Source organism: Balaenoptera borealis (assembly GCF_965194805.1).
Source record: "Balaenoptera borealis genome assembly, chromosome: 5".
Taxonomy (NCBI): domain Eukaryota; kingdom Metazoa; phylum Chordata; class Mammalia; order Artiodactyla; family Balaenopteridae; genus Balaenoptera; species Balaenoptera borealis.
In genome coordinates, this window is record NC_138862.1 from 1,406,611 (window position 1) to 1,550,357 (window position 143,747).

The window sequence follows — 143,747 nt, forward strand, 5'->3', positions numbered from 1 at the left end:
TGCCAGGAACCCACGTGTGGGGGGGGTGGGAATCAGAGGGCCCAAGCCCTAGGGGAGGTGCTCAGAGCCACGCACAGATGACAGGAGTGGAGCGTCGGCCCAGTGCCCTCGGCTGGCGCCCATCCACACCTTCCCAAACCCTGCTCCGGACCAAGGAGGGAAACAACCAGGGAGGAGAGAGAATCTCAGCGAGGCTGCGGTAGTGAAACATGGTTTTATTGAGAACATCTCAAGTCCTCTGTCTGAGTGACAGGGTCTCATGCTCGGTTCTGGCTGGTCTTGGTGCAGGAGGAAGCTCATGCAGGGGGTCACGTGTGGCCTGTACATCACTGGACACACAGGGGACACCGAGGAGTGTGCCTTAGTGACAGCGTTCTCGGCTGAATTACATTCATATGAAATGTCCGAATTCTAGGATAAAATTAAAAGCATATAACCCAAAGTTGGAGAAGCAAACAGCTTCTGGGGCTCATTCCACGAACATTCCGCAGACCGCCTTTAACTGTTCACGACTGGGTCCGTGATGCAACGCCAGCCCAAGCCGTGGCCAAAATGAGAGTTCTCGGGGCTGGGGGCATGTACCCCCAAACCCTGAACGAGGACGCGCAGACGCGCTGCCAGAAACAGGAGCTCAGAGTCAGATCAAGTCAGAGCCGCTCCCTCCCAGCCATGTGGACACAGAACCCCAGTGCCCCGGGCCGGCCTCTGGCCAGGGAGAGACGGTCGCAGGACACGCCGGGGACGAGGACACGCAAAGCCAGACTCACACGATCACAAACACTCCGCTCTTTCCATTCGTACAGTTTTGATAAAAAGAAAACCTTTTGAGAGATTCACTAATTTCACAGAATTTAGAGATGGGAATGCCAGCTGATTTTACTTCTCGTGCTGGATCAAATTTCTGGTTGGGGCAGACCTTACATTTTGGTGTAAAATATTTTGGAAATGGAAAAAACCCATCTGTCTTTTTTGTCTGTTTCTGGAGAAAAGGGGCAGGGCGTGCTCCCCCCTCCCAGCACCCACCAATTCCATTCTGGGACCTGCCTACCCCAGGAGACTGGGAGGCTCGGCCACGTGAAATTACAAGGAAAGCAGGGACTCTATAGCCTGGAAAGCAACAAAATTATTCATCAAAAATAAATTCCAGAGAAGTTAATACCTTGTGAAATGTGGGCTTGTACATTTTAAAATAAAATAACTGTTTTTGATTATAATAAAAATCTCCAAATAGAAAAAGATGATGAAAAGCCCCATTAAGACTCAGAGTCAAACTGCGGGGAGGAGGTGAGGCCTCCCGACCCCAAGCAGGGGTGAGGGCTGAGGAACCAGCGATCACAGCCCCCACCTTGGCCACCCTCTCCACAAGCCCTGGCTCGGGTCACAAAATGAGACTTCTCTGTGGCGGACCTTCCTGCCAGCAGGACAGCTACCCAGTGGGCCCAGGCACCGCAGCAGGGCCAGTGTCTTTGCAGAACACACACTACAGGCTCAGCCGACGAGACAGAACAGAAACCCTCCCAAACCCCACCGGTCAAAATGTCCTCAAAGTTTAAGAATTTTCTCAAAAGATCAAGGGCTTGGTTGTGTCAGATTTCCAAAGTTTCTAAAACCCAGATTAAGGACCCTGGATGCAAAACGACACCCCAAGGAAATGCCCGCGTGGTGATGCACGGCGGGCTGTGCTCCCTGATTTGTCTTTTGCGGGGTGAGCGTTTCCTCCTTTTTCCTGCTTACAGAGGCATGTGCCAGTTGCCCTGTCCCGGGAGCAGGGGCTGTGCCGGCCTCCTGCCCCAGCCCGACTCCCCGCAGCCCCGCCTGGTCCTGCCGCCCAGGGGTCCCAAAGCCCCCCTCGCCCGCGACCCTTGGCTGCCTTCCTCCCCAGCACCCTCCTCAGGCCCGGGTGCTCTCGGGGCAGGAGCCCCGCATCAGGTCCGTCCTGGACGGTCGCACACGTGTGAGCCGGGAAAGGCAGCAGGGCACAGCCACGCGGCACGGACCCACACAGGAAGGCATTCGTTTACCTGGGCTGGGGGCATGGCGGGGGGATCGTGCTCAGGTCCACAGTCGGCTGACAGAGGGGGGGGGCCGGGCGTCCTGGATTGCTTGTGTGCATGTGCAGTATCATTCCTCTGGACTTTGTAACCAAAATCCACATATTTTTTAAAAACTAAGTCCATCTCCCAATCCCCATTAGAAAAAATACCATTTATAGAGATAAGAATAAAAATGCAGGGACTCACAGATGTCTTTTCTGAGTGTGCAGGAGACTGCTGTGGTCGGGGCGCGCCACCAGACACCTTTCTTTTCTTGGGTGAAACCACAGCAGGCCCCGCCGGGCCACGCGGGCCCGAGCCCTGTGCCGACGGGGTCGGGACAAGAAAACGCCCTGCAGAGATGGTGGTGTGGGCAACCCTCGTCCTCTGACCCGGCCAGGCCCCGGCAGTGTGGCCCCCTCCCCCCTGCCCTGCACGCGCCCACGGGGCGCAGCACCTCAAGTCTCCGTGTGGACGCGAGGAGACACCTGGAGACATGACCTTCTGAGACCACGTCTCCCACTCTGAGCGCCCGGGGTCTGGGCCAAAGTGCCAGTGGCCGTCCTGCTCCTGCTCTGAGTTTTCTGAGCCCATAAAGGACACGGGACACCCAGGCACACAGCTTGATGCCTGGACTTGGCTGGAGGGCCCTCTCTGCCTATGGCACCCCCAAGACCCCCCAGAACCAGGAACTGGTGCTGACTCAGCAAAGGGCACGAAGCTCCTCTCTGATCCTGAATGGAAGTGGGAGGAGCGTGGTGTGGACCTTTGCGTCAGGGTGGGGCGGCCTCCCAGGGTCCCCACCTGCCCGCCTGCCCTGACCCCCGGCTCGCTCAGCCCGCCTGGGACTGGCCTGTGTGCTGTGGGGTGCTGAGCAGGGTCCCGGGCACCCCCGACTCCAGACCACCCGCTTCCCTGCCGTGACATCAACATCCCAACCTGGTCGAGACCCCACCAGCAACACACTGTCTCGCCAGCTCTCAGCCTGAACACTTAAACTTCAAACATGTCCTTGATAAAGCTGGAAAGAATAATTAGAAAATACGCCTTAAGTGGCATTTTCCAAGAATGAATACCTACTTACTTAGCTCTATTTCCATCCTGTGAAGATCTTGGGACAGTCATTCACATCCAGGAGGTTCAGAGGAAGGCCCAGAGGGAATTCGAGGTTATCTATTGTGCAGTAGCCCCCGTGGACCCCGTCTAGTCCCTAAAAACTAAATACTGCTTAAAAAACCCAAATGAATGGCCAGGCTTACTGACCATGTTTGACCTCTGATTATTTAGAAGTCAACCGAGAGACGATTTTCCATGATATGGTCCTACGAGGAGCACAGAAACTTCTAGAGGACGCTGGAGGCTGCAGGGACCCGGTCGCGACCCCATGCGCCACACCACGGGTCGCTGCGCCGTGGACTTGGGCTCCGTGAGGGGAGTTCTCTCCCGGGGAGGCGCCTACGGGGAACAGGGACCTACGTGTGGACAGGGGTACAGTCTCTTTAGGTTGCTGCTTCCTATCTATTTCCTCACTCCCTCTGTATATAAATGCTTCTTTGCAATTAAAAGAATGTGGCATAAGAGTGACCTGACATAGTTATTTCTTATTTTATAAACCATATTCCTAGTTCTGAATAAATTAATTATTCAAGAATTTCACACAAAGTAATTTCTATTTTTCCTAAACTTCAGGAAGCCCTACTCAGTAGAACTCAACTTCTAAATGTAAACTGAGGTTGAAAGCAGTCACTGGATGACTCAAAAGGGGGAACGCTGCTGTAGAGAGATGCCAGGTGGTGACACGGGACCCTGACGCCAGACCCTGCGCCCCGCGCCCCATGCGCCTGCCCCTGGGGACGGTGCCGCGTGCCCAGCTCCCACACATCCCACACCTGCCCCGCTTCAGCTGCGAGGTTTGGGGCCGCGCTGCACGCCCGTCAGGGTGTGAGTGAGAACTGGTCCTGTTCCGTGGGCTTCTCCACCCAGGCGCCCAGCCCGGCCTTGATGAAGGCTCTGAACAGACAGGCCTTGGCGGCCTGGTACTCCTTGGCCACCAGCTTGGACTCGTGGTACACGTTGGGTTTAGTGATCTTGGAGCGCAGTAAGTTGGAGGGAACCTGTAAAAAGATTAAAAAAAAACAAGTGCAACTGTTTAAGCAATAACGGTAGAAAATGAAACTCAGTATGATGTTCAAAAAACGGCGTTTCAAACGGCGCTGCTTCTGGGGGGAACCAAGGGACAGTGCCATCCCCGGGGACCGTGTCACACAGAGCCACGCTGGACACCCCCTGAGGGCCTGCATCCTCAGCCCCAAGTGGCAGCTTCCAGGTTAAACAGACAGGAGCTGCTGGCCAGCAGCGGACTCCAAGGTCGGGTTTCACACCTGCAGGTCTGTAACAAACAACACCTCTGCCGTTTGGTCACGGGCAGAGCTCGAGGCCCCCCCACCTCCTCCCACCCATTTTTGTGCAGATCTTAGAATCAGCAGGGCAGCTACCCAAGGCCCCCCGCGCGGGTGAGGGTCCCGCCACAGGGACGCAGCAACCTCTGCCCATCACAAACAAAAGCTACTGACCCGACTTACAAGTAAATGGAAACCGGTAACATTCTGACTCACTAGAGGAGAGTTTTTGTGGGGAAGAAGGGTCGCGCTGCTGCAAAACCCCCAGCCCCCAACCAGAGCCGTCTAAACACACAGGTCTGAACCCAGGGCGCCCCGGAGCTGCGGGCCCCGAGGAGGACTCCGCAGGAGCGCCGAGTCCCGGGTTCCGGCGGGGGTGGGTGGGAGTCTGGGGGGAGGGGGGCTGAGCCTGCTTTGAATCTGAGGAGCCAGGGCCAGACTGTCAGCCAAGAGCACCCAGAAGAGACAAGGTGTGGGGCGGCCGCCCGGGCAGGCTGGTGGGGAAGGGCGCCTCAGTACCTTGCCGTGCACACGCATCCAGCGACAGTACAACGCGTGCTTACACAGGCGAGAGGCGCGGCCCAGCTCGTCCTTCCCTGTGGTGGCGTTGATGACCTCGATGGCCGAGTCGCCCACCGTCCAGTTGACACTGAAGTTGGGGGCCTTCCCCGGCTGCCGCGCCTCCGCGTTGCTGATGCCTGCAACGAGACGGGGGCGGGTGACGCGGGGCCCGGCGTGGGTGCTGCGGGGACACGGCCCGACAGTGGCCGGCCGGGCGCGTCTGCCCTCCCAGCAGCTCACCCAGTCCCTGCCGCCCAGGAGCACACCCGTCTGTGCAGGGAGGCGGGTGGGCCCGCAGAAACCCCTAACCCCGAGACTTCACGCATGCCTGAGCTCACTCGGGGCCAAATCTCTAGACGCCTGGGCGTAGAGGGGCCCCACTTCCGGGAGTGATTCAGGGTCCCACACGACCGTGCTCCTTGTTAGCGTGCCTGGCGCTCAGACGCCGCCCGCCGGGGCCAGGCCCCCGCCTCACACGCAAGACGCGAACGATCCAGGAGACCCGACTCTCAAGGAGCGTGTACGAGCGTGCTGGTGCTTTCTCAGCAGGGTTCAACCCTCCTGTCTTGACCAACCGAGGCTCATGTCCTGGGGCTGAAAGTTGGACACACTCAGGTCGCCGCCGGGGACTGAATGCACACCTCCCCGACCCCCTTGCGTGTACAGCCCGGTCATTCAACCCCGCAGACGGCAGACACAAGGCCACGGCGCCTACGACAGCAGCTGGCCCGCACCTGGACCCTCCCGGGGGCTTCAGCCCGGCCCTCGCTCTTGGTGACCATCTACTCCTCCCTCGCACAGAACGTTAAAGCCGGGACAGCAGGTCCAGGCAGCCCACACTTGGCGCCCAGGCCTTGCTCAGAAGCCTCACTTCTTCAGGGCAAAACAGCAGCTCATCTGAAAGCAGCATGAAAAGACAATAAAGAAAATTCATGTTTACAGGCCACCAACCTCGGGGAAATTCACTTAAAGGGACGATACACGCTTAATGGGATGTCCATGCTCCCCTCCCCCCAGGGCGTGCGCGGGAGGGAGTGGGCACCCGCTCTGTCCGGCCGCCCCTTTACCCCTTCACTGGCTGGTCGCAGGAGGAGGGGGTGGTTGGTTCTGAACTAACATCCTGACGTGATGGAGAAGCTTCTCGTTAGCAGCGCTGGCCGGGGCTTCTTAAAGGGCCCTGGCATTCAACACAGACCCCACCCCCACGGACACAGCGGGGAGCTGCTGCCCCATGGGGGGACCCGCGGATGGTCGCCCAGGGCTTCTCCCAGGGGCAGGCGGAGGTGGGGGGCTCCCACGCGGGGTACAAGCCTCGGGCACAGAGCGGAGCTCGCTCGGGCCGGGAGGACCACACCCTGGATCCCCTGCTCTACAACACACCTGCTTCACCTGCTTCTGACATGAATCGCAGGGTGACTTCGGGTCACTAAATGGACACTTAAAAAATGATGATTTGTCCACAAAAGGAGTGCAGATTAAGAGGTGCATTCTCCCCTGGTGTCGTGGTGGTTAAGAATCCGCCTGCCAATGCAGGGGACACGGGTTCGAGCCCTGGTTCAGGAAGATCCCACATGCCACGGAGCAACTAAGCCTGTGCACCACAACTGAGCCCACGCGTTGCATCTACTGAAGCCCACACGCTCTACAGCCCACGCTTGCAACAAGAGAAGCCACTGCAACAAGAAGCCCGTGCACCACAACGAAGAGGAGACCCCACTCGCCGCAACTAGAGAAAGCCTGTGCGCAGCAATGAAGACCCAACACAGGCAAAAATAATAAACAAAAATAAAATAAATTTATAAAAAAAAAAGAGGTGCACTGCCCTCTATTCATTCAACCACAGAACTGCCTAGTCCCTACTAATCTTTTGTTCGGACACCTAAGTCCTCCTGGCCACAGCGGCCACCTCTGAGGTCTTCCTCCGAGCGCCATGGAGGCGGTCCAGCTGGCAAAGCCAGCTACCGACTGGCTTCACACCATCCCCCGAAAGACAGAGAAGAGTCTGAATGTGGAAGGGGTCAGAGTTCCCCCCAGTGAGGCCGGGTGGAGCGCACACCCCGTGGACAGAGCAGGGGGCGCAGGGGCGCAGGTCCCCCCGCCAGTCCCGACCTCTGGCCGGCCTCTCCTCCTGACCCCAGGCCCGGCTATTCGCCTGCCTTCTCAGATGTACACGACGCCCGCCCACGGGAATCCTCCTCAGAGCAAAGCCAGCACCGAGCGCAGCCCCTCTATCCGTGCCCCAGGGCTGCCCCTTCCCCAGCAGCCAGCCTCGGCGCTCAGCGCAGGGACTTGCTAGCTGGCTGACAATTTAGAAACTGCCCCCTAGGGAGACAGACCCAGTCCTGAGAAAAGCTTCAGGGTTCCTTCAAGGTTTCTGCCTTTTCCATTAAACTGCTGAATCATTTTTTCATTCCAAGACGTGAGCGCTGAGTTATTTCACCTTCCATGAATGTTTTACCTGAAGTATAACAAAGTGTGCAACTTTTCACGGAGTGAGCAACCCGTAATCAGCATCTGCTCAGTAAACTGAGCCTCTGGCCCCAGAGGGGCCCCCCGCGCCCTCTCCTTGTCACCGCCCCTCCCCCGTGGCAGCCACCGTGCCGACCCCCCCACCCCCCACAGCACTGACCGGTGCTGCCTGCCTCGATATTCATTAAATGAGTATTTCCCAGACCTTCAAATTAATATTTGAGTTCTATACTTACTAAATACTCTCCACAAATTAGTAAGGTTTATTCTTTCTATCCTCTTCTGTTCTCGGAGTCATTTCCGCTTAGTTGTTCTATTTTCTTACATAGATCACTTCTTTTGTGTTTACTTTCCTCAAAAGTTTGACAGCGGCTGTTCATTCGTGTTTGTGAGTAAACATCTTGGCTGATTAATAGAGGCAGTCGGCATGGCCTCTTGTGCCTCTTTCTGGGATGGGCCTCCAATTGCAGCGAGAGCCTGGAGGAAAGGCCAGGACCCAAGGCCCTTCTGACCAAGAGCCCAGAGTGCAGCCTGGCCCTTGCCTGGAAGCCTCACCACGGGCAGGACCCCACTGGAGGAAGCTCTGGCCTCCTCCTAGATGTGCCCAGGGCATGGGACAGCCAGCCTGTTAGGAGTTAGATGCAGTCCTGATTTCAGCATCTCCTCGTTTCACTCTGCTGCCAGGATACTCCTGCCCTGAGCTCTGGGGTTTTCCACCGGCAGTTCTGTCAGGTGTCTGGGTCTTGGGCGGCTGTCACTAGCACACCTGCCTGGCGTGCAGTCAGTTCCTGCAGGTCACCGAGCTGCCGCTGAGCTTATTCAAGGCCACAGCCTTTCAAGTACGGAGTCAGGGAGGGGTTTGGGGGGAAAGGGGGGGAATCTGTTTAGGTACATTTGGTGGGGGAATCTGTGACCATAAGAGAATTGAATCTTTCATGAATAAATGGATAATGCTTATACTATTTTCCTTTGCAATTCCATTACTTTTCTACAACAAGGTCAAAATCAAGGGTTACTGTTGAATGATACTTAAACCTTAGAATTACAACATTTTGCATTAAAACTAGAAATGGTCAATTAACTAATTGTTCAAATTTTCTTTTTTTATTTTAAGCTGAGTAAACTACCATCTTTAGCAAGAATGGAGAAAATAAGGCAAAAAGAAAATAGCTAGCCCAAGGTTCCAACACTAACCACACACTTTTTCTGGAGCAGAGAGCCCCAAATGGGCCCAAGAGCTTATTTCTCTGAGTCTCTGGGGCCAACATTGCTGTAGGACGGACACCAAGAAGGAGCTTATCTTCCCGGGGCTGCAAAGCAAGAACCAGGGTAATGAGTTAATCACAGACCACGGTGCAGAAAACAATAAAAGAACAACTTTGTCTGGTAATGAGAGTCCCTCTGTTGCTGTTAATTAAGTGTGCTGAATCAGAACTTTTCGAGCAAAAGTACAGAGAAACTGTGAATTGGCCTAATAACTGATACAAGTAAAAACTTAGAAAACTCAGCTGGCACTGATATTTTTCTTACTTCCCTTGTAAAGGTACTTCCTACATTCCTCACATAGTAACATGTAATCAAATGCATTACATATATAACGAAGAGTAACAGATACCCAGGGTGACTATGGGTTCCCGTTACAGAAACTGCCAGTCACTTGCTAGATGGTCAGGAAAATGTGTAGTTACAATCTGGACTGAAAGTGGTCTTTGTTCTGTACATACACAAAGACCTGAGTCGAGCTGAAGTGGAAGGAAACCGAGTACACAGCACCCGACAGTGATGGTGACACGGGCCGTGTAGCCGGGGCCCTGAGCCCCGAGCCTGCAGCCCCTGGAGCAGAGCACCTTCGAGACTTCCATTCTGATTTTCGTTAAAAAGGCCCCCTGAGCTGACGGAGCGGGGGTGGAAGCAGTGGGCAGCGCGAGTGTGTGAGGGCGAGGTGGCCACACACACCTGTCCTGCTGGCCTCCTGCTCCCCAATCCCACGTGGGCCACGGCTCTGCGCAGGGGACCTCGGGCCGAATCAGACCCCCTTCTTACACGAGCCCAGGGTGGGGTGGCGAAAACACCCACTCCGGGAAGGAACCCAGGCGCTCTGGTCCAGAAGGTGACGTGTGTGCTGCTGGCGAGCCGGCCGGAAGGCAGGCCCATCACACCGACAGGGGGTCAAGCCGGCCTCGCCCCGAGAAACGCACAGGGCTGGTGCGCGAAAGGGAAAGCCCCTTCCCCACCAATGTGCCTGGGGGAGCCAGAGGGGGACTCCAACTGCTGGTGCACACGCAGGGAAAGGGGGACACCTGGGCGGGGTGGGGGCGGCAGACGCCCGGAGGGACACGCGGCGCTTGCGTCCTGCGGGCGGTACTATGGGCCAGGTTCATGTTCTGAGCAGCGCATGACCTTCCGGGGGCCCTGCTGCAGCAGCACCTGGAAGCGGGTGGGCAGGGGTGACAGGGACCACACCGCACGGGGTGGGGAGGATCCAAGGGCAGGTGTGAGGGGTCGGGTTCCGTGACAGGAAGGAGGATGTGTCTGCCCCGAGATATGATTTGAAGACGATGCTCAGTGAAGCTTAACAATTATTTCTGAAAAATCCTCAAAAGTGTCATCAATAAAATAGGTAAAGACACCCACACAGAGAGGATTTTAAAAAGCAACAGGCCAATCACATCCCATAGGCTCTCAAGTGTTCAGAACACACTTTGAGGTCACGTGCATCCACAACAGGCACTGGCCGTCCACTCCACCTGGGACACCTCGTCCCTCTCAGGAAGCGTCCCTAGACAGTGCAGTCACCGGAAGGTTTCTCTCTTCGGCCACAAACTGAAAACCTAATTGGAGACGTGGCGCCTTCTCCCAGAACGGGGATCAGAGCCAGAAGAAGGCGACTGTGAGTGAACAGCTATGACAACGCCCGGTGGGTCCCGGGGCACCGGCCTCCACGCGGTCTCGACAGCACCCCCCATCAAAGGCTGGTCCCTCAGAGCACGAGGCCCCTGGCACGGCCGTGAGCGAGCAAATCGGGGGGTCTCTAGCAGGGCAGACCAAAGGACCCAGTGAAGCAGGAGGCTCGGGACGAGACCTGTGAGCTCTGCCCCAGGAGAGGATGGAGACAATGGCAAAGGATAAAATGGAAGAAAATCTCTCTGACCTGAAGACTCCATTACCCAGATCAAAGCGTTCACAGTCGTCAGCAGGAAAAAGGAAAACCGGCCACACACCTAGGCTTTATGTGTTGAAACCTGTGAATTTTAGGGGAAAGCGATAAATTTAATGCTCCAAGGGTAAAACAAAAGGGGGTCCCAGGAAGGAAAGAAAATCGAGGTGGCTCAGTGACACAGGAGACAGGAGGATGGCTGGGGTTCTCAGGGCAGGGCCAGGCTCGAGATGTCTGCGGTCCTCAGACAAGCGGATGAAGGTGCGACCCGACGCAGAGCACCGCCTGCACAGGCATTTTCCCAAAAATCAAACAGGAAGCAATCAACAAACAACTCTACTCTGTCCACTAAATTAAGGACATATTTCAGCAAAATGAAAAATAAACCTGAGTGTGGAATTAAAGAGAGGGGAGCCCACAGGTACAGGAAACAGTGATTAGAGGAGGACGTGTATCTCTTCTCTTTCTGTCCAAACAACTGTTGATAATAGGTCCGGGGGGCTTATTAAGAAGGGCTTTTTGAAAGTTTGTAAAATTCAAGATGACATCAGAATCTAGAAGGATGAGGGTGAGAAGGACGTGGAGTGAAAACAACCCTGAGGTTGTAGTTCTTCTCCAGCTGTGACCTTTACAAATACTGATTAATTCTTCATGCTAAATTTTAATCAAATATATTTAAACCACTTTTAAAAATTTAAGAGTGGGCTTCCCTGGTGGCGCAGTGGTTAAGAATCCGCCTGCCAATGCAGGGGACACGGGTTCTAGCCCTGGTCCGGTAAGATCCCACATACCGCGGAGCAACTAAGTCTGTGCACCACAACTACTGAGCCCACGCACCTAGAGCCCTCGAGCCACAACTACTGAGCCCACGCACCTAGAGCCCGTGCTCAGCAACAAGAGAAGCCACCGCAATGAGAAGCACCACAACGAAGAGTAGCCCCCGCTCGCCGCAACTAGAGAAAGCCCGCGCGCAGCAACAAAGACCCAATGCAGCCAAAAATAAATAAAATAAATAAATTTAAAAAAATAAATAAAAATTTAAGGGTAATCACTGGGAAAAACAAAATAAGTTTTAAAACTTCCAAACCACAAGCACAAAAAAAGAGAAAAAGACAATTTAATCAACTCAGCAAAAGTAAGGGGAAGAAAATAATAATGAGAAGGTATAATGGCCAGAAAGTATATGAGACAAAAGGAAGAATGAAGAATTCACACCCCGGGTCCAAACCTGGTCCCTCCTGTTTCCTCGGGGGGTCATTCTGTCGTAGAAAGATGCGTATGTAGCATGGGGACCCCTATTCTAGACACCGGGGCAAGGAGAAAAACATCCACACCTATTCCTGCCTGGAAAACACATACACACTCATTCTTATTCGTATTTATATTCTCTCTCTCATTTAAGGCTTCACTGTCTTGACACAAAATCAGCTCTTTTCACCAATTATCATAAATAGTCACGTGCTTTCCCCTGGCAGGCGGTGCAGCTTTCTGTCCTGGTCTGACAGCACCACGCCCCGCAACCCGACTCCCATACCGTCTCCCCAGAGACCCTCGGAACTCAGACCAGATCCGTCACGATTCGCTCCCCGACGCTGCCTTGTTTGTTACTGTTTTTTTTTAAAAACATGTATTTGGTTTATTTAAGAAAGATGTTAGCTCTTATTTTTAACTCTAAAAAATTTTTTATAGATTACTTTTATTTATTTAATTGAAGCATAGTTGATTTACAATATTATGTTAGTTTCAGGTGTACAGCATAGTGATTTGGTATTTTTGCAGATTATACTCCATTATAGGTTACTACAAGATATTGGGTATAGTTCCCTGTGCTATATAGTAAATCCTTGTTGTTCATCTATTTAATACATAGTAGTATGCATCTGTTATTCCCATACTCCTAATTTATCTCTGCATCCCTTTCCCTTTTGGTAACCATAAGTTAGCTATGTCTGTGAGTCTGTTTCTGTTTGTGTACAGATTCATTTGTATTATTTTTAGAGTTCACATATAAGTGATATCATATAATATTTGTCTTTGTCTGACTTCACTTAGTGTGATAATCTCTAGGTCCATCCATGTTGCTGCAAGTGGCATTATTTCATTCTTTTTTATGGCTGAGTAATATTACATCGTGTGTGTGTGTGTATAGACATATATATGTATATATAGCACATCTTGTTTATCCAGTCATCTGTCGATGGACATTTAGGTTGCTTCCATGTCTTGGCTACTGTAAATAGTGCCACTATGAACATTGGGGTGCATATATCTTTTTGAATTAGTGTTTTGGGTTTTTTAATATATACCCAGGAGTGGAATTGCTGGATCGTATGGTAGTTCTATTTCTTTTAGTTTTTGAGAAACCTCCGTACTGTTCTCCATAGTGGCTGCACCAATTTACATTCCCACCAGCAGTGTAGGAGGGTTCCCTTTTCTCCACATCCTTGCCATCATTCGGTATGTGTAGACTTTGATGACAGCCATTCTGACAGGTGCGAGGTAATACCTCATTATGGTTTTGATTTGCATTTCTCTAAAAACTAGTGATGCTGAGCATCTTTTCCTGTTAGCCATCTGTATGTCTTCTTTGGGAAAATGTCCATTCAGGTCTTCTGCCCATTTTTTGATTGGGTTGTTTGTTTTTTTGATATTGAGTTGTATGAGCTGTTTATATATTTTGGCTATTAGCCCCTTGTCAGTCATATCATTTCCAAATACTTTCTCCCAGTCCGTAGGTTGTCTTTTCACTTTGTTGATGGTTTCCTTTGCTATGCAAAAGCTTTTAATTAGGTACCATTATGTATTTTTGCATTTATTTCTTTTGCCTTAGAAGACTGATCCAAGAAAATACCATATAATTTATGTCAAAGAGTGTTCCACTGGGCTTCCCTGGTGGCGCAGTGGTTAAGAATCTGCCTGCCAATGCAGGGGACATGGGTTCAAGCCCTGGTCCGGGAAGATCCCACATGCCACGGAGCAACTAAGCCCGTGCACCACAACTACTGAGCCTGCGCTCTACAGCCTGCGAGCCACAACTACTGAGCCGGTGTGCTGCAACTACTGAAGCCCGTGTGCCTAGAGCCCGTGCTCCACAGCAAAAGAAGCCACCACGAGAAGCCTGCGCACTGCAATGAAGAGTAGTCCCCACTCACCACAACCAGAGAAAGCCCGCGCACAGCAATGAAGACCCAACACAGCCACAAATAAATAAAATAAATACATTTATTAAAAAAAAAAAAAAGTGTTCCACCTATGTTCTCTTCCAGGAGTTTTATGGTTTCAGGCCTTACATTTAGGTGCTTAAACCATTTTGAGTTTATTCTTGTGTATGGTGTGAGGGTGTGTTCTAACTTCATTGATTTACATGTGGCTGTCCAGCTTTTCCAACACCACTTGCTGTAGAGACTGTCTTTTCTCCATTGTATATTCTTGCCTCCTTTGTTGAAGATTAATTAACTGTAGGTGTGTGGGTTAATTTCTGGGCTCTCTATTCTGTCCCACTGATCTATGTGTCTGTTTTTGCGCCAATACCACACTGTTTTGATTGCTGTAGCTTTGTAATATAGTCTGAAGTCAGGGCACGTGATTCCTCCAGCTTTGTTCTTTTTTCTCAGGATTGCTTTGGCAATTCAGGGTCTTTTGTGGTTCCATAAGAATTTTAGGACTATTTGATCTAGTTCTGTGAAAAAATGTCATTGGTATTTTGATAGAGATTGCATTATATCTGTAGATTTCTTTGGGAAGAATGGCCATTTTAACAATATTAATTCTTCCAATCCAAAAGCATGGGATAGCTTTCCGTTTCTTTGTATCACCTTCAATTTCCTTCATCAATATTTTATAGTTTTCAGGTCTTTCACCTCATTGGTTAAGTATATTCCTAGGTATTTTATTCTTTTTTGATGCGATTTTAAATGGGATTATTTTTTAAAATTTTCTCTTTCTGATATTTCATTATTAGTGTACAGAAACACAAATGATTTTGGTATAGTAATCTTGTATCCTGCAACCTTGCTGAATTCACTTATTAGTTCTAATACTATTTGGGTGGAGACTTTAGGGTTCTCTATAAAAATTATCACGTCATCTGCAAACAGTGACAGTTTTACCTCTTCCCTTCCAATCTGGATACCTTTTATTCCTTTTTCTTGTCTGATTGCTGTGGCTAGGACTTCCAATACTATATTAAATAGAAATGGCAAGAGTGGGCATAATTGTCTTGTTTCTGCATTTAGCAGGACGGTTTTTAGCTTTTCACCACTGAGTATTATGTTGGCTGTGGGCTTGTCATAAATGGCCTTTATTATGTTGAAGTATATTCCCTCTATACCTACTTTAATGAGAGTTTTTGTCATGATGGATGGTGAATTTTGTCAAATGCTTTTCCTGCATCTATTGAGATGATCATGTGATTTTTATCCTTCATTTTTTTGATGTGGTGTGTGGTGTATCGCACTGATTGACTTGTGACCTTTAAACCATCCTTGTGACCCTGGAATAAATCCAACTTGATCATGGTACATGATCCTTTTTATGTATTGTTGGATTTGGTTTGCTAATATTTTGTTGAGTATATTTGCATCTATATTCATCAAAGATATTGGCCCATAATTTTCTTTTCTTGTGGTATCTTGTCTGTTTTGGTATCAGGTAATGGTGGCCTCATAGAATGAATTTGGGAATGTTCCATCCTCTTCAATTTTTAGGAATAGTTTAAGAAGGATAGGTGTATGTTCTTTGTAAGTTTGGTAGAATTCCCCTGTGAAGCTGTCCAGTCTTAGACTTTTGTTTTCTGGGAGTTTTTTTTTTTTTTTAATTACAAATTCAATTTCACTTCTAGTGATTGCTCTGCTCAAATTATCTGTTTCTTCTTGACTCCGTCTTGCCAGGCTGTATGTTTCTAGAAATTTGTCCATTTCTCACTATTGTCCAATTTGTTGGCATACCATTTCTCACTAGATTGTCCAATTTTTTGGCATATAATTATTCATAGTACTCTCTTATGATTTTTTTTTGTATTTCTGTGGTATCGGTTGGTATTTCTCTTTCATTTCTTAATTTATTTGGATCCTCTTTTTTTTTTCTTGATAAGCCTAGCTAAAGGTTTATCAATTTTGTTTATCTGCACAAAAAAACAGCTCTTGGTTTCATTTATCTTTTCAATTGTTTTTTTTAAATCTTTTTATTTCTTCTCTGATCTTTATTATTTCCTCCCTTCTGCTGACTTTGGGCTTTGTTTGTTCTTCTTTTTGTAATTTTTTTAGATGGTAGCCTAGGTTGTTTACTTGAAATTTTTCTTGTTACCTGAGGAAAGCCTGTATTGCCATGAATTTCCCTCTCGAATCACTTTTGCTGCATTCCATAGGTTGTGGGAAGTTGTGTTTCCATCTTCATCTGTCTTGAAGTATTTTCTGATTTCCTCATTGACCCCCTGGTTTTTTAGTAGCATGTTGTTTAGTCTCCACGTGTTTCTTCTTTTCCTGTTTTTCTTTCAACAGTTATTTCAGAAACAACACTGTGGTCAGAAACAACACTTGGTATAATTTCTATCCTCTTAAATTAGTTAAGGCTTTTCTTGTGACCTAGTATGTAATCTATCCTGGAGAACATTCCATGTGCACTTGAGAAGAATGTGTATTCTGCTAGTTTTGGATGTAGTGTCCTCTAGATATCAATCAAGTCCAAGACCAAGTCTGGTCTATTGTGTCATTTAAGACCACTGTTGCCTTATTGATTTCTGTTTGATCTGTCCATTGATGTGAGGGGAGTGTTAAAGCCCCCTACTGTTATTGTATTATTGTCAATTTGTCCCTTTATGTCTGTTAGTATTTCCTCTATACATTTAGGTGCTCCTGTATTGGGTGTGTATATGTTAAGGAACAGTATATCCTTTTCTTGTATTGATTCCCTTTATCACTATATAATGCCCTTCTTTGTCTTTGTTATAGCTTTTGTTCTAGTCTATTTTGTCTGATATGAGTATTGCTATCTCCTCTTTCTTGTCGTTTGTTTGCATGGAATATCTTTTTCCATCTCCTCACTTTCAGTCTGTGTCTTTTACCCTGAAGTGAGTCTCTTATTGGCAGCATATTGAAGGGTCTTGTTTAGTATCCAGTCAGCCACCCTATGTCCTTTGATCAGAGCATTCAGTCCATTGACATTTAAACTATAAATATTGATAGGTATGTACTTATTGCCATTTTATTACTTGTTTTCCAGTTGTTTTTGTAGTTCTTCTCTGTTCATTTCTTCTTTTCATTTCCCTTGTGTGGTTTGATTTTCTTTAGTAGTATGCTTGGGTTCCTTTCTTTTTGGTTTTTGTGTACCTACTGTAGGTTTTAGATTTATGATTACCTTGGGGTTCCTATATGTTGACCCATAATCGTATCTACTTGATTTAAACTGAGTCATTTAAGTTCAAATGCATTCTAAAAGAGCTACATTTTTTACTCTCCTCCCCCACATTTTGTATTTTTGATACATTTCACATCTTCATATTTATCCCTTTACTGTTTATTGTAGTCACAGCTGCTTTTACATTTGTTTTTTAATTACATACTGGATTATTTAAGTGATCTTCAATCCTTACTATATATTTGCCTTTCCTATTGGGATCTTCTCTTTCCTATATATTCTTACTTCTTTTCCATTTAGAGAAGACCCATCAACATTTCTTTTAGGGTAAGTTTAGTATTGTCGAATTCTTTTAGTTTTGGCTTGTCTAAGAAATCCTTTATCTCTTCTTCTATTCTAAATGATAACCTTGCTGGTTAGAGTATCCCAGGTTTCAGCACTTTGAATATATCATGCCACTCCCTTCTGGCCTGCAAAGGTTCTGCAGAGAAATCAGCTGACAGACCTATCAGGGTTCCCATGTAACTGACTCCTTGTTTTTCTCTTGCTGCCTTTAGAATACATTATCTTGAACTTTTGCCACTTTAATTATATATCTTGGTGTGGGTCTGATTGGGTTCATCTTGTTTGGGACCCTCTGCACCTCCTGTACCTGGATATCTGTTTCCTTCCTTAGGTTTGGGAAGTTTCAGCCATAATTTTGATACCCTTCTCTCTCCTCCTTCTAGAACCCCTAAAATGCGAGTGTTGGCATGTTTGATGTTATCCCAGAGATCTTGTATGTTCCTCGTTTTTTGGTTTTGTTTTGATTTGTCTTTCTGTCTACTGTTCTGATTGGGTGATTTCCATTATTCTATCTTCCAGATCACTTATGTGTTCTTCTGTGGCATTTAGTCTATTACTCGTGGCTTCTAGAGTGCTTTTTAATCTCAGATATTGAATTATCTATTTTTGATTGGGTCTTTGTTATACTTTCTAGTTCCTTATTAAGAAGATCTGTGTTTAGAGCAATCCTCTTCCCTAACTCAGTTAGGATTTTTGTTACCAATGTTTTGAATTCTTTGGTAAATTGCTTATTTCTGTTACATTATTTATTTTTCCTGGGGTTTTTTCTTTTTTCCAATGGAGAGTAGTTCCTCTGCCTGTTCATTTTATTTAACTTTCCCTGTCTCTATGCATTTACCTGAAGCAGTTACCTATGGTGGTCCTCAAGGGATGAGCCCATGTGGGGGCATCACTATGCAGACTGTTTGCCCAGTGTCTTTGCTGTGAGAGCTGGATTTGATGTGGACACCAGTCACATCTTTCCTCAGGGTATGCGGGCCACTGTCACCTTGGTAGGGGATGTGGCTGGAGATGGAGGGGCTAGAGCCTGTGCGGGGCGGGGTATGAGGTGGGACCTCCTCTCTGCTCAGTGGCCATCGCCACACTGTCAGGGGTGAGGTCAGCAACCAAGCTGCTGGAGCGGAAGCCCTGAGGGTTGGGCTCGAGTTGGCTCTGTGCCCTTGAAGTGTGTGTTTTTCTGTCTCCTGCCCTGAGTACTTTGCCCCAAGGGAGGGGAGTGCTGAAGCCAAAGGGGCTCGTGTGCTTACAGAGGTCTGACGCACTGCCCGCGTAGGCGTCGGCAGCTCTGCTCAGACGCAGCCCATGGTCACATCTTTTCCCCCGTCTAGTGCTGTGCTGTGGAGTGTGGTGGGCAGGGCCGGGGTGTTCACTCAGCTTGGGCTGCGGCCTGTGCCGAGGCGGTCATGGGAATTCAGGTGGCCACCTGAGTAAGCGCCTACAGTGGCTGACATCACCCCACCCAGACCACACCCCAGGCCTCTGGGTCACCTGTGCATCCTCAGATCAAGTCTCTTCCCAGGTCCTGGCTGCCCTAGGTCCAGTGCCGAGGTGTGGTGTGGAGTGGGCAGGGCCAGAGTGGTCGCTCAGCTCAGGCTGGGGAGCGCAGAACAGAAGCAGACGCTAAGGCAGACCTCTCCCCTCCCTGCCTGGGGTCAGCCAGCACCCGTGCTCCTCACCAGCGGGGAGTCCAGGCTTCTCCAGCCTTTCCATCTGTCCCAGCGGCTCTCCAAGGAACAAGAGGCTTGTCTCCTACACGCAGGACCCCAGGACTAGGACGCCCTGTCTGTGGCTCTCACGACTCACTCCCCAGGGCTGGTGTCGGCCCCGCGATCTCCCTTTTCCTCTGAGTCCCCTCCCGGGGGCACAGGTCCCGACCCGCTGCTCTTCTTCCCGTCCCACCCAATTGCGTGTGTCTCCTTCTTGCAGCCTTGGTTGTACAGCCATCCTCCTGCCAGTTTCCAGCTAGTGTTCAGTGAGGACTGCTCCAGGTGTGGAGGTTTCTTTGTGGAGCTCACGGGGAGGTGAGCTCACACCCTTGCTTCCCCATCTTGGCCTCTTCCTCTGTGTGCTCCTGTTTTGTGACATCGCTGGCAGTAAGACCAGCACTGTGGGGGGTCTCACCCCGTGACCCCGTGACCCCGGGCAGCCTGGCTGTGACCATGGCCCCTGGAGCTGGTGCACCGGGCCAGTCCAGCACCTTGGTCTTTCTTCTTGAGTTCTCCCAGTGCACCTGGACAGCAAACTGGGCCAGTCGAGAAGCTCAGACTCAGGGGTCCAGTGGGGAAGCCAGAACTGTCCTGAAACGTGCAGGTGCTGGATTTGAAACTAATCTGAAAAGGAGAAATGAGAGAGCTCAGGAGGCCAGGGAAGAGCATCACGTGAGCGTCCAAGGCAAAGGCTCACCACCAAGAAATTCTTTCTGAAAGTAAACGCACGCTGTTTATGCTGAAATTAAAATAAAATTCTCATTTTAACCTCGACAGCATCTTCAAAAACAGCCCACTGCTAAATCTTTAAATAAGTCTACCTAGATTTGCTCTGGTTTCCAGGAAACCTTGTTTAGTTACGTCAGCCTCTCTGCACGGCGTTCAGGTCCATTTTCCTTGCTCCCTTCTGACACTATGGTTCTCTCGCTGCAGTCACATATCGTTCTCTTTTCAACGTGGGAATGATCTGCGATAAACCGTGAAGCGAAAAAGGAACGACAAACACGACGCGAACTGTTAAACACGCAGATGCGCACCACGTGTGCACAGCCGGAGGACCAGAATGGGACCACCCACACGTGCTGGGTGCTCCCCTGTCCCGGGCACTTACTAACTGCGGGACCCGCTGTGAGAAAGTTTTGAAGGCTTTGCTGTGGGGCCCATTTCAAAGGAGTGTGGCCTCCCAAGACCTTAAGACACTGACACCCCCCCCCCCAGACTTCCGCTGTTCGAATCCTTTCGTCTGTGACGACACCCGCCGTGGTACCTGTGGGCCCCAGGCTTTGGGGTCAGAGATGATACCGGGGAGGAAGAAGGAAGAGCAGATTCTTTCCTTATTTATAATTTCACGTTTTTAACAAATATATGTGGTGCAGTGCCAACTGAAACACTATTTTTCCACATGTTTTCACAGATACAGATGCACTTCATATACCTATGATGTGATAAAACACATTTGACTTTCACAGGTGAGCTATCCTTTCAACACCTTGGAATATTCCTTTAGCGAAACGGTTCTGTCTGTTTAGGCTGCAGTGGTGGAGCGATAGTGCTTAGTAAGTACCACGCAACAGGGCACTAGCCAGCAATGATTTCTGAGCACCTCCTGTACGCCGCGTGTTTCACACACGATGTTTTCAGTGGCTATGAACGTAAGAGACAAGTGACGGCTGTAATGAAACAAAGCACTCTCTCCTCAAATGTAGAACACAGACTAAGCAGGGAAAATTATTTTCTGACTCGTGAGAAATTTACACGCCAACACACACCAAAGTACACTTATGTCGTATCTACCAGTGGAAGTTCAATGGGTGTGGGTGCTACAATTTCAGCCATCAAATTCTATCAGTCTGTTTTTTTTTTTTCTTAAAAGATAACGGTTAAAGTTAGAGAGCTGTAAAGTTTGATCCAAAACAACTTTTGTTTTTCTCCGTTCCTGTGTAATTCATGTGCTCTAAGAGATATGCTTTCAAATAAAGTTCCACGTTGCTCTGCTTAGTTAGAGATGGGCTAGTAGCAAGACCACAGACCACGGCAAAACACACGCACACCAAGAGGCATTCTAGTTCAGGGTTACAGTTTTAGTTCTAGCTTAAAAAAGTAGGTAAAGCGATATTTCCAAAAGGATAAAAATACCTTAACTGTGTCCTTTTAAATAAAGGTGACCTGAGCAGTTAGGACCCTTGAATTCAAAAGCTCTTGTTCACTTTACTGTTAGCCACTGACACTCTAAAAGAGAAACAACAAACAACTGGTAGCACAGGGCACGTTGGGCAGGGGCAAGCCCCCACTGAGAGATACCACCGCTCGTCACGGGCACTCACACCCCACCACCAACCTCTGCCAGCAGGCCCGGGAGTGCAGCGCTGGCCGCCTGCAGGGCTCATCGCGGTGCTGACGTACCCCGCGGGCCCGGCCCAGCTTCACCTCGGGCGGCCGCTGCCTGCGGGACCTTCACAGCATCTGTGAGCCTCTGCTACCGACACAGGACTTGAACACGCCAGTACGGGTGAAAGGAAAGCACGCGGGTGCCGAGCCTGGGCTCTAGTTTCCCCATAAATGGCAAGGTTTTCAATCAGCTAGAGAGAGTAATCTCGAGGGACTCACTCAAATGACCCATCGCCTTCCGCTCCGGCCCGGCCTCCCCCATAGCCTCAGGGCAGCCTCTCTCTGGTGCTTCCCTCCTAAGACTCAGAGGCTGCAAAATCGGTGCGTGGGACAGAGGAAGGCGGCCGCCCCGGAGATACTTGCCGCTGAGCAGAGGCTTGTTGAGGGTGTACAGGGCGGGCAGGTCCTCTATGTTGGAGATGCGCTGGTACATGGCCCTGGAGAGGTGGTCCCCGTGGTAGAGGCTGCCCAGGACGATGCTGGAGAAGTAGATCGGCTCCACGAAGACGCTGAGCAGGGAGCCCTGGATGCCCACCACGTTCCACCTGAAGGCAGAGGGACAGGCCCCTGAGTGCGGCGCCCCGGCCCGCGCCCTCCACAGCGGCGTGCCTACGCGGCCCGCTCACTCTGTGCAACTGTCAGCCAACCGCAAGAGGGCAGCGGTTAAAAATAACCCACTTCGCAGTTGGAAATTTTTTAAAATCTGCTTAAAAATTATCTTCTGCAGGCACGATCTTTGCCTTTATGTTTCCCATGATGACACATTTACTGAAGATTAGCTCTGAAAAGGTACCAACGAGCCACGTTTCTGGTGAGAAAAATCAAAAGGAAAAATAAATCTTTATTACTTCTAATAAATACAGAGGTAGCTGTAGAGGAGCCCCCGGAGGCCGGGAACTGATTTTTTCCTGCTCCCTGGCGGCGGGGCTGACCGCCCTGACCCTGCGTTTGGCTGGCGTGTGTGAGGCCCCCCGGTCACACCACCAACCCTCCAGGGCTTCGCTCTGACACCACCTCACAGACACGCCGCTGCCCGAGTCCCTACACACAGCAGGAGGGCCGCTCTCCCGGCCGTGGCAGTCCACGTCCAAGCACCCGCGCTGCCGGGCGCTGAGTCCGGGCAGCTGAGGGACGCAGCCCACGCGCCCCTGGAGCCAGCGGGCCGTCCTACGGGGACAAGCAGCAAGAAGGCAAACAGGCGAACCAAGAATTAAAAACTGAGGGAAATCAACGTGAGGGAAGGCAGAGTCCCCGAGGAAGAGGGTGGGTGCCGACTTCAGGGAGGGTCCCGGAGGGGACGCGGCCAGGCAGGGAGCAAGCCACGGGGAGGCCGGGTGGCCCTGGGGGAGGGGCAGCGGGGGCTCTTGCATCTCAGGCGGGGAGCCCAGCACAGGGCCCACCGGGTCCGCACCCCAGACCACAGGGGAGCTGCCCCCGCACGGCACGTGTCGGCAGTACGTGGGGACGGGGCTGAGGCCTGGGGGCCGCCAGACCCTGACAGGACTGGGGCGTGAAGGCAAGGCCCAGGCTCCGCCCTCAGAGCCCCGGCCGGCCCTGCCCGGGTCCACTCTCACCAGCTGCACCGCGGTGCCTGGTGGATCCGCGCCAGTAAGCGGGGCGGACGGCCCAAACTCCTGAGCTGCCCAGCCCGTGCTCCGCGGCTCAGGCCAAACCTGTCACCGGCCTGCGGCCAGCAAACCTGCGGGACCTCCTCTCGGAACAGATCAGGGGCCGCCGTCACGGCCGCAGCTGGACCCGGGTCAGGTCACCTCCCTGCCCACCTCACCGCCCCCTCCCACGGGGAGCCCAGCAAACACGGCCCCCACCCCCGGGGCCCCTGCCGGACAGTCGCGCGTGACCCTGTGGAAACCCAGGCCAGGCCACTCCTCAGCGCAAACCCTCCCACCCACCCCATCTTCTCCCCAGGAAGTGCCACCTTTCCGGTGCCCGCCAGCCTGTCTGGCCTGGTACCTCCCCCCACCACTCCCCATGCTAGGCTGTGCGGCCGCAGTGCCCCCACCTCGGTCTCTGCAGAGTCCCTCTCGTGGCGGCCCTCCCTCAGCCGCCACCGGAGCCCACCTGGCCCCCCCCCAACTTCCTGCAGCACTTACCGTGCGCCGCCACCCGCCCTCCTGTGCATGCACTCCACGTGGCGGGGGACTGGTCTGTTTAGTTCACTGGAAATACCCCAGCACTTAACCTACGCGCCTGGCATACACAGATCAATACGTGCTGAATGGACAAATCCTCAGATTCCTACATCCCAGCCCTCCCACCCTCTAAAGAGGAAATGAAAACACAGGTTTTCCTATCTAGCGAGGAAAAGCATGAAAGATTCGGTGCTTACAAAAACCACAGGGCACCCTTTCTTATGTAAATCAGAAGCTTCTTTGTGGGTTTAGGCCGTACTAAGCTGAATTCAGACCCCTGGGGCAAACTTGAAAACAGCGATCCTGCGGAAACCTATACTCTTCACAAGCCATTAGCTCTGAACACATGCTTCGCGGAGAACTCTGGGCGCGCGATTGCTCTGCGGAGGCCCTGGTGGGCAATGGTCTGGCTGGTGGGCAATGGCCTGGCGCACCGGCCACTCCGCTGCAGCTCTCGCCAGTGAGCCTCCCAGGGAACAGCGAGGACGTGCACGCGTAGGGTGTGCGCCCTGCAGACCGCCGCCCCAGGGCAGCCCCCTGTGAAGCCTGGAAACGGGCCCCACACCACGACCCCGCCTCACAGGGGCTGCAGTGCTGGCGCCCCTGCACACAGGCGTCTGCACACAGGCAATCCCTCCTGCTCTGTCACTTCTCGGAGGATGGGCTTCAGAGCATGGTCGTGCTGTCACGTCCCCCGATCCGGGGGGGCACAGCCAAAACCCCCCTTCGCCCTCCTGGCCCACTTCTGAGTCTGCGCCCACACAGTGAAGGTGGCGGACCCCCAGCGCTCTGAACAGTCGAGCTGCTGCCCTCGGGCAGGTGGTCTCTGCTCCCCCCACCTCCGGGCTCAGCAGTGCCGAGAACTCCCTCTCTCCCTCCCTCCCACGCCCGGCCCAGCCGACAGAACTCACCCAGAGGCGGGGAGCCCCCCAGCGGGCCCCTCCCACACCGCGCCCCCGGCAGCAGGGCTCACCTCCCCCACCCCAGCCCACCGTGGCCTCACTCCAAAGCCCGCCCACTGCCCTGTCCCCATCTGGAACCATCTGTGGGAGGTGGCCCTGCCCCTCTGCAAGACCCAGGTCAGCCCTCCCAGCACCTGCTGTGGGACTTCCGTAGGGACAGGACGGCCCAGGGGACTCTTCACTCCCCCATGGCAGGGACGGGAGGGGCTTGTGAGGAGCTGGCCGCCTCGTGGCGCCATCCAGCCATTTGTTGGTGTGATACTGAGCAACTAGCCACTTTCAACCACGTTGGAGTCATGCTGACCAGGTGACTCTGGAGGAAGGGGCTGGTGGCCAGGGGAACCAACCACAAGATTAGAGGGTGGTTCCGGGAGGGGAGAGAGGCTGGGGTTGAGTTAATCACCAAGGACCAAGGATTCAATCCGTCTGCATAGAGACCCCTGAGGACAGGGCTGGAAGCTCCCCAGGCTGAGGGGTGGGCCCCTCCTCCCACGCACCCCTTCCATCTGGCTGATCGGTGAGCCTTCCTAGCAACCTACTGAACCCATGGACGGTCGATCTGGGACCCTCGATTTGCAGCCAACTCAGGTGTGTGTGGGAACCTGCCACCCAATCCCAGCCCCGTGTCTGAGCGGGGGCAGCTTCACGGGCCTGCCGAGCGCTAACCCTGGGTGGTGGAGCCACAGGGTCGGGAAGGGGGCAGGCCAGGGCACTTGTCCCCATGCTGTCCCTTTCCTCCTGCCTTGCGTCTGCTTATTCTTCGAGATGATGACCATCGTACACAGTGAAAGGCACAGATCTTAAGGGTTCGGGTCCCCCAGTTTTGACTTTTATGTGCATGGGTGGAACCCCCATTTCAGTAAGATGGAACGTTCACAGCCCCCCAGCAAAGGCCCTTCCAGTCTATGCCTCTGACTTGCTGAGCTGTGGGAATTATCTTTATAAACCTTTTGCTGGTTACATGAGTCAGATCTCTTTTCCCAGCGTGTGGCTTTTCTTTCCAATATATCTATGGGGGTTTTGGTAAGTAAGTTTTAAAATTTCAATATGGTCAAATTGATTCATGTTTTTCTTTCTCATCTGGGCTTTCTGTGCCCTGTTGAAGAAGCCCGCTGAGGCGGAGGCCCGCCAGCAATGCCGGGCATCACGGTGCAGCCCCGGGTCTTTATCTGTCAGCAGGTGCCTCTGCGCACATGGCTCTGGCTCAGGATGGACACCAGCCAGGTCACCTCGTCCACGAGTCCCCCACGTGGCACAGACCGCAGCTGCAGCCCCGCGTCCCTTCCCTTCTGAGCAACAGGGCCTCCATCCCCCTCCAGACGGCAGCTAACCCAGGCTCCTCTGCAAGGAGACGCGGCCGCACGCCAGGTCCTCGGTGGTGAAACGCAGCTGCCCTGCCATCCTGAGCCGCTGGAGGCCTGCCCGTCTGGCCCTCCTGCTGCTGGGGATTTGGCCAGCTCTGGGCACCGGGGAGACCCTGAGGACAGGCGACACAGTGGCGGTGCAGGAGCACGGAACCTGGCCTCAGGGTGACCAGCCGACTGCAGCAGCTCCGGGTGACCTGTTCCCAAACTTGATTTCCATGAGAGATCAATAAACTTCTATCCAGTTACGTTTCCTCCTCAGTGTAGGCGAACCTGCTCACCACTGGGGCACCACGTACCCAGATGTCCCTCTCCAGGTCTGTGCTCTATGACACCTCCCTGCTGCCTTTACCACTCAGCTTGACGCGGTTACTTTTCCACTTGAGTGTCAAGTGCTATGAAAAACGACGAGATTTTGATTGAAGTTATAGATTTGGAAAAAACCGATCAAACTATTAGAAGTACGATTGGATTCGGTGTAAATGTGAGTGTGTTTATAATTGAGGATGGCTTGTCATTTTGTTTTCCTTCCTGGTCTGGTTTGGGGATACAGGTGGTAGGCAGCCCACAAAATGAGCTGGGGTTCTTTCCCTGCTTTCCTAATCTGTAGAAATGATTATATAAACAGGGATTGCTCCCCCCCGCCACCCTGCAAGTGCAGAGCCTCTCACAGAAAAGCCTCCTGGGAGACCTGCGTCCTCTTTCTCCACAGCCACCTCTTTGACTTGCTTCAATTTATCTACTTCTTGGGAGTGGGGGGTGACTGGTTTAATTAATGGCTAGAATTCCATTCAAATTTTCTACCTATGCTTGAGTCAATTTTACGAATGTACACTTTTCTAAAAAGTTTTTATTTCATCTCAGTTGTAAAAGATATTGGTAACGCAGTGTCCGTAATTCTCACTGTAACTACCTGAGCCCATTTCCGTTCCTGCTGAATCCCTGACCACCCGCTTTTCTTCCCCTAATCTGGCTTGGCTGGGCCTTGTATCTTGGTCACACTTGCCCAAGTTCTGTCGATTTCACTATCTTTTTCAAAGAAGCAGCACTGGGTTTCGTTGCTCCTCGCTGCTCATCTCTGTTGCATCTAATAATAATTTCTGGTCTTTATCGTTTTCTTTTTTCTACTTATTTGGATTTGTTCATTGTTCTCTTTCTGACTCAGTAGCTGTGGGGCTTTCTGTCACTTACTTACAACCATTTCCTAACTTCCACTGCGACCTCCTCTTCCGTGAGCTGCTGAGGGGTAGCTGACACACAGTGCCCTGCACGTGGTTAAAGCACAGGATCTGGGGAGTCCTGATGTTTATACATGCCTGAGACCACCCCAGAGTCTCCTCACACCTTGCTCTAGGCCTTCCTCCTGCCCCCTCCGGCTCTGGCCCCCTATCCCTGGGCAACCACTGATCTGCTTTCGGTCACTGTGAGGTAGTTTGCACTTTCTAGAAATTTACAGACAGGGAATCACACAGTAAGCACTCCTTTGGTTTCCCGTACTCTGCAGAGCTATTTTGTGATGTGCCCACGTTGCACTGACTGTACATCACGGTTTATTCTGTCCCTCGCCTGAGCAGTGCCGCGTGGCACAGACACACCCCCTGCTTACCCCTGTTTATAGACTGACAGCAGTTCGGGCTGCTTCCAGCTTTTGACTTGTACAGGGAAGCTGCTGGGAGCACTCCTGTGTGAGTCTCTGTGGACACTGCTTCCCTTTCTCTCGGGAAGCAGGAGTAGAGTGGCTGGGGCACACGGCTGCCAAGCTGTCCTCAGAAGTGGCTGCAGCATCGGCCCCAGCCTGGGGGGATGGTGCTCCAGCTCCTGGGGTCCCCACCGTGCCGGGCAGGGGTCTAGCCTTAGAGTCAAGCATGTGCCTTCACATCCCTCCTGCACTCCCCGTGATTAACGACGTGGAGCGTCTTCTCATGTGCTAATTTGACATCTTTTTTGGTGAAGTGCCCATTAAAATATTTTGCCCATTTTAAAAATTGTTTTTTCCCCTTGTTGGGTTTAGAGGGTCTTTATATATTGTGGATACAGGTCCTTTATCAGATATATGATTTGTAAATATTTTCTTCCAGTTGGTGACTTTATTTCTCATTCTTTTAACAGTGTCTTTCAAAGAAGTAACTTTTAATTTGATGAGGTCCAACTTATCACTTTTTCCTTTCATGGAGAGTGCTTCTGGTATTGTGTCTAGGAAATTGCCTATCCCAGTTGCCAGGATTTTCTCTTGTTTTCTTCTAGAACTTTTACACATTTAGGTCTATGACACATTTTCAGTGAATTTTTGTATATGGTGCAAAATATCAGGTTCATTTTTTTTTGTTTTTACATAGGGATGTCCAATTGTCCCAGCACCATTTGTTAAAAAGACTGTTCTTTCTCTACTGAATTGGCTTTGAACCTTGGTCAAAAATCATTTGTGACCGACAATAAACATGTAGAACTTGAAATTAAAAACACAATACCATTTACATTAACACCTCCCAAAATTAAATATTTAGGTACAAATCTAACAAAATATATTCAAGACCTATATGAGAAAAACTATAAAACTGACAAAAAAATCAAAGAACTAAGTAAATGGAGAGATAGTCCATGTTCATGGATAGGAAGACTCAATAGTGTCAAGATGTCAGTTCTTCCCAACCTGATCTATGGATTCAACACAAACCCAATCAAAATCCCAGCACAGTATTTTGTGGATGTTGACAAACTGATTCTAAAGTTTATATGAAGGAGCAAAAGACCCAGAACAGCCAATACAACACTGGAGAACAAAGTTGGAGAACTGAGACTATCTGACCTCAAGACTTACTATGAAGCTACAGTAATTGTGATATTGTGATTCATCAGAAAAGTATACTTGGTCATTCAGATGACCAAAAATATATTTTTCTTATATGTATTTGGTCTTCTTCTGGGGTTCCTGGCTCATAGTTCCCAAACCCTTGGAATTTCCTAAGTGATGAGAGCCATGAAGGTGTCTTATGTTAATGAGGTGAATTCTGTCACCCACCTAAGGATGGGGGCTGGTTGTCTGTGGAGCCAACTACGTGATTATAGAAGGTGGGAACTTTCAGTCTTGCCCCCCTGATCTCCTGGGAGGGGAGGGGGCTGGAGGTTGAGTTCAAATACCAATTGCCCATGATTTTAATCAACAGTGCCTTTGTAGTGAAACCTCCATAAAAACCCAAAAGGACAGGGCTCAAGAGCCTCTGCCCACGGAGACCCCACCTTTATCCCCTCAAGGTGGCCCCCGAAGCACCTGTTTAGAACCTTAGTCCTTCAGAGAATCTGTGGAACACATGAGGTAGGAAATGGGTGCAGGTGTTTCTGGAAACGGCAGCAAGCACCCCAGGTACTCGGCAGGGTAGGGGGGTGCTTACCGCGCCATCTTGTCACTGCAGGACATGGTGAGCAGCCGCTCCCCTTGCAGCACCCCGTCCCACGTCTGGATGCTGGCATTCGAGCGGACTGGGATCGTCCCCTCACCAGACTCTATTTTCGTCCGCAGCTGTCCTCGGGCTTTACGATTCGGATGTCTGTCTGCTGGTTCTAAGACAGAAACATAAGATCCTCTTGGGAGGGTCCATCTCTCAAGGTGGTTAAGTTGAGCATATACTTAACTCACTGAAAAGCACATCTAACAACACCTTATCAATTCAAAATACACTTTACACTTATGTGTGCATATGTTTATTCTATATACACATAAGATATGTGTGTACAATGTAAGTACATAAAATTAGACAGGAGGATATACTACAAACCAAATTCATGAAGGTGGTCTCCTTAGTGGTTGGGAGAAAAGAGGGCTTCCATTTTAATCAAAATGATTTATTTCTATCATTAGAAACGAGCTGAAGCAGACAGGACAAAATGCTAACATTTGCTAATTCTAGGTGATGGATATTTGGGTATTTGCTATATTTCTTTGCTGTATATTTAAATTTTCAAAAATAAATCTATAACGATCCAGAAATAAATTCATAGGAAGCATTCACAAACATCCAGAGTAATTATCTCTGGGTTATATGAATATGGAGTGATTTAAATTTTCTTTTTTATGTTTTAAAAATATTTAGCAACTTTCTACAGTGGGTATATGTTGCTTTTATAGTCAAGAAAAATAATGTAATCAAATGTTCTATTTGGAATAAATAACGCTTAAGCTTGTGAGAAGGGATGTGGGTACAAACTCCTATGAAACAAAAGTGAGCACAAGGGAGGACGGAGGGCGCGTGGTGGCCACCAGCCTGCACCTGCTTTTCTAATTCGATTACACACTCATTAAACTACGGCTCCCCAGAAACACGGACGATGACGTACACTTCCCATTCAGACACAGGTATCACCCAAATTGAAAAACTGAAAACAATTTTGATCTAATATCCTCACTCTATTCTAATTTCTCATGAGAATCCACATTTTCATTCATTAAAATGTCAACTTACTGAGAAGAAAAACCTCATGTTTTTATATATTCCTACCAGGTCCACATCCAAGGTTGAAATTTTTAAAGAAGAAAGGATATTAATGTAGGTTTATCCTTTTCTCTGTTATAGCACAGTCGTGAATTTTCTTGAGACATTGTGGCCGTGGACGAGTCCGGTGCCATACCTTCCAGGACGGGCTCGTGTGGCGAGAAGATCCTGGCATCTCCACAGGGGGAGGTGCTGATGTACAGATGGAACCGGACGTTCTCCTTCAGCTTAAATCCTCCCCGCTCGGATTTCTCAAAGATGGATCTTTTTTGATCATCTTTGCTACTGAAAGGAAACGAGTTGCAAAGATAAACTTTAAAGCTGAATACAATCAAAATTTAGTCTGTCATAGCTTACGATGATTTTCAAAGGCCAGTGTTTTCAACGGGGTAAGATAAGCTTGGACTGGGGTATTTATTTTATATGTTAATGATAATTAGCACAGTTCCTGTCTGCTCACCAATGGGACAGGCCATCAATACGTAAGTAACCTCTCCTCCTCATTCATGACCTCAGAACAGAAAGGAAGCATGTCAGACGTGGCCTGTGGCGAGAGGCAGTCAGGTCCACGGTCAGCCGTTCCGGGCACAGTGGCTGGGGCAGCACTGCCCACCTCCCCGGCACTTACTTCTGCATAAAACGAAAGCTCGGGGTCTGAAACACAGACATGGCCCCTCTGACTACACGTGTGGCGTGTATGTACATGCGAGTGTGTGTGTTATAATTCAGCTTCACGGGGAAATGGGATCCAACCTCACTGTTACCCAGAAAGTTACTAGGTTGAGAATTTTTCAGTGCTTACAGAAGCAGTGGAAAGTTTTGCAATACATTCTGATGAGAGGACAATTAAAAACAAAAAACAAAAAACAGCTTCCTTTACTTATTTACTTGCTAAACTTACTTTAAGTAAAGCTCAAGTTGTGTGTAAAGAAACCTAAGCAAGGATCTTCGAGATATGATTTCTGCGTGGCAGTCGTTCAGCGCAAGGCCGCGATCACTCATGTACTCGCCGTTAATACACTTTGTTCCTGTGGAAACACTGATCACCTTGGCATCCTTCACATCTGTGCCTGAAAAACAGAAGAGAAATCGTTCCTTGCTATTCCTTGACACGCCCGGGCTGGACCCGCATTCCCAGGGACTGACCTGGGAGACGTCAGCTCATTTTCACACCCTGCCATGACCCTCACCTGGGCGCTGCTAACGGGCCCCCCGAGCCTTGCTTTGCACATTCTAGGAGGGTAGCCCTCCCTACTCTTGCGTGTCAAGATTCTACTTGGAAAGTTACTTCCCCTGGAACACACTAGCCTTTCTTGAACACTCCCCAGTGGACACGGGGGAGCACTGTGTAGAGGTAGACAGACTGGCCTGGTAATGAATCCTGGTAGTAACATCAAAGCACTGCAGAGGCTGGGAGGACTGCCTGACACTCACGCCGGGGGCCCAGGAGTCATGCAGGGGGCTGTCTAGCGGTCTGGCACCGTTTAACTGCTCGGGGAGTGAGTGCAGCCATCAGCACTGGGGAAACCTCGGGAGCCATCTCTCTGATATGCAGGTGTCGACAGACAGACCACGTATGACAGGGTGCAGGCCCTGCGCGCGGCCTGTCGGGGAAGGTACCTCACTTCCCTCCCATGTCCTCCAAGGCCCATCCTACCATTGTCTCCATTTGCAGATGAGGGGACTGAGGCACAGGGCCATCAAAGTCGGCCTGGGGATTTGAACCAGGTCTCCTGACGTCAGGACCACATGCCACGTGCAGTGTGGTGCTGCCTTCAGGCGTAAACCATGGCTTCGAGTGGAGGGTCCCAAGTGCAACACACACTATGGGGCAAAATGCCCCCACGAGGTAATGTGCCCCTTCTGAGGCGGTTAAAACACCTGGATGAAAAACCACAAGCTCGCTCACTCCCGTCACCGGGAAGGGCAGCGCCTTGCTTAGGAAACTACGTCATCCAGCAGCATACGTGTTCACCTTTACGTGTGTACAAGATGACAGCAAGGAGATGGAGGGAGAAGAGGGAGAAAACACAGGCAGCACACATCAGAATAAACACTGAAACCCAAGTTACTGTTCAGAGCATTCCTCCTACCCGTCAGACAGCTCTCAGCTGTGCCAAGGTAAAGACACAGCAAGAAAATGAGATCCTGTCCTCTAGGGCATGGGGGGCGATCAGCGCTGAGGGCCACAGAACCAGGTCCTGTCCATGATCAGAGGTGAACCACGCCTCAGGAGAAAGGGACGGGCAGTCGCCCTATGGGAACTGGGGTTGCCCCTGCCCGCCCGGTGTAGACAGACCAACCACCCCCCACCGCCCCCCTCTCTGGCCTCTTGGTGGCTTCCTGCACGCGGCAGGCCAGGCTTGGCCAGCTGGGCAGAGCAGATGCTCCGAGAAGAAAGGGCCCCCCCCCCATGACAGCCCCAGACTCAGCCCCAAGGAGCAGAGGGTCCTCCCGGCCACCCCAGGGATGCAGGCACTGGCCGAGGCCGTGCTTTCCTGTTCCCAGGAGGGATCCACGGAGACGCTGCCTGGCGGGCTCACTCCTGGGATGTGGGAAGAGAACTCAGGGGGGGTTCCCTTCGCTGCTGGGAACTTAGACACAAATTTAATAGGGTTTCTTCTGCTATCCCAAAGCGTGCTTTACCCCCACAGATTTCCTACTCTTGCTAGGGCTTCCTCTCTCCCCCGTAAAAGTCACACAGAAACTTATCTGGCAGCATTAACATTAACTGATAAATCAGATTATGTCCTACTTTCAAGTGAAGTAAGAACTAACAGCTCTCCTGCAGGTTTCCAGAGTCGATCAAGACCATTCACATAAGATTATAGGAATCAAATATTAATACAGGACTCTTTCTCCCAATGAAAAACTTAGGTTAAAAAGATGAACCTGTAGGGGAAAAATATAAGCGCAGTTCCTCTATTTGCACATGGTAAACATTTTGAAGGAGAATGAAAAAGTGACCTCCTGCTGGTGTCACAGAGATTTTTCTAGGCTGAAAGCATTTCACCTTCACGAAGCATGAAAACAGGCAGGGGGACACACCGCCAACACGGTTACCTGTTGTCATGACGATTCCAGCAAGAACTTTCCTGCGCGCGTGGGGGGCGGCGAAGTTGTCCGTCAGGTCCCCAAACTTCTCCAGAACCAGGCGAGCCACGGCATCGGCTAAGACCTGTGGACCAAGCAGGGGGTTAGCGCTCCCCTCGGGGCCACGTTCTGGGGCCTCTCCTCTGGAACCACACAGGTAAGTCTGGCAAACGAGTGTGTGTGTGTGTCTGTGTGTGTGTATGTGTGCGCGTGCATGCACATTTTTTCCTCCCAGACATTCCTCGGAAACAGACGCCCAAGGGGCACGCGAGGGTCTCTGCAGGAGGAGAGTCTGGAGCCCGACCGCACGGGAACTAGCACCTGAGCAGGTGAGGCCTCCTCACACCCGCCCTGCCCCGGGGGAGGGACCCAGGCCCAGAGGCGAGAGCGCCTGCCAGGTCACCCCCCTCCCCCCTCTGCAGCTCCGAGCCAGGGCTCCGAGTCCTGCAGCCACAGTCCCCGAGCGGCAGGGCTTCTGGAAGAAGTGAGACCACAGGAGGTGCGGCCCAGTCAGCTCAGGGCTGGCGAGGCCCCATGGGGGACACGTGGGAAGAGAAAGGGGAGGTCTGAAGGGCGGTCACATTGCAGGATCACTAAGCTCACAGCACCTCCCTCCCAAAGGCGCCCGGTCCGTGTGTGTCTCAGTGATTTCAACATCTAAAAGTAATTACCGTGGCCCAGTCACTCAGAAACCAGCACCGCTTAGAGCCTGTAAGGGCATTTGTCACTTAGACCGAATGACACCAGAATGCAGCGGAGGCTACACCTGTGCAGGGCGAGTGTAATGTGATTTCAGAAGACTTCCAGTGGTGCGTGTCCAGGTCAGGGGGCCGCTGGACTGCAGGGAGGGAGTGCTTCCAGAGGCAAACGCACCGGTGAGATTTTGGACGTGGTCCTACTTTCACAGCTTACGATTCATCTTGGATAGAACACACTCTCGGTGTTTTGGGAAACGATGCCTGATGGGAGGTGTGTGCCAGGAGCCACGTGAGACCCACGTCCCACCAGCTCACACTGGTCTGGAGTCCCCAGCTGGGCCCTCAATAAAATACTCCCAAATGAACAGAAAAGCCACCTGTCCTAAATGGTGGCTTCTCTGGGAAGAAGCGTCATCAGGATGTTTCCACCGGCCACTGCACCAGCAACGAGCCCCAGAAGGCGGTGCTCAAGGCCAAAGGCACGGAGTGTGGCCAGAAGAGCAAGAGACGGGGCCCTACTCTGCACCCTAGACAGAGGCACTGAGGGCAGAGGTGTGTGGGCAGGAAAGGTAGCGAGGCCACGGACAGAAAGCCAGTATGTGCAATCACATGATGGTGATGATACCCTCCAGTGGGAAGAGAAGAACAGCAGGAGAGGAAGGGGAAGCCAGAGGAAACAAAGGCCCGCTCCATGCAAGGTGAGGCGGGGCTCTGAACTCTCAGAGAAAAGCGGAAAAGCGTGGAGTCGGGCACCTGCATGGACAGCCTCTGCCCAGGCCAGCCCTCCCGTCCCCTGAAGAGACTGGGCGTGAAGCAATCTCCCTCTAGGTTCGGGGCAGATATGATAACAAAGGGAGCATGCTCTCAAAGTCAGCTCGAGGCTGGGCCCCGCGGGACGGCTCGGTCCGGCCACGTCCACCAAGTTCACTAACAGACCGCCCTGCACACACCACGTGGGCAACGCTGTCTGATTTTAAACCCTCTGATGCCGCCATGAACGCCACGGAGGCAAAAAGTCCTGAGACCAGGGATGGCCAACCCACGCCCTTCAAGGGTTCCACCTGCAAGACAGTAGGACGTTTCACCCCCTCTAGACCGTACGTCTGGAAATTCCCAGGGGAAAGAGTGTAAGGACTGACCCTCTGTTGGCCGGCACGTCCTGCGAGGAGGACACGACTACTTCCTGAGGTACCGCTCGGGGGCTGGGAGCCACCCTGGGGGCCCTGTGAGCGGGGCGGGCTCGGTGGGGGGAGAGACAGCTCCACTTTCCCAGCCTGGCTGGCCTGGGCCACAGAGGCCACCTGGGCAGGGCGGAGACGGCCCCTCCTGAGCAAGGCTCCACCAGCCAGGGGCTCTGGTCACTGCTCCCCACTGACATCACAGCCCGGGCAGCGGCAGGCTGCCAGCGCACACGCACACACCCACGCACACGCACACGCAGACCTCCGCCCGCCTCCCCGCCCCCCCACCGAGGTGTCACCCACGCAGAACCAAGCACTGGGGGTCACGGCATTTGATGAGTCCAGTCGCTTCATGTGACTGCCAGCGCTAAGGGAAGACAGGGCCACCGCAGCTCAGGCTGAAACACTCTATCAAACAGTAAACCTGGAAATAAAAAATCCCTTGGGAACTAGTGCCACCGACGTGTAAAATGATAAATGGACTAATGGTGCTTATGAATAATATTAACAAGAAGTTAATACACGGGAAGCGGTTACTTGGCTCATAAAAAATCAGCGAAATACTTTGAATATGTTACTTTATACTGATGCTGTATTTGGTGGCTTTAAGCGAAAGAAAATAAATTTCCTTTTTTAAAACTGAGAACTACTGGTCCTCTAGGGTGACAACTGTACAGAGGTCACAGAAAGGCAAGATGGAAGCCGAGTTTCCTGAGGGAATGTGGGCTGCCCCGTCAATTTGGAGTCCTTCATTTTTTCTCCTCAGATCAGTGTGTATTTTATCTTCAAAGTGAATAATATTTTGACAGAAAGGAATAGAGAAGAGGGTCAGACTTCCTCCCTGAAAGAAACATTTTTACAATAGACCAGAATAATTTTGGATTTCCAGGAAAAGAAGCAATAAATAACCGAAGAGTTCTAGGGTGTTGAGATGACCACTAAACATCACTTCCTCCTTCCCTCTCCTCAGAGCCCACCCTGAAATGTCCCCTCTCTTCACCCTGAAAATTCACCCTGATATTCCCCCTTCTCGCCCTGTCCAAGACCAAACTAAGAGGGGTGCCCACCTCCGGCTGAGCAGGGGAGCCACAGGGACCCCTCGGGGAACTGCAGGTGCCGAGACCCCCGGGCACCCGGGGGGCTCTGGAGCGCTCGCAGAGGCCCCGACGCCCCGGCCCTTCTGACGCGTGCTCGCCAGCGCTGCGGCTCGGCCTCGGCCTGGACAGGATCCGCGGGGCGCTGGCACTTGACCCAGACTTGGGTTTCAGCTGCTGACCAGCCAGCCCCACCTGTCCTGTACCTGGGTCCCAGGTGAGACACGGAGGGGGGACCCCACTGCGCTGGGGCAAGGTGCCAGGGCTCCGGCCCTCCCCTCCCCTCCCGTCTCCTCCGCGACAGGCCGCCGTGGGCTGTGGTCGCCACAGGGGCAGGCAGCACAGGGAGGGCACCTCGGCCCACCCGCTGTGGGCGGCACTGACCACGCTGCACCTGACGGCCCTGGCCGGGCTTCGCGGCGGCCCCACAACCGGCACAGTCACGGGAAGGCCAGCAGCCGGACTTACCAGGACCTCCCCGTGCTGAGGACAGAGCGGCGAGAAGACACCAGTGACCATGGCAACCGCACCCCGTCTAAAAGCATGAGCAAGACGCGGCCGCGCTCGGGCGGCTGTCCTCACCTGTGGCGAGTGCAGCTGGAGGCCCTCGCTGGGGACGGGCTGGCGAGACGGGGTCTGGTCCAGGCGCAAGTTAAAGACAGTGGCCAGGGCGGACTGCGCGGCCCGGGCCTTGGCGAGCTTTTTGCTCCTCCCCGAGCCTTCAAAGAACTGCCCGTCCACGACCACGGACAGGACGAAGTTTTTGGCGTGGCTCTCCCCGCTCTCCGAGAGGAAGTCGTACTTCAGTCCCGGGCGCAGCTCGTTCAGGATCATCACGGGGTTCTTCCCGCTCGGGGGTGGGAACGGCGGGGGCACGGGGAGGGGCAGCTGGGCCAGGCTGGCGGGCATGGGAGACGCAGCCAGGCTGAGGTCCCCACTCGAGCTGAAGGAGTCGTCGCCATTGGCGCCCAGGTAGAAGGGCATGTCCGGCCTGTCCGGGGTCTCGAAGCCATTGAAGAGCGCGTCGGGGAAGTCAGCCTGGTCGGACGTGAAGTCTGCGTTGGCGGACAGGCTCCGGCCCATGGCCAGGTGGGCCTCGGAGGCGTTGGGAAACTGGACGAAGGAGCGCAAGGCCTTCTCGGCCGCGTGCAGCTTGGCCTTCTTCTTCGTGGGGCCGGAGCCCTCGAAGACCTGCCCGTTGACCTCGACGGACATGACGAAGAGGGGCGCGTGCACGGGTCCCGTCTGCGACAGCAGCGTGTACTGCAGGCCGGGCTTGATCTCGTTGAGCTGCATCAGCGCGTTTTTGGGCAGCGCGGGCCCCGGCGCCCTCCTCCGCTTCTTCAGGCGGAACTTGGAGTGGCCATTGCTGCTCTCGTCCAGGGCCCGCTTCCTGCCGGCGCCCCCGCCGCCCCCGTTGGAGAGCGGGGCGCCCTCGCCAGGCCCCGGGGCGCTGCCGTCCTTGGGGGGCGCGCCGTCCATACCGCAGTTTTCCTTAACATCTGTGCTGCTCGAACCTGCGGTGCCCAGAAAGAGTAACTTACAACGCCTTCGTTGCAGGATCTTGTAAATGCAAAATTTATAGATTCCTTTATCGCCCTTTGTAACTGGTTAAGTGATGTGTGCTTATACATTTTGTTCCTGGCTGCAGACGTGTGGAGCTGTGCATTTAACCACAGAGCTATCTATCCACCTAAGTTGGAATAATTGGAGTAATTTGACGTTCTGAGAAACAATCACTAATCCTGTTTCTATTTAGTATCACGGACTGCTTTTGCAATGAAAGGTGAATTTTTAAATCATCTTTTTCTACGAGAATATTCCGAAGCATCTAGAGGAATTTTATTGAAGTTTATCAAAATGTGGGATGATAAACTAACCCAGAAAGACCTTACATTAATAAATCTAATATCAGTATTGACAAATGTACACTTTATTTTAGCATTTTCCTCCTTTTCAATGCCATCTACTCTCATACTATACTCATGTTGGGCTTTCAATTGCAGCCTTTCCCAGAAAAGAAGACATTATTTAAAACATGCATTCACAAGTTACTTAGTTTTTCTGGTTTAAAATATGCAATTAATATGTGCAGTTATTTGGTTTGGTTCATGGATATTAGAAAACTGCTTATGCAAAGTATTCTGGCCTTTTAGAAATTATTTTGAAGGATATAGCTTCACTTCTAGTATTCATTTAACATTGTTTCATTATGTATGGGGACTGATTTGCCTCTGAATCCTTAATACATCCCATGATAGAAAAAAATATATTAGGCAAGATAGGAAGACTGACACTGCAGACGGCCACAGCTCCCTAACTTCCCAACTGAAGGTGGCATCTTTGTCTTTTTTAGAAAAACAAATATTTGATGGATTTACAGAATAATTTAGTTATCCTACCTTTTAAAGGTAGTTTATTTTTACAATTAATAAAGATAATTTTAGAACTCTAAAAGTTCATGGCAAAAAAAAAAAAAAAAAAAAAAAAAAAAAAAAAGTTCATGGCAAAATAAATATGATTTTAATTTCAAAAAGGGGAATAAAAAAGCATTCACTCTCCCCTCTAAGTTTATCAGATAAAGCTTTTTTAAAAAGAAAAAGAAGTAACTCCTTGTTTTCCTGGTTAGTTTGCACACGTTGTTGGCCGCAGGAAGCTCAGGGGTAACTATCACAGGGCTTTACAATACTGTTGACATGAATGTACTTGAAGACCTACCACTAGTTTTTGAGAATCCACGTAAGTCTTTTAAGCAATGGAAATATTTTTCACAATTGTAAGCCAGTTTACAAGTACCCGAATACGGTGGCCCTCGGTCCGTTTCTACTACATAACGTGGAAGTAGATTCTGACTATGCTAAGGAAACTGAGAAACACAGTGAAAACGCTCATCGGCCCTACCCACGGGAGGGGGCTTAACGTGGCAGCAAGTCTGGGTCACCGGCTGGCAGTCCCCACAGTTCAAGCTCTCAGATTCCCAGGGTTGTCACCACTCAGCTGAGATGTGAGAACAGCCCTGGTTTAAACACAGGCCATGGGAAGACTGCCACCACACCGTGGCAGAGATTGGGAGATGGCCAAGCTTTCCCTACGGACTTCATGCCTCCTACGTACTCCTGACACACACCACTTCTCCCAGTTGACAAAGCTGACGGAATGGACACTAAATTTTCATTTATAACATCCTCCAGCAAAAGCTCAATAGGTTACTCCTTTCGGTGCTCCAGGGAAACAAAAGGTTAGAAAGGGTGGGGCAGGACAGAATTGAGATTAACAAACGAGCAAGAATATCACACGCGACATGACGGCTTACGTTCTGACGTTACCGCTGAACAGAATTATCACTACAGAAGTCAGATCATGAGAAATGTATCCTGACATGCATTTAATCCAATGTTTATAATCTCTGGAACAAACAAACGCTTTCTTTTAAAAAATAAAAATAATCAGTATTGATTATAGAAAAATACACTTTCTATAAGATAGTTCACATAGATTCTGAGCTCTTATTTGCTTCAGAAGCATGGAAATACTGCTCATGTTCTACTTTACTGAAAATGCTACTATGTAAAGGAAAATAAAACACTAAAATTGGAGAAAGACCTCCCACTATCATAACTCTTCTTAAATAGATGCTTTCTCTTTCCATATCATGCTACTTTATTTCATAAATGTGAATATTAACCATGATAAAAATTCTTCATCACTTTCAAAATGATAGAAAATACAGGACTGGCATTTCAAAGTTTCAGCACTAGAACCAACAGTTTATCTTTCCAGAAAATGAATTCAGAAGGATTCTTTATCTCAGTAAGAGACTACCGGATCAGTCCGGGATAGTTATATCCCTACACACACTGGGACGTTTCCTCCCATACCTGATGACCAGCGCCATGGGTGACAGTGGGAGTGGGGAGTGGGCTGACCCCTGAGAACACAGGCTGGGTTCCAAAGACCCCGAGAGCAGCTGTGCTGGGGGCAGCACCACGGGCAGCCAGAGGCCGCGGGAGGAGGTGCCGCCACATAGACTGAAACCGCGCCTGGTCACGTCTTCTCACGCTTGCGTCCCGGGAATGGCCTCCAGCCTGAGGGCACACGACTGCGGGGTCACCCAGCAAAGACCCAGCAACTCCACGGCGCCCACTGCACTCGTGGAGCAGAACCCCTGGCTTCTGCGTGCAGACAAGCCAACTCCGAGGCCTCGGCTGTGGGTTCTGGGTGAGGCCGAGGGAAAGCGGCGGACTGTATCCTCATCCGCGGTGACCGTTCGTCACTCACGCCTGCGGGTTCTTCCTGGGACCTCTCAACATGGACAAGTAACAATGCACATTACACACATAACCAGAACACTGATGTCTCTGTTGTGATTTCCCTACTGAAAGCTCCCAACTTCTGTGGGAGCATTTAACCTTATGCAAAGGCTCTGCTCTCCGGGATTAAAGACAAAACAGAATAGAGAAGTATATTCACTGAACTCTTCATCTATGAACATCTATGAACAAGGTCGAGAGCGGGAAAGCTGAGGCTCTCTGCCCCTCCGTCCCCTCCGTCCCAGAGGGCAGTGTGGAAAGGGGTTTCAGGCCACGGCAGCCTGAAGGCCCATCAAAGTCTTTGGAAACAAGATCAACAGACTCACGCGAGTCCCCTTCCTTCAAAACGCACGGACAACCCACCGTATTTGAAGGGAAGATGTTATACACTGTCACCTCAAATGACCAATCTCAAAGGTTATCTCAGATTTACACAGATGGAAATTGGACCATGATCATGAGAACCACGCAGTGACAGAGCACGAAGCCATGCGGCTTTATGACACGTGCACCTGGAGGCAGGCCTCCCCCTTCCAGGCGTGTACATCAGGACCCCAGGACGACAGCAAGGAATGAAAATCCAGACAAACAGCTGTAAGGAAATGCCCACAGTAGACACCGATACCTACTGTAGAGATTATATAAAAATTAAACACATGCCACCGTTAGCAGTCTGTATCAAAGGAAAACAATCACCTTCCCCAAGTTGGTCCCATTCAATACATTTACAACACTAAGATTTTCATAGAAAATTAGCCACTTGATACTACGTGATAGGCCTAGATCTTACTCATGTTTTCTTCATCTTCTACATCCATGGCAAAATACTTTTGAGGGTTTCTTGACTGGCGGAGACTGTTTCTGTCTGAAAGACAGCAAGAAAATGACATTGAGTGTACCAGTCATATGAGGTAAAGTCTCCTCTGTGGAAAAAGTCGCAGAACAAGGATGGTTAGGTCTGCCCTCTGGACAGAACATTCTGATGCTCCCGCCTCTTCAGCATGGTCCAGGACCTCCAGCGTTCCCCCCCCACCCAGGATCCTGGCCAGGACTCTGCTGTTGGGCAGGCGGCGGGTACCATGGCAAGGAAGATTTCGGGCCACGCTGCGGAGGACGGCCTGGATTCCAGGGGTCAGGACCATGGAGAGCTCCGAACCAAGGGAAGGGTGACACGTTTACATCTCAGAAAGACACCTCATCAAGACAAACCCCAAACAGAACTCCAGCCCATCTGCCACTTGATCTCTGTTCTGGGGGGACTTTGGTTTGGGTTATAAAATAAAGCTGTGGAGCAAGAACACGCTGCAGCGTTCACCCTACTCCTAACCTTCACCTTGACTGAGAAGCATCGCACGGACGGAACTAAAAAGCACATAACTGTTCGAATCTGATCTAATTTCTTAGCCATGTATAACTTATTATTCTGTTGTCAGGAGAAACCACAAGAAATCCTCAAAGAACAATTATTCCAATTATATGATTATTAACAAATTTAAGAGTTTCCTCTTCCTAAATACCTTGGCTATACTTTGCAGGACTGTACTAACATATAATCTGTAATAAAGAATCCCATCAAATTGCCATTGAGGAAAAAGATCTGCAAATTTTGTAGTCACATTTTTTATACAAATTAAATTTATATTATAAATCAGTTAAGAGGCAAATTTATTGCTTTTAAGGAAATAGTGACCAAAATGTGCTAAATCATGTTTATACCTTATACATCTCTCTCATGTAACATATATGTAAAATAGTTTCCATGACAACCATTTGTTAATGACATTAACTCTCACTGTATATCTGGTAAACATACAGTTAAATGAGTTAAAAGTTAAATGAGTTTTTATTTAGACTCCTTTATTCAAGAAAGTGTTCCAGATAGATTTTAAAGCATTAACATTTTATACTCATGAATTACTTCAGCATAAATTTCTGAAAGTTTATTATATGAAAAGCACAGTACTGGATATTACAAGAACCTAAAATGAATCAGACAGACTCTGCAATTGAGAAATTTAAATAAAAATATTGTCTGGATAGCTGATTGTATTAAGGAATAACTTTCAGTCATTTTAGGTGTGGAAATAGTGCTTGTCTTTTAGTGATATATACTGAAATATTTACAGACGAAATGATACCTGGGATTTATTATTATAAAATGATCCCACGTGGTGGGAAAAGGTAGATACGGATGAAACTGAGGGGCCACGGCTGGTGATGCCAGTGCGGCCTGACGGGCACTCGGGCTCGCCACACAATTCTGTATCGGTGTGTGTGTTAATATTTCCACCAAGGAATAGTTTCAGTGGAAGTAATTTCCTTGAGGTCTGGAATGGGCACGAGTGCCAGACCGCCCATGCCCTCAGTGAGATGCAGGTGCTCCAAGGGTCCTCTCGGCCACGGTCAGGGCGTGTGGTGGTTAAGCTGATCCTGGAGGAGAGGGCGGTGGGACACACCGTGAAGGCTATGACAGGTAGCGTGTGGGAAGCACAGGGGCTGTGTGAGAAAGGCCCTTCGAAAGCGCTGCTGAGAAACTCAGTTATCAGTTCTGGAAGCAACCACACAAGCTGTCCAGACCACTCTGTTCTCACTGGCTGAGAGCTGGACTCAAAGCAGGCACAGGGGCTCGTGTGGTGGGACGACGGAGGGCACGTCCCCCGTTTAGCCCAACTGAAAACCCTGGACGGCACAGACGCAGCAAGCACGAGGAGGCTCGGGAGGGCGGAGGGGAGACGGCAGAGCAGCAGGGGACCCGGGGACGGTGTGGCGGCGAGTCCCTTACGTCTTCTTTTTGCATCATTATCCCAGGCTTGGAGCTGAAGAAGCCGGCAACCTGGAAACACCAATGGACAGACCAAAACACCCAACGAAAACTGTCTCTCTGGCCAAGGGACCAGGAGAGGACCTCCCAGCAGGACAGGAACCTGACAGACTGAACCGCCCTATTCAGCCAGACCCCAGCCTCCCACCCAGCAACGACATGGGGTCGGGGAGCCTCGTGTCTCATTCCCTCTGGGCTGTGACGACACCCTCCCCCCTCCCCCCCGGTGATGCAGAGTCAGGGAGAACAGGCGGGGAGCCTGGACTTCCAACCCCCTGGCGGTACCCAGGTGCCTGCCCCCTCCCCACTGCGGGTGTCACAGGAGGCCGCCACCCAGCAGTGCCAGTGGAGGCCAGGGAACCTGGGCGTGCACCCCCGTCTGGCAGCGATGAGGCGGCGTCTCCCCTCCCCAACAGAGGGCTGGGAGAGAAAGCCAGCTGAAGCAGAGGTCCAAGTAAGACTCAGGTTCTTGTAACACAGTATGTCCAGGTTTCAATCAAAAATCACTCATCACGAGAGCCAGGAAGATCTCAAACCGAATGGAAAAAGACAATCGATGCCGACCCAGAGACATCAGCGTTATCTGAGAAAATTTTAAAGCAGCCATCATAAAAAAGAAGTGGGAGGAATCAGTAACTGATCTCAACACTGCCTATACAGTCTGAGTCATCAAGACAGACAGGCAGACCACGCAGAACAAAACAGAGGACCCAGAGACAGGCCCCCACAAAACACCCGCTCATTGTTGACAAAGGTGCACAAGCAACACAAAGAAGGAAGGACAGCCTTGTCAACAGACAGTGCTGGAGAGCCGGGCACCTAGAGCTCACACCCCCCACCCCCCACACACATTCACCTGGAATGGACCATGGGCTTATTAAACGTAAAGCATGAAACTACAAGACGTTTACAAAAATCACAGGAGAACATCCGTGGGATCTAGGACTCGGCAAAGAGTGTGCAGATTAGCCACTGAAAGCACGATCCATAAAAGGAAAAAATGATGAACTGGAGCCCATCGAAATTAAAAAACTTTTGCTCTGCTAAAGACCCTGTTGAGAAGATGGAAAGACAAGCTATAGACTGTGAGCAAGTATCTGAAAACCACACACCAACACACAAAATACACAAGAGGCTCTCAACAATGAAACACACGCTCCCATTACAGAGACACTTCACCGAAGAACGCACACGATGGATGTTCACATGGGAAATGATGTTCATCATCATTAGCACGAGGGAAATGGGACTTAAAACCACGTGAGATTCCACCACACACCTACGAGAAGGGCTAAAATAATGACAACCCAAGGGCCGGCGAGGAAGGGGAGAAACTGGATCACTCACACGCTGCTGGTGGGGATGTAACATGGTACAGCCACTCTGGGAACCAGTCTGGTGGTTTCTTAAAACTACACGTGGGCATTTATTCCAGAGAAATGAAGACTTACGTTCACATAAAAAACGTGTACAGGAATGTTTATAGCAACTTTATTCATAACAGCCCCAAACCGGAGACAAGCCAGTACCCTTCAGCAGGTGACCGGCTGAACACACTGTGGACCATCCGCACCACGCAGCACCATGCGACAATGAAAAGCAACAAACTATTGACACACGCAATTACCTGGATGAACCTCCAGAGAATGAGGCTGAGTGAAAAAGCCAATCCCAAAGGTTACATACGTTACAGCCCGTTTATACAAAGGCGATCCTTGAGCAACACGGGTTTGAACTGCATGGGTCACTGAGACACAGATTTGTTTTTACTAAGCACGACCTACCCCACTGCACGGCCTGAGGTTGGCTGAGTCCAAGGATGAGGATACAGAGGGCCGACTATCAGTTACACAGGTTTCCAACTGCACCTCGGGTCGGCACCCCAACCCCTGTGCTGTTCAAGGGTCAACTGTATAACATTCTTGAAACGAGAAAACTGTAGAAATGGAGAGCAGAGTAGTGGCTGCGGGTGCGGAGGGCGTGGGTGTGGCTATAAGAGCACAACGGGGGGGCGGGGGCGACAGATGCTCCGGATCTTGACTGTCCTGAGGTCGGCACCCCGGCTGTGACAGTGCGCTGTGTAAAGGGAACACCGTCCTCCCTGTATTGTTTCTTACAGCTACACGTGAATGTACGTTCTCTCAAAATAAGAAGGTCAATTTAAAGCAGGCAGAAGGCACACAGTATAGTGGCCGGTGCGCTGGGAGGCTGGCTTCCCTGGAGGTCCCGGACGAGGAGGCCACGCCTGCCGCGACGGTGACGGCAGTCGGAGCACAGGAGAACCCTGCGCCGCCAGAGCTCACCTCATTTGTAGGACGTGCCTCGTTTTCCTGCTCTTTCATATTAAAGTTCTAAAAAAGGACAGGGAAAATGTCTCACAGTAGAAAATAATCAGGCTGTGCACAGTGTGGGTGGGTACGTGTAAATTAAAAGTGGAAGCCAGAAATCTCTTGCAGAGCAGAAGCCAATATTTTCAGCTTCTACAAATGCCAACTCTCGTACTGAAGGTTATAAAACAAAGCAAAATAGCAAATGCAAGCACTTTAGAGCATTTTGCATAACATTTTTCTTTCATTCTGAAAAGCACCTCATATGGCCTGGACTACAAACACATAAGAATTAAAACCCCATCCAAAATCCCATATGGAACAAAATTCCAGGAATGGCCAGGTAAAGAAAAGCTTTACTTGACAGCAGTATTCAAATGCCTTCTTCATTTTTCAGGGTCCCCTAAGCATTAAGAAGTAAGTGGAACTCGGGGGGGGGCGGGCAGGGAGGCGTGAAAAGACCATTAAACTTGGCATCGAAAGACCTGGGACTTAAGTTTAACTTGATTCCAGTTATAATTTCAAATTTTCTTTTTTTAAATAGAACTAGAAAAGCTGATCTTATGTGGAAAAATAATCAGGTTTGAATAGTCAGGAAAACTCTGAACTAAGGAGCAGTTAGGTGGGGCTGGTCCTCTCAGACTGGAAAGGATGGGGCGCCAGCATCCAAAGCATGCCCGCGGCTCATGGACTGTGGAGCAGGGAGACGGACTCAGGACAGAGCGGCTTCCCACACCACTGACCAATGCGCTTTCTAACACGTGGGCCTGGAAACGGGGTAAGCCCCAGAGGAAGAGGAAGCTGGACCCACCAGGGCCACTCGGTCAGTGTCGGTTTCGGTTCCCCATGGGTTCGCGTCTGACTTCCAATAACATGATCCGACAGGCAATGCTTTATTTTCTAAGTGGGTGGTGGGTAAATGGTCATCTGTTGTGTGATTCCTCATACACTGTAGATGTTCATGATGGAAGCCAAGGTGTAGATATATATGTAAAATACAACATTCCTATCCGCTTCTGCCAGCACCCTCATCTTCACCGTGGAAACGTCAGCCTGCACAAATTCCTCCCCTTCCCTTGGTGACAAAAAGGTTTTCCGGAATCAAATACACAGAACATAACTTATTAATATTCAGGATGCATCAGAACATGAATTCTCTATTGTGCTGGTGAAAAATGCTATCTTTAGGAATTCACTAAAAATTTATAGATTAAAAAATGTTTAAGACAAGCAGTAACTTGACAAAAATTACTAGCCATTATTACTGGGTTTTATCCATGTTACTCTCCGAACAGGATGGCTTTGAGAAAAGTTTTACATATTCTTAATGACTGTTAAGGGTTTCAGTTTTAATAGCCATACACTACAAATTTTTAAAGAGCGAAGTGTTAAAATGAAGATTCTTCATGTTAATTCTCTACTATAAATCAAGCAACTTGCTAAAGGCTAGACTAATTTCGCAGCTATAGCAAAAAACTGAATGATGATTTTATTATTTATTTAACAAAGATAACTGAAGTATAGAATTCTTACATAATTTGAAGAAAAATAATCTGAAATTCAACAACTTAATCATGCATGTTTAGAGAATGCATTCATGATCTGTATTTTGCTTCCAATATTTTGCTTTCTAAACAAACTAATATCATTAAAATATTCAAACCATTCAATTTATAATATTTTACAAAGAAATAGTTTCATTCCTAGGAAACCATCCAAATAATAGATGTTCAGTTATCCTTTAGAGATTTTGTACACATTGAACTAGATACAGCAGACTGTGCATAGCAAATAAGGTTCAAGCATTACTTTTAAAACACATGTTTTTTTCTAGTGAAATGCAACATGGAATAATTAAAATAACCATAGCAATCGACAAAAGAACTCTTGGAACTAATAAGCAAGTATAGAAAGGTTGCAGAATACAAGGTAAATATACAAAAGTCAATTGCTTTCCTACATGCAAGCAATGAACTGGAATCTGACATAAAAAACACAATACCATTTACATTAGTACCCCCCCAAATGAAATACTTAGGTATAAATTTAACAAAATATGTACAAGATCTATATGAGGAAAAGTGCAAAACTCTGATGAACGAAATCAGAGAACTAAATAAATGGAGAGAAAATCCATATACATGGATAGAAAGACTCAATAATGCTGACTTTGGCTCTTCCCAACTCGATCTACAGATTCAATGCAATCCCAATCAAAATCCCAGCAAGGTATTTTGTGGAAATCAACTAACTGATTCCAATGTTTATATGAAGAGGCAAAGACCCAGAGTAGCCAACACAATATTGAAGGAGAAGAACAAATTTGGAGGACTGGCAGTATCTGACTTCAAGACTTACTATAAAGCTATGGTAATCAGGACAGTGTGGTATTGGTGAAAGAAGAGCCAAATAGATTGATGGAACAGAATAGAGAGCCCAGAAGCACACCCACATAAATACTGTCAATTGTTCCTTGACAAAGGAGCTAAGGCAATACAGTAGGGCAAAGATAGTCTCTTCAACAAATGGTGCTGGAACAACTGGTCATCCACATGCAAAAAAATGAATCTAGACACAGATCTTACGAACTACATAAAAATTAACTCAAAATGGATCACAGACCTAAATGTAAAATGTAAAACTCCTAGAAGATAACATAGAAGAAAACCTAGATGACCTTGGGTTTGGCAATGACTGTTTAGATACAACATCATAGGCATGAGCCACGAAAAAAAAGAATCACTAAGTTGGACTTCATTAAAATTAAAAACTTCTGTTCTATGAAAAACAATGTCAAGAGAACAAGAAGACAAGCCACAGACAGGGAGAAAATTTTTGCAAAAGAAATAGCTGATAAAGGACTGTTATCCAAAATATACAAAGAACTCTTAAAACTCAACAATGAGAAGACAACAACCTGATTAAAAAATAGGCCAAAGACCTGAACAGACACCACACCAAAGAAGACATACACATGGCAAATAAGTAAAGCTGTCATCAGGGAAATGAAAATTAAAACAACAATCAGATGTCCCTACACACCTATTAAAATGGTGAAAATCTAGAACACAGACAACAGCAAACGCTGGCAAGATTGCAGAGAAACGGGAACTCTCATTCACTGCTGGTGTGAATGCAGAATGGTGTGGCTGCTTTGGAAGACAGTCTGGTGGTTTCTTACAAAACTAAACAGACTCTTACCACAGGATCCAGCAATCGCTTTCCTTGGTATTTACCTAAAGGAGCTGAAAACTTATGTCCACACAAAAGCCTGCATGTGGATATTTATAGCAGCTTTATCCACAGTTGACAAAACCTGGAAGCAACCAAGTTATCCTTCAGTAGGTGAACAAATAAACTGTGGCCCATCCAGACAATGGAACAGTATTCAGAGCTAAAGAGAAATGAGCTATCAAGTCAAGAAAAGATATGCAGGAAACTTGAATGCATATTCCTAAGTGAAAGAAACCAATCTGAAAAGGCTACGGACTGTATGATTCCAACCATATGACATTCTGGAAAAGGCACAACTATGGAGACAGTAAAAAGATCAGTGGCTGCCATGGGGTGGGAAGAGGGGAGGGATACACAGGTGGGGCGCAGACATTGTTTAGAGCAGTGAAACTACTCTGTAGGACACTATGGTGAAGATTAATAAACAGAAACTCCATTATTTTTATAACCACACTCTGTCCTTCGAGATGAATGAAGAGTAACAACACATTTGAAATACTGTCCATGCTTGCTCTGTTCATCACGGCCTACTTAAAATCCCGTTTATCTGAAAATTACACTTTATTTTCTGGAATGAAAGGGAGAAAAGAGAATACTGTGAGCTGTATTTTCAATATGAACACTAATAATTACATTAAGAATAGGCACTGTTAAGATTTGATCCAGTTCCCATAGTATTTCAAGTACATTCCACAAATCTAACTCCACACATTTGCTTTAGAATCTCAACTGTCAAACCAGGGTGACTCTGCCCATCCCTGGAATACACCCCCAGCTGAAGGAGCTCCTTCCCAGGGAGCACGGCCCCCACTTGTGCTGGGAAGCCCATCTGTACAAGTGCAATGAAATGTACCCATACATCTGTCACAAGAGATTCTGGGAGCCCTGGGCCTTCCATCCGTAACTGCTGTCCACCAGGGGTCTGCAACTTCCCTTACTTGCACCCCTCTCCTGGCAGACACAGTGTCTCCCACTCTTGCCAGAGACTGGCTAAGATCCCTTCCTTCCTGATATACACAGCACAGCAGCAATGCATCACAGAAATCCCCCTCCTCACCCACCGAATGGTACTTCAGGTGGCCCATTCCAGAGTGAACTCCAGGCCTGAAAGCTGAAGCTATCCCTCTGCCACTGCCATCCTGTCACCCACACCTGTCCCATGGGTGCCCAAATCCCTGGTGCTGGCACACAGAAGGCTCTAATGGCTACTTGTTGCATGAATGGATGGATGGATGGATGGATGGATGGATGGGTAGGTGGATTGGATGAACGGGTGGGTGGGTGGGTGGATGAGTGGGTGGATTGGATGAATGAGTGAATGGGTGAGTGGATGAATGGATGAATAGATGGGTGGATGAATGGATGGATGGGTGGATGAACAGATGAATGGGTGGGTGGGTGAATGGCTAGGGGGATGGATGGAGGAATGGGTGGGTAGATGGGTGGGTGGGTGGATGAACAGATGAATGGGTGGGTGGGTGAATGGCTAGGTGGGTGGATGGGTGGGTGGACAAATGCCCTCCCTCCCTAAGCCTCCAGCTGCCACAGCACTCTGCCCCTCACAAAGAGGCAGTCTCTCAGCCCGGTGGAAGCAGGGAAGAAGCCTGGCATGACAGCTGCCTGCTCCCTCAGGTACTGTCTGCATCTCCTCGATGGCACAGAGTGCCCATGCCCCGTCCTCCAGCACTATCAGAGGTGGCTCACCTCTGCAGGTCTGGGCCTCCATTTCTATAAAAGGCCCCCACCCCCCATTCACTTCTCCATCCTGGAAACGCGGGAGCCCAGCTGGACTGCAGCACAAGCACGGTGACAGTGGCCGTCACAGGGTGTGCAGAACGACGGGGCACAGACAAGGGTGCTGCCACCCTCAGGACGAAGTACTCGCTGAGAACGCCCTGCGTCGCAGAATACAGGCGGGCGTTCACAAGGTGGGGGGCGGGGGGTGAAGGAGCCCTCTGGGTTCTCCACCCCGCCCCTCCCACTGCCGTGAGTGGAGAGAAGGCGACAGCGTCTGCACTGGTTGGGCCCGGGGAGGGCTGGTCTAACAGTCCCCGGGAGTGTGACCTGGGCTCCAGACCCACCTCGGGCCTCAGGGGGCAGCACCTACCAAGACAGCAGTGTCTGCTGTATGGGGGGTCCTGGTCAGTATTTAAATTGCACATTGTCCTCTTCTAACCATAATTTTTTGACAACTAAGCTAAGCCATGTGCCTCTCATCCAGAGTAAACAGCCAATACCCTGCCTTGTGGAAGGGAGTGACCCTTCCACAGGAGCAGTGAAAAATCACTGAAATCGCATTGCTACTGAAACCAAGGAACCTGCTGCTACACTGTACTGACAAATAACTAAATTCGAAGAGGCAGACGTTATACCAGTCTTTACACAGGATTTGGAGCACTTTAAAATTATACAATACTAAAAGACTACATTTCACATCTTGTAAAACTTTCCCAATTTGGTATAAATGGGATGGCCAGTCCTAATAATACTCATAATTTTTAAAGGCATTATTATAAGTTTCAAATATAGGGCATGTTATAAATAGGAACAGGTATTAACACATACCTAATGTTGTTTAGCAGTGTTCACAATGAATCTACACACACAGGAATGTCCAGTGAGCACGACTCATTTAATACACTGCATTGCTACATCTTGTAACACCCAATTTCTCAAGATGTTGGTCTGAAACCGCAAAGTACTTGGGAATGGTTTTCCTACTGAAGAATAAGATTCTAGAATGTGTGAAGACATTTAGAATTTGTATACAGTGGCACTAATACAAACCATGTGAATTACAATAAGTTCCAAAAGAATGATGACAGAATTGTTCTTACACGTCTCAAAATTTTCCCGAATTTATATGCTTAGGGATGAGGGGCCATGGAGAAAAAATAGTGGCAAGTCTAAATTTAGGGTATGTGGATGAAAATTTCTTGCAGTTTTGGCTTTTGCCTTTGTCTTAATTTCCTACTGCTTGTCTTAATGCCATCTTGCTCTTTCATGCCTGACTGAGGAGAGCAAACACACCGACGCTGTAACCAGGTGCAGGTCGGGAGCAGCAGGGACACCGAGAAGGCTACGCCCGCGTGCCCTGGGGACGGTGCCTCTGTCCTGGACACACACGGTGGGCATGGTGCCCGCAGAGGTCACACATCACAAGGCCCCGCCGCTCCTAGACACAGAGCTCCGTTAGTACAAGCGTCTGTGTTACAGTGAGCAAGATGCTCTTATCACAGATTGCTGACTCCAAAATGAATTTCTTCTTCCTCTTCTTGGGAAGCCACACTGAAGAACTGTGGCTCATTTTATTTCCTGGAGAGATGACTGTCTCCTGCCGCAGAAGACCCCAAAGATGCGGTGCTGGAGAAAGACCCCGCTCCAGCCCTATCAGCTGCTGGGTAACGAGGTGGCACCCGGAAGACAACTGGCTATTGCCTCAGCAGAAGCACCTCTGCACCTCAGACATTTTCTGTTAGTTAACGCATAGTACGTGGAGACAGCAAACGCTCAACACCTCTTAAAGCAACAATTCACCCCAAAGCCAGTAGTTTGTGATTTTTATGGTCACAGGCAACTTTTAAATCTGGTGTTAAGAAAAGAATATTGATCTTAACACATCAAGTTGAATTAAAGACTGAAATTATCTGGAGTGTTGAATGGAAGGAATTTGCTCTCCGTGTTTTTAAAAGGAAAACACTGTAACAGCGGCAGCCAGTCTTACCACAGCATGAAGAGTAGTTTTGACGTTAGAAAAGTCAGTCAGTAAGGAAGAGTGGCAGCAAAGGAGAAATTACAAAGCATCTGTCTCTAGAGGGAAAATCTCCTGGGACTCAAAGCTACACACTTCAAAGATTTCATAAATGTCTTCCTAAAAAATACTTTAAACCTTGAAGCTGACGTGATTCCTAGACATGTTTAGAGACATGTTTTTAAAATATACCGTTGTAAGTGAGTCCCTAGCTAAAACTCTACGAAATGCCAACAAAAGAAAAGAGAGGCACTCTAGAGGGAAAGCAGAAGTAACCGGCATCAACAAGATAAACTCACAGGCAGGTCAGAACACGTTGCCGCACCGCAGGCGTTGGAAGCCCGGTATTTGCACTTCAGGATGAAAGACAAAGGGGTTACCTTTCCTCTCAGAGCGTCTCTTGCGCCTCCTTTTACACCGGCGGATGCTGAGGACAGTCCCCATGGCCAGGGTCCCCGCGATGAGCAGGGCCAGCCCTGGCCAGCCCGGCCCCGTCCCAGCTCCCGGCCACTGGGGTGGGCGCTCAGCCAACCATCCGAGCCGCGCGCCTGCGACGGCCCTTGTGGACACGTGGGAGGGCGGCTCCTCCCCCACCCCAGGCTCACTCTTCAAAGCGCAGATGGAGGGGCCCTCAGCCCTTCAAAGTGGGCAGGGACATGACTCCGGGGGCGGCAGGGGGGACGACACCATCTCCCCAGCAAACAGAGTCCTGCCTAAAAAATCCCAACATCTCCAGAATACACACAATTCCTCAAATAATGAAGTAGAACCACCAAGAGTCCAGTTCACAAAATAACACTGCGCAAAGTAACGCTACCACGCAGCACTGCTCAGGGGCCCAGGGCCCCATGGCCTGGGGACATCGCTGGCCCCACCTGCACGTGGGCACCTGGGGCCAGGCAGGCACGACCCTCCCCTTCCCACCCAGCCTGGCTCGCTGGGGGGTGCAGAGCAGGGCGGGCACACACACACACGCATGCACGCACACACACACACGCGTGCACACACACGCACACGCATACGCACACACACACGCACACAGACACATGCACGCACGCACACACGCGCGCACACACACACATCTCAGGGCGCGGGACCCGCACTTGGACTGGCCCGGCACAACCCACAGCCCGCAGCCCCCCTCATCCAGACACGCTGCGGAGATGCTCTCCCACATCTTGGGGGCCCTGTCCTTGGAACAAAAGGCAACTGCATCCGAGAGCCCTGAGGACGGGGGTGTCTCGCGGGGGAGTCAGTGTGCAGGGAGGATGTGAGTAGCAGAGCCCTTCAGCAAAAGAAAAGTTAATCGACGCGTCAAAATCTTTCTCTCCACACAACTGACCGTGTCTTGCATAAAAAGTGTTCCTTTCCTGATAATGCCAGCATCGTTTTTCCAACTTATTATTCCAAAGGTGCACACGAATTAACGCCGGCTTCACCACGATTGCACGTGGAGCCTGAGCCATGTTTTGTCACATCAAGCAGCTCCTATTACTCTTAGATTTGTGTGTGTGCCCGTCTGGACATGCTCCACAGAAGACCTGGCCCTGCAGAACCCCCCTCCCCAGGGCTCCAGGCAGTGGGCACTGGTGGGACAGAACCCACCGCTCACCCTGGGGAGGGACCAGAGTGCAACCCTGAGAGCGTGCCCTCCGACCCCGTCCCCAGCTGCAGGTGCAGCTCAGCTCTTACCGGCAGCCGTTCTAACTCTGCTTTCCTGAGTTCTGTACAGTAGTTGTCTGTGTGGCATCCCCACATCACACTGCAAATTATTTTAACTATATTTTCTTTTTGTTGATCCTCTGGCATTTGGGGGCCTTGCAGACCCTGGGAAGGAGAGACTGCCCCTCCCGGATGGGCTGATTTGCAGAGACAGCAGAGGGCTTGGCCAGGAGCAATGCAAACCACAGCCCACACTGCGATCTAACCTCCCGCCAGGCCCCTGCTGCCCCGCCCCTGCCCCAGATCACTCAGGCAGGGACCAGGCAACCAGAAACCACCGCTACAGCCCAGAGCCTGCCAGGGTGACTCAAACTGGCCAATCCTAAGTGGTTTACTCTGCCCTGCCTTGCTGTTCTCATGGAAACCCCCCAAAAGGCCTCCTCACTCCCTTCTCCCTCCTGACCCAAACGGGTGCTCCATGTCCTGCGGGGTGGGGCATGTGGCGCGGCGTCTCCACGGCACCTGCGGCGCCTCCGCTCACGACGACCCCGCGGGTGCAGGACGGTTCTCAAGACGCCTGGTTTGACAACATCGAGTCTATTTAGGTTCCTTCTAACTAAAGGGCACCGAACAGTCTATGAAACACAAGGACAAGCTGGCTTCCTACTATCACATCGTACAACCCAATTTCACATTCGCTCTACAGTCATATAAAAAGTCAGGTAAAAGTGGCAGTTACGTGCATATAGCCTTCACTTCATAAAGTGATAATTTGCTTTTTCTTATCAAATGACACGACCGAACGCACAGTTAATCTTCCTCACGTAATAAATGCCATGTTTTCCGCTTTCTTGAAAATCAGAGTGAGTCAGAACCCACCGGAATGACAAGGCAAGTGGTGCCCTGATGCCGCGTCTGTGGCCGCGGACGGGAGGGGCCCTAACGGAGCACCACCTTTCTCAGCGCGTCGTATCTTACAGCCATTCCACGAGAAGTTCCCAAAGGTGAAGTAACTTCCTCTCTCTGCATCTATCATGCTCTTCTTTTTTCTTCCCATTTCTTTCTGCTACCTTTAGGATTATTTAAGAGGAGCATAAAAATAGAATACCTGTATTCATGGGAATCAAGAAATTCACAGCAGAATGGCAATGATTTGCTGCATCAGATATGGTTTCTAGAACCATTAAATTGACAGTTAATAATCTAAAAAAACACTTTAAAGCTTTTTCCAATTTCAAAAGTACACCAATTTTGGACTTCAGCTGTCACATCTTTGCAAGTTAATAACTACTGAATTCTAGGAGAATGTCAGAAATAGTTGTACACCATTTAGCATCTGACATTCCTGGTACCTAATTAATTTTATTTATCTATGTCCTAGAGTAAAGACTCCAACATTTAATGTTCCTGGACTATTAATTTAGGATAAGACTCTTGAAAACTGTTTTTCTACTCTTTCAAGAAGGAAACAAGGAGTTTATTCCATTAGAATTCTACAGTCTCTAAATGAGTCAGTTCCTCATTAGTTATTCACATACAATCAACACACAGGAAACTGTAATGGTACTTGATTTAATACCATGGTGCCTCAGAAATATCTCTTAATAAGAAACACAGCAAACATTCACTCACTCATCCAACTGGGAGCAAGCACCTACTATGTGCCGGGACCATCCTCGGGGCCAGGGCTCTGTCGGTGAACAGAGGACATTCACAGGCTCACATGGGGCTCACGTCCAACAGGAAAAGAAACCCAGTCAGCAGTGAGTGTCACCAGCAGTTAAAGGACTCGCGTGTCAGAGGACGGTGCACGGCTCCAGGAAGACGGTAATGAAGCCAAGACTAAGGCGCTGAGGAGGCTGACGTGAGGCCCCGGGGAAGAGCGTTCCAAGAAGACAGAGGGCGAAGACCCCGAGGCAGAGCCCGCGTGGCCCAGGAACAGCCAGGAGGCTGGAAGTACTGGAGGGTCGGCACACTCTGCCTGGCCTCTGGCCTCTGGGGAAGGACGGGTGTGGGGTAGGGCTGACGCGGGGGGACAGGTTAGGAGACCAGTGCAAACAGATTCGATGCTCAGAGCCTGACGGCCGTGGACAAGGTAAGAAATAACCAGACTCGATGCAACCTAGTGGCACAGTAGGCAGGCTCTCCTGATAGCTTGGATCTGGGGCAGAAGGGAAAGGACGGCCCCAGCTTTTGGCCTGAGAGCCTGGAAGGACAGAGCTGCTGAGATTGGAGGCCTGTGGATGGGGGGGGCCACCGGGAGGTCAATCTGATGTCCCAAGTTGGAGATGAGGTGATTCCCCAGAAGATGCTGGGGGACCCGGGGTCTGAGCCTGGAGAGCAGGAGAAAGGTCTGGGCTGGAGACTCAGGTGTGGGACTCACCTGCACAGAGGTGAGAGCGGGTGAGTCCTGAGAATTGAGTGTAGACAGAGCCGGGAAAGGCACTGCGGCTGGGCGGTTGGGGGAGGGAACAGCCACTGAGGCGGTGTGCACAGGACGAGTGTACTGAGTGACCATCACCTGCCGGTCACTCCAGTTACATGTCACCAAATCTTAGTAAAGGAGACTCTGCAATGACCACATGAGGGGCGGGCTGGACACAACCACCACTTGTTTTACAACCGGCAGGGATGCCATTCAAGCGTTTGTGAGTGGAGCTGTGCAGTGTAAAACCTGCACGACCGTACAGCATGGCCATGGTTACAGCACAGGGGTCATCAGCACGAAGCCCAGAGCAGGTCTCCCCGCTGAAGCCCTGCTCTACCTCCTTCTAGCCTGGGGCCACGGCAAGTTCTCACCCTCTTGGCTCCGAGATGACAGCGATGGTTCCCCCCAGGCTTGCTGGGGAAACCAAGTGAGGACAGTGTGCAGGACACAGTAGGGGCCACCTTGGCTTCAGCTGCTGCCGTATCATCAGGACCACCACCTTCTGAAGAGGAGCAGCCAGCTGGAGAGGCTAGGTGACCTGCCCAAGGTCACAACTGGGCAGGCGGCAGGACACTGTTGAGAACCCAGGACACTCCCAGCTCAGGACCCAAGCTCTTCCCCCTCCACAATGCCGCCATCGCAGCAAAAGCACGGCCACTCAAGTTTACTTTTTCAATATGTTAAGATTCCTCACAATATTAGGTCAAAGTAACACGCACGTATTTCTTCAACTAAGCACATTTCTACTTTCTAAGGCAAGACAGTTCCGAGCAGATTAGGGGGAGTGTAGTTTGCATTGCACCTGCAAGTTTCCTCCACTCAATTAAGATCACGAACTAAAGTAAGCTTTTTCCATTTTCTTTTGAAGAGACTTTACCAAGGAACTTTGGATTAAAATAAAAATTTACATTGATCAGATAAGTAGAGCAGGTGTTGGATTTGAAAAAAAGGGGGGGAGACACTTGAAGGCCCTAAAATTAGTTCCAACAGCCTAAAGCCACACAAAACAAGGAAGCAGCCACAGACGATGGCACGCAGATGGCTCGGGTGGCCCACAATGACTAGAGGTGGCCCACGGAGGCCTAAGGTGACCCACAGATGGCTCAGGTGGCCCACGATGACTAGAGGTGGCCCACAGAGGCCTAAGGTGACCCACAGATGGCTCGGGTGGCCCACAATGACTAGAGGTGGCCCACGGAGGCCTAAGGTGACCCACAGATGGCTCGGGTGGCCCACAATGACTAGAGGTGGCCCACGGAGGCCTAAGGTGACCCACAGATGGCTCAGGTGGCCCACGATGACTAGAGGTGGCCCACAGAGGCCTAAGGTGACCCACAGATGGCTCAGGTGGCCCACGTATGACTAAGGTGGCCCACCAACGGCTGGGGTGACCCACGGATGACAAAATAGCCCCAGATGGCTTAGGTGGCCCATGGAGTAATGCCGGCAGCAGAGGCCATCTCAAATCTGAGAGGCCTGGGCTGAGCACAGAGAGCTCTGATTCCTAGTTACAGACTGAAGGAAAGTTTGAAACAAATAGTGTCATCAAGTCTGAACGTAAATTTGAAACTGAACTGGGTATACAATTGATAGCCATGGTTTAGACAGGTATTTCTTTAAAGATTATTTTTGAACCATCCTTTAAAAACAATGTTTTCTACTACTGATTATTAAAAACAAATTAGAACATATACTTTATGAAGTATAAAGTAAATCTGGTTGGGCCTTCAAAGAAGACAGAGTGATTTTGCTCAGTCTAGAGTAGAAAAACCTCTGACCCAGTTAACCTATGTATACTTGATTCCAGGGTTGGTTTTTTTTTTTAAACCGGGTATGTGTAGATGAAAGAACCAACATAAACATGCATATGTACAAGCAATGTACAAAAGGACAAAAATGGTCAGATCTGACTAACAACTCAAACAAGACTGAATGGAAAAGAAAAAACTTAAAAAGAGATCAGAGGCATCACAGCCTGGACCTGCAGGGTGGAGAGCCAAAGGCACAGGACTCGTGGGTCTAAGGACCAGACACATGACCAGGGAACACACCAGAGCTGTGAGAGAACTCCCCAGAAATGAAGGTCTGAATCTGCCACCAAGCGGACACTGTGTGCACCAAGAAGGTAATTAAAAAGCAACGAAAACTCACTTTTTTCTCAGCAATATCGCTGAAATTCATGACTAGAGAATTTGAAGGAAGTCTAGCCCAGAGCAATCTGGTTACTGAGGCGATGAAGCCGGGCCGGAGGGCAGCGACGGGATATCCCCCAGTCTGAGAGGGGGGTACGATCCCAGCTCGGGTCCCATCAAGCTGGTCAACTACGAAGGTGGGGGGCCTATAAAATCTTGAGTCCCGGTGCAGGGCAGCCCCCAGGCCTCACCTCCACAGACCCGAGGGTACAGGGGATGGAGGGTACACCCCCACCCCAGATCTGTATCCCCAAACTGCTGGGAGGCTCCCAGGAGAGGTGGGTGCTGTCCTGGGCGGATGCTCAGAGGGACGTGTGGGGACAGGTCCCTCACTCTACCCGGGCCGCAGAGAACCCTGCTGGCCAAGGTCTACCTTCACTCTAAAAGTCTAGCTCTCTGGTGCCTTGCGGGCAGAGTCTGAGCCAGGGCTTTCAGCCCCTGGATTCCATCACTGATCCCGGCCGCCGCCTGGCCAGACCCACCCCCCGCCCCGGGACCCTGTCCCAGCGCACACTGCTGCAGAGTCAGCCTGGGGAGAGCAAGTGGTGGCAGGGCCAGGACACCAGAGTGGGCGTGTGGGTCAACAGGCCGTAGGGCTGAGCAGCTGCAAGACAAGGGTTCATGCAAGAGAAATTTTAAACCTCAAATATTCACATTATTTCTTCACTTTATGTTGGCCACTCTTCACTAAAGATCAAACACACATATACAAATTTGGGTTAATTTAGTCTTATTAAAATTAGCAATCCGTCACCACACATTCAGAACTTGATAGTATAAACTATTGGGGGGTTTTCTGCTTCTGTATTTTATCTTAATTATAAAACCTATTTGAAATATTAAGCTAAAATAATGAAACTGTAAAATTATATTACACATAAATAAGCAAAGCAATAATTTTTTAAAGACTGGAACAGATGTATGAAACTGTGCTTTCCAATTCCATAACAGGAACTCAACTTATTAGAATTAAGTTTATAAATTATTTGATAAAATTTAATTTACAAATCAGGTCACTCACTGAACTAAACCAGCTGTAAGTATTCCACACCACTGCCTCACGGGTCCTTTAAAATGGCTAAAGCAGAGCCAGTGAACAGAAGCTTTTCTGCGGGAAGTTGCTATCTGGGCTCGGGGTAGGAGCGCAGGACAACTGTCCTCAGGGTGTGAGACGGGCTTTTTCTTGCCGTCTCAGCGTGACCTCACAGCGCTACTACCACCTGAAGGTGTCCGCCCGGGGCTCGCGGCACGCTGGCCGTGTGGGGCGCCTGATGGCGTGGGCGCCCCGTGGCCTGCCCTCACCCCTCACCGCTGCGTCCTGGTGTCCTGTACAAAGTAGGCAATGACACAGAACGCCAACGCCGGACAAGGCCACTCTGGGGTCAGGATGGATCAGGACAGCAGAGTGGGCAAGAGGGAACCTTTGGGACGAAGGACACGGGGGTGGTGCTGTGCTAACTGCACACACTGTCAGAGCACATCTAACTGAACACATACAAAGGGTGATTTTTATTGCATGTAAACTGTACTTCAATAAAGGCAGCTTTAAAAAAATCCCAGAAAAAAACCCCCACAAATAGTAGAAGAAAGTCATAGTCTCAATTTGAAATAAAATGGAAAATACGTAGATTTCAAGAAGAAGGAATGCATGGATTCCAAACACAGAATGAATCAGTTGGAAAAGACGAGAAAGCACACGGGTCTCTCAACAGGACTGCAGAGGAAGGCTTACAGCAGCTCTTGCTGCCACCGGCTGACTCATGAGGAGACCAGAGGGGGGAAGTGAGCAAACTGCCCCAAACTCAGGCTGCAGCCACGTCTCACCACCCCCCTCTACCAACCCCCAGGCAATGCAAGAATGCAGGAAAAAGGCAGCACTGAGCAAAAAAGATACGACCCAACTATAAAGCAAGTTAAAATGTGGGATGACTTTTGGCAATTAGTGTAGTGTCCTAAAAGAGAAATCACTTAAAAATTTTCCTTTGCACGCACAAGTGTGACAGAGGAGGAACTATCACCTGCATCTTACCTGGCTCTGTAGTGAACACCGTTTGCTAATCATAATAACGTAAATGCCATGTACGGATTTGAAACTGAGTGAACCATGGTTACAAAACAGAAAATAAAATTTTCTGCTTTGATAACATTAAAAAACCCAGAAAACCAAACCTGACAGAAGCTGAACAGTGGAGAGTGAGGAGGAGGTGATGGGCAAGGTAGGGTAAGTGGCCAGGTACACCTGACACAGTGGGGAGCCAGGAGACGGTCCAAGGTCCAAGAAGCTGGCTAAGAATCCGCAGTTCCTAAGACAACCAGCAGGGAACATGGCTGCCAACCTGGCTGGCTGACCCAATGCTCCTCCCCAAGCCCCCTTTCTCCTGCCCCCTTTTGCAGAGATGTTACAAGAGTTAAATACTCATTTTCTCAGTCTCCTTTGTGACTACAGCTGGCCACACAACACAGTTCTGGCCAATGAGATATAAATGAAAATATGCAGAGGCTTCTGGAATGCCCCTGATGAAAACGACAGAAATGGGCTGCACTGCTTGCTCCTTCCTTCCCAGTTGTTATTGCCCTGAATATAGATGTGATGGCTGGAGCTGCAGCAGCCACACTGCAAACATGAATGGTTAGGAGAACTGCAGAGACACTGAACCAGACTCCTGATGTGGTTGTGCTCTGAGCCAACTCTAGCAAAAACCTACCTTTGCTTTACTTACGAAATAAGTAAATGAATAAATCCCCAGTTGTTTAAGATACCATAGGTCATGTTTTCTGTTACTTTCAGCCAAAAGCACTCCTAAATGACACAGAAAAAGAAGGGAAGGCAGAGGTGTAAGTGAGCTAAATCCTCCTGTATCTAAACTGAAAGTCAATAGATATTGTCCAAAATTAACAAATCAAATAATTGCAAGTGTATTATTAAGAAACAGGAAGCATGGCAGTGACTGCCATCTGCGCCAACAGCAGAGCACCTGCCCAGCCAGCCACGGGGAACGACCTTTCCAGCCCTCTTGCCATTCATTGGTCATGGTCACGTGACGACAGTTCTACCCACTGGGATGGAAACAGAAGCGTCACGTGGCAGCTTCTGGGAACCTCCCCAAGAGACAGCACACAGGTGCCCTTTATCACACCCCCTCCAGCACCTGTCCCAACTATGGGTGGGTTCACACACAGTAGACCGAACACCAGGACAGACGGTCTGGGCCTGGACGGGCCCGTCTGCCTGGACAGGCGCTGCTGCTTCACCTTCCTCCCGGTGAAGCTCCTCACGCTATGCCTCTGTCCCCGCAGCGTGTCCCCTCACACTGGCCAATCCAGAAACACAAGTATCTACAACTCTTTAGAACAATCAGGGCTGCCTCTGGGGAGGGCGAGGACTGTGGACCGCTGCTTTCCACCAAAAGCCCTTCTAAATTACGTGACTTGTCTGACTTTGAAGACATCGCTGGTAAAAACTGAAAAACAAAACCCAAGCAGGCCTGGTCTCCTCTCCCGCACCCCCACGTGCCCCCGCCCAGCTGGCCTCGGCCCTGCCCCTGCATGCCCCCACCCACCACAGGCGCAGCCCCTCTTGGGCCCACCAGGCTGCTGGGGTCCTCTCCTGCCCCTGCCCCCCTGCCCCCTGCCCACCTCCCCATGCCATCTGCCTGGGAAATACACACCCTTCAAGACTCCCCCCGCCCCCACGAAGCCTGCGACCCCTACCGCAGGGGGGAGAACAGGCCACCTGCCTCTGGCCCCTACTTCTGTCACAGCAGCAGTAGACACCACTGTCGTCACCTGCTCACTTCCCTTCCCCCCAGCCATGTCCCCACCCCAGTGCCCGCCTGGGCAGCGCTGCAGAGGCCTGAGTTCCACCATGATTCAAGAGACCCACCCCTTCCTCTAAGCAGCTCTGGGCTTTGCTCTTCCAGAACGGGCCCCACGGAGCTCCCATCGCCGCTGCCAGCTGCTGCCCCACAGACTTGAGGGAGTGATGGAGAGACGACATCGAATGCCCTAGCCCACGTCCAAAATGTCATCCGTAGACCGTAAGACCAGCAACGGCCCACAGCATCCTGGTAATAAGGCGGTCAGGAGACATAAGCCTTCCAGAATTCTCCATCTGCACAGGAGGGGCAGGGGTTCTCTGATAAATTCAGCATTTCGAATTTTACAGAGGGGTGACTACACAACGAATCTGTCCACAAGAGGGCACTGCTGTATGTCTACAAGTCCCCCCATGAGGAAACAAGGAAAGAATACCAGATTTTTCCTGTATCTGTAAATGAATCTCCCATTTTTCTTTTACACATTAGTCTTAAGTATCTGGATCCATTATTTTGTATTTAGTCATGACCAGAGCACAGAACAGCTACAAGAAAATCAGCAACCTGCTACTAAGAACAACAGATACTACTCTGCATCTAACACTGCAAAGGCAATTGAATTTTTATTCACTAGAGTCATACTTTTGAGGTTAACCGTGCACTATTTTGCTTGCAGCCACCCTCGGGCAGGGGCGTGGAGAGAAGCCGTGTGAGGGTCCCTCCTGGGTCCTCTCTGCGACACCACCCCCTGGGAGAGGTCCCTACTCCTGTCCTGAGGGTCCCCCTCACGGCCGACGCTGCCTGGAGCGACAATGACTCTTCTCCACTCCCACCAGCATCAGCGGGTGCTGTCCGTCCCGTCCCACCCTGGTCCCGAGGGCCTCGGTCAGTGCCTGCCCACAGATGCAAGGCACCTATTTGCTGGGTGAATGAAAGAGTGGGGGACGCAATACACATCTTTCTTGATCACTGCTGCAGACCCGTGACCTCACAACCAGGGGCGCTTCTTCCTGGACGCGCTTTGTGGAGCTGACGCCGATGAGTCAGTCCGGATGACACAAGGACACTTTCTCAGTGGCAGTGACTCATGCCAGAAACTCACTGAGAATCACTCTTCGTTCTCAGCCAAATTTTGTTTTATTTCGCTGACCTTCAGGAACGTTTATAAACTGAAGTGTCATCTGTGTTAAATAGGTTATGTTAGCCAGTAAATCACATTAAAGGGGAAAAATGTCAAGTTTTTGCCCCCGTGTAAGGATTCAGCCCCTGCATAAGCACTGGGTGTCCCTGCGGCGATGCCTCTCCCCACCTGGGGCACTAGGAGCCCTGGAGCCGCTTGCAGTCGCGGGGGCCCACGCCTGACGCTGCGGGGGCTCCTCCCCGGCCCACGGCTGCTCCAGCCTTCAGGACACCCTGCAGGCCTGTGAGGGCCTCGACGCCACTCTGTCCCCGACAGCCCCTCCCTGCTACATCCTCCTCTCGGCCAAGCCTTCTGTCAGTGGCCGCGGGGGGTGGCGGTGGTGGCCACGTGTGGACGTGGCCTGGTCGTCGCAGGTCTGGGGCACTCTGGCACCGTGCAGGGAGAGGGAGTGTGTGGGACAGCAGGACTGCCCCAGAAACAAAGAACTGTCCTGCCTGAAGGACTAACATGCAGGCGACAAAGAGGTTCATGGTCTCCCAAGACCCCTGTTTCATATATAATCACAACTTTCAACACACCCAACCATCCAAAAGTGTAACTGCCAAGCAAAAAGCAGGGAGAACTGCGTCGCGCTTCTCCAAGAGTGAATCCATGAGCTGAACACCATTCCACTCAGGTCTACACCCTCGGTCTGTGTCACCCTCACAGCGCCTGCGTCTCTGCATTTACAGGCGTGCGTGCACAGGGTCCTCCTGAGAGCGGCGGTGCCCGGCGTTCACATGTCAACACGAGAACTATTTCGTGGTACCTTCTTAATTTCTCTTTTATTACATTTAAATACGGCTATAATTATATAAAGTGGTACCTTCTATGATTTCATTTCAGAATAAAAAGGGGAGTTAATCAACATTTGCTCTAAGCAGAACGCTGGGGTTGGTGGCAGTGAGACACACCAAGGAAAAGCCTCGGCATCTGAGCACACTCAGGGCTTCCCCGGGCCTCCCTCGAACGTGTGCAGCTGAGTAAGTGCTGCAGAGGTTCCACAGCGCGAGCCCCGAGACGCCCCAACCTCGGAAGATGTTCTCACCTGTAAGACACAAGAAGCAACTTCAATCTTTTCAAGGAGCAAGAGAGGCAAAGGCGGCAACTGTGCCTGAAACTAAAAAACAGGCTCCCTCCAGCGTCACCGTCAGATGGCAAACGAGGCTACTGACAGGAGCGCTTCCACCCGTAGAGACTTTTTCTGGCCACTTCCATGATTTTTTTTTTCTTTTTCAAACCACTCTGAAAAAAAGACTAATACATCAGATTATCGTTGCCAGAATTAGCTCTCATTTTATGAAACAAATACAAAATGTCTATTCTGCAACTAACATCTATCAGTAGGAGACATGATTCACGACGTTGTGGTATTTGATCATTCCCAGCCCTCCGTTCTGCTTCAGATGCCACCTTTTGTCCTTGGTTATTTTTTCTGTGCCTTCAAGGACAATTTACTTGTGCAAAGGAGCATAAATAACTCGCTTCTCCGGTGCATGCTTACATTACATAAAAAAACACTTTCTATTTCACTTAAACAGTATAATTAATGAGGCAGTTTAGGTCTATGGCACCTTGGATGTAGGTGGCCGTAAATCACACTTCACTTGCAGCACTAAAGCACGTCTCACTCCGGGATTCTCGCCGTCTCTCAATAAACTCCAGCTACAGAGACACTGATTTAAGGTCGCTAACCGAGCTGAAAGATGAGCTGGGGCTGAACATAAAACTCCACCCCTCTGGCACAAGCAGCGGTGAAAGTAACCTTGGTTTTGCCTCCCCATGTGCAAAAAAAAGAAAGAAAAGAAGCATCAGTCGAAGAGTAAGCAAAACCTCTTTTAAAGGTCTCCCTGGGAACCAGGTGCCTGACATCCTTGACGTTTACAGACACAGAAATGGCACGTGGGGCCTTTCCAGGCGCACCTCTCCTCCCCCACCCGACCCCGTGGGCTCCACGTCTGCCCCGTCCAACGTCCCCCAGGCCCAGAGGGTGCTGTGATGTGGTAGACACTCCTCAGCCCCCACCGGGGGAGTGAACGTACACAGAACACGCTCTTGCTGCACTCAGCAGCCTCTGGCGGCCACTTCCGTATACTTCTTCCCCGTGAAAAGACCTCCTTGAAAGTTCAACGCTAGACCTTCTGCAGGCCGCAAATTAACCTTACATCACACTACCGGGATTTTAACACTTGTCTCAACTCCTCTCAAAAGCAGACGCTGAATCATATAATAGTCACAAAAATAAGTACTAACGAAATTTTCTTTTAATCACCTCAAGGAAAATAATCTGCAGCAAAGGCTTTACAGCAAGTCCAGCGTGGCGTCCCCTCTGCAGGGACCGCGCCGGCCGCTGGGGGGCAGCAGAGCACCGGCCGAGAGACCGCGGGGACAGTAAAAAAAACGGTCTCTGCTGGAAGCCAGCCCATCACACGCATTTTAAACGGCAAGCCAAAGGCTTAACTAATCAGTTTACGGCAAGCCAGAGGCACTCTTATTAGTCAAATGTTAGCAGAGATGTACAGGTGTTTTGCTCTTACCTCGCACTCAACGTGTTTCTGTTTCCTCGGCCCTTCGGTGCAGGCGGGGCTGAGAAGATCTAAGTGTGGCGTCCGGTTGGCGAGCTTCCTTCAGGCCCCCCTCCAGCTCTCTGTGCCCAACCTGAAAGCCTTCCCTCTGTAACAGAAGCATTCCATTACTTTGCATTAATTTAACTCAATAGTAAAGCTTTTTCACCAGTGCAGGAGCTAACTCTAATAATAAATATTGTTAATTAAAAGTCCTCTCCTTGGGAGATGATCCTGCAGGCCACACAGCACAGGCAAAAAAAAAAAAAAAATCCCTCTCCTAAACATGTTTCACTTACTTTTACTGTACTCTTACGATATTTAAAGCAGATACCCAATGGTCAATCACGCCTTCACCCCCGCGACGATAGGCAGACGCGCACGTGACACGCACCACCGGATCTCTGCTGGCGGACGTGCCAACGCAAACGAGCACCGACCCACGCGCTAAGGAGTGGGGCCCCAGGCAAAGTCCTGTATGGACCTATCTTCCGAAAAAGGGAACGTCACATGCACGGGCCCGGGCACGCACGTGAGTGCAGACAGACCCAGAGCTGCACATCCGGCATCCTCCCCGCCCCCTCCCGCCCAGGCTCAGGAGCTGAGGCCAGCCCTGCATCCGCACCTCCATGTTATCTCCCCGCCGACCAGCAGCACGACCGCAACGCGCTAAAACACCTACAGAACCTGAACATGGGACATCTCTATTTTCCTTTCGAAAAACAAACTGATATCCAAATGACGTCTGTGCTGGGCTCCTCCCGTCACCCACCCACAGCGCCACCCACCCTGTCACCACCCGGCGGCCCACCTCCACGCCCGGACGAAGACAGTAAAGGGGCGCTGCCTCGGTGCCCACTTCCGCGGCAGGTGGGAGTGGGTCGCAGCGGCCGGGACACGACCCCCCGCACTCCAAGGAGAAAGAGGAAGGACCAAGTGCGAACCACGAAGGGGTGAAGTGCCGTTCCAGGAGCTTCACAAAGCGAAAGTCCACAGACTAAACAGAGCAAGGAAAACACGGCAGGAGCAGCACGACAAGAGGTGCAGAGCCGCACTCGGACACACAGAGGAGTTTGTACACTGAGACCTTTAAATACAAAGTACTGGAACGGGGTGATGGAGACTGCCATGCTCCCAGGGGGACTGCAGGGCCGTAAGGACGGGCTTCGGAGCAGGGCCCTGGGCGGACACCCTGGCTCTGCGAGCGGTGACTCGGCCTCTCCAGGTCCCCGGACAACACGCTCCAGACCCACGGCCCCCTCCAGCCATTTGGGTGACCCCAGCTGAGGTTCCGGTCACCGTGGAGCACAGACAGGCCATTCCCTCACACCCCGCCAAATCCCTGACCCACGACATCACAAGCGTAACAAAACTGTGGCTGTTCTCAGCCCCCAGGTTTTGGGGTGGGTAAGTCAGGCAGCAAGAGACCACCGAAATGGAACTATCTCTGCAAACCCTGACAGCACTAACGTAGAGTAAGAGGGTACTAGGAACTTTATTCCAAAAATCTGGTAAACTGAGGCAAAATGAGCAAATTCCAAGAAAAATGCAACTCATCAGAGCTGACTCAGGAAGAAACAGAAAATCTGACTAAACTACCAACGTTAAAGAATTAGAATCAAGAAAGAAAAATCAGTGTACAAAGAACACTCCACGCCTAGATGGCTTCTCCAGAAAGTCCCACTCAGCGTTCAACAGGAACACATCTGTGAAGAACATGAAGAAAAAGTATGGGCCAAACTCACTCCTGAAGACAGATGTAAAAATCCTCAACAAAACGTCAGCAAACGCAATCCAACAATATTTTTAAAGGCTGATACAGCATGATCAAGTTGGCACGAAAATAACTGCATGCGTGAAAATCAAGTGATGTAATCCACCACGTTAATAAATCAAGAGGGACGTAAGAGAATACACCCACGACTCCGTACGTGACGCCCAATCACAGGCACGGCTAAGCTGGACTCTGAGGGGTGCACGCTCCGTGGTAAACTAAAAAGAACGGCAAGGACAGCGTTACTCTGAAACACAGGACAGCGGCCATATGGACAGGGAGGGAGGGGCGGTGGTCAAGGAGATGGAGACACAGCGTCTGCTTTTACCCCGGGGGGCGGCTGCACGGAGGTGTCATGAGAACTACTCTCTTGCACCCGCACTCTTCCGCAGGAACCACACGGCTCACAACACGGATGCTTGAGACAACCAGGCACTGAGAACAAAACACGCCTGCAGTGCCCACGGTGTCCAGGGGCATCGTCGATAATGACGGAGCCCAGCACGGCCGACCCGGGAACCACGCGGGCGAGCGGCACCGACCGCCCGCAGTCAGGCTGGGCTGCCACATCCGCGCGCGGCCCCTCAGTACCCGCGGGGCCTCTGCGTCCGCAGGTCGCGCAGCGCTGTAGAGCGGACTGCTGATGGAAGTCCGAGCGGTTCACACCCACGCTGTTCCGGGGCCAACTGCAGCTGCCATACAACGAGCCAGATGAAGCCAGTGGCAGCGGCAACCGGCCAACCACCTGCACTAGCAAAGAGGGCTATGGTGGCAAGACCGTGAGAAAAGTCAGGAGAGGCAGCTAGAGGTTTCCTATTTCCTGCAGAAGAGAAGAAGAAAGACCCCGTGGGGAAAGGAGAGGGAGCTTGGGGAGAAGAGGCCAGTTGGTGAAGCGGGGCTGAGTCAGAATCCTGCCCCGTCTCGTTTGCCTGGATCCACCATAGGAAACGGGCAGGGCACGGGACACCCTAAAACCCCCAAACGGGTGGAGGTGGGGTGGGGCACACAGAGGAGCCCTGCCAGCTGGTGGCTCCGTGGCCTCGGCCCTGACACGTTCAGGCACCACCGCCTTCTGGAGCCTTCTCCTGGTGACTGCGCCTGGCTCGGGACACCCTCCTCTGACAGCAGCGTGACCCCAAATTAGTTAGGCTGGAGGGGTTTCTACGGCAGGTTCCAGCCGCCTCTCTGCTGACAAGAGGAGTCCAGATGCCACAGCAATGATGATAAAACAGGGGTCACGTAAGATCTAGCGCACCTAGTACCAACTGCAAGTCCAGAACTAGTTGTACTGAGATAAATGCCTCACTCAGCACTTGATGGGATTGCTGTGCCCCTGAGAATCACATTGATTAAATGAAGCAATTGCATTTCCTTTTAAAGTGATATTTATCGTTATAATTTAATGAGACTGGAAATTAGGGCTTAACTCTGCCACAAAATAAGTGCTCTCATTTTCTACCTTGTAGGTGTGTAAACCTGTTACGTGAGCGTGCAGTTAAACAAAGCAGATTCTCCGATGTTTAGAGACACCGATTATTCAAGATACAAGGCTTGCTATGCTCAAGGCAAGTGAACAGGTAAACGATCACCTGAGGGATGCTGAGACAAGGAGCGCTCTTCCTCGTCACTGATAGCGGCCACGGTTTTAAGTGCTTAACTAGTCCTGTGAACAGGTACCCACCAGAGAAGGATGGCGAGCAGACGGGCACCGGGAAGAGAGGCTGCAGGTGGGGCCCGAGTCACGGAGCCAGGGCAGGGAGGGCACCGACGCCCCTCAGCTGAGACAGAAAGCAGGAGGAGTCCATCAAGATGCTTTTGGTGAGAGGGAGAGGGGAGGCCTCTCAGGAGAAGCTGCAGGAGAAAGAGGAGTCCGGGCTGTGTTTTCAGAAAGATCACGCTGACAGCTCTGTGGGCAAAGGCCGGAGGGTGAGGCTGGGACAGTTAGGGGACAGAGGGATTACAGAGATGGAAAACATCAGAGGTATCTCATCTCACAGGTGCCATGGACAGGCCTTGGGAATGAGGCCTACGGGTGGAGGAATGAAACGAAGCCGGAGTGACTCCAAGGATCCCGGTTCCTTCAAAGGGGCAGAGAGGCTTTTCAGTAACCAATGTGAGAAAGTCAAAGGAAAACAGGAAATTTTAGAAGATAGGTGTTTTTCAATTGTTCTGAACTATTAAAACCTCTGAAGTACATTAACTGTGGTCATTGATATTTCAGCTTCAACAGAGACAAAACCTTTCCTGGCTGAGATTTCATAAGAATAAAGTCAATTCTAGTATGTGAACTACTATGGAGAGAAGTGAAAGCTTCACGTGGTAAAACTGCAATGAACACTTAAATACAAGAACGTTCAAATAATCGGTACAAATCCCAAGGAAGGGGAACCGCCATTGGACAAATATCACGCAGTCAGGGCTTGATAAATGGGGGGGAGGGGGGAACACTCAGTTCCTCTGATACTTCTATGAAGAAAGAAATGCCCAAGGAAATGGTAGTCTAGTCCAGAGGTCTTGGTTTGATTTAATCTTTTTTTAAAATGTATTTATTTATTTTTGGCTGCGTTGGGTCTTCGTTGCGCTGCGCGGGTGTCTCACTGCGGTGGCTTCTCTTGCTGCGGAGCACAGGCTCTAGGCGTGCGGGCTTCAGTAGTTGTGGCTCGCAGGCTCAGTAGTTGTGACGCATGGGCTTAGTTGCTCCGCGGCATGTGGGATCTTTCTGGACCAGGGCTCGAACCCACGTCGCCTGCATTGGCAGGCGGATTCTTAACCACTGCGCCACCAGGGAAGCCCCTGATTTAATCATTTTTGTATGATTTAAACTCCATTTGGAATTCCCTGGCGGGCCAGTGCGTTCACTGCCAGGGCCCGGGTTCACATCCTGGTTGGGGAACTAAGATCCTGCAAGCCGCACAGCGCAGCCTAAATAAATAAAGTCCATTTAGGAAATGCTCCACACAGCACATTTTGTTCCATGACATCCGAGAACCACACTTGTCACTGCTCCCACGCAGGGCCCACTTTGGTCTGAGTCAATGGGACTGGGTCCAGGTCGAGAACACTGGATCCACCTCGTCCTGAAGGCTCAACCAAACGCATGTTTCTCACATGACCTTGGTACCTCCCAATAGGGCCTCAGTTTACCAACCTTTTATTTCCCCTGCATTTTGGGCTTAACAGACCAACCAAAATGGACTTTGTCATTTGTTCTACTTAGTGAATTAAATACATTCCAGGTTCTGAGCAAATAAGAATAACGTACTTTCCCTCGTAAGCAAGATTCCTTTGGAATGAAGCACTGCAACAATGTGGCTGGGTCTCTGAGTCATCACGCCGAGTGAAACAAGCCAGACCAAAAAGGGACGAGCTGCCTGACCCATCCACGTCAACTCCAGAAGGTGCAAATGATCCACTGTGGCAGGAAGTGGGCAGGTGGGGTCGTGTTCATGACCTTCACAGGGCGGCGCTCCCACAGGGTCTCGAGACTCATCCATTTGTACACGTTACAGGGTACAGGGTACAGGGTCTGAGCACGTGTCAACTGCACCTCAAAAAAAGCTGTTTCTAAAAGAGACTACTTTGGGAGATCAGCTGGGTGCTTTGTGTCCACCTAGAGGGGTGGGATGGGGAGGGTGGGAGGGAGACGCAAGAGGGAGGAGATAGGGGGATATATGTATATGTATAGCTGATTCACTTTGTTATACAGCAGAAACTAACACACCATTGTAAAGCAATTATAATCCAATAAAGATGTTAAATAAATAAATAAATAAATAAATAAAATAAAAAAGACTACTTTGTTCTGAATTTTAAAACCCCTCTTCCTATTTTTTGAAGTGAATTGGTAACATTACTGGAAATATTTTTATGACCTGAAGGAAATGTTATTTTTTCAAACTTTCAACAATCAAGTACTTCATGGGAAATTAAAGCGTGTTGCAAACATTAAAACAATTCATTAAATAGGTGGGAGACTTCTCCCTATGTCTATATATCTTATTGTTTTATGATGGTTTTTAGAGAAACCCAATGTTCCCACCAGTAGGAATGAGCCCTGCGTCTCCACAGGAAGAAAGCAGGGATGGAGTGGGGGGGAGAGAGACAGAGACAGACAAAGAGAGAGGGAGAAACACAGACACACAGAGAGAGGGACAGAGAGAGGGACAGAGAGTCACAGAGAGAAGGGGAGAGAGGAACAGAGACAGAGGCGGGAACAGAGCGGGCGAGCAGGGCGCCGTCACCGCAGGGCCCAGAGCACAGCTTCCCCCTGCCTCTCCCGCGCTCAGGCCCAGGACGATGCTGACACACAATGAAGGCAGCACCGGCATCACCCAGCACAGAAAAGGAGCGACTCAGTCCCGGGCACAGCGGCGACTGCCTGAGTCTCCAGGACGGCAGGTGCGGCAGGTGGGGAGAGACAGGCGCTCTGAGCCCTCCCTGTCCTTGGCTCCTGTTCCCTTCAGGACAAACCAGCAAGGCCAGTGGCTGAGCAGAAGAGGGGTCTTTGCCAAGGGGAGCCCAAAGGCATGCCGGCCTAGACGCCCCCATCCCAGCCGACAAAGCACACGACCAAGAGAAACGTGAGGAGGACGCAGAGCAGCGGACGAGGGGGGCCTGGCCCAGAGGATGCCCGCCCGCCCCAGGGCTGCAGCCACTGCCCACAGATGCCAGGAAACCCACCAAGACGGCCCCGCAAACCTCCCCCCAGAAACCTGGACTGGATCATGAAGAGAACAGCTGGAGAAAACGAAAAGCCCTCCAGATTGAAATGCATGAGCCAAGTACACAGAGGAGAGTTAAAGGAAGAATTAAATGCAAAGGAACACTCAGGAGGCTTCCCGTAACCGAAAGAACAAGGACCCGAGACCCGCACAGGCCAGAGCAGGTGAGGAGAGATGTCAGGGGCAGCGGCCCGGGGCGGGGGAGCGCTGAGACCGACCATACACTTCAAGGTCTAAAAATACCAATAACGCGGAAACTTCCCTAGGGACTCGTGTCCCTGGGTGACAACAGCGCCAGCTTCTACCGTCACATCCCTGCGTTACATAAACTTGGGACATCCACCAGCCACACTTCGATCAGGTTCATGTCAAACTAACACGTTCTCAGAAGCTCTTAACTAAAATCCAAACAAATGTGATCTCTGTATTTCTTAAGTAATGTTATAACTTTAAAAGTATTCGGTCAGGTTATTTATCAAATACTGAAAATTAATATATTCTATTATCCATTGCAAGGAGATGAGCTGCCTAAATAGGAAAAAGCCTTTAATCATTTCTGATAGAAAGTTCTCAAATCTGTCTCCTTGCTCTTACATAAGATGAACTAAATATAAGTTTTTAACCAGAAAATGCCCTTTGGTTAGGGAACAGAGAGGAGAAAAGGGCAGGTCCCTAGAAGGAAAGAAGCTCCCTTGGTGGGGAGACCAGCCTCCCCGGGCAAATAAAATGAAAGTAACTATTATAAACTTAGCCCCCAGAGAGCAGGAGGCCCGGGGCCCAGGAGGGATGGTAAGACCCCCGCCAGTGGGAGGGGAGGGGGCAGATCCCCTTCCACGGTGAGAAAAGCCAAGACGTCTCGAACGGCACCTCGGGCCTCTGCCAGCAGCGCCACACGAGGGTCCATCTCAGAAGGAGGAGGAGGGGGTCGAGGACAGTAGCGGAAAAGAAGAAAGGTGGGAACAGGCGGCCGTGAACCTCACAGACCCTCAGAGGAGGGAAAGGAGGCCACGCTTCCTGACTCTCCTCACAGCCGCTGTGACCTTGCCTGGAAACCCATCAAGGACACTGCAGGAATTAAAAACTACTGCCAACTTCTCTTACAAACAGAGACACAAAAACCGTAACCAAAATACAAGCAAATTCAAACCCACGCACGTATGGAAAAGAGCACATCACAACCAAGTTGGACGTGTCCATACCAAGAAAGGGCGGTTGGCTGAATTTTGAAAATAAATCAATATTCCACGTCGCCAGTGACATTTCTACTCAAGAGCGCTTTCACACGGACTCCTCAGTAACCCAAACTGGCATTTCCCTCAACGTCCATTAGTGTGATGAACTCCACTGTGGAAGAGAACTGAAAACAAGGAGAGAAGAAATAAAGAAGCTGAGAGGATGAAAAACAGTATTTCTGCCAATCATGAAAATAAAGACCAAGCACATAAAAGCCCCCGCCCCCCGCTTTCTCCCCTGGGGAGGAGGAAGGGCGGCGACAGGGCTCGGCGTCCTCGGAAGATCCCAGCGCGTCCGTCAGGAAGTTGTGAGAAGAGCCACAGGGTGAGGCGGGGGGGACAGCCAGCCAGCCATGCAGCCCCTGTCCTCTGTTTTCCACACGTGGCACGGCCTCCGCTGGGCGCCTGTTCCTAGAGCAGGGGTGCAGAGGGTTCCCCAAGTCCGTGGCAAGAGTGAAATCAGACACAAAACGGTGTGTCTGCGTGTCCAGGTGCATCTTCCCAGTGAAAACGGACAGGGCTTCAGTCAGACGCCCAAAGAGCCCCGGCCTGCATCCCGTTTCGGGCGAGGATCTAACCACTGGCTGTGCCTGAACCCAAACCCGGTCCTCTCTTTGGCACTGAACCAACAAAACATCAGAGCCTCTCTTTTATCAGTACTAGTTGATGGTAACCTATAAAGTGAATTATTAAGGAGCACTCAAATTTGTAATTCCTAACCCACACCTGGGGTGTCCCCGAGTTTGCAGACAGAAGTGCGGTCCCCACACCCAGCACAGGTGCCCGCAGAGGGCCACGTGCCCCACGTTCAGAAAGAACACTTCATTTTCGACGATAGCTTTAATTTACTATAGATTTCAATGGCTACTATTGTTATTTTTATCGTTATAACTTTAGCTTTCTTTTATCATTTCACATTAGTTTAATATGGGTTGCTTGTATACACAGGGATGAAAATTTTGTCAGCTTTTTGGAACGATAATTTTTCAAAAACTAAACTTACGAGTATCATAAATCAACTCCAACTTTACTGCAAAACACATGCATAGAACCCCTCCAAATTGTAGGGGTACAATGAGGTAGAGATGTCTCATTTACTGGCAATGTGCTGACTCCCAGTATACGAAATTTAACTAATTTGCAACACACTATCAAGGTAAGTGTAACAAAATTACCCAGCTATTTTTTTTTTTTTTACCCAGCTATTTTTAAGTTTATGGGGCACTCTTACATAATACAAAATGACAAGTGAAAGTACAACACGTTTCTTAAAAGATTTATATATGCTGCTGACAAATTTACTGGAACTGGCTCATTTAATTTCTTCCCAATTCTTTGATAATGTTGAGCAATTTTTCCAGGGGAAAGAAAAAACCCCCCCGTTCAAGATGTTCAAAGGTACAGAACCTTGCCACTAACAGTGATCTAAAGACTTTTCATTGTAAATAGTGACAAAGTCCACATCTTCCTTCCTTTCTTCCCAAGGCCCTGTTGAAAGGTCAGAAGATGTACTTTCTGGCCGTGAAGGAGCCGTAATAGTGCTGAAAAATGACAAAGGGGGCTCACAGCCCAGGAAGCTGGGACGGTCGCTCACGGCAGAAAGCAGGTGGACCCAGGCTGACTCGCTGGAGTGGAAGGAGCCGTTGCAAGACAGCAGCGCAGGGCTTCCCAAGAGCAAGGAGCCAAGGGCAGGAGTATGACCCCCGGGCCACAGCTTGACAATACTCTCCAAAGACAGTCTGAGGTTTCCAAGGCAGCGGGGGTGGGGGTGGGGGGTCCAAGTATGGTCACTTGGACCTGGAAGAGAAGTGGATCAGGGCGAAGAGCAATTCTGAGTCAAATAATCAGCACTGGAGGCCACGGGCAGGGAGAGAAGGAGAGAGCAGGAGAGATCTACCCGCAAAAGAACGAGCATCGAGCTGCCATCTGACTTCTCACCAGCAACACCAGACTCTGGAAAACACTAGAGCATACTTTCTGAGTTCCAAGGGAAAACTGTATGAACCGAGAATTCTAGACCCAGCCAAATTACCAATCAAGTATGGGAACAAATAAACCACATGTTTGAACACTGCATGCAGGAACCCAAGAAGTCTCTCAGCCATGCGTTCCATAAAGAAGTGGATTAAGCTGGGGTGAAGTGAGAGAGTAGCACTGACATACATACACTACCAAACGTAAAATAGTTGGCTGGTGGGAAGCAGCAGCATAGCACAGGGAGATCCTCTCAGTGCTTTGCAATGACCTAGAGGGGTGGGATAGGGAGGATGGGAGGGAGGCTTAAGAGGGAGGGGATATGGGGACATGTGTATGCATATGGCTGATTCACTCTGTTGTGCAACAGAAACTAACACAGTATTGTGAAGCAATTATACCCCAATAAAGATCTATTTAAAAAAAAAAAAAGAAGTGGATTAAGGAGGTGCTCCAGCAAAACAAAAACGGAATTTAAGAAACGAACATCATGGGATGTGAGAAACCACAGCAGCTGAAGCAGCCAGAGGCAGCACCGAAGCCCGAAAAGAAATCAGGAGGCTCCGTCTGCACATCCTCTTTCCTGGGCAACAGCTTTGTGACGCAGAATTACGTTTTCTGCCTTCTCCAGTCAAGCTATTTGGCTCTGCAGTAAAATATATTTATATTATCATAATACTATACACTTTGCTTTCCTTACGTTAACATTTCTGGACTAAAGCTGTAGAAAAAGCACAGAAAGCTTAATGACAGATGAGAAACAGACTACAAATGTTTTAAGTTTTGTCAATATAAATCTAAAAATATAACCCATAAGAGCCAAGAACTAGAGAGGCACTGCTTGCTGGCTCCCCACGTGAACAGAAGCGAGACAAAGTGACAGGGGTAAAGATGAGAAGGACATGAAAGCAGAGGGAGAAGACGCACACCATCAACTGTTCACCTCTGGGGAGAGCACAGAGGAAGAGGGAACGTGTAACTTCATTCTCGCTCAAAGGCTGGGCCGCATGTAAGAAGATTAATATTTAGTTAAAAATACCTTTAAACACCTGTTAAAGCACCAGAGTTCTTTTATAAATTGAGTACACTCTTATACCACGTGCAGATATCACTTCAGGTTTTTTTTTAAACAGTTAAACTGAAAGGACACCCTTATCCATCAGGGTGTATTAAACAACTGCAGTGCATCTGTAGGACAGAATAATAAGCTCTCCTTGTAACAAGTGAAGTAGTTATGAGCACTATATTAGTTACATAGAATTGAATGCTTTTAAAACTATTTTTTACCGTGAGAGCAAAAAGATAAAATGTGTCAGTCCTAAGAAGAGGGAGGTACCTCTGTACTAACACGTCCATGGTGTAATGACGAAGGTATATGACACAATGGTGCAGAGACTAAACCAGGATTTCACAGAGAACCTCCACATATGCATCACACGTATATGGTAAGTATGTACATATATCTCAGAAATCCCATGTATGCAGCAGAAGTCCCGTGCACATCACGGAAATGCCACATACATAACACAAATCCCCCACGTCTACGATGGAAGAGCCACACGCAGCACAGAAGTCGGTGCTGACAAGCGCTGTTCAGTTGCCTCCTTCTGCATTTCTCCTGAGTGTCCCCGCCACAAACACTTTCACACGCCCGACACGCCGGCCCGGAGGGAGAGCAGCTGTGGCGGGGAGACGCCACGGTGCTTGGAGACGACCTCCCTGGAAACTCAAAAGGGCAGCGGGCAAAGCGTCCTGGGAGAAGAACGTGGCCAGGAGCAGCTCTGCATCGAGGCCGCGTCCTCTCTGCTGTGCCCCCGTCCTGAGAGGAAGAAATCCCAGAAGCATAATGCTGTCCATTCCACATGGGATCAAAAGAGCAGGGACAGAAAACATCTTCAGTAAAGTCCTTACTAAATGTTGTTATACCCTGAAAACAAAAATATAAACCACTTCTCCAGTTGTTGCTGTTAATTTGTACCACATCTTGCTCCAGTGATCTAAGAGGCCCGCAGAAATACGTAGAGGAGCAACAGCCTATCAACTGTGTTTAGGGAAAAAATAAAACACATACGAAAGAAGCTCAAAGGACACAGACAAATGTTAGTAGCAACAGCTGCTGTTGGGCAACGGGATTAATGCGTCTCCTTCTTCCTAGTTTTGCATCTCTGCAAAGTACACAGAGTCCACAATGAGCATATTTTGTTTTTGAATAAAATATAAAATCTTACGTAAAAGAAACTCAGAAACGCAAGAAGTGTTCTTCAAAGACAGCAGCTGAGGCAAAGGGACAGTGGCTGCGTGAGAGCACAGACACCGGTCCCGCCAGCCCCCGCCCTCGGACGAGGCCAAGTCTCAGTCTGACCCTGTTTATACGACAAAGCTGGCTCAAACAAGCAGCTGTTCCTGTGCTGAACTGGGAGAAGCCTCGCCCTGGGGACACCCTCACCAGCATCTCTCCCCCCAGTATCCACCCTCACGCAAAAGGGCTGAGTCTCCACAGTAAAAATGCAGAGCACGGGTCCTCGCATAAAGAGGTGACAATGGAGAAGTCATTTAGTTAACAGATACATATCTCCTCAGCTTTTGGCTTTGCAGAAAATGACAAAATAAATTCCCTTAATGGATAAGTCTGCGTCCCTAATACTTAGGTCAGGGGATGCCCTTGCCCTGGAGTTCAGGTGAGGCACTAGACACCCCGGACAAGGCCACGGCTCTGGGCTCAGCCCCAAGACATATGTGTTACACAACAGCACTACAGACCAACACTGGAGTTTCAGAGCAAATGAACTGTCCTCACCTACCAGACAAAGCTGATGACTTCTGCAAGAATCCTTGGGTTTAACTGACACAAAAAAAGAAAGATGTCTCAACTCTTAAACATGTGAAGTTCAAAACCCAAGGCTTCAGGAGAAGGGGGGTCGTGCTGAAGTCAAAGGCGCGCAGGCACAACAAGTCAGCACCCTCATAACAACAGAACTCAGAAAACGCACACGTGGGAACGCCCACCGCCCAACCGTGAGCTCCAGTGAGGGCACCGCTGCTACTCCGTTTTCACACTTGATAACGGGCCCACCTGTCACTCACTCTGTGACCAGCCAGAGGACGAGAGCGGATCACCTCCCCCTGAGCACCAATACATGAGATCGAATATCCAAAAACATGTATTTTTGCATTTCTGGGATGAAGAAATGGAACTCAGTTCAAAATGTTGTTTGTCACCAGATGGCCGGTCACTTTACTTTTCTCCCGAGCCTGCACAGCTGGGTAAGCGACCTGGGAGACGGAAGAAGCAAACCTCCCCAAGATCCTGCTTTGCTGTGGCTGGACCCTCTCCCCAGCGAGCCAGCACAGGGCCTCCGTGCAGATCGGTGTGCCCCGCGTGCCGGGCTAGGAACAGAGCTGGCATCGTGCCTGCTGGAAAATCTAGCTCCCCAGGCCTAGAGGCTCCAGGCTTTCCCTCCTGGATGCCCACCTCCCGGGGCTGCACAGGGAGTGAATACAACAATCCAGGCAGAGGACTCCGCAGGGTTCACGCACTGCGGACGGAGTGGGGGACGAGGATGACCAGGTGAGGACGGAAACCACCTGTTAACAAACCCCGACATGCTCGTAATCTACAAAAATTAAGTGATGTTGAACAGTTTTAATATTTGATTCAGTACAATCAAACCCCAAAAGAATGTTCCACTCAAGTACTACCTCCTCCGTGAAGACCCGGCAACTGCGAAGCCCTCCTGCCGCCCAGAGGCCCCTCTGCCCCACGAGGGTGGAAGGCCTCCCCGCTCCAAGCCCCTGAGACGCATCCTGGGGGTGATCTGTGGTCTCATGGGAAAGCATGCCACATGGATCTCCAACACCTGCCGTACCTGGTGAACCCTGCCTGCCTCCTGTTCTGATCCGTGTTTTATCTGTGTGCCATCTAACAGGCCGGAGCCTTTGAGGGCAGGAACCAAGAAAACCTCCAGGTATTCTCAGGCCCAAGCCACTGCCTAGTAAGAATGTGCTCAGTATTTTTTACTGAGTGTGGTAACCTCTGATTGATACACAGGCGATGTCTACTAATCCTGGGATTCATTAAAAGAAAACTTTATGCCACTAACCGTGTTAGATCACATGGTTTTCCTCAATTTATAAAAGAATTCTGGTGCTTTAACAGGTGTTTAAAGGTATTTTTAACTAAATATTAATCTTCATACATGTGATATGTATATATGACTAATCTTAACAGTAAAGATTAAGCTCACAAAAGTAATAGCCAATTGTGACTTCCAACTTGAAATCTCTGAGAAAGTTATGAAGTGGCTAAGCTAAACTGACCTTTGCACTTGTCAAGGAAGGGCTGACTGGGATATAACTGTGTCAGTCGTAAGGAGTTATTTCAACAGTGGCTAATATTAAAGAACTCTCAGTAGTTCAGAGGCACCTCCAGGCAGGACCCTCTGAGGTGTCACCCACGGACCACGTTTCAGACGCTCTGTTAGATAAATTCCACTGTCCCAGGCCATTTCCTGGTAGTTTTAAGAGAGGAAGTTCTCCAAGCACTTCCTTTCAGTGCCCATCAAAAGTAAACAAGAGGAGTTGAGGGCAAGGTGAACAATTAACGTCTCATAAAATATTTTTAAATTTTATTTGCACATCTTGTCCCCCCAAATAGCCCTGGGAAGCATTCAAACGAGGCGAGTAGATTTCCCTCTTCACGGATGTAAACTACGCAGAGTCCAAGGGCGTGTGGCACTCAGACACCCTGGCCTCCAGCCCTGGTGACCTTCCCACGGCCCCTCTGGCCCCCACGACCCCAGTGCACCCTTCATCCTCCGGCAACCCCCTGGGCCTTGCTCTGGGATCTGACCCCATCTGCCCAGGACGCCCACTCCCCATGCCATCTTCCAGGAGTTACGAACCGCAGGTGTCCCCGCTCTGGCGGTCACTGCCCGGTCACCGTTCTTAGTGCAAGCCCCCGTCGCCAGCCGGGAGGTGAGAGGGAGGTCTGCAGACGCCTGCCGGCTGCTCCTCGCTCCCACCTCGCCCAGAGAGATGGGCCACGAGGGGGCCGTGTCTCGCTGCGCAGCTCCGCACGATGACCAGGGAGAGCGGCTCCCCTCCCCGCAGGCGTCCCGGCAGGTCCCGGGCTGCCCAAAGCCTCCACGTGGCTCCTGGGCACCTGCCTCACCTACAGTAAAGTGATGACCTGCTTACGCCTTTGAAAAACTAAATAAAACAGGCAACTCCGGAAAAGACACCCAAGACAGAACTGGAAAATGATGAGCCAATTTCTACAACTTCCACAGGAAAAAAAGTGTCTTTTGTATTTTAGAGCAAAGGGGGGAAGGTGTGCCACGAGCGGTGTCGGAGCACTGCCCCTCTCCACCACCTCCCCGGGCACACATGCCTAGCGGAGCGGGAAAGTGTAACAAGGCGGGAACAGGAGAGGAGCCAGGCCCGGGGAGCGCGGGGACAGGAGAGCCGCCTGGGGCCGCGGGTCAGACGTCCACCGCCCTCAGAACAGCCACAGCAGTTTTACTCGTAACTGCCCCCAAACGCCTGACGATCCATCGTCAGCAGAATGATGGTCAAACGGTGGAATGTTACACATGGCAATAAACTCCAACAGCACAGGGAGCCTCGCGTATGACGCTGAACAGAAGGAAACAGACACAAAAACGCGTGCTTTGACTGCATTTGTGTAAAACAAGCAAGCAAGGAAGCAGACCTACAGCCCAGGGCGGCGGCAGACGCACCCACGGGGGCCCGGGGGCTCCACCTGGGGCGGGGCTGCCTGAGGCGGGGGGCCGGGGGAGGCTGCGGGGGGCAGGGCTGCGTTTCCAGCGCTCAGGGTCTTGGCCTGGGTGCAAGTCTGCTCTGTGATAACACCCTGAGCTGCGCATCCATGGCCTGTGCACGTTCCCGTGTGCGATGCTTCTCAACAACAGTTCAAACACAAATCATTTTAAAAGTCACTGCTGATGAGGTGGAAGAGGAAGGAGAGTGAGAGCACAAAGGCTCCTGAGGAGACAGGAGCGCCCTCATCTCACACGAGAGTGCGGACAGCAGGCGGAGAGCGGAGGTGTCAGCAGGGCACGCGGGTGTCCTCCGGGACAGAGAGGGACAGAGACGCGTGCCTTGCTTCTGTGAAGCAGGACAGGAACCTCTGTTTTCATAACGCATACCATGAGATTCAACGTGTTTGTTTATTACCTTTTTCTAACAATGGTCAAAATTTTGTCACCTATTCAAAATAAAATGAATCCTGACAGCAACTGTAAATAGAAATATCAAAGGTGCAATAAATGCTAGCAACTCCTTGACTGTTAGAATTTCCAAAGGGATGGCTGAGTGCTTAAATAGATTAGGATGACCCCTCAAAGTGCTATAGGTGAGGACTTGAATTAAAATAGATTCTTGCCAGTGACAAGTATTTAGTTCAATTCCTGAAGAACAAATAAATAAAAACCAAATGGTAAACAAATCCCACGCACTCTCGCCTCATTTGGCTCTTTGACAAAATGGTCCTCACGAGCAGTCACCCCATGTCCCTCTGTCTTGGAAACCTGCCGGACTGTGTGGAAAACACAAGCGCTACTCGGGATGCAAGTGTGCTGTTTTCCAATTTACTGAAAAAAGAATTAATAATTACTTCATAAAGTAAACAGATCGACATTTTAAAGTTTGTTTCCTGAACGGAAAATGCCCACGTCACCCTGAGGTTAATTCCACCACTTTCAGAGAGTCTACTGCTCAAAGTGGCTTCTCATCAAGGAAGAAAATTATGCAGAGAAAAGAATCTCACATTTTCTTCTCAAAATCTGGAAGTGAAAAGGCCAAGTAAAAATAAATACAAAGCAAACTGACTAATTTGAGCTTCTTTTCTCCCTGCACTAGCTAATAGAGCAGAAAGCTAGAGTTGGAAAGAAAAGCGTCTGAGCTTTTTGGAGAAAGGCTGAGGATATAAATACACGCTCACATCTGACTCCGGGCTGGGTCGTGAGCCTCGCGTTTCCACTGCGCAGCTCGAAGGAGAAACTCCTCACTGTGCGGCTGGCGAGCGGCTCTGGAATGATCTGCTATAGGACACTCAGGGAAACCTCAGGAGTAAACTGACTATTTTTGCTGAAACTCAGATTGAGTCGGCTTTTCTATACTTACAGCCGAAAGCACACTAAGAGCTACAGCAAAACACTGGTCTGAACAGCAAACCCGGAAACAAGCAGAAGGCGCACGGTTGGGTTAAAATACTGTGGCCACCTCCGCACTCTTCAACAACCGGAGGGCCCCGTCCCAGGAGGCCAGGTGCTAGGAGGGTGCGAGGAAGGAGCACAAACCAGCACCCAGAGGGAGGGGCGAGGAGGAACACCATCCACCCGGCCAAGAGAGCGGCTCACGACACGGAAACAGCGCTCGACAGGCCAGCGGTGCCACCGTCCTCACGTGTGAGCGTGCTCGGATGTACACACACGCGGTCAGGCGTGGCTGTGCGGTGACACACACGTGAGCCCGGGGCCCAGACTCTGCCCCGGAGCCGTGCCCCCGGCAGCCGCTTAGTCCCCTCAGCTCCCTGATCTGTCACGAGAGCAGAGCAGCCGCGCCACGTGTGCCCCACGGCCGTGCACACAACCAGCCGGGTCTCGGGTACAAGGCAGGCCCGTCCGTGAGCCCACATGAGCCCGCGAGGAGGCACCGCCCCAGAAGGTCACTGCGGTCTCCTCGGGGTGGCAAGATGACTTCTTTTGTTTTCTTCTGCTCGTCTCTATGGTCTGGATTTTCTACAGCGAAGCACAGGATTCTCACGGGAGAAAAAGCCTGTGGGTGACGGGGGCACCGCCCCGCAGGAGAGGGAGGCTGAGCAGCCAGGCCCGCCACTGCGCCCGGGACCTACGCGCCCGGCTCTGCGCCTTCACCCCCGCCAGCTGCCGCCTGCTGCCCCCGGCTGTCCCTGCTGCCGCCTGCTGCCCCCTGCTGCCCCAGCTGCCCCAGCTGCCCCCTGCTGCCCCCTGCTGCCCCCAGCTGCCCCCTGCTGCCTGCTGCCCCCAGCTGCCCCCTGCTGCCCCCTGCTGCCCCCAGCTGCCCCCTGCTGCCCCAGCTGCCCCCTGCTGCCCCCTGCTGCCCCCAGCTGCCCCCAGCTGCCCCCTGCTGCCCCCAGCTGCCGCCTGCTGCCCCCAGCTGCCCCAGCTGCCCCCTGCTGCCCCCTGCTGCCCCCAGCTGCCCCCTGCTGCCTGCTGCCCCCAGCTGCCCCCTGCTGCCCCCTGCTGCCCCCAGCTGCCCCCTGCTGCCCCAGCTGCCCCCTGCTGCCCCCAGCTGCCCCCTGCTGCCCCCTGCTGCCCCCTGCTGCCCCCAGCTGCCGCCTGCTGCCCCCAGCTGCCCCCTGCTGCCGCCTGCTGCCCCCCGCTGTCCCTGCTGCCGCCTGCTGCCCCCTGCTGCCCCCAGCTGCCCCAGCTGCCCCCTGCTGCCCCCTGCTGCCCCCTGCTGCCCCCAGCTGCCCCCTGCTGCCCCCTGCTGCCCCCTGCTGCCGCCTGCTGCCCCCAGCTGCCCCCTGCTGTCCCCACTCCACCCCTCCCTGGCCAGTGCGCCTGAGCCGACCAACTTTTGTTTCTATTTAACTTAAATGTAAACAGCCACGTGTGGCTAGTGGTGCTGCTTTAAACGTCCCTTTAATTCTTAGAGCCACTTGGGGAGGTGGCTCCAGGGATGAGGCACCCCTTCATGATGAGGCATCTCTCTTCCCCTCCAGACGGTCCCCAAAATGAAACGAAGCTTCAAGGCCTGGCACGTAGAGCTGGAAGACGCCAGGGATGGGAGCTTCTGACGGGCGGTGCCACGCAGCCTGTAAAGGACGTCAGGCTGCCCCGCACTGCGGCGGGGAGGACGAGGGGGACAGAGGGGGCACATGCACACCTGCCAGGCCCCTCATCCACCCAAATCACCGCTTTCTCCCCTGCAAGTGCATCGTCCGGGGTCCGGGCCGGGCTGTGGCCAACAAGGGAGGGCTGAGACTGCCCGGTGCCGGGGGGGAGGAAGGGAGCAAACGTCCAGCAGCTGTCCGCGCGGCGCCACCACAGGGTGGGCCCTGTCACCCTCTCCCACTGCTGACCCCTGGTATGGTCTCACCGCGTGGGGCGGGGAGGCTGCTGTCCCACTGCTGGAAGCTACCCAGGGCCACGCTGGACCCCCAGTGAGAAGCAGGCCTCAGCCCCACGGGCAGCTGGCAGGACGGACACTGCCCCCCACGTCCCCCGTACGGAGAGGGGCGCGGCTCCCGGCCTGGAAGGGGCCTTGGCCCGGGACCTGCTCTCCGCGCCGCCACCGCCCACTGGGCACAGGAGGGCTGGACGCAGCACCGGTGCAGCTCAGCGTCATGGGGCCCCGCCAGACTGCGTGAAAAGGCCGTGTGTTCTTAGGTCCACACTTGGAACACAAAATCAGCTTTTAAATCAAAACAAGTCGGCCTTTAACCAAAACCCAGGAGCAGAGAAGGCAGTCCACTGCCAGCAGCGGGGGTCTGCGGTGAGACGGCTGCTGGAGGGCCGGGCCTGTGGCTCAGGACGCAAGGTTCCAGCCCAGCCCGAGACGAGGTTCTGACCTGCAGACGGGCCTCTCCTCCTCTCCGTCTGACTTCTTCAGGTCAAGTTCCTGAGACAGACCAACGCTCTCCGCACTGGCCACCTGAGCGGGCAGGCCCCCTAGGGTGACCCGGCTCGTGGACGGCCGGGGGGCCGCACTGCACAGACAGGGCACCGCCCTGCCGCCGAATCTGCGCACCCACGGCGGATGCCTCCTGCCAAGCAGAGTGTGAAATCCACAACGAACACAGAGCCACGCGAAGGCAAAGGGCAGCAGAGCAGCAGCTGCTAAGCTGCAGGACTCCCGAGTGTGGGGATGAGGGAAGGACAAACGGCCTGGAGCGACCGACGGCGCCCGTGAGGGGGCCCGGGGGCCCAGCAGCTCGTGCACACAGCTTCCCAAACGCCCACTCTGTGGTCAGCACCTAACAACAATGAAATCTAGGGGCAGAGTTGTCACTTTCATCATAAGGTCCATTTCAAAGCCAACCGCGGGTTAGCTCAGAATCAACCACCGTGAACTTCAACGCTCTCTGTGGAGCCGAAGAGGCCCCTTCACCACCACTAAGCACGTACATTGTGACAGCTTTCAAAAGGGCTTTGGAATTTCTGCTAATCTGATGTGTGAGAAACGGTACCACAGTGAAGCTGAAGGGCCATTTTTACACGTGTGTGTGTGTGTGTGTCTTGTCTGTTCATGCCTTTTGCCTATTTTCCTACAGGATTTTGGCCTTTCACTTCCCACAATTTTAAAATATTAATGACATGTTGTGTAGATTTTTCTCACAAATGACCTTTTGTCATCTGACCTTACTGACAGTGTTGCTGTTTTGGTCGGGCAGAGGCTTTTCATCGCTCTAGTATTTTAATGTCATCAGTTTCGCCATCGTTTCTTTTGTGGACCCTAAACTCTGAGTTATACTTTTAACAGCCTTTCCCACACTTAGGTTATACTAACGAATGTTTCTTACACTCGAATAGTTTCCTCTTCACATTCAGCTCTCGGATCCATTGGTACATGGTCTAAGGCATAAATCTAATGTTGTCTTTTACAAAATGGTGTCCAATTGTCCCCAAATCACTTTTTCAAAAGTTCATCCCGACCCAGCACTCTTAATCACACACTAGATCTCCATCTGTACTTGGGCTTCTGGTCCACTGGTCTGTCTGTTCTGTCTATTTGTGTCTGTCCTGCACCATCACCACATTACCTCTCTTAGAGAGGCTTTACAGGACACGTTAATGCCCTTTTCTTAGCCCTTTCTGTTCTGAGTTTTCTAGGTATTCATGCATGCTTCTTTTTCTGTCAATTTTAGAATCAACGTGTCCAGCCCAAGGGAAAAAAACGACTCTGGAGTTTGTATTTTTATTGGAATCACATTAAATTTGTAAACTTACTTAGCACCGCCACCTCAGTGATACTGCGACGTCCAAACCAAGAATAAGGTATGTCCTTCCGTCTGCTCAAGGCTACTTTTGTGACTTGGAGGATCTGTGGAATGTTCTCCACTCAGGTTTCGAGCAGTGCTTATTCCGTTTACTCCTAAGTATTCTGCTGTGGTACAGGGGCTGTCCCCTCCCCAGTAACTTCTAAGCGGTTAGCTCTGTGTATGTGAACGGCACCACTCACGTCTGCGCAGTAGCTCTGTGTTCCTGCTACCCTGGCAGGTTCCTTTGTTATGTGACTTGCTCTCCTCACTGATCCTCTGGGCCATTCTCTCCGCGTGGTGGCCTCCGCACAAACAGTGCAGGGGTGAGGACAGAGCCCACCCCAGCGCTGCAGAAGGTTCTGCTGGACAGTACCGCCCGGGTTTGCTGGGGGAGCTGCAAACAGGGACGGCTAACGTCCTCTCGTCCAAACTCCACGCCTCTGTGTCCTCCTGTTCTTTTCGCAGCCTGGCCGGTAGGAACACTGTGATTAGTAGTCACACTGCACACCCGTGCTTCCTGCAGCTTCCGCCTCCCGCCCTCCCTGTGGTCCACCGCCAGCCCCACTCCGCTGTGGGGAGCACAAGTGGAGGGGGGAGGGCCAATGAGCACCTAGAATTCATTTTCAATAAAACCTTCTTTACTTTTCTGGCTCTTATTTAAACCTTTGCTAAGACTTTTTCATAGAGAAAAACAAAACTGCCATGTGGGACAAACTGAATGACTGATATTTGTGGACCCTGAAAAAGAGATTGTTTTAGATTTCTAAATGTTACTTCTATTAGAATTTGAAATAAATAGAAAACACATTTCTGACTCCCATTCCACGACTGTAGTATTCCAGCAATTCTACACCTCACCAACCCTACACTGAGCCACGGCACCACGCTCACTCTCGGGGGACGTGGGATTCCTTCATCCTGCTGCTCCCTGGCTCGGGGCACCTTCCACTGGGAGGACCCAAGTCTACCGCAGACGCAGTAACCCGGTCTGTAAAAGGGAAGTGGGCTGAACTTTTTTATGTTGCTGGGAAAATTCATTTTTTATTAATTTGTTGTTCTAATTCCCAAGTCACTCATTATTAGAAGAATAAGAGAAAAGGGGTCAGCAAACACGCCAAAGGTCCACGGCCTCCCGGGTGCTCTCCAGGGGTTACCATGGAGACCACACCCAGGAAACTTAATCTAGGCCCCGCATCGGTCAGGTCTGTGCGAGTTCACGCATCAGGATGGCTGTAGAGAAATGATCGTGAAAACACTTAGAATGATGAGTTAACTGACAGACTACATGTGTACTTAATACACTAGTCTAGGCTGCAACATGAAACAGGCCCAAAACCCGCCCTGAACACAGAGAGCTTTGTTAAACCCCAGAAAAGGGCTTTAAACTCAGCAGGCATCATAGGCAAGTGGAGAAAGGGACCTATAAAAAAAACCTCCCAAGGAATTTAATAAGCCCGTTTTTACAGGATACAATTGCAATTAAGACAAAGAAAGGAATTAATACTGCTGTGAAAAAGCAAAAAAAAAAAAGCAACCAGCTTTGAAAGCTTGAAACACTATTGACAACGGCTGAAAATCTAAGAACAACTCTGTCAGCAAGCTGAGAAGTAAAGAATCCTGAAACGTGAAATGGCACGTAGCTTTCTCCTCAGGAAAGAATGGACACCAGACTGTTGATGTTCCCCCGCAGCTGTTTTACAGAACAAAAGCAACAGTATCACTAGCAAAACAGACTGAAAAAGCAAAGAAGCTGATTTCAGCCAAAATTTATAGACAGGGCCTACTGTGAAAAGAGAACTCACCCGACAGGTCTAGAAAGCCTGGCCAGGGCAAGGGTCTCAGCACTTCCGAGGCCGGTTGGTCCCGCATCCTCCCACAGGCCCCAGGGGGTCTTCATAAAGGTGGTCAGTTACTGAAATACACCCACTTACACAGGTTCCTGTAAAGCTGGTGTACCAGAGAGCACAGAACCAACACAACGTTCGGGTGCTTTATTCTGCACAACGTTCAAAATACTTCCCTGTTTCCTTAGGGCTAACTCTCAGGGGTTCTCTCGTTTAGAATGTGTTCAGTTAATTGTCCTCTGAGAGCCTCGAGGTGACCAGCATGAGAGACCTGGCCTTCCACCTTAGGTTATCACACCCAAAGGGCCAAAATGAAACCGAACGTTCCTCGAAAAACACAAATGACACAAACGACACAGTCAGAAGTTGAAAATCGCAGGCTCAATGATGCACCTGAGGCAGCAGAAGAACCACACAGGAGGTGACCCAGCAAGCTCACAGACATCGCCCGCCCCGGCACCTTCACCCTCAGCTGGGAGGCGAGTTTCTTCCACTCCACCCTGCCCGCCGACCCTACACTCGGAATTCGTGCCCTTCATTTGGGAGGATGTCCCCCTGGGGGAAATGCAGCCTGTGTGTTAAGGTCATCAAACCCGAGACCCCTCGCGGCCGGCAGTCACCCCAGAAAGCCTCTCGGGGGAGCGTGTGTGGAGGCGAAGCTCCGAGCAGAGCTCCTGGGCCGCTGTCAGGATGCTCGCCAGGGCCGCGTGTGGCATCTGCGCCCCACGGGCTGCCCGCCCGGCGAGGCAGAGCCCCCTTGTCCCTCCGACACTCCTGTGCTTCCAGCCCCTCACAGCGTCCCACTTGGCAAAACGGACACCTCGCCTTTGCTGGAGGCCACTGCCGGCAAGCAGGACAGGGTTTCAGCTCCCAGCTCCGGGGACCCTGTCCTCCAACACCTCCCCCTCCTGCCCCAGCCTCCACGCTCCCGCCCTCTCCAAGCCGCAGTCAAGCAGTCCCTGTCCAGACCCCACCTGGGCCTCCACTGCCCCCATCTGTCCTCTCCTTTCTGGGGTCCTGAGGTCACTGGGTGCAGCGGGCACCTGCCCCTTCCACTGGCCCTGGTCCTTCACACCCCGAGCTGCACAGAACGACTCCAACATCCAAGCTGACGGCACCTGGACACCCTTAACTCCTCACAGAAGCCACCAGCCCCACACACCTGTGTCCCATTAAATCCAACTACACACACCCCCAGTGCAGCTTCCTCTGGGCGGATTTGCAACAGATGTGCAAGGCCATCCAAGGCCTCCCAGCACAGGAGGGGTTGGGGGGGAGGGGGGAGCCAGTGGAAGGGGCTGGCCGCAGTCCTAACTGACTAAAAGTCTCACTTTTGAAAAATGTATAAACCTGTGTGACTTAGTGAAGACACTGCCGGAGGGACGCCTGCAAGTGAAGTCCCTGGAAACCCACAGTCACTAAGACCCTGGCCTCGCCCAGGAGTCCTCGCTGGCGATCTGACCCTTCCCTGCTGAGTGCAGTTTGCAATGGCAAAACCACAAGATACACTGTCCAGGGCAACAAACAAAGGTGATGAATCTACGAGAAAACCAAGCGGACAGTTGCCACGGAAGTCGGGCTGAGGGACTTCCCTGGTGGTCCAGTGGTAAAGAATCCGCCTTCCAACGCAGGGGATGCGGGTTTGAGCCCTGGTCGGGGAACTAAGATCCCACATGCCGCGGGGCAACTAAGCTCGCACGCCTCAACTAGAGAGAAGCCCCCATGCCGCAACAAAGACCCAACGCAGCCAAAAAGAAAAAAAAAAAAGTTGGGCTGATACTTAGGGCAGAGGGTGAGGACACAAAAGGAGTTTCTACAGAATTATTAGCTTTTTTAAAAAACACTTTTTAAAGACTATTTTTGAGAACAATTTTAAAGAAAAGCTAAGATGACAGCACAGCGATTTCCCACATACCCACCGCGTTTTCCCCTATTGTTAACATTTTACATTAGTACGCTGTGTTTGTTACAATTAATGAACCAATATTAATAAACTATTATCGAGGAAACTAGTAAGTCGTAGTTTATTCAGACTTCCTCAGTTTTCCTTAGTGTCCTTCTGCTGTCCCAGGACCCCATCCAGGTCCCCACGTGACATGTAGTCATGTGTCCCCTCAGAGCTCCTCTGGGCTCTGACAGTCTCTCAGACCTCTTGCCTTTAATGACCTTGACAGTTTTGAGGGCCAGTCAGACATTTTTCAGGGCATCCCTCATTGAAGCCCACAGAGGGGAAGGGCCCTTCTCATCACGTCCCGTCCGGGGTGCGTGCTGTCACGTGACCTGCACCGTGGACGCTGACCTTGGTCACCTGGCGCAGGTGAGTCTGTCAGGTCTCTCCGCTGTGCAGCTGCTCCCCCCTTCCCCACTGTCGTCTGGAAGGAGGTCGCCGTGCACATCCTGCACCCAACGAGGGGGGACGCTCCCCTCCCCTCCCCGAGGACAGAGTGTCTGCAGAACCACGTGGATTCTCCCGCAGAGCAGATTCCCTCTTCCCCCGTTTCCTTATCAATCACTTAGTTATGTCCGTTTGGACCCGTGGGTGTTTGCTTTATACTTCGGGCCACGATCCAATACGACTGTGTTCTGTTGCTGAACCGGCTCCAGCTCTGGCCCTTGGCAGCTCCCTCGGTTGGCTCCACTGTCCCCCTGCTACACCCATCCATGGGGGCTGGTATTCTTTTGCACTTCCATACTTCCTGGCACTATCAGGGGCTCCAGGATCATGTTGGGTGTTTCCTGCAGTCTTAGAAAGGAACCCTCACTATTTTTTATATGCTCGTTTATGGAGCATGCAGTTACACATTAAAAAATACACTTGGCAGACAGCTAGCTGAGCCTACCTTGAATCCATCTTCCTCCTTGTGGTAACAGCACCCCAACTCTGTTCTGGGGGACTGGCTTCCCCCTGCCGGACACTGACTGGGTGGTCCTGTGGAAAGGGTTGCCTGCAGGGAGCGAGATGCGGGAGGAAGCCTCAGCTTTTCATTTTAAACTGCCTGCATAATTATTTCCCAGGGTGTGTATTATTTCCATAATTTTTAAAAATGTAAAAAAATTTAAATCCTTGTGTTGTCAACAAGTAGAGACCAAATCTAAGTAAGAAAAAGAATACTAACAATTCTGATTTAAACTAAAAATAAACACAAAGCATGCTTGCTTTAGAGTGGACCGAGTCTGGCAAAGGACATTCCACTGCGTCTACTCTTTTTCTCTTACACAATTTTAAGTTGCTCTTTTTCCCATTTAACAATCAGCAGAGACTCTGGTCTACTAACATGACGAGCACCCAAAATATTCAAATGTTTTTGTGGAGTACACAGTATTTGGAAAGTTTCACAACACGCTTTGCTTGGGGAGAGAAGTTTTACAGCTGGAAAGATGGTGGGGCTCACCGTAACTCCCCAAAGCGAAAGGATCCCTGATTTACTTGAGAAATGAGTTACCCCTTAAACTCCAGAGCAGGAAGTAAATGTTATACATTAGCAAAACCAAAGCATTAGCCAAAAAATGTTTTAGTTATATCACAGGCATACTTAAGAAAAAGTATAATTTCAAGGTTTTTAAAACCAAAACTCTGTGTGTATACTTTAGGAGGTAAGGTTTTCCGGTATCCCCTAAAATATCTGAAGCGGGGTTTCTGAGGAAACGGGCGGGGGCGGCGCGGGTGGGAGGGGCCTGGCGCGGGCGGCTTGATAAGCCCCTGACCCAGGGCCGGGCGCGCGGGGCACAGCACGGCGGCTCCGGAACGCAAGGGGGAGGGCGCGCAGCCGGCGCGAGTTCGCCAGGTGAAGCGGCCCAGACCTCGCCCGACAGGACCCCCAAAAGGTCTCAGCCGAGCAGGCTCACCCAGCGCCGGCCGCGACCGCCCCACCGGACCAGACCGGGGACGCGCCAAAGAGCACGGCCATGGCAGCGCCGCCCACGCCGGTGCTGCTACTGCTGGTGGCCCTGCTCCTGCCCGCGCAGACCTGCACGGAGCCCACGGACAGTGCAACCACCCCGACCCCGACCCCGGAGGGCAACACCTCGGAGAGCCGGGCCCTGCCCGGCATCAAGCTCAAAGCCCGCGGCCCGAGCCCTGTGCCTGGCCCGCTCGCCCTGCTGGCCCCGCTGGGCCCACTCGCTCTGCGGCTGGCCCTCGGGTAGGCGCGCCACGTCAGGGCCTGCCCAGCGTGGACACAGCGCCCGCGCCTCGCCGGCTTCCACGCCTCGACCTCACGGACAGAAACGGACCCAGAAAGCAGAACCCCACGGACACCAGTGTGCAGCACATGGACGCCAAGGTCACACCTCCCCCCACTCCATGAACAGACTGAAAGGAGATGGGACAATCCCAGCAAACTGAAGATGTGGCTCAGGAGATCTGGGCACCTGGGAATCAAAAGATATTTTACCTTTACTTTGGTTCATTAAATTATAAAGTCAAAAAACAACTGGGTGGTGTGCAAAGCCTTTCTCTGTACTGTGGGTGATGGGTAGTGGCCAGGTCTCCCACCAACAGATCTCTTGTAACTTGCAAGTTCTCTTAAGAGCTGGTGGCTACATTTGACTTGGGGACAGTAAGTGACAGGGGCCAACACAGTGACGGCAGATCATCCCCAAATCCAGGCCCAGTGAGTAAGCCCACTTGTGCACTCTGCTTTCCTACACACCCCACGAATGACCCAGAGATCAGACATACATGGTCTCATAGAACCTTCAAATGCTGCTGCTTTATTTCTGTATGTTGAATAATTTTTACAATTTAAAGGTGAGTTTTTTAACATATATTTTAAAACCCTGAACATAAGGTTTGGGGAAAAAGGTAAATTAAGTGTTTCTAGCAACTGAGGGTGTTGTGATATTCACTGGGAGGAAAAAGGGTAGAAAATTTAGGAAAATAGAATGATTGGTTCCAAATGTTCAGTTTGGGCCGCCTGTGAAACGTCAGCCTGGAGAGGGAGGTGCCAATGCTGCCTGGCAGGCCGGGGGCCCAGAGCACCGCTGGGGAGCCGGAGGTGGGAAAGCAAAACCGCCGGAGCAGCCAAGCTGCGTGTCCAGGACAGACCTGCTGCTCCGGCCCTCCCGCCGCCAAAGCTGGCTTCCTGCAAGCTCTGTCCGGGCAAAGGCACCCCCCTTTCACCCTGCGCAGCCCCAAACGTGCCCAAGCTCTCCACCTGCCCTAATCCATCACCTCCCTCCGGGCAGGCCACCTCCTCGCCCCACCCACACTGGTTCTCCAGCCTGCACCATCGAAACTTCCACACCGCAACTCTGGGTGCAGACCCCCGCCACAGTGGCTCACCCACTTCTCAGAACAGACACCACGACCCGCGGTGGCCCACACACCCTCCGCCGGCCTCCTCTTCTGCACCCCAGACTTCCAGCAAAGCTCCCAAGCCCACCTCCACTTTTCCAGCAAAGCTATGCTCTTTCGCTATCAACTAACAAAGAGAAGGTACTGGGACCACCTGGCGGTGAACAACACTCTCTCCGAAGAACTGAAGGGGCCTGTCCCCCGGCTCTCGCCCACCTCGGGGCTGCGGAGGAAACCCAGTCCTCCAGCCCCTTCCCTGCAGGAAACACAGTGGGGGGGACTCCTCCCAAATCCCAGACGAGTGTCCCCAGAGGCTCCCCTCGGCTCTCATGACTGTCCTGGAATCGACCCTGGGTGGGTTTCTCCTCAGAAGCCGAGAGAGAGGCAGCAAGAAGGGGGCGAGGGTCAGCAGGTCCCCCGGGGGGGCTCGCAGAGGTACAAGGGGGGCTGCCTCGGGGGCTGCGCGAGGACAGGGCCGGGGCCACCGTCCCCAAGGTCGCCCCACATCCAGGCTTCCCCCACGGGAGACGGCAAAGCCCACGGGGGACAAGGGGGCCGCATTCCTGCTCCCGTCACCCTGTGGGGAGACGCCAGCTCGTCCCCGAGGAGGGAGGCGTGGGCAACAAGGGTCTGGAGGGAGGGCGGCCCACCCCAGGGACTGTGTCCTCGGGTCACTGCGCAGAAGGGGCTCGCCCCTGCCGAGGGCACCTGCACTTGCCCCCACCATGCTCGCCACCAGGTGGGTCTGTCTGTCTAATCTGAGATGAAAGATGAGTGCCCCATCCTCTATTTCCCATAAGGTCAGCCCATCTATGGGGTGTGGGGCTCTCTCCTGGCCGGAACCTGCGCCGGGAAGTGATGGGTGCGGACGACAGGAGCTCACACTCTAAAGCCCCTGCCAGGCAGGCCCTGGCCTCCCCCGCACCATCTCACCCCTCCTCGCAGAGCCTGATTCTGGGGAGTACGGTCTGTGCCCCGCGTGATACCCTCCCTGCCGGCGAGGTGGCGGCAGGGCTCCTGAAATGCTCCTCTGAAAGAGACCCCGTCCCCCTGCTTCCCATCAGAACAGCCGCCTCAAGGCCAAGGAGCCACACGTGACGATGGAACAGCAGAGTGGCGAGCCGGAGGGGCCCAGCCCTGACGGGAGGCCCAGACGTCGGAAGCCACAGCAGCCAGGTGGTCTGCTACCTGCAGCCAAACCAACCATGAGCCAAACCCGGGCCCGGGACCAGTGGCCTGCTACACCAGTGGCCAGGACCGCCTCTGGCTTCCAGAAGCTCACATTCCAGGGCAGGAGACAGACAGCACACGTGCAAACAAACAAACAGGGCCTGTCGAGTGCTCACCCACGGGGCACAGACAAGAACGGCACAGGGGGAGGCCAGGGAGCGACTAGGGGACGGCTGAACGGGGAGCACCTGGGGAGGAACTGTCGCCCGCGGGAGGAACAGCAGACACCCGGGCCCTGGGGTGGGGCTGGGTTCGCCCGGAGCAGCGAACAGGGAAAATGGAGGGGAACAGGCCGGGGAGCAGACTGTGAACTCCTTCCTAAGGGAGCGCCCTTCCCCCGGTGTGATGGGAAGTCACAGGAAGGGGCCCAGCGGGGGTTCCTGACGGGATGTGCCCCCAGAAAGATGCCTACAGGGACCAGATGAAGGGTGGGCTGCGTGAGAGCAAACCCTGACCCGCCGAAGTCGAGGAGGAGCACCCGTGGCTCCAAGCAGGGCTCTAGCAGGAAGACGGAAACAGCGTTGGGAGGAGAGGCTGGCAGGCCTGGCTGAGGGCAGCAGGCCTGCGGGCAGCAGGGGTGGGGCGGGGGAGGCACCGGCACCCAGAGCAGGAGGGAGTGTACCCTCAGGCTGAGGGCGGGAGGGGCAGGAGGGAAGCCAGGCTGGCACGGCCTGAGCAAGACAGGAACAGGATACTGGCCGCTGCCCTTGACAAAGACAGGTCACTGGGGGCTGGAAGAGCCACGTGGAGGGATGGCGAGCCCACATGACCACAACAGACGAGGAGATGGTGACAGTGGGGCCAGGAGGCGGGAGGCGCCGAGCGCACAGAGAACCCGCCAGGCTGGCGCCCGAGGACCGTGAGCTCGCCTGTACCCCAGGCGGGAACAGGGCCCACCGAGGCAGACATGGGTGCCTGGGGGCTGCTTCTCCGGGCAGAGGGGGTGTCCCGACTGGCGACCACACCAGCCTAGACAGCAGTGAGGGAACCTGGTGGTGGTGGTGCCAACACATCCAAAGGACATCTTCCACCAGATCCACCTCAAAAGCACCCTAGGGGGGCTTCCCTGGTGGCACAGTGGTTGAGAATCCGCCTGCCAATGCAGGGGACATGGGTTCGAGCCCTGGTCTGGGAAGATCCCACATGCCACGGAGCAACAAGGCCCGTGAGCCACAACTACTGAGCCTGCGCATCTGGAGCTTGTGCTCCGCAACAAGAGAGGCCGCGACAGTGAGAGGCCCGTGCACTGTGATGAAGAGTGGCCCCCGCTTGCCACAACTAGAGAAAGCCCTCGCACAGAAACAAAGACCCAACACAGCCAAAAATAAATAAATAAATAAATAAATTTATATATATATAGCTTTTAAAAAAAGCACCCTAGGGAATGAATCCAAAACTTTGCAGATTTTACTTAAAGATTTCCCAATGCAAAGGTAATTTCGGACAACAAACTATCAATAGCATTAGGTCCAAAGTGGGCTCACAGCACTTGGGAAGCCCTGCCCTCAATAAAAAGACAGGCAAGCAGCCTGACGTTAGCTGATCTTCTGGGTCTTTAATGAGACTCGAAATACACATTAAAGACTGCTTTAAACCCAGCTGTTCAGAGAGCTGTGAAATCTACTTCTGGACCTTTCTGAACAAATAATTTGATTTATTCTATATCTGAAAAGAGCCTCACTTTTCATACACAAAATCACTAGAAACCCATCTTATCAAAGAGGACATTATACATAACATGAAAAACAAGAAACCACCTCTTAAAACGCTTTGAATAAAAAAGTTACAATCACCTAGGGCCATACAAATAATCAGATGACTCACAAGTTGAGAAGGCAACTAAACAAATCACCCTGAATATGAAACGCCTGAAGCAAGTTATTCGATTAGATTTTACTGAACCTCTTCTGAGCTTCCCATTTGCGGGGACACGAAGCCCAGCCCTAAGGTGCTTAGCGGGGGGCGGGGGGGACGGGAGGGGGACGCGGAGGAAGGGGGTTCTGGACTCTGAGAAATCCAGGAGGCCCGCCGGCAGCGCCCGCACCCCCAGCCCTCCAGCCCCCCAGCGCGGCCTGTGCCTCCCCAGGCCCTGTGCCCCCAGGCCTCCTCCCAGGAGAGGCTCCTCTCAGACACAGCCGTGCACCCAGTGACAGACCGCAGCCTCAGTCGTGCACACCACAGCCTCACGGAGGAGGACGAGGTGGTTCCAGGGCCGCGGAGTCAGAGGACAGCGGCAGGGAGGCTCCGAGGGCGGCGCCCACAGAATCCCCGCTTCTCTCTTCGGATGATCATCGATGATCGCCACGGATGCCGGCGGGCGCTTCTGGAAAGCGGCCAACGGGAGTGTAAGCTGAGCTGGGACAGCGGTGCCCAGGGCATGAGAGGGACCCCGCGGCCTGGATCCAGTTCCGGAGCCGGCCGGGAAGTGCGAAGGAAGCCAGCATCCAGCAGCTACTCTGCACCTCGGGGCCCAGTGCCTGCTAGCCGGGGTCCCGCCAGGCCCCTCCTGGCCGGAGTCACGTGCAGGCGGGTGTGACCCCACAGTGTGTCAGTAGCCAAGCTGCTTCCGTCCTCCCAAGACTCTGCTTATCTCAGAGCCTGGGTTTCCTGGTTTTCACTGTGCTGACTGAGTAAATGTGGGGGGGAGGGGATGACCTGAGACTCCCCAAAAGGGGTTCAATGGCCTAGTAACAGATTACCTTGCTGGCTCCAGAAAACAGGTTAAAGATTTCCTTGGCTTTAGAAAACCAGATGTGATACTAGTTTTGGTATCTTTAGGACCCAGGATCTATCTTCAAGACAAAGAACTAAAAATACAAATGTGTGATGATGAATTACTCCTATTTTATAGGATTGAGAGACTTTACTTACTAAAAGTTTTTAAATAATTACTCAAGAGTTAGATTTAAGCCATTAAGAGCCTCACTGATTTCCTCCACATCATCTACTGTGTTCTTGTACAATCCCTAATTTGCTCATTACTTTAATATTTATAGAAAGATGTTTTGTTTTTCCTATTCTGTGATACGATTAGTATCAGTCTGACATACATTTAAGTACAAATAAATAAGATGTATCCATTTTTAAAAATCCAGTAGGAGCACAAGGATGGAAAATTACTTTTGACGAGGGTTCCTGAATTCTGATTCTAAGATTTAAAGGTAACCTATGAGGATTCAACCTTCACATTAAGACTTGATCCCCATAATTGTTATTTTCAAAGACTAAATTCTAAGGTATAACTATACCCCCCCAAATAGGTATTTATTCCCATGAAAAATGTTTTCTTTGACATCCATTTTTAAATCCCCCTCATAAGCCAGTTGCAAAGCGGTCAAAAGAGAAAGGAGGGCCAGCCCGGTCAGCATCCCCGAGAGGTCACAAGTCACCCCAGAGTTTCTGTCCATCCTCAACGGAGACCCCAGAGGGTGAAGGTGTCAAGCGGGAAGGGGCCAGGAACGAGAACGGGTGCTGGCTTTGGATCTCGACCGAGGGCCGGGCCACGCCTTCTGCACCAGCGGCCCCAGCAGCGCAGTGACCCGTCCTTCCTCGGAAGGTTCTTCTCCGCAGGTGGCTGCGCGAGGGCCAGGCGCAACAGCCACCCGTGCTGCGCTTTCACGCGCTCGACTGCTCCTCAGCCTCTCCAGAGGAAGGAGGGAAGTTGATCTCTGAGGTGTTCGAAGTTGCTTGAATAAATAAACTAGACTATTTTTTCTTATCAAAATAAAATACTGACTTTTAAATTAAAAACAAACTAATTTTGCAAAGGATTAAAAAGGCAGAACTCCCAATCAGTTTGGCAGAACTACGGGCAGGTGAACTTCTCAGGCCCACTGGCCTGCATCCCAATTCCCCAGCCTGCCCTCCACGCCAGTTACCCCGGGTCAAGGCCCTCAAGCTCTTCCTCCCCAGGGAAGCCTGCCACTCTCCCTGGACTGCAGCCCACAGGGGCACAGGGTCCCCCCCGCCTCCACCCCACATGGTTCCAAGGCATGCGGCAAACACGGAAGAGCACTCGGTGACCAGGCTCCCACCCCTCGGAGCGCCCAGCTGCCAGAAGCACAGCCCCACACACCCTAACGCCATCGGGAGCTAGAAGAGACCATGCTGGTGGGGAGCAGCCCTCGGACCCCCCAGAACTGCAGCGGAAGATGTCAGCTCGTCCCTGGCTCCTCCTCGGACGACAGGCCACACACCATAAAGCGTGTCACTTCACTAAACTTCTCCAGTTAGTCTACTGTCGCAACCCTTTTAAAACACTGACCTCTCCTAATGTCAAAATCACCTTTGCCTTTTCATTGTGAAAATTTGGTAAAAGCAGAAATAATTATATAAGTAGTTAAGCTAAACGTCAACTAGCATCGAAGCAGGGAGTTTCAAAACTGAAGCAGTGGAAGAAATCAGATGAATTCAGGGTTGATTTAAGGTAACACCAGGGGCAAAGACAAGTAGATGTCTGAGCAAGGAGAAAACGGGCAAGGATGGTAAGATTAGAAAGATGTACAACTTAAAGGTGTATCAGAACCTGTGCTCCATGAGGAAGGAGACTGGGTTCTTTACCCACTGCTACACCTTTGGAATCCAAATGCCTGACACATAGTAGACGCTCAAAAAATGCCTGCTGACTGACTGCACAAATAAATGAATGAAAAAAGCCTTAATTTATACTAAGGAAGATGAAAAGTTACATGATTATAATGATGCTAGCAGCCCCTCAGATTTAAGGAAAGTTACTATCACAGAACCCACACTGTTTTCTAATAAAGTTAGCGCCACAATAGTAATCACGAGTAAGATGCTCTGTTTTCCAATAAAACTCACTGTGAGCTCGATACGTTACTATCTTTAAACAAGGTGGCGGAGGCGGTTCTCGGGGGGGATGAGGTGCTAGGAACGCACAGAACAGAACTCTAGGTCTAAAGACAGGGCGAGGGCGCAGCGTGACCGAGGTGAGGACCCAGGCTGACCAAGGGCAGACCCCAGGGAGGTGCGGTGTTGATGCGGGTGGGCAGGGGGGGCCACGGAGGACATCCGGGATGGTCACGTGAGCCACACAGGCACGGCCATCCCCAGGCTGCCCACCGGGCTCTCAGCAGCTGGGCCAGCTCCTAGCACCCAAGAGAGGACGGTTCCATCTCAGGGATTCTGTGGGCCACCAGCCAACAGCTAGCTCATCAGCAGCTTGACACAGGTAATGGTGAGAACACTTATGCCACGGAAACTGGCAAATGCTACAAATCAGGGCTTTTTACAGTCCCCCCCCCACAAAAAAGCCATTTGTTAAGCATTTATCAGCACACCACTGCAGTAACTTATAGTACATAAACTATGTCTCAAAAAAAGCACGTGGAATGAGGGGGAGAGGAGGGACTCATTCTAAAAAAGAAAAAACATTAAAATAAATAGCAAATTTAATTGTCAGTGTTAAGAGTAAAGTAAGGTTTTTCCTGCAAATGAAAGAATATTTAACATCAGGAAATCTATGAATGAAATTTACTATATTAACAGATAGGAGGGGAAACCATACAACCATCTCAACAGATGCAGAAAAAGCAACCAATAAAATTCTATTGCTGTAAATGATAAAGTTTATTTTTAATAAAACTCTCAGCAAAGTGGGACGGCGACTTGCTTAACTACGTGAAGGGCATGTACAAAACGACTACAGTAAACGTCACCCTCAGTGAGGAAGCATGGGAGGCGCCCACAGTGAAGCTGGAACCAGAGAAGCGACTGCTGGTCGCCACCACTGTCCCAATAGCCCACTCGGCCTGGCACCACGAGTTCCAGCCAGTGAATAAGGGGAAGGTGCAAAAATTAGAAAGGAAGAGGCATTGCTTGCACAACGTGATCCTCTCCCCAGGATGAGTTGGGGACACAATCCACATGCAAAACTCCACAGCTGGTACCCGACAATGACAAGCAAGAGGAAACGACACCTTCTGAAGCAGGAATTTAGGCTAGGATACAAGTGGCATTTCTGGTCGCTGAGCAAAGGGCAGACCATGCAATGACCGAGGCAACTGTCTAGCCAACAGGAAAAAATATTAGATCCTGGCCTCAAACTGAATAGAAACAGACTTCACACAGATTAATAGGCTAAATGTGGAAAACAGAATATAAAACTGCTGAAAGAAATTAAGGAGGAATGACTCCCGACATAGGAAAGTGTTCTTAGGACTCAAAACCCAAGTTGTAAAGGAAAAGACTGATAAATCTGAATATATAAAAATTTTAAATTTCTCTTTGGAAAAAAATAATAACATCAAAAGACCAAGGACACCAAGGAAAGCCCCTGTAGCCATGTGCGAGGTCCCCAACCTGCGCCTCTGGTCACAGCACCTCTTCCCACCGGGTCCAGGAGATTCCGGTGCCCCCTTTGGAAGAAGCGTGCCCCTCTGCACCACGGGTACGGGACGCATGTCTCCAGAATGCTCCGCATCAGGGCTCGAGGTGGCCAGAATTCCCAGTAAGAAGGCAAGAGAGTGTTTCTCCCTGGGACGGCGCTGAACCCTCCCTCCCGAGGCAGAGTCGAGAGCTCAGACGGCGGCGGCGGGGGTGGGGACAGTGGACAGCGGCGCAGAGTTCCCACGTCGCCCCCACCCAGCTTCTCCTAAGGGTCACATCCTATGGCATCACTGAACAATGATCAAAGTCAGGACAGTACCGTGAGCTCCACTACCGCAGTCTCACCAGTTTTCCCACTAACATCCTCTCTGCCCCAGGACCCCCTCGAAAGCCCATACTGCATTTCGCTGGCGTGTCTCCTTAGGCCCCTCCAAGCCCGTCTCTCAGGACGTGGACGGTGAAGAGCCCTGGCCAGGTGTTTTCGGGACACCCTCTCCCGGGGTCTGCCTGCCGCTTCCTCGTGCCTAGGCTGTGCCCATGCCCATGTGGGGGAGAGGCTATGACTGCGACCTGTCTTATCACATCGATCTCCTGGGTGAGGTGGTGTCTGCTGGCTTTCTCCACTCTAAAGTTACTACTTTTCCCTTTTCAATAAATAAGTAACGTGGGGAAGAGATAACTTTGAGACTAGAAAAATATCCTGTTTCTCCTCAAACTTTCATTCACTAATTTAGCGCCAGTCCTGGGTCCCGTCTAAAGTAACTATTGCCCTGGGGTCCGCCTCAGGGTGATCGTCCATTTCCTCCTTCCTTCCCCGCTGATTAACTGGAATTCTTCGGCTCCCCTTCTCCCTGCTTACTGATTGTTATTCATGTGTATCAGCAGAGTGATGGACGCTTACTTTATTCTACGGGTTATAAGCCAACACCATCGTCACCCATGCCCTTGCTCAGAGCCACCAGCTCTGACCCTCTCCCCGCCCACATGGCCCCGTCCTTTCTGAGCTCTTCCCTGTACCACGAGGGGGTCCAGTCGCATCTTCTTGGAGGATCCCTTCTTCTTTGCTCGGAGAAAGCACCTGGGTGTCCTCGGGGGACTGGATAAGGAGCTGTGCGACTGAGCACCAACATCTGTGTCTCTGCACCGTCTGGCACATGGACAAACACTCAAAACTGCGGTGCACACTGACACCTGGCTCCAGCCCAGTGCCCTCTGTCCTCTGTCCTCTGTCCCCTCCCCTCGTCCGCAACTTCTTCCCACCACACACTCACTCTTCCATCCTTATGAACACGTCCGCACCGCAACCTTACCCCCCAGAGAAACAGACAGTGTCTGGGCAGTTACTGTGTGCAGCCCTTTCTGTCTGTGGCTTTACAGAATCTAGAAAAGTACTGTTTTCCAAAATCCAGCTGAATCTTTTCTTCCCCACCCCACCCCTGCTGTAGCTCTGTTATTGTTTTGTCCTACACTGAGCTTTGGTTCTGTCTGTATCCCATTCTGGGTCCCCCCAGTCCTGGTTGAGGTTCATGTATTTTGTTCTGGGGTCCACGGTTCCCAGAGTCGGGCTGTACTGAGACGTCCACTCAGAGAAGCCCCACGCCCACCCCTCCAGCCACCTGTGCCCCCCCTCCTTTCCAGCCCGCCCCTGGCCCCTGCAGGGCCCAATCCCTTTCGTCCTTGATTTTCCTTCCTGTTTTCCTTTTGCGCGGAGGCGCAGATACGCATGTTTTCTCATGAGAAGGGAGCTCACTCGATACCCTCTGGCACTCAGCCCTGCTCCCTTCCTGCATGTTCTGGAAATCGCCAGAGACCCACCCCTCCACACGGCTCGTTGTGACGTGGTCACCCAGAGTCGATCCACCCGCCCCTGACTGGACATTTAGGTCACTTCCATCTGTGTTTTCATCTTGTTGGAGGCGTGTCCTCGGGCTGAATCCCTAGAAGGGGACTGCAGGGGCAAAGCATTGAGCACATGGAGTTTGCAGGCTGAGTGTGGTTTTTAACACGCCTAATAGTTCTTCGTTGACTTCCTCTGATGAGTGAAAGGAAACACCAAATACTGGGGAAGAGTTCCTCTGTCCCACACTGAGCACAGAGGGCGTCACCACAAGAAACCCTGGTCGCCTGTGCTGGACCTCAGGTCCACGGTATTTCATCCCGGAAGTAACAGGTCCACACTATTCAAGACATGCAGGGCACGTCGCGGAGACAGACCTGAGAGCGCGCCCAGGGGTCCCACGGGCAGCTGTGCTGTCAGCGTCACACGCGCCGTCATTCTAAGCCCCACTCCAAGCTCCTGTGCACACAGAGATGTGCTCGCTCACGCGCAGAGCAGCACTATGCCCAGAGGCAGAAACGATCCAAACGCCCATCCCTGGTGAAGAGCTAAAAAAGGTGTGTGACCCCCACACAACAGAGTCCTAGTCAGCCGCTGAAAGGAACAAACTGACAGGGATAGAAGAGGATAATCAAATCGCTCAGAAATGCCATTAGGGGATTGTAGACAGACAGGGAACTTTAGGGGGCTTTGGGAGACAACAGTAAGTTAATGATCACTCAAGAAAGCAGGTTTGCTTAACCACAAAACCATGTAACAGAAGCATGAGCTGTGCCTCAAAACAATAAAACAATGTTGGCATGAGACCCACATGCTGCCCAATGAGCTCAGTAAGTTAATGACCCCTAAGACATGCTCTCTGCACATGTAAAAAACAGTAATTTATGGAAAGGTGACATCTCAGACCCTCACTGTACTGAGACCTGAAATAATTTTTCCATTGCACCGTGACAGTCCTGGCTTGACCATGTAGAGACAAGAAAACTCCCCAGTGCAACCTGGAGGAGGAGCTGATGATGGAAGCACGACATCTACTCAAGAATGAGGAAGATGGTGGTCTCTTCCCCCTCCCACTTCTCCTTTGATTATAAAACTGTAGCCCACTAAGTTCTCGGGTCATGGCACCCTCTCGCCCACCCACCTGTAAGACTCACAAGTGTCCTTTTCTAATAAAGCACTTCTTATCTATCACTTTGCCTCTCGCTGAATTCTTTCTGCGCTGAAACGTGAAGAACTGAAGCTCCTCGGAGCCTCCCCCAAAACACCACCTAGCGGTTCCATAACTACTGATCCATTGTACAGCATGGGCGAACCCCAAAAACATTATGTGAGGTGAAAGAAGCCTGACTCAAAAGCCTGCATATTTTTTTTAATAAGATATCTTTTTTATTTTTTTAATTTTTATTTATTTATTTATGGCTGTGTTGGGTCTTCGTTTCTGTGCGAGGGCTTTCTCTAGTTGTGGCAAGCGGGGGCCACTCTTCATCGCGGTGCGCAGGCCTCTCACTATCGCAGCCTCTCTTGTTGCGGAGCACGGGCTCCAGACGTGCAGGCTCAGTAATTATGGCTCACGTGCCCAGCCGCTCCGCGGCCTGTGGGATCTTCCCAGACCGGGGCTCGAACCCGTGTCCCCTGCATTGGCAGGCAGATTCTCAACCACTGCGCCACCAGGGAAGCCCAAGACTGCATATTGCATGATTCCATTTACATGAAATGCCTAGAAAAGGCAACTTCAGAGAAACAAAAAGCAGATCGGTGGTTGCCAGTGGCTGGAGGTGGGAATGGGAATTTACCACAAACACACACAAGGAGCATTTTGGGGTGATGGAAACATTTAAACCTGGACTGTGGTAACAGTTGCACAGCTTAGAAATTCATGAAAATCGCTGACTTCTCTACTTACTGAGGGTGAATCTCATGGTAGCTTCTCAAGCAAGAGAAAACAAAGCTTCCCCCAGTGCCTGCCCCAGCTGTACTTCCTACCCACATCTTCCCGATCACTCAACGATGGACACTCGGACCGCAGGCTGACCGTCCGCACCATCTGTATAGTCTCTCTCCACCACCAGTGAGGCTGGGCAGGCACCTGGGCGGGGGGGCCTCCCTGTGAAAAGCACACGCCTGCCGTGGACAGGGCCGCAGGCACGTAGCACAGCTCCCTCACAGCAGAGCTCTGCCCCACGAATCCAAATCCAGCACACCTCTCCCGGGCCACGGCGTGGCTCAAAGGCTTGGCTAACTAAAGGGAAAGGCCTCCGGTTCCTACAGCAAGGCTTCCGGTGAGAAACGCTGACATTCATCAAGTTCGGCTCCTTCCTACCTGTGCCGCGCACGCCCAGGGCAGATCGCTCAGGGGGAATGTAAGGGGCGCTGGGCTGGTTTACACAATTCCTGCTCTTCCTTTGGAAATATCATCAATACCCTCGGTTTCATTAGAGGATAAAATTAAAGAATAGAAAGCGTCACTGTGCAATGATCAAATACGTCTCTCATTCATGTGCACGTGGGTGAAAACCATCTCCTACGTGACACCAAAAAAATACAAAGAAGAAAAAACCCCAGAGTAGGCGTCAGAAGATGTAGATTTAAGCCTGGTCTGCATGTGGCTGACACTGGACCACTTGTTCAGAAGGACCACAAGCCAGCAGTCCTGACACAGAGGTGGTCATCTCATCACTTCTAAAAACCAGCTGACACTTGATGGAAAAGGTTTTTCTCCATAGCATTTCACTGATGGTCAAATCTAAGCTGAACTCTGTGGCCCTAAATTCTCGCAGCTCTGACATCCTACAATTCATTCCTACAAACTCCACATCTTCCTGGATTAGGGTTTCAGCCTCAACCCCCGTACCAGTTTCTACCTGCAGCAAGTGAGTCTTCACTATTTACTGCTTGTGCTGCTACTTCCCTGGAACCGTTAATTTAAAAAATCACTACATGAGGAACTTAAAACGTTTAGATAGCTTTTTAATGAAAATGAAGTTTTAATATATTAAGAAAGAAAGGATAATCCTCCAAAGTATCCCGCCAAAAGAACACTATATCATAACAGGCATATGGTAAAACCTAACACAGATGACCAACTCAGAACAGTAATTCCTTTTGACTACTATTTTGGGTAGATTCCTATTCTGAAAAGGAATCAAATTCAAAATGATCAAGATGAATAAATGTGCATTTGATGTAATTAATTTCATTCATACCTAGAAGAGAGCAGACATGACAGGCCACACCATTGCTATTTAAACTGTGGCCCGAGCACCTAAGCCTCTGGAACTACACCTCCATAGACGGACTTCAAGCTGTTCGTGCTCAGGCTACACCAGGTGAGTGTCTGCATGAACTAAGCTTTCCAGCCTCCTTCACGTAGCACTCAGGGGGTGCATTTGTGGGGGCCCAGCAGCCACCCACCCCTTCTTGGGCATATCTCCCTGGGTGAGTTCCCCTTCCTAAGGCAGAAGCCAGAAATCCAGTCCCCTATCCTCGCGCTGCCACAGCACGCGGACAAGGCAGGCTGTGCCCACCTGACACCTACAAAACCTCACCCCCAAGCGAAGCAGCCTGAGCAGGTGCCAGGACGGCGCTGAGAGAAGGGGAGCTGGGCATCGGGAGGCGACAGCGGCCCACCGGGAACTGCGAACCATGCCATCTCTCGGCCTCACGCGGGTGGATGAGAAGCTGCCTTACGTCCTTGAGCAAACTCCTTCTTCAAGGAGATCACTCACCCTAAGCGAGGGAACACTTGGAGCAGCAGGGAACTTGGGCTGTTGGCAACCAAAACGAGAAAAGAAACTGGACTTGTGAGCACGGCCCGTGAGAAGAGGCGCAAACACAAAGCAACTTTGAACTGTACTCTCCAACCTGCCCAGTGCATGTGTTAATGACCTCAGTTTCTAATGCTTCCCGGATACAAGAGGACTGATGAAATATTACCTACTACTGCGTTACCTTTACTCATTTCTGACAAGCTCGAGACCTGCAAACCTGAAAAACCAATCCTCGCCCAATTTAATTCAACATTTAACACAGTCTCGTCCCCTAAGAGTGAGAAACCAGAGAAAGGGATCAGTCGGGCTCCCCGGGGTCTGGTGTTTTCTCACTAAGCCAGAGCCCATTACTCTACCCCCTGGTCCCGCCTGCTGGCCCACCTTGCTCCCCTCTTCCGGGAAAGCTGCTGGTCCAGAAGGAGGTGACAGGACACCTTGTGCCGAGGCCAGCCTCTTGTGCACCCAAAGCCGCCGCAGTGACCGGCACTGCGTGCTTTTCACACAGGGCTGCTCAGAGGTTAAATATTTGTTGACATCCGACTGAATGACCCTCGAAGCACTTAGAGGTTGTTTTTCGACTCCTACGTACAACCATCCTCTAGAAATGGAGTGACCTTGGACATCACCAACTAGACCACCCCCTTCACACTCAAGGAACCTGCGGCGGACAGCCCACCAGGTCAGAGCTGGGCTGGGACGAAGGGCCCAGTGTCCCAATTTCCAGTCAACTCTTCTGTTGGCTCCCCTACCAAACAGCTGTGAAGCTACATTTCTTCCAATTTTTAAATCCTCTGAGCCTCCATGGTGAATTAAGTATTTTTTATTTTATTTGGCTGCTTTTCTGAAACCTTCTGGAATTATTCAAAGTATTCTCACTTTCACCAAGATGTAGTTATGAATATTACTTCTCTACAACAGGTACTGTTATTTCTTAAGACAATGCATTTCAATTACATGTCACCTAAAAGCAGTTAACAGAACAAGAGCTATTTCTTTTTTCAACTTGAGGACTCTCTGTTTTTAACAGATTAATTTGCTATATTGCACTTTATAGTTTTAGAACAATTTTGAATGTTTTATAAATGTTTCTGTTCTACAAAGAAAAGCACAGAAATCTGGAGATAACACAGACATATGGGGCGTAAATATATGACTGATTCACCAAGTACAATAGGAGCGGGGGGAGGGGTACAGTATGGTCAGGCAGAAAAACACATTTTCAGAGGCAAGCAGCCTCAGCTCAGATTCTACTCCCTACATTAAAAGTAAGAAAAAGTTATTCATTCATTCAACAGACAGTGGTAAGTGCCTTCTATCTGCCCGTCATTGTTCTGGGCCCTGAGGATAAAGACAGAACAAGATCCCTGCCTTCCTGAGGCTTCCACTCTGCCAGGCAGGCTGACGAAAGGGAGGGAGTGGTGGGTACAGAGGGCAGATGAACAGAACGGACAACAGGGCACTCAGTGGGGAGGAGGTGAGGGTATGGAGGAGCGAAGCCCACCAGAAAGCCGGAGGCAAGGCCCCAAGGGCCTGGCTGGAAGGGGTGGCCAGAAGGGCAGCGGGAGAGGACACCTCTGAGATGAGGGCAGGTACAGGGCTCTGATCTATCCTCCAGTTAAGGCTTGGATCTGAACAGGCAGGAGCAGGGAGGGGCTGTGAGGCAGCTACTCAGGTAAGCCAGGTAAGAGGGGATGAGGATGGTTCCACAAGACGGATAGTCCTAAGATTATCATCAGGAGTAAACTAGATTAAACTGATTCCACCATGGCTGACACATAGTAAGAGCTTAATAAATGTCAGCTAAATATCATCCCACTTTCCCAGGAAGTTACTGAACCTCTTCCGTCAGTTCCTGATCTGAAAAATAGGCGCAATGAAACGTCTATTGTGAGGACTGTGAGGAATGACGGATAGAAGCGAAGTCCTACCCACGTGTGCCTGTGTTTCACAAACAATACATGATATATCTGACAGATCACACATAAGTATGTATCAAAATAAATACTCTGCACACCACACGCCAGGGGATAAGAATCCCCACCTCAGATCCCTCTGGTCTCAGCATCCACAGCTCGAAGAGCCCTTCTTAACCCTCCAGGCCCCCCCCCTGGACCCCACCCGTCAGCCGACACCTCTGCTCGCTCCTCCCAGCCACCCTGCACAGCTCCGACCAGGCCTCTGTCCTCCGCCAGGGCCTCCCATCTCACTCCGGGGCTCCTCTTCCCCTCGCTGCCAGCCCTTCCTGGGCTCAGGAGAGCCCGCACAGCTGGCATCCCCACGGATGCCCTGACAGAGGCCACTCCAATAAGCAGCCTCCACGTTGGCTCAGTACGTGGGCGCCCCACCTGGCCGGGTCGCCCTGAGGCAAGGCTGGCTCCCAGGGGCAGAGACCTCTCCCGTCTCCCGCATCCGGCCGGGGAAGGCCCTCAGCCAAACCTGTCCACATCCACGCAGGGCAGGGGGACGTGATCAGGCAGAGCCGTGGGAACCAGCTCCCCCCAGGCCACCCCGCGGCTGGAGCGCAAGGGGTCTGGGGCCTTGTGCGTTTCATCCTGCTGATTCAACTACAGAGAAGGTTGATGGTTTGAAACTCCAAACCCGAAAAAAAAAAAACAAATAACCACAAGCAGTACAAACTGACATGCAGGGAAGATGTTTTACCATTTTACCAGGCAACTAGAAGCCAGTGCTGCTGCCCCAGTGGGGCTTAAGCCTACGGGGGCCCAAAGCAACACCACCCACCTCCCAGGAGGTGGGGGCAGCCGTCCTGGATGCAAAACTGGCATTTCCCTCCAGAGCTTTAAGACAAATGCAGCACGAATCAGGAGCCAAGTCTGCTGAGTCCTCTGAGTAGTACTAAATTTGGTGAATAAAGGTGCCAACTTCTAGTGAAGCTGATGATACTTCTAGAGACGAGTGAGTTTTTTTTAATAAAGAAAAACGCTATTTCCACATGCATCCTTCTGCAAGGATGCCCCACGGTGTGTTTAGCACCAGAAGCTAATAAGAAACTAGATCCTAAGTCCTACAGCACAATTCCCAAGTTTCCTGGACTGAGCACAAAATTATATTTTATTTTATGCCCTCCTTTCAAAGGGGCAGCATGTCTCTTAGAAATATTTTCGAAGTGCGTCAAGGCTCTCATGCACAGAAGTCCTGCCTCGCTCCGGGGGCTGAACTGCCCCTGCTCCTCCCTCCGGCCACCCCCTCTCACCGGCCCAAGGACTGTGCCCCTGCAACTGTCCCTGCCCAACGCACTAGAACTCTGTCCTTCTCCACTGGATCATCCCTGTCAGCCCAAAACACATGACAATCACTCTCACTTAAAAATCAAAAATAAAAACTCCCTTGAGTCCACAACCCTCCGGCTTCTGTCCCGTTACCCTGTCCTCCTCCAGAGGATCCTCCACACTCGATGCTCTCCACCCCTCCCTCCACACAGCCCTCCCCACTGCAAGGCCATCCGCCTCTTATCAAATCCAGGACCCTCCCCCTCTTGTGGACCCCTTGCCCAAAGCCCCCAGGCTCAGTCTGCACCCTCCTGCTCTTCTGTGTGGACACCCACAGCCCGGCCTACGGTTTCAAACATCAACAGTACACAGATGACCCCCAAATTTACATATCTGGCCCCAACCTCTCCTTGAACCAAAGTAAGCCCTCTTAAGCACCGTTAGTGAAGTACTATTTTAGGCCCTTTACATTAGCTCAGCTATCGACCCACCGACCCCAGAAGACCACGTGCTGCTCTTCCTCCTAATTTACGGGAGAGAAAACTGAAGCACAGGAGGATCAAAGCGCGCAAGCTCACACACCTGGTGCGCGTGGGACAGAGACCCACCCGTGGGCCCACCTCCCCACCTCGCAGCCTGGCCAGCCTGCTCCTCAGCCAACGACCTGGGGTTCGCTCTGGGCTGTTCCATCTTGCAGAGACTACTGGCAATCCCGATGGGCCGCCTGCAAAACACACCACAGTGCCTCAGTTCTAAGACCCGCGTTTTCCCACATCTTCACGACTCTGAAATCGGGCAGGAACTCTGAGTAATCACTCAAACTCAGCCGTCCCTCTAGGACGCATGACTGACAGGGCAATGTGACCCATCAGCAGGTCAGTCCACAAATCCTTTAAGGACCGGAAACCTCTCCTTAACACCTGCCGGTAGGATCAAGAAAGCATCCAAACTCGCGGATCATATATCCGCAGCTTGGACGCGTCCCAGAGACAGCAGTGGTGCAGTCGTGAGAAATGCCACCTCGGCAAGAGACGGTGACAGTACAGCGGACCATGCCATGGGGCTGATTTGGAGGAACCAAATTCTAAAGGGGAAGACATTTTATAATTACTTTATTTCACTGACATCTTCCTTTTTCATGAAAGCACAAGACTGGCATGATTTTAAAAGTCTATGCTTAAAGTCTAAGAGCTCTTTCAATAAATGACACCTAAGTGAGAGGAAAGCATTGTGTCACAGGCAAACTGGCAACATTTTCCTGTTAACATAATGCCGCAACTTACAAACGAAGCCGGATTTGATCTCCCCACCCCTGCCCTGGTGCCAGGCCCCAGCGGATCACCGTGGGCCCCCGATGCTCCCCTCCTGCGTAGGGCAGGGGAGGGGGAGAGTCCCTGCGGCGCGGACACTCAGGGCAGTACTCCCTCTGCCACTTATCTGTGGCCTCTCTGCACCTAGCTTTACCCACATGTAAGGCAGGAGACTAAGAGTCATGCTTGCCTTATAGACAGTCATGAGATTTTAATTAATATATGTGAAGCGCTTAAATGGCCTGGCACACCACAAGCTCCCGATAAACAGTAGCTGCGTAACAGCTGGAGTGATGCTTCTCAAAGAGGAATCAGATCATGTCATTCTGTTGTCCAAAACTCTAAAGTCAACCAGGAAGGCAGGCAGGCAGGTAGGCAGCCCTAGTAAGGCTGAGATCACCATCTAAGTTCCATACCCCAGCAGGGTGCTCCCACAAGCTGCAGCCCTCCAGCCTCTGGGCTCACTCCCTGCCACCCTCCCTCCCTCCCCTAGGCCACACTGGGCTCCGGCCTATTATCAGCCCAGGACAGGAAGCTTGGACCCTGGGCCTGAGGCTGTGACTCCAGAGTTCCCTGTGCCAGCACCCAGTCAGGTGGCGCCCAGCTCCCTCAGACCTCCCGACCTGCTAGATTGATTTGCCCCTCTTGGGACTTAGGACTTTTTTTTAATTTTTATTTTATATTGGAGTATAGATGAGTACAGCAAAGTGATTCATTCATACATATACATATATCTATTCTTTTTTAGATTCTTTTCCCATACAGGTTATTGCAGAATATTGAGTAGAGTTCCCTGTGCTATACAGTAGGTCCTTGTTGGTTATATATTTTATACATAGTAGTGTGTATACATTAATCCCCAAATCCTAATTTATCCCTCCCCACCACCTTTCCCCTTCAGTATCCATTAGTTTGTTTTCTATGTCTATGGGTCTATTTCTGTTTTGGAAATAAGCTCATTTGTATTTTTTTTTTTTTTTTTGGATTCCACATACAAGCAATATCGTATGATATTTGTCTTTCTTTGACTTACTTCACTTAGTGTGATAATCTCTAGGTCCATCCATGTTGCTGCAAATGGCATTATTTCATTCTTTTTATGGCTGAGTAGTATTCCATTGTGTATATGTACCACATCTACTTTATCCATTCATCTGTCGATGGACATTGGGGTACATCTATCTTTTCAAATTATGGTTTTCTCTGGCCAGCACTTAGGACTTTAGCTGGGGTTTATGATCCTCATCTCCCCCATAATGTGAACCCCCAGAGGGTAGGAACTACCCTTGCTGTGTTCACTCCCATCTCCAGCACCTAGAACAGTACCTGGCACATGGTAAATACCAATACCTGTGGGGCGACCACATGAGTGAAACAAGTCTGCCCTAGATGCAAGCAGTGTCACTGCACTTCCCATAAAAATACCAGGCCCCTCCGAGCTACTTCCCCTCCGAGCTACTTCCCCCCCAATCTCTGCCCCGTCTTCACATTTTAAATCCACCACAAAGACAAACTGAAAACCAAAGTCGTTTTTTGGCACACTCCTAGAACACTGTACACACATACAGGAGGAGAGCAGCCGGCAGTACTAATGAGACCACGAAAAAAATGTGATAATTTGGTACTAATGGCCTGGGACCAACTGTTGTCAAGCAAGGCAGCAAGGCCAGGGGAATACCTCGGTCCACACTCCAAACAAAGCGTAACTCCAAAGAAAGGCACTCGAGGAACAAGGACATCGTAATGACTTTAACGTACAATTTTTAAACGGAAGTCTCACTGTTTGCCTTTCCTACCTCACGTATTATGAACATACTTTCTAAAAGTTTTTTTGTTTTGTTTTGTTTTTAAACAGCAGCATTTCTATCACACCAAATTGTAGGTTTGGAAATCTGTGGTTTAGAAAATTGACACAAAAAAATCAAGTTTTCCAATAAAACGGGACCTCTTTAAGCTCTTCAGTTTCATACTGAGATTGACTCTTTTTTTTTTTTTTTTTTTTGGCGCACCACGCAGCTTATAGGATCTTAGTTCCCGAACCAGGGATCGAACCCAGGGCCCCGGTAGTGAAAGCACCAAGTCCCAACCACTGGACCACCAGGGAATACCCCTGACAATTTTTCTTAAACAAGTTTTTTATAAGCTGGTAAATGTATAACTTCACCTATTAATCTCCAAAATGTACTTTCTAACTATCTCCAACCTATTTAAATAAATTCCTTGGTACTAAGTACTTACATAGCTCAGCAGAGCATTCAAGAGAATAAAACCCAGCACTTAAATAAAGCTTACAGCTAATGAATTTTGATGATTAATAAAAAATGATTAGTGGGTTTTGCTTGCACCCATGTATAAAAAAATATTCACTGCAGCACTGTTTCTTACAGCAAATATTAAAAACTATATTAAAACACATATATAACAGTGTATATATTTTGCTACTGCTGGGACAATATAGTCAACTGGTCACAGCGGTTACAGGGAACTGATCAGCTAGGGATGGAGTGAAACGAGGTTTTCTTATGTGTTTGTACCTTTTGAGTGTACAGTGTGCACGCTTATACTTTCAAATCTATAAATAAAAATTTCAGTGGTATACATTTTTAAATTTTATAACTGAAAGTATAAATTTTATTTTTGAAATGTAATGCTATAACAGTGTTTAATAAAACAAACTGCCAGCTTTTGAACTTTTTGGACCTCTGCCTAATTTGTTCAGCGCTGTATCCCAGGAGCCAAAAACAGGGAGGGCCCAGCACAGCACGACATGGGTTCAGTACTTGCCAGATGAATTAGTTTGCTTTGTTCATTCACCAGACAAATATAAATTTTAAAAATTTTTTCTTATTCCAATCTAAAAGCAGTTGAAATGCTTTTAAGACATGTAAGTTCACAGAGGACTAAAGTAGCCTACAAGCCAAGAAGTTTTTTGTGGAGGCTGTTATTCGCTAATTATCCTCTCTTCACCTCCCAGGACTGACCTCATGAGCACGCAGCATCTCGAGATACATGTGTCATCAATTTCTCAGAGCTGGACCAATTTTCTTTTCACCACTGCCCCCTGCAGAAAGGCCTTTTTTTTTTTTTTTTTTCCAACTACAGCTTCAAATTCTGTTGAAGGTGTAGCTGGATATATTCAGTCCCAGGGACCCTCAGACATCAAACGGGGCACTGCTCACAGACAATGCTTTCCTTGCAGAGCCCGAGTGAGTCCCTGCCTTCACCTGGGCAGGGCAGGGTCGCCAGACAGCTCAGTGAGTCTCAGCGATACTTAGGAGCCCTGCTGGGGGTGACCCTGCGGAGGGGACCCTGTCCCTGGAGGGACCCTGCAAGGAGGGCAGCTAACTGTCACACCCAGGAGGAAGGGTACCAGCCAACCTCTGCATTTTCCTTCTCCCCTTCCCCTCAGGGAAACCCGCAGCAAAAAGGTAAAAGAATCTCAGCCTCAAAGAAAAGCTGGCAATCGAAAGACACTGCCCAGGACTGCTCTTACCACAGCCCAGTGTTTTCGGAAAATGCAGCTCTAGATGGCACCTTTCAGAGGAATAAAACATACGGCAAATTTAAGAGAGAACAAAGAGGATTAATTAAATATTTCTAATCTCAAAACTTACTGATCATCAGTTGATTAGGGCACTAAGAGTAGAGAAGCAAGTCTGACACCAAGCCACTTTTCCTTATACTTCGAGGGCTGAAAGCTAACCACTACCAGAAAGTAACCTTATCAGAAGTAACAACCCAAACCAGCCGGCCAAAAATACGAAGCGCGAACCAAACACGGCGCTGCGGGTCTCCGACATATAAATAGGAATTCGAACATATTTTAGGTTCCCCAGCTTGTCAACTGGGACTCCAACCCGTTTTAGCGCCCACAGCCCACTCTGACACCTTCCTCCAGACCCATTCACTACCCGGTAATTTTCCTACCGCAGATCTGAACACGTCAGAATTCACCTCGAGCCCCCAGTCGCCCCAGACTGTTCCGGATCGCTCCAGACGGCCGGCACCCGCGGGAACTTCCCCGCCCCGGGACGCCCGCGGCGAAGAGCATCCCACGCGGACACTGCGCCCTCGGGAAGGGACGCGGGGCCGTGCCTGGCGCAGCCTCACCGTGGGCGCAGCCTCCCCCCGGGGGTGCACTCTCCGCAGAGGAGGGCACCCCGCGCGGACACGGTGCCCTCCCGAAGGGGGCGGGGGCGGGGGGGCCGTCCCGGGGGCAGCCTCGTGCCGGGGCGCAGCCTTCCCTCCCTAGGGCGCAGCGCATCCGGAGCAGAAGCGGCACTCCCGGGGAGGGGACAGGGCTGTCCCCAGCGCAGGCTCCCCTGCCGGGGGCGCAGCCTCATCCCGAGGGGCAGTGTCCCCTCCCGGGGCGCAGCCTCCCCTTCATCCCCGGACTCCCCGTACGCGCCCCGGGGCGCAGCTTCATCCCGGGGCGCAGCCTCGCTCTCCCGCGGCGCAGAGCATCCCGCGCAGATGCGGCGCCCGGGGAGCAGACGCGGGGCCGTCCCGGGCGCAACCGCCCCTCGCCAGGCGGCCCGCAGCCCCTCCGGACAGCCCCTCCGGACAGCGCTCCGCGCAGCACTGGTCCCGCTCGAGCCGCGCGCCCGGCGCGGCCTCACCACCTGCCCGGCGGCGCTTACATAAACGCGGCCACGGCGCTGCGCAGCGCTGCCCCGCGCTGCTGGGCGGCGTGGTCGGGCCGCGGTGTCAGAGCCTCGCCGCCCCCGCCGCCCCCGCCGCGCCGCCTCACCTCAGCCGCGGGCCGCTCCGCGCCGCGCCGCACCGAGACTCGGACCGCGAGTCTGCGGAGCTTCGCTCGGCCGCCCGGGGCTGCGGCGCGCTGGCCGTGGCCTGGCGCGGCCCCGAGCGCGCCCCCGAGCGCGGCCCCGAGCGCGGCCCGACCGGCCGCCGCCTCAGCCACCGCCTCAGCCTCCACCCTCCGCCCTCGGTGTCGGCTCCGCCCTCCCCGCACCCCCCGCCGCCGGCCGCGCGCACGCCGGGGAGCGACGCCGCGACGCAACACGGGCGCGCGCGCGCACGCTGCGCCGGGCTCCTTCTACGGCCCGCGGGGGACGGGGAGCGGGGATGGGGAGCGGGGACGGGGAGCAGGGACGGGGACGGGGTGTGGGGACGGGGAGTCGGGGCGCAGAGAGCGATAGGGCAGGGGGGGTACCCGGCGGGGACCGCCCACGAGACCCCCGCCCGCCGCCTGCTGCGTGGGGCCCGCACAGTCCCCGCGCTGGAGGGCGCGCCGGGAGCGGGACGCGAAGGTGCGTCCGGCCTGTGCGGGGCCAGCTCGGGGCGTGTTGGGAGGAGAGGGTGGGGTCACGCCCCCCAGGCCCCGAGGGGCGCCCTGGGTGAGAGCAGAAGCGAGTCCAGATGACCGGTTACGGTGGTGGCGGGTCGGTGGGTTTGGTGGTGCAAGCATTCAAAGCCTCTTGCAGCTGTGCAGTAAGCGGTCTCCTCTGTCTGTATTCACTGGCTCTTCAGCGGTTGCACCGAGAACATCTACACACAGGATGATAAGCGTCTGTGGAAATGCAACATCGAAGACCAGAAAAAGCAACTCGAGGCTGCAGTTCTACTCAGGACAGAAAATGGTTGGATAGGGAAAACTAGTTCTTGAATGCAGTTGGGGCTCTGGTGGTCCACCAGCGGGACTCAAGGGCGCAGATAGGGGTGACGGGCAGGCCCGGGGGCTCCACCTGCTCAGGGCCGGTGCCCGGAGACTGCTCTCCAAGGTCAAGTGTGGCTGCCGCCCTTCTCAGCTGTGGGGCCTGAGGCCGTCTCTCTGGACCGTTGCCTGTTTGCTCCAGTTTAAAATGGGGAAGAGAAGTCAAATACAGGGGAAGACCCCAGCCCAGCACTCCTTAATTGTTAGCTACTGCTGTTATTCCCAGAGTCATCGGACAGAATTGAGCATCCCTGAGAGTTCAGTGGCCTGGAGCATAAATAAACCACAGGGGAAAGTGCTGCAGCCGGCCAGTTACCTGCTTCAGGTTGCTATCTGATGGAAAGGAAAAACCTGCCTTTGGGGCCTGCCAGCTACCAGGCAAGCCCAGTGCCCTCCCTGAGGGCTAAATGCCAGTACAGGGTCCAAAGGGGGGGCTTGTTGACAACACGGAAAAATCAAAGACTCCTGGGATGCCTTCTAGGGATTCATCCTATTTTTGTTAATAAACAAAAAGTGCATGAGAACTTTATTTCTGTGTAGCAAACCACCCCAAAACTAAGTGGCTTGAAGTAATCGTTTATTTGCTCATGATCCAGAAGGCCAGCAGCTGGGACGGCTCAACTCTGCTAACGGGGTGTGGCCCATATTAGCTGGGACTGGCAGGGGCCACTCCCACGGGCTGTGGCCAGGGCTGCTGCTTGTGCTGGCGTGGCTCAGTCAGCAGCAAGAGGGAAGGCAAAGCTCGGCGCACGGGGATTTTCCAGCCTCTGAACCGTGTTTGTTTACTAATGTCCTGTGGGCCAAAGCAAGGCAGAGGGCCCAGCCCTGAGTCGGTGGAGAGGCCTTGGCCCAGCCCGGTGACCTGCAGGGAAACACATGCCTGCCCTCCAGTTGGAGTGGGCTGTGTGAATCTCAGCAGCAGTGGAGAGAGCAGTGCCGCCATGACCATGGCCTTCACGCTGCTCCAGGTGGCTGGCTGGCTGGCCTCTTGGCAGCTTTGGAGATGTCCAGGAGCCTGGGATTGCCCCTGGCTCTTGTACTTCACCTCCTCAGATGCCATCATCTCCAGGGACAGGTTTATCGTGGAGTTCTCCCTGACCACTCCTCTGTGCGCCACAGGAATGGCTCACAGAGCGTGCCTCTTCATACTGATGCGCGAGCGATTTCCAGGCACCCGGGGCCGAGACGTGGGATGTACCAGACAGGGAGGGTCATGGAGGTACCTGAGAGCTCAAGGTCCTTGATGCGGGATCCTGCAGCCTACTGAGGAAAGCCCATCCTTCCCCCTGTTCACCATCAGTGTCAGACCCGTGGACGCCCAGAAGGGGCCCCGGGGCTCCACAGAGGTGCTGGCAGCTGTGAGCACACGGTCTTCAGTGCAAGGAGCAGCAGCCAGGCCTGAGCCCCCGCCCCGCCCCCCAGACCCCGTTCTGTTGTTTACCTCACTCGTGCAAACTGTGAAAATGAAATAGCGCTTCGGTGTCCAGGAAAAGATGATGCCCTAAAGCTCACGTGTAGGGATCTAGCTGGTCCCCTCTCTGCCCCAGGGATGGGGAGATAGAATCTACATGAGTGTGTGGAACTTCACCTGCTGGGAGCCCTGGCCACACAGCACCGATCCACCTCTCCCCTTTTTCCTGCAGCTGAACCAGATGGCATGACCACGTGGCTGTAGCCCATGGGCAGAAGGAGGACTTACGACAGGCACTGCGTCCGGGACAGAATGGTGCAGGAGGACGTGTAATGGTCTGAGGACAAAGACCTCGCGCACTCAGGAGCGGGGGTGTGAACTGCTTTCAGCCTGTAGCTCCGGCCGTTCGGGAATGGCTGGACGGAGGGGTGAGGTGCCCAGCCCGACGGCCGAGGAGCCGCTCTGTGCGCGTTCACACCCTGGCTCTCAGGAAGGCCTTACATGGGCGGACGTGCCCAAGGCTTGCAGGTGTAGATCCACTCTTTTGTCCAACAACCCAGCGGAGTGTGGCAGCCATGCAGCCCTGAGCAGGGGCAGGCGTCCCGGCCTGGCTCTCTGGCCCTCCGTTCCAGGCCTGGCGAGCTGCCGCTTCTGCTCACACGGGGTGACCCGGCCCAAGTGGTCCCACCCCTTCCCCTGCCGGCCACGCACAGTCCTGGCCGGTCCTGCTGAGACTGCTCCCAGGCCACAGTCATGGTTAACTCAGGCCTATGACGGTACCCCGCGGAGTGTGGATTTCAGTCATTTAATCCTGAGGAGGGACTACCTTCTTCTTGTTCTTCTGGAGCCCCTTTCACTGTAGTCCCTGTGTGCAACCAAAAATGTGTCTGAAAAAGGAATGTGTAGTTCTCTGTTTTCCTTCATTCTGCCCAGTCTGTTTGAGAGGGGACTGGAACTTTTAGATTATCGTCTAGAAGTCGGTTATTGACTTCTTGGTGTCTACAACAGTCAGGAAGCTACACCTGCTGGTGAGTGGTAACGAGTATACTGTGATACATTTATCTGAGACATAGTTTTGCCCTGTGTTTTTAAAAGACATGAAACCGGAGTGATAGAAACCAGATGCGACTAAACCTTCAGCCATTTGCTCCTGGGAGCGGACTCCTGGCTTGGGCTCTGCTCAGCTCGGGACAAGTCTCCTCCTCCGGGTCTCCCAGACCCCACAGTGAAGCCCCCAGTCAGGAGATGGGCCCGGAGCAGCCCCGTTTGTGCCCGGGAACACGCACCCACCTCCACTCCCAGCTCCAGGACTGAGGGGGAGTTCTGACTCAGGGGGATTTCGCTGGGAACCCGGGGCCGGCACTGACTGGGCCTGAAGCCCCTCTGTGCGCCTTGGACCTGAAATGTGTAAACCCAGAGGCGGTCAGCACGGTCTTCATCGCCGGCCTTGTATACTTACCGGGAAGCCAGCCTGAAGTGAGAGCTGTGGCGCGTCAGGCAGAGCCAGGACACTGAGAACCTTCTGATGGCTTTTTAATGCCTCAGGCGGTGTGGCCTGTGCGTGGGCGAGCACACGATTAAGACGATGAACTTGCTTTGGAGTTGTTCATAGTCCGGAGTTGAGGGGGGGAGGGGCAGGGCGTGGATAACTGGGGGCCAACCTGGTGTGAGGAGCACAGGCTGGGGTCGGACGGGGTTCACACCCGCTCTGCCCCTCGTTAGCGTGTGGCTGGGATGTCGTCTGGCCTCTCTGAGCCTCTTCTTCATCCATAAAAGGAGAGCGTGACACCCACGTCCCAGGCCCGCCCAACGCCCCAGTATGGAGAGGCTCAAGGTCGAGAGCGTGGGCGCTGCGTGCAGACGTGTGTGCGTCCGAGGAGCTGCAGCTCGCCGCACTTGGGAGCGATCACAGCAAGGTTCCCCGTGCAGACGGGCCTTCGGGCTGAGCCGTTGAGGATGAGGAGGCCTTGGCGGGGAGGGCGCCCCGGCGGAAGGGGGTTCTCTTTCAGCATGCGATCAGGGGAGTCATCCTGATTGCGGCCCCGTGGAGGCTCTGCCCTCCCCAAACCGCCAGCAAAATGGGATGTGCCAAGTGGTCAAAGCAGAGGCTGCAAACCACAGCTGGGAGGCGCGGCCTGTGGCCTGTGTCTGTACCGTCCACAAGCCCCGGCTGAGTTGAACATTCATAAAGCGTTGGGGAAAGGAATAGGCAACAGACACAGGCAGGCGCAGCCTGTGGCCTGTGTCTGTACCGTCCACAAGCCCAGGCTGAGTTGAACATTCATAAAGCGTTGGGGAAAGGAATAGGCGACAGACACACTTGTGGCCCGAAAAAGCCTGAACTAGTTACCATCTGGCTTTTTAAAGAAAAAGCGTGCCACCCCTGGATTAAGCCAAGTAGGGACTCCCCCTGATCTGGGAGCTAGACCGGGTCCATCAGAGCACAGAAACCGCCTGGGGAGAAAGGAGATGCGAACCCAAATCAGGGCCCCGTTAGGAAGGGGAAGGGTGGCTTGTAAGACACCCAGTGGTGTCTGCTCTAAAGCCAGTGCCTGTACCCAGGTGAATTCTGGCAGCTTAGGTCAGCAGGTAACAGTGGGAGTAGAAAGAGTTCAGACATGTTTGGAAATGCACTTGGTATGTTTGGTGCAAAATGTTTGGTGGGAAGTTGGGGTAAAGGGTGTGAACAGGGAAGGATCACATCTCGCACCCAGGATTCTGGCCTGTGTGTATTGGAGTGGGTCACCTGGGTGATGGTGCTTTGTGCTGAGATGGGGAGACTGAAGGAAGTGCCTGGGAAGAGCCAGAGGTCCTCTTGGCTGTGCTGAGTTTGCAGTCCCGAGAAGATGTCCAGGTGGATGTCTGTGTTCAGAAGATATAAAAGATTAGGGTCCAGAGAAGAGGACTACGCTGGGGACACACAACCGGGAGCCTGGAAGGTGGAAGCAATCGCCCAGGGAGAGAGGAGAGGGAAGAGAACCTGGGCCAGACCTGAAGAGCTTCAGCCGTCAGCGTGGGATACGGGGGAGCAGGGGGCGCTGAGAACCCAGAGAGGGGAAGCCCAACAGGGTCGGTGCTTCAAGAAGAAAAGATAGGTTGGCAAAATGATGAGTCCAAATAAAGCAAGGATGGAAAACCTATTGAAGGTCATGGTGACTTTGAAAACTTCAGTGGAGTGTTGGGGACAGAACTCACTAGAAAGAGGGAACACTCCTCCCATATGAGGCTCGTCTAACCTTGACCTCAAAACCTGAAAAGGATGACTGAGGGGGAAAATGTATGAACCACCCTCACTCATAAACAAAGCCTAAGCAAGTTATCATAGCATCCTAAACAGAACACTTAGCAAACCAAAATACAGTAATATGTAAAACGAGAACAACGACATCATGACCAACTTGGGTTTACCCAAGAATGGAACTGATTTAACACTTAAAAATCTATTACTGTAAATCACTGCATCAAGACAACAGAGGAGAACCCCCGTATGATCACCACAACAGGTGTAGAAAAGGCACTTAATAAAGCCCAGCGTCACTCATGCTGAGAGAAACAAACTCTTAGAAAAGTAGGACCAGAAGGGAACTTCCTTAATCTGATAAAGGAACCTACAGACACCTGAAACAAACCAGTGGTGAAGTGTGAGGAGCTTTCTCTCTAAACCAGGGACAAAGCAAGGATGATGGTTCTGTCCACTGCTGTTCAGCATTATAACGGCGCATAAACAACAGAGGGAGACATGGCCGTGGAATGAAATGGATAAAGAAAGAAAACAGTCACAGGTAATATGATTGCATATGCAGAAAAGTAAAAATAATCTAAATTATTATATTTAATAAAATCCAGCAAGATTATTGGATTTAGAATCAACACACACCCCAAAAAAGTTTCTGTACATCAGCAATGAGCAACCTATAATTTAGAAAAATGATCCTGTTTGTAATAGCAACAAAAGTATGAATTACAAATAAAGCTAACAAAAGAAATATATGATCTGCAAGGAGAAAAAATGTTTTAAAAAATTATTGGAAGAGCAAGTGAATGTAGAGAGATTTTAATACATAAGGAGATCTCAGTATCATAAAAATGTCTCTTCTCCCCAAATCACCTATAGAGTCAATGGAATTCTGATAAATATCCCAACATGGATCTTCATGCACCTGGGCTGATTCTAAAGTATGTAACACGAAGGCAAAGGATCCAGAATAGCCAAGACACCCTAAAGAAGAAGGCAGAGGGTTTGCACCAGCAAATATCAAGATGTACTAATAAGTTATAATAAATCAAGCCACGTTATTGGCCCACAGATGGACAAATTGACCACTGAAACAAAATAGAAAGTCCAGAAACAAACCCACACATATTTTGACATATGACTGAAGAGGCATTGCAGATCAGTGGGAAAGGCAGTGACTTCAATAAATGATGCTTGGACATTTGTTCGTCCATTTGGGTAATAATTGGAATTAGGTATGTACCTTACACCTTACCCAAAACTCAGTTCCAGACAGATTAAGGAAAATAAAACTTTTAAACTTCTAAAATATAGGCAAATGTCTTTATGACCTCGAAGAAGGAAGAATTTTGTAAGGTACAAAAAGGGCTAACCATAAAAGGTAAGATTGATCAATTTGATCATACTAAAGAATGTCTGCTCATCAAAAGATGCAATGAAGTAAACAGACATACAGCAAGTAGGGAGAAAATGTTTGCAACTATCGGAGGATTTGTATCCAGGACATATAAAGAACTAAATGTCCAATAAGCAAAGGCACACAACGTAATTAAAAATGGACAAAAGATGTGAACAGATGCGAACAGAAGAGGAAATGTGTGGCCAAAAAGCACATAAAAAGATGCTCAGCCTCATCAGTAACACGGAAATGCAGGTTCCAGTCAAAATAGTACACGTTTAGAGCCACCATATTGACAAACATTTAAAAGGCTAACAACAAATATCAAGTGTTGGAGAGGACGTGGATCACCAGAATTCTGGACCATTGCTAGTGAGAGGATAATTTGCAATCATTTTGGAAAACACTTGTCTCATAAAACTGAATATTTGTGTACCCCACTAGCCAACGACCTGATTCCTAAGTGTGCACCAGAAAGAATCCTTCCACGCGTGGTCAGGAGACAGGCAGCAGGCCGTGTTCACGATAGCCAACCGTCCATTTCCTGGGGAAGGTGAGCTGCACTGGGGTTGATCCACACGTGGAACGCACGTGGTGAAGTGGTCGTGCAGCCGTTCAGTGATCAGCGACAGCAGCACCCAACATGGGCAAATCTTGGAAATTAAACGCTGGCTGAAAAGCACGCCATTTTATAGAGCCTAAAAACGAGGAAAACTAAGCATCCGAGGGCTTAGGCATGCATACACGTGCAACGTGTGTGTGTGTAGTGTTGTGTATACACATATAACTTACGCGTACACGTGTGTGTGTGTACACACATACATGTGCACACATGATACATTGACTAGCAAGAGCATGCACAAAGCCTCCAGCAAGCAGCAAGATGACAGGGAGTAGGTTAGGGGAAGAGCACGTGGATGGGGGCTCCTGGAAGTAGGCTTGGTCTTGGGTCGCGTGGTGGATGAGAGGTCAGATACGATGCTTTGTAACTTATGTATGTGCTGCATACAACCTTTTGGTAAATCAAAGAGCATATTAAGAATATTCTAAGACATGGAAGCAACCTAAATGTCCATCGACAGATGAATGGATAAAGAAGATGTGGTATATTTATACAATGGAATATTAGCCATAGAAAAGAATGAAATAATGCCATTTGCAGCAACATGGGTGAACCTAGAGATTATCATACTAAGTGAAGTAAGTCAGACGGAGAAAGACAAATATGTGATATCACTTATGTGTGGAATCTAAGAAAAAGATACAAATGAATTTATTTACAAAACGGAAAGAGACCCACAGACATAGAAAACAAATTTATGGTTACCGAAGGGGAAGGGGTGGGAGGGATAAAGTAGGAGTCTGAGATTAACATATACACACTATTATATATAAAATAGATAACTGACAAGGACCTACTGTATAGCACAGGGAATTCTACTCAGTATCTTTTAATAACCTATAAGGGAAAAGAATCTGAAAAAGAATCTATGTAGAAAGACACATATATATGTATATATAACTGAATCACTGTGCTGTACACATGAAACTAACACAACATTGTAAATCAACTCTACTTCAATTTTTTTAAAAAGTTTTAAGAATGTTTTAAACTGTAAATTTTAAAAGAAGAACAGAGTGATAAAACACTTTGGAAAACGACTTGGAATTTTCATGCAAAGAGATGTAGGTCCCCTAAGAATCTTCAGTCCCTCTCCTAAGCACACTCTCTAAAGAAGCTTGCACCTGTTTCCCAGAAGACATGTCGCAGCAGTGCTTGTAATATCAAAACCGTGGCAGACGTGACACGCTCTCCACGAAGGTTGGGCTTGGGTGAGAATCCCCTAGGACGGCGCGTGGGAAGATGTGGTTCTCCATGGTGAGATCGGGGCAGTAACACCACACGTGATTGTGAGGATTAAATGTGACAAACTACTTTGTAAATGCGAAGGGACCATAAACATTAGGGATTAGTATTGCCAAACACCTCAAATTCTTTGTGGGACAAGATGGGTATGAACAAATACATAATTCAAACAAAATTAGCACCTGCACCCACTTCTTTTGCATGCTAGTAGGTCATTTGGGGTTTTTTTGTTATTGTTGTTGTTGTTTAGAAATCAGATGCAAAAACAGTATGGCTCCTGGTACAACGATTCTAAAATAATGGGCTAGTACCAGTAAAGGAGCTTTTCTTTTTTTCTTTCTTGCTGAGTTATCTCTTAATTATTATGTCAGCTGAAAGGCAATTGAGAACCGAAGCCGAGCAAGGGGGTGAGGAGGTAGGGGGCCGTGGGAGGGACCCACGCTCCCTCCTCCCTTCCTCTGGGGCCCTTCTAGGGATGGCTGGAGGCTGAGCCTGTGCCTGAGGAAGGTTTGGTTAATGACAGCTTAGATGGCTCGTGTGGTTATTTAAAGCCTTCTCTCCGGGGGATTTCAACTACCATAGAGTCAGTTCTTGTAGTTTACAGTTTTAAACTTGAATGCTAGGGGCTCCAGCCAACTGTCACACAAGTTACTTGGGAATGCAGCGGCTGTGAATGGCACCACGAAAAGGGACCATCACATGTGTATTTCTAAACGTTTTCGTTGCGCGATAATACAGTACAGAAAAATACCTATATTACTAGTGTGCAGCTTGATGAATTAACCCAAAGAGGACGCTCTGTGAAACCTGCGCCCAAGGCAAGAACTAGACCCTGGCCACCACCCAGAGTCCCCTTCAAGCTCCCAAAGTAACCTCTGCCCTGACATCTAGCACCATAGGCTGGCTATGCCTGTTGTTTACTTGGCATGAGTGAAATCATACAGCACAAACTCATACAGCAAGGGTCTTGCTTCTTCTGCTGGATGCCACATTTGGGAGCGCCGTCATGCTGTACCTGAACATAGTAGTCTGGAGTATTATCATTCCACGATATATTTATTCATTCTACTGTTGATGGAGTTTTGGGTTGTTTCCTATTTTTTGCTCTATGCATAATGCTCCAATGAACATTCTCATACCTGCCTTTCAGTACACACATGTACATGTTTCTGTTGGGTGTGTACCACATCACAGGGGACGCATATGTCCCACTTTAGTAGGTGACACCAGTTTTCCAAAGTGTTGAACCACTTTCCGCTCCCACCAGCATCTGTGAGAGCTCCAACTGCCCCTCGTCCTCACCAACACTTGGTGCTGGCGGTCCTCTTCATTCCGGCCATTCTGGAGGGTGTGTGATTCTCACCAACGGCAGGTGGGGCTGAGCATCTTTGCGTGTGCTGGTTATCCCTGTGCACATCCTTTTGGTGAAGAAGCTACTCAAGTGTTTTCTTATTTACTTACAGAAATTCTTTGTATATTCTGGACACAAACTCTTTGGTCATTTGTATGTATTGCAGATATTTTCTCACACTCAGCAGCGTGCCTTTCCACAAACTTAATGGTGTCCTTTAATAAACAGGAGTTCTTAATTTCAATGTGATCCAATTTGTCAACATTTTCCTATGGTTAGTGCTTTCTGTGCCCTGTTTAGAAAACCGTGACTACTCCCTGCTTATGAAGACATGCCCCTGTTATCTTCTATAAGGTTTATTGTTCTGATTTTCAAATTTAGAGCAACAAGCCAGCTGGAATTGTTTTTTTCTGTACAGTGTGAGGTAGGGGTCTGGATTCATTTTGATGTTGTTGTTGTTTGTATTTGGTATCCAGTTGACCCAGAACTATTGATGGGGAAGATTGCCCTTTGCCCTGCTGTTCTCTAGTGCTACCTTTGTCATAAATCCAGTCCCCACAGGAGCATGTGTCGTGTTTATAGGGAACTCACTATTTTGTTAGGTAACATGCCTGTCCTGACACCAACACTTACTGTCTTAATCGCTGGAGTTGATCACAGTCTTGTTATCTGGTTGTGTTCTTTCAGTTGTGTTCTTCCTCAGAATTTTCTGGCTATACTTGTTACTTTATACTTCCATATAACTTTTTGAATTGGCTTTTCAGTTTCCCCCAAAATCCTGCCAAAATTATTAGAATTGCAGTGAAGCTATAGATCACTTTGGTGAGAATGAATGTTCTCACAATATTGACGCCCCATTAATGTTTATCCCTACATTTATTTAAGGATTCTTCAATTTCCCTCGTTAACTTTGAGTCTTCTGTGTAGATATTTCACACATATTTTGTTAGCTTCATTCCTAGGTATTTGGTGCTTTGGATGATATTTTTAAATGTTCTTTACTTTTATTTTGTAACCACTGGTTTCTGGTTACAAAGAATACAGTTGATTTTTGTATATTGACCTTGTATCCAGCCATCTTACCAGATTCACTTAATAATTTTAAGAGTTATCTGTAGGTTCTATTGGATTTTCTATACACACACAATCATTTTGTCCATGAATACTGACTTTTTAATTTCTTCCTTTCCAAACATTTTTCCTTCTTTGTTTGTTTCTTGGCTCACTCCACTTTTGGTGTGTCAGTAGCGAACATCCTTATCTTATTCCTGACCTCAGAGTGAAAACATTCTATATTTCACCAGTGAGTGTGATATTCGTTGTAGGGACATTGTTTATATAGATGCCTTCTATCAGATTAAGGAAATTCCCTCCTATTCCTACTTTGCTAAGGGTTTCTTTTCATGAATGCATGTTGAGTTTTATCAAATGTTTTCTTCTGCGCCTATTGAGATGATAGCATGATTTTTCTGATTTGTTCTATTAACATGAGGAACTAAATGGATTGAAGCGCAAATGTTAAACCAATCTTGCATTTCTGGAATAAGCCCAGTTTGGTCACAATGTGTTATCTTTTTCATATATCAGTAGATTTTGTTCTCTCATGTATTGGTTAGGACTTTTGTATCTATGCTTTTGAGGGAAATAGGCTATAATTTTTCTTTCTTATAATGTCCTGATCAGGCTTTAGTATCAGAGTTTATACTAGACTTCATAAAATGCGTTAAGAAGTGTTCCCTTTTTTGCTCTTCTCTGGAAGAGTTTAATATAAGATGGATGCTAATCCTTTCTTAACCTTCGTTGAATTCAGAAGCCTTCTAAGCCTGGAGCTTACTTTGTGAAATAGTTTATGATTATGGATTCCAATTCTTGTCTGGCCGTAGGACTATCAAGATATTCTATTTCTTCTCATTTCGCAAGAGTCAGATTCTGGTCTTGCCAAACCCGATCTCCGCTGCCCTGGAGAGGATGGCTGAGTGGGAGGGACAGGTGAGCTGGTTGCCTTCCTGGCGTGATGTTGCCTTTGGAAGATATGCTGGCCTCACACACGGAAAGAATTGAAAAGTGACTTAAATCTGTATGTCAGCCGATCGGAGGGTGCCGAAGGGTGGAGGGGTTGCGTTCCTACACGCAGGGCAACCTACTGCAGACCTTCCTCTTGGCTGTCTCCCCTGGGAAGCCCAGCTCCCCCTAAACTCCAGACCTCACCCCTGCCCAGCCGCCTTGGCTTCTGTGGTTTTCTCTTCAGGGAGTCTCTGTCTTGCCCCTTCGTTGTGAGTCATTAAGCCCACCTCGTCTCTTCACTTCCCTGTTTGTTCCCATTTCTCAGTGGAATCCAGCCAGCAGGCGGGGATGGAAGATGGCAGCTCTGAATATTTCGGCTTGATGATTGATTGTGATTGGATGAGTTACATGAGTTTTCCTCCAGGTGTGGCCTCCAGACTGGCCACCTTACGGTCACCTGGGCTGCTCCTCCCCGGTTGGCCCACGACCCGTCGAGAACAGGTGGGGAGCTCGGGGACGCAGCTTATGATGGCAGGACCCCCCAGAGTGATGGCGCCCGAGCCGCTGCCCGAGGCCTGGTGCCACCTGCTCCCTGTGCCTCTGAGGAGCGTGTGCCCAGCACTTCCAGGGTTCCTGTGACACCCCGGCGTCCCTCCAGGAGCCCCTCTGCCCTACCCCTCACCCCCAGTCTCAGGGCAAGCGCCACTGTTCAAGGACGATGCCTGGGGAAGCTCGGGCCTCGGGCCTCCTGCCAGCCCTGCCGAGCCCTGCCTGCCCGGTAGCTGCGTCCTAACCCCGGACTCTGCCTGGAGGAGGGGGCGCCCTCGGGAGAAGGCAGCCTGGCCGCTGGAGGACGGGTCACTCCTGCCGGTGGACTGGTCACCCCTCTGGCGGGCTGCTGGCCTCTCTGGCCCTCACTGTCCTCAGTGGGGTTGTCCTAAACCATCATCAAGGTAAGTAGGCGATATCATAACAGAGTATGTAGAAACAGAATGTAAGCTAAACATAATAAACATTAGGTAAAGCGTACATTTAGATGTAAGTCATTGTTTCTGCCTTCGGGGGGGGGTGTGCAGAGACCCTCCACCACCACCAGGCGGACGTGGCTCTCAGCATTTTTAACCACCTAGAGTCCTAATGGGAAAATGTCACTGCCTGTCCAACGCCAGCCACCACGGGGACTTGTGATGGCGTGACCAGCCGGTAACGCTGGCCTGTGAGCAGTGCAGGGCCCCTGCAGCCCCGCGTGGTCCCGGGCCAGGCCTGCAGAGCAGGGGGGCCGGGAGGCGAAGAAACCAGGGCCTGGAGAGCGTCCAGGGTGGCCGAGCTGGTACAACCCCAGCGCAGGTCCCAGACTCCGCCGGCTGGTCCACGGCCTGGTGGAAACACAGGCACACATTCCAGAAAGATGAGAGCACCGTCGGCTGTGCAGACTCGTTAGAATTGCATACATGGATGAGCCCACCTATTTTTGCTTTCTAGAATTCCACTTCTATTTTTGGTGGAATAGAAAAGCTTTGACTATTTCCCAAAGTGGAAAAACACATTTCTTTTCCTTGACTGTCTTACAGATCACAGTTGCTGTTAAATAAGTGCCCTCAGTCTGGATGGGCTTGGCGGCCCCCTCCCAATCCCCTGAGCGGGAGCCGGCTGTGTGCACCCTGCCTTTACTTTATTTAGCTCAGTTTTTAATGCTTCGGTTTTTAACATGGACCCCAGTAGGTGGATTTGGATGAGGGCATTAGCCGTGCCCACCATTCTGTAACTGAGGACTGCAGAGAAGCCCCTTCACAGGGATTCCAGGCCTCAGGTCCCAGGCCTGCCCCCCACCTCCCCCGGGAGGGGAAGGGAGGAAGAGGAGGGGGAGAGGGGGCAGTGAGAGGGCAGTCTGCCCTCTCGTTGCGCTGCCCCAATGATGTGCTCTTGCTATGAACCGGCTATTTCAGGAAACCCTCAGCCCCCGTCGTGCTGGTGCGAAGAGAACGTGACCAGCCCGGCTCACTCCCACTCACCGTCAGCCTCCATCACAACCGGTTAATTGTCAGGAGGATTTCAGCTTCATTATCAGACATTTCTAGAAAGTAACACATTCATTAAAACAGCAATCACTCCACTTTCCCCACCCCCACCCCCGCCCGAAAAAGAGCCTGTAGTGGGTTTACCAGAAAAAACGAGCCCCTCTCTCCCTCCCAGCGATGCCTGGCAGGGGTCCTGCCCAGGCACCAGCACCAACGCCCTGCACGGAGACACGGTTCACACGGTCAAGGGTCAGCCTCACAGCAGGATGACCTTCAACAGAGCCCCTGTCACATTAGAGCAACTGTGCCCTGGAAAGTCCCTTTCAAGTCAAGCCGTCCTTTCCTCTCTGACCCTGAGCGGGTCTGTTTCTGGACTCTGTCCTATTCCGCTGATCTGAGTGTTGTCACCGCCACCAGCTGCCGTGATTCCTGTAGCTTTGCCCCAGGTGGAGCTGCATCCACCCCCAGACCCCGTCAGGACTGCTGGGGCCACTCGAGTCCTCGGCGTCTCCAGTTGCGCTGGCGGGGTTCACTAGCTCATCAGTTGCTACGAAGAAGCCTGCTGGGGTTTGGTGAGGACGGTGTGGCTCGGTCATTCCGGGGAGCGTGGACCTTCGTGCTGAGTCTTCCATCTGTGGTCATGGTCAGTACCCTGTTCATTTAGCTGCTCTCTCTGGGCACTGTTTTGGAGTTTTCAGGGTAAAAGTCTCACACACCTATTTGTTAAATTCATTTCTAAGCTCTTTACGGTTTTTTGTTGCTGCTGTAAAAGGCATAGAAAATCTAATGTTCCTGTTCTCTCTTGCTAGCATATAGAAATGCAACTGATTTACTATGCTACTTTGTATCCTTTGGCCTTGCTGTGTTCACTAATTCCAATCTTTTTAGTAGGTTCTTTAGGATTTTCTACATCTACATCTAAGTCATGTTGCCTAGAAGTAGACACATTTATTCTATTTCTTTTTCTTGCCTTGTTGCACTGGACAGAGCTGAGATGCAGGGACGCTGGCAGCGCTCGCTGGGCCCACAACTGAGCTACTGAGAGACACGGGGGTCTCAGGTCCCAGGAAACCACAAGAGGAGGAAACCCTGGCAGGACAGCTCATATCTGTGGGATGCTTGATAGCTGGGCCGACTATGTAATTTGCAGGGCCCAGTGAAAAATGGAAATATGGGGCCCTTGTTCAAGAAGCAGGGGGAAAGCTTTCTTTTCTTTCAAAGTCTGTGTCTGTGTCTCTTTGTCTGTGCCTGTCACTCTCCCTCTCCTCCCCATCTCTCTGTCTGTCTCTCTGTCTCTGTCTCTCTCTGTCTCTCTCCTGGTCACGGTGTTCATTATTTGCTACTGAATGTCATGCCCCCTCAGGCGTGGGAAGAGTTGCAGGACAAACACAGACCATCACAGGCACCAGGGGCCTCACCCGACAGCTCGGTACTCTGGGCACATGTGCCCATCTGCACCCCTTCCCACGCCAGTGCCCAGGTCCCCAACAGAGCAGAGGTGGCAGTGGCACTGGGTGGGGGCAGGCAGGTGGTGGGAGGGGTGCCCGCAGGTGAACCCAGGCTCCAGCCCTGCACATGCTTCAATTTCAAAACACAAATTCAACAATACAATTATTAAAATTCAAGACGGCAGCGACAAAACATTAAAACCGCAAACAGGGTCCTCGTGGTGGGACGCCCCAAGCATGGCGCCCAGCTTAAGTTCCCCATGGCATGGAGCCCCGAGCACGGAGCCCCTGAGCTGGGTGCTGTGCGACACGTCAGACACTGAGAGCCCTTTGAGATTCACCCGCTTGATGGTGGGGTCTGGGCATCGTGTAAAGGGGTCCTTTTAAAATTTCTAGTGCATTTCCCTCTTCAGTGACAGGAATCTAGGGCTGTGAAATTCATTTTGGGGAACATTCATCGAGGGCCACCATATGAGGGACACCATATAAGTCACTTCACTGGCAACAGAGATGAATGCAATATCTACCCACTCCCCGCACATGGATGACACAGGCCACCGTGTCAATATAAATATATTTATATTGGAGTGTGACAAGTGACCCTTAGGTTATCTCTAAATATCTCTTGTTACACACTGGTCCTTGTCTTCTCTTACATGGAGGAAAATTGGACCGTGTGACTTCCAAAGAAGTTTTCCGAGAAAGACTTTTCTTTCTTCTGGGAAGCTTGGCTGTGTTTCTTTCTTTCTTCATTTTTTTTCCTTTACCTTTTAACCTCCCTCACCTGTTTCTTCCACCACCAGCGCCCCGCCCCGGGGGTGGACTTACTTTACTCTCTCCCAAAGGCTATCCCACGCTCCCCACCGTTCATTAAAATCCACTTTGACCCAGGGATATGAGAGGTCTCCTTTGCCATATACTAACTTGCTGATGTACATGGGCCTTTTTCCGATTTCTCCTCTATCCTGGGTCTGGCTTTCTACTCACACACCTGACAGGGGTGCTGTGTGGTAGGGAAAGCTGGTCCCAACCTGGAGTCTTTTTATTTGGGGCTTTTCTGGTTCTCTTTGGAGGATCTTTCAGAGATGATCTCTTGTGACAAAGATTCATTTATGTGAAGTTTAGCAGTCTTCGATTTCGCTCGATTTCTCTTTCTTCTGTTAAAACCAGAGAAGGTCCTTGCGCTCTTTCCCTCTGCCTGTCCACCTGTGTAACCCAGCGGCCAGGATGTCGGTGGTCTGCACGGGACCTGCTTCCCCCGACGAGAACGAGGGGCATTTCTGGCCATGGGGTTGGCAGTGAATTTTTCGTTTGTTATTGCTCTCTCTCGTAACTTTTGGAATTGTTTGACTCTTTACAATGTGCATGCATCCCTCCTATAAAAAACAACCAAGTCGCTATTCTCAAAAAGAATTTTAAAAGGTCACCCAAAAAAAAAAAAAAAAAAAAGGTCACCCAGATGACCTTGGGTGGAGGAGGGGGAAGAAGCTGTCTGCAAACTAGTGCTCGGTGCACTGATATTTCCTAAAACTGTCTCTCATTTGCATCTCTGACAAGCAGATGTTTCATGGGAAACCATTTTTCTTTCAGGATTTCTGGAGCAGCTGCTGGCCCCGCTCTGCCGAGAACGCCTGCAGTCCTGCGTTTCCTTTCATTCTGCTGCAGCTTAGTCCTGGCCTTCCACGAATAGAGGAAGCCGAAAGGTGCAGGAAGAGAGATAAACGTCGACAAACGGAGCCGTCTCTGCCCCACAGGTCAGCTTTGGGGTTTTGTCTTCATGTCTACAATAAAGAAATGGGTTTTTGTTTTGTTTTTCTCATGGCTCATTTGAGATTCAAGGAGCCCAGAGTTGGAAGCGGGTGACTCAAGTCTGGGTTGGAGAGGGGTTTCCGTAGCAGACATCTCAGTGCGTGGGAGCGTGGCACCAGCCTTACTGTTTGCAGGGCGGGCTTCCCGTGCTGGGTGTGCCACCCCAGCTCAGGGCACTCGGCAGAAAGGAGAGTTTAATGTGACTGTTCTTGTCCCAGCAGCTCTAGTTCAGTAAAACCAGCAGAGCCTTCGGTTGACAGCATCTGGCTAAGGCAGGCTGGGCACTGCCACCGCCGTGAGGTGAAGGCACTGGGCCTGTAGCATAGGAGGCCGGACACGCCTGTGCAGCGGGGCAGCAGCTGCTCCTGCCCTTGCAGCTTGTGCCCGGAAGTCGCCCTCGCACTGCCCCCTGTCCCTGGGATTCTTCTTCAATGTTGTCTCAGCTCTGCAGCCACCTCCTTTTCCGGAGCCACAGCACTGCCACCCTGGGCTGTCCCCACGCTGTGCCTCCCTGCATCTCCAGGGGGCTCAGGGCGCCCACAGGGATGAGAAGAACACTCTGGGGCAGTCCTGACAGGTGCGCTTTCCTGCCCAGCCTGATGGCAGACTTGGGCTCACAGGTCTCGCCTTGGCCATGACCCACTGACAGGGTGGATGAGGAAGGGGGCAGCGTGGCCCTTCCCTTCCTGCACCACTGCTCCGGCCAGCCTCCTTGGCAACCCCTCCCTTCAGAGCTGGCCCTCCTCCCCGCCCTCACAACCACCCATTCCTGTGCCCCACCCAAGGCCGCCAGCACCGCATGCAGACTCTGCTGGTCGCATCCCCTGGGCTCACCTGGAGCGGTGGTCTGCTCCTGGGAGGGGAGGACCCCTGCAAGCACACGAGGTGGGGGGGGGGGCGGGGGAGGATGAAAGGGGCTTCCAGCCCCTCCCCTTGGCCCAGACCCTCCCTGAGGTCCACCCTGAGCTCAAACACTCCAGGGCCCCCACCCTGGGCTCCCCATCAGCATAGCTCTCAAGGGCTCTGTTTCTGAGGATGCCGTATGTTTTGATCACAAAGGTTTGCAGAGACAGCTCAGGTCAACCTGTCCTTGGGCCTCTCCCCTCCCCCCACCGCAGTCCGGGGCATCGCAGGGTCTCCCGTTTCTCGGGGATGGCTGTCCTTCCTTGTCTGACCCTTGTCTGACCCCAACCTTGAGAACCATTGTTTCATGTATTTTGTCTCTCCTGGGTTTTTCAGTTGTTCCAAGCAAGAGGGCAAATTTGGTCCCTATTCCTCCATCATGGCTGGAAGTGAATTCCCTTGTTTGAATTGTCATATCTCCCCATTCTTTATTATGGAGAGATCTCCTCAAACCCAGGAGTTTGCAAGAGCTGAGTCTGTGGGTGTCCTTGGCTCCCTCTGTGTCCACGTGGATCCTGCTGGGATGTCCTTCTCTGACCTAAAGCAGGGGAGGCCTGGCCTGGCATGCTCCACACGGAGCCCAACCTCTCCTGGACCACGTGAGCCCGGCCTGGCCCCACTCCCTGCCTTTCGGACTCTGTGCCAGTGGAGGCTCTGTGCTCTGAAGATTCTGAAGATTTCACGCTCTGATGGCTTTTGCTGTTTTTTTAAAAAGATTTTTTTTTTTTGATGTAGACCATTTTTAAAGTCTTTATTGAATTTGCTACAATATTGCTTCTGTTTTATGCTTTGACTTTTTTGTCCCCAAGGCATGTGGGATCTTAGCTCCCCGACCAGGGATCGAACCCACACCCCCTTCATTGGAAGGCGGAGTCTTAACCACTGGACCGCCAGGGAAGTCCCTCTGATGGCTTTTGGTTTAGATGGCTTCTTGCTAACAGCTTCCCCCCAGGCCAGGAAGACCCTCCCCTCTGCCCTCCCAAACCACCAGGCGGGGATGCATCACCATCCTGCCCAGGAGCTGTTCCTCCCCCGCCCCATTCACCCCTGGCTCCCTGCCTGGCACCTCCTTGGGCCTCCAGGGTGGTCCTGGTCACGATTTGCTGTGCTGAAATTCCCCGGGGAATCGGGGGTGCCGGGGCATTTCTAGGAAATGTCTACTCCAGACCTTTGGAATGTCGATTCATCCTATTTTTAATTTAAAAAATAAATTTGATTTTCTGAATAGGCTGGTGGTTCAAACGTGGAAAGTATCAAGTGACAAGTGTCCCTCCCACTCCCACACCTCCTCCCGCACACCGACCCTCCTGCGTTGCTGTTACTTTCTTATCCTCCCAGAGTCAAATGCATGTGCAAACGGCAACTTGGAATGATTTCCTTGTCCTTTGCGAAGTAGTAGCAGTTTGTACACACAGCTCTTCACCTTGCTTTCTCACCCAGTAATACATTCCTGAGCTCGTGGCGGGGGATGGGGGGCTGGAGGTTCGGTCCTTTCCTCAAGGAGAGACAGACACAATCACAGAGCCCGCACACCGGCTGTCACTGGTGAGGGTGCCGCACAGATGCTTGAAGTGGGGAAGCAACGCACGGAGCTGGGGGAGGGCTTCTGGGTTAACGTGTGACCGGGCGCTTCAGGGAGGAGGTGGCATTTGAGCAAAAGTAGAAGGCAGGAGGGAGCCTGCGGGCACAAAGGGGGGCCGGGAGCCTGGGGGGCCGGCCTGAGGCAGGTGATCCCCACGAACCCGAGGAGGCCAGCGTCAAGGTCAGGCTGTGACGCTGATGCGGAGGGTGGGGGGATGGGGGGTGTGGGGACGACTGAGGACCTGCCCGCTCAGGTAGTCCCGGCTGCAGTAGACACGCTCGGGCTGGGACGGCGCGCGCTCCACGCAGCCATTCGGGATCCCAGGCTGCTGGGCTGTGCAGGGCCAGGACTCCCCTGGGTGCCTCCACTGTCCGATGGGGAGGGGTGGGCCAGGCCCGGAGTGGGCATCCCCCTGCTGCCCGCTTCCCGTGGGGCCATCGGGTGCAGGGGCCTGGGAGGCGGCGCTCGGGGGGGTTAGCTGCAGTGCGCTCTAGCAGGGCTCACCATCTGTGCCACGAGGCGAGGGGGCGGGGCAGCGGGACGCCAAGGAGAGGCCCGATTCTGGGTGCGTTTCGGGGGTAGAACCAGCATGTGTTGACAGCTTGGACGCTGGGCGAGCAAGAAGGAGGCGTGGAGGGTGGGTCCCAGGCTCCCGCATGAGTGAGGGGCCAGTGGGACAGCGGCTCCCTCCGGCGGGCTTGGGGAGGGGGGCAGACGCTCATCTTGGACTTGTTGGCTTGGAGGTGCCTGTTAGCATCTAAGATGCAGAGGTCTCGATGGCAGTTGGGTGCTGTGATGGTTAATTTTATGTGTCAACTTGACTGGGTCATGGGGTGCCCAGGTCTTTGGTCCAACGTTATTCTGGGTGTTTCTGGATGAGATTAACATTTAAATCTGTGGACTGAGATTGTCCTCCTCGATGTGGGTGGGCCTCGTCCCATCAGACTGACCTCCCCAAAGTTAGAAAGAATTCTCCTGCTGGACGTCCTTTGAAACAGGATATTGACCCTTCTCCACCCTTAACGGGAACTAAAGCATCCACTCTCTTGAGTCCCAGCCCGCCGACTCACCCCACAGGTCTTGGGACTTGTCAGCCTCCCCGGTCACGTGGGCCAATCCTTGTAATACCTCTTTCTCTGTATACACAGCCTGTTGTTCCTGAGGAGCCCTGACCAACACAGGTGCGCCTGCAGGAGTCCAGGGAGAGGTGTAGGCGGCAAACCTCGAGTTGGTTAATCACCCCCAACAAGGTGGGTCCCCGGGAGGCACTACAGGCAAGTGAAGAAAGGAGAGCTCGGCCGAGGCCAGGCAGACCAGGGACAGGAGCGCGGCCAGCTGGGCAAGCTGTGCTGGGAGATGCTGGCCTCGCGGTGGCCACCCAGCAGTGCTGTCCCCATCCTGGTCACGGCCCGGCCATTGTTTCCCATTCTCCTTCTGCAGACAGCACGACAGTTGCCCAGGACCTCATGCCATTTCTTCTGTCTCGGCCCGAAGCAGGTCTGCGGTTTGGAAGGACTCGCCTATTCGTCATCCGGCGGTGCATGGACTCGCCCCAGCCGGCTCCGTGTGAGAGTCCAGCTCATCGTCTTAAGATGATAAACTGAGCAAAGTCTTACGACCCAATAACTCCTAGGACCTCCCGCGTCCACCCCGGTCGATGAGCTGCGGCTGCATTAAAGTTCCTGGACGCCCGCCCGTTTGGTTACTAGGCTTTTGTCTGTTACCATCGAGGCTGCGGAGCCAAGTTGGCGTCTGAAGAATGTTTGTCTGTTTAATGGACAGTCTCTGGAGGGCTCCAATCTTCCTTCTAGGCTTCCCCTCCCTGGGGCACTTTCTTTGCCAATCGTTTTCCTGCCATGAGGTCCTCAGGGTCCCCAGGCACCTGCAGCTCAGAACATCCTGTCTTTTGTTTTGTTTTGGGTTTTTTTTGCACAGGTGGAAAATGCTTTATACTTCCCCTGAGCTGATGAAATTCCACATATGGTGGAAATTATTTTGGAATATGAACAAAAAAATACCCAAAAAAAAGGGCCACCACCCAGCAGGACGGCTGCAAAATACATCACTATGTCATTAAGAAAGGTGTCAGAACAGCCAAGTTGGATCATCTGATTGAGTTCACAGAAAAAGTGGGGGATTTCAAAGTTTGTGCAGAAGGACAGTCGTCCTGTTGTTAGGCTTTGTCACAAGGAATTCAGGACACTCATGACCCAGGACGTCAGTACCAGCGGTCCACAGTACCAGGGGTTCGTGATGACTGTGTAGTGCGGGGGTGACAGATGGCCACAAAGTGCCCACAGGCCATCACTGTCAGGCGAAAGATGTCCAACACTGCAAAGAGTGTGAGAAAATAAATCTGTGTGATGCATTCTTCATAGCTAATAACTTTGCTCTGTGTCTGGGTAAGACATCCTCTCTTCAACGACCCACAGCCGGGGTCCAGGGTCTCGCCCTTGGAGGAATGGAATTAATTTGAGATTGTACGTAATGAAACAGTTATATATCTACATAAACTTAAGGCTAAGCTCCACAACAGCATTTCTAATACAATCTCCGCTTACGGGTGGGTGGATTTACCTACCGAGAGGGAGGGTCTCTCCTGGGGTCACGCAGACCAGGGGGGCACGAGCAGGCTCTGGTCCCATCACCACGGCACCAGCATGCACGCCTGCCTTGTGGGCAGGAGGGGTGGGGTCTCCCTGAAGTCTACCAGCTTCTGAGGATCCCTCATGTATTCCATGGGCAGAGAATTCACCTTGCACGGTGAACCAGAAAAGTGTCCAAGATTTAAAGAGCTGAAGGTAAAAATCAAACACAGACGTAAACACAGAGTAACTTACACCCTTATGGTAACTACTGAGGGTAAAGGCATAAATCAGGGTGGGAAGAAAAACTGACAGATTGAAACAAACAACAACAAAAACCCAAACAAAGTTAAAAGGCATATGACAAACTGGGAGAAATGCTTGCGGTAAGTAGAGCAAACAAAGGGTTAACGTCTTGCTATTTAAAGGACGTCCATATATCACTTTTAAAAAGACAAACTAAGAAAAAACAGATGATAAGGCAACAGGCAATTAACAAGAAGAACAGCAAGTGGTCAATTATGTGAAAATAGCTCAACGCCATAGATAAAACTGTAAATTAGAAGAATAACAATATCCTGTGTTTCAGTGAGCAGATTAGCAGGCGTTAAAAAGGATGTCATTCCTGGTGTGGAGGGAACGTGGGGGACATTGGAGCTTTTGTCCCTTGTTTCTGTGGGATACATTGATAAAACCCACCAAAAAAATCTGTATGACTTCTTAGAATTTATCCTGAGGATATAATGAGAGATGTGCCCCCAAATATATGCCCAACAGTGTTTTCACAGCATTCTTATTATAGCTAAAATCAGAACAAATAACTGCTCAACAATAAAGGATCAATCTACAAATTTTATTTATTCAAAACAATGTCATTCTCAACACTATTACAATGACCGAGTGGATCTACATTATTGATCTTGAAAACTGCTAGTGATATAGTTATTCCATGAAAAATTGTATAGGATAGACCACATATGGCATCCCCAGACTTCTACAGGACAGTGTGCATAGTTTTGTGTTTTCGTGCAGATACAGATAATGTCAGTCGTTTTTCTGTGTGATGGAGCTGTGTCTTTTTCTACTTTTTGTTTATTAATTGTATGTTTTTATGCAATTAATAGGTAGAGCTTGTATAGCAAAAGTGGCAATGTTTCCCGTATTCCACGTGCTAGGTCTCAGTTCTCTGGAAGCATGGTTTGGACAGCCGGCCTCTGCAGTCTGCCGTCCCATCACCTGCTCCGAGTGGAGCCTCCTGGAGGGACAGAGCAAGCTCCCTGGGCTGGAGGACCTGCAGCTGAGTAAAGGCTCCGCTCCGAGCACGTCCAACTGGAGTGTGAGCACCTGCTGCGTGCTCAGACACCCCCGGGATGGAATGTTCTGGAGCGGCCGCAGCAGGTCAGAGCCGGAGCTCTGGCAGACACCTACCGTCCAGATGCCAGGATGGAGAGGGACCGTGGCGAGTGTGACAGAGCCTCCGCAAAGCAGAGGTAATCCATCGCTGCTGGGAAACCACCACAATGACAGGGTGTTTGGAACAAAAACTCGGTGTCCGGGAAGAACGTTTCTAAACCAGCTCCAGTTACGGAACAGAAGCTAACATCAGGAGGTGAACAGAAAACCGGGATCCTGAGCGATATTTCAGGATGAAGGTGTGAGAGGAAACCTAACCGCTCGCTGGGTGCACTGGGGCAGGCTGACCGCGGAAACAGACCCCAAAATGTTCAAAGGCACAAACACAGAGAAGTGTATTTACTGCCTGAGTAAACAGTGGAAAGAGGCTCTAGCTGATGGGGCGGGCAGGGCGGGGGCTGGATGTTTGAGCAGAGGGACAGAGGATCCCTCCTCCATGCAGGCATTCAGGGACCAGCTCCTAGAGGCTCCTCTGTCACCCCAGGGCCACCGGGCTGCTGCGGGGAAGAGGGGCGGGAGCGGCCTCTGCAAGTGCTGCATCCCTGCTGCGCGGCTGTCAGCTGGAACTCAGTCAGAGCCCACCGGCCCCAAGGAGGCTGGGTGACGTACCCGGACGGTGGGCCAGGAGGAGGGTGGCTGGGTCTGTGAAGCGGCGCCTGCATGCGTAGTTGACAGATGACTATTTATACACTTGAGAGGTTTCAGTGCTTTCTAGAATAAAAATGATTAAGACGAGTTTGGATTTGACAGTGACACAGGTACAAATTCATACAGACGCAGTGGGTCACTTTAACTCTGCCACTGACAGCAAGAAACAAGGGAATTTCTAGACACACCTTTGGCACTTATGAACTATTTTTTTTCCTTTAAATCAGCAAATACAGGTAGTCTTGTTATTTTATGAGCATACAGAGAAACATAATTATTTTAGACTCAGAATTACTGAAAGTATTATCTATGTGGTTCTTTTCAACCAAAATTAATGTAAATACCGTAAAAACGTTGAATTGAAGATGTGGTTTGTAAAAAGAACTTCTGTGGCTAACATTGCATTTCTTTGAACGACTTTTAGTTTTTTTAAACAAGTTTTCCTGTTTTTCTTCCAATGTGCTTTCCTGGTATTATTATTATTATTATTATTATTATTATTATTATTATTTTGATCCCTGCACAGCTTTGCTCTAATCACACTTATTTTTCTAAATTCTTTTGTAATCGAACACTGCATTTTCAGTTTGTACAAAAACTATGTGAAAAGTTACCTCAACCAGAGAGTCTAAATGTTCACCAGATGGGCCGATGTCTGGCGTTCTCTGCAGAGAGCGTCCGAATCCTGCCCAGATGGTCGTGATATTTCCTGACAACAGGCTGCATCCCGGGGGCAAGGTGGGCGGATCATCTGTCTCATAGTTGCCAACATTGAGAAATGAAGAGAATTTCAAAGCAAGGAGGAGAAACCAGCGCTCTTATCTAAGTTGCTCTCAATTTGAAGGACATTCGGTGGGAAAGCCTGATCAGAAGAAGATAAATCTAGTTTGTAAGCATAATAATTACCTTATTATTAATCGGTGACAATTTCCACTCAACATGCTTTTAATATGGAGAACCCAAAATAAAAGTTAAAACTGCAGCCATCGAATATGGAATTTTCCTTGCAAGTTATTTCTTACCAAAGGAATATATCATCTAGTGATGGGAACTTATTTTAAGGGTTTGCTTTCTTTTCACAGTGGAATGCTTGGGGTCCACAACCAGCTTGAGAAAGCCATCTCATGGTTTTAGTGTAGCAGACAGCCAGTTCTTCAGTCTTAGGGATTTTTAGATGTTGAAATGTATTCTGCAGAAAAACCTTGAAAGTTAGTCATCCAACCTCATGTTGGCCTAAGAAACGTAATCTTTAGTGAAAAGATAAAAACAACTCTGAAACCCTATTTTATCGAGCGCCTCTGATTGTAAAACTATATAATCACAAAGTGCAAGTGTCTTTTTTGCTACTGCTTCTGGCTACCCAGCCGTCACCACCATCGGGTTTGGATACAAAATAAAAAAGATCAGCCTGAAAGGGGTGACACACACAGACAATATTTCTTACTCTCATCACATTTTGGGTAAAATAAACACCTCATATTTTGAGAACAATTTTGGAGGTATTAATTTTATTTTTACATTTTAAGTAATCAGCTTTTGCGTTTGCTGCTAGTGTATTCTCCTATCTCTAAGCAATATGTACCAAGCGCCACCGCGAGCAGAGCACTGAGTGACACAGCGGTTCCTTGCTTGTCCCGCCCCTCCGTCACCCATCGCCTTGCTTAGTGCTTACCACTCGCTGTTAAACACACCTGCGCCTCTATCATTTGCTCTATCAATTGTAAATAATGTCTTTTAGCCCCTGGCTGTAAAGATGAGGAAATCAGCACACTTTTCCTATTTCCCAGTTCCTTGCTCCTTTTCACTCCACACCATTGTTAGCATTACAGTTTCTCTGTGGTCAGAAATTTATGACCTTACATTCTTACAAACTTGTCCTAGCCATATTTGGTAATGTTTTAAAGTTCGTATCTTAGTTGGCTGCAGTTTACATTCTAGCTCGTAGGAATAACATCTCCTGAGCTTTTGCACTGAAAAATGGTTAGTTGGCTTTCACTTATGACAATTTAGCTGGATATAAAACTGCATTCATACTGTCTTTCCCTGAGGATCTCAGGGGTGTCACTCTGTTATCATTTGGTGTCAGTTACTGTTGTGAAGAAGTCTGAGGGCAGACTGATTTTTTTTC

The 143,747-nt window shown here is 50.9% G+C and overlaps 1 protein-coding gene, 1 long non-coding RNA gene and 1 pseudogene across 12 annotated transcripts; 1 reads left to right on the plus strand and 2 right to left on the minus strand.

The window, feature by feature from the left end:
* Nucleotides 1-200: 200 nt before the first annotated feature.
* Nucleotides 201-117,229, minus strand: ADARB1 (adenosine deaminase RNA specific B1). Of its 10 annotated transcripts, none has more exons than XM_082393751.1 (11): nt 117,023-117,229; nt 66,699-66,834; nt 65,210-65,406; nt 41,542-41,616; nt 37,024-37,958; nt 33,439-33,553; nt 31,277-31,445; nt 30,512-30,660; nt 29,278-29,446; nt 4,996-5,130; nt 201-4,147 (listed from the first exon to the last, which is right to left on the minus strand). In XM_082393751.1, exons 4-11 carry the CDS (start codon nt 41,567-41,569, stop codon nt 3,733-3,735), a joined length of 2,115 nt encoding a protein of 704 aa, XP_082249877.1. In that variant the 5' UTR covers nt 41,570-41,616; nt 65,210-65,406; nt 66,699-66,834; nt 117,023-117,229; the 3' UTR covers nt 201-3,732. The 10 variants fall into 10 exon arrangements, 9 of the variants coding, with proteins under 9 accessions (XP_082249877.1, XP_082249876.1, XP_082249879.1 ...); XM_082393750.1 differs by having other exon boundaries at nt 65,210-65,418; XM_082393755.1 differs by lacking the exon at nt 65,210-65,406 and adding an exon at nt 21,776-21,957 and having other exon boundaries at nt 3,839-4,147; nt 4,952-5,130; nt 30,512-30,657; nt 117,023-117,228.
* On the plus strand, nt 58,085-60,733 carry LOC309629166. The gene is made up of 2 exons (XR_014244905.1): nt 58,085-58,261; nt 58,342-60,733. It is a non-coding gene; the product is annotated as an uncharacterized lncRNA (long non-coding RNA).
* A 20,374-nt stretch (nt 117,230-137,603) lies between the features above and the next one.
* Nucleotides 137,604-139,437, minus strand: LOC309629002 (olfactory receptor 7A10-like; annotated as a pseudogene). The gene has a single exon. The product of its transcript is annotated as an olfactory receptor 7A10-like (transcript).
* Between the last annotated feature and the right edge of the window lie 4,310 nt (nt 139,438-143,747).

Bases quoted from the DNA above. Each gene is read 5' to 3' on its own strand.
- ADARB1 (XM_082393748.1), bottom strand. From the start codon at position 41,569: ATGGATGTAGAAGATGAAGAAAACATGA. The intron at 33,554-37,023 runs GTGAGGACAGCC...CTTGGTCCACAG, and splicing joins TCCAGCTGCACTCGCCACAG to GTCTTAGCCGATGCCGTGGC. The intron at 30,661-31,276 runs GTAAGTTTAGCA...GTTTCCTTTCAG, and splicing joins CAACTTGAGCTTTACTTAAA to TAGCAAAGATGATCAAAAAA.